This window comes from Choloepus didactylus, chromosome 10, assembly GCF_015220235.1.
Source record: "Choloepus didactylus isolate mChoDid1 chromosome 10, mChoDid1.pri, whole genome shotgun sequence".
Lineage (NCBI taxonomy): Eukaryota > Metazoa > Chordata > Mammalia > Pilosa > Megalonychidae > Choloepus > Choloepus didactylus.
In genome coordinates, this window is record NC_051316.1 from 91,975,579 (window position 1) to 92,117,687 (window position 142,109).

Sequence of the window (142,109 nt, forward strand, 5' to 3'; positions counted from 1 at the left end):
AACCATCTTACTTCCTTCCCTTGCTCACAGTGGGTCTGCCTCCACTAGAGTGAAAGCAGCATGCCGGCCCTTGTCTGACTATTAAACAGGTTTTGTCCCCAGCATCTGAACTGTTCTTGATTTGCAGGAGGTGCTCAACAAGTTGCCAGGATCCCCACGTGCCCCCAGGAGGAGGGCTCCCCAATTCTCCACATTTTCCAAATGGGGTTCCTGAGTCTCAGAGAGCGAGAGACCCACCAGGGACCCAAGGGGTACACGGCAGACCCTGCTCCAAGCTCCCTGGATATGTTCCTGGTTCCAGGTCCTGGGGTCCCCTTCCCTTTGACCCCCAGGAGGGAGGTCCAGCTCCTGGCTGAACCATTCCCAAACATTAGGGGTGTGGGGAAATCCATACAGGACTCAGGGGTCCTCACCAGCTCAACTCCCAATCCCTTCTTAGGCTCTTACCTCTGGCAAGGAAGGGGCCTTTAGGTCTGGGTCCAGGTACAGCCTGGAACCCCCGGGAGCATCTTGGTGCCTTCCTGAGAACCCCCGACCAGACGGGGCCTCTGTGTCTTCTAGGCAGCAGTGATGGGCCCCAGCCCTGTTCTGAGCAGTGGGCAGCCTTCGGGAGAGGGGTGATGGGGGAGAAGCACTGCCCGGCCCCACCAGGGCTTCACAGTCAGGCTGGGAAGGGTGTGGCCCCCGTAACCACGAGAGTCCTTATAGGAAAGAGAGAGTGATTGGAAGATGCTAGGTGGCCAGCTTTGAAGATGGAGAAAGAGGCCACAAGCCAAGGACTGTGGTAGCCTCTAGAAGCTGTAAAAGGCAGGGAGACAGATTCCCCTAGATCCTCTAGAAGGAATCCACAGCCCTGCCGACTCTTTGATTTTAGGATTTTAGGACTTCTGACCACAAGAACTGTAAGAGAATAAATTTGTATTAAGTCACTAAATTTGTGGTAATTTGTTAAACTGCAAGAGGAAATGCAGAAAGATTGGACCAGCTCTTCTCTTGGTTCTCAGCCAGCTCTGAAAGAGATTATCATGTGACTCTGCTTTGTCAACCATGAAAGGGCTGTGGGCCAGTGGTGGGAGGTCCATGTGGCCACTGAGTCCTCCGCTGGGACTTTCCATCTGAAGTTTCTCCAGGAAACTAAACTAGCCTGTTTGACAAGCCCAGGGTGAACTGGAGGCTTGAAATTCCAAAAGAAAAGAGCTTGTTGTTTTAAAGCACAGTTGCTGGATTTCTCTGGGTCTGGTTGCTCTCAGCCACTTTCTACTTCACCAGGAGGCCTCAGCACCCAGGGGTCACAAGCTCAAACTGGACTCTGGCTGCCCTGGGTGCTGATTCTCTGCTCTGCTGCTTCATTGTTATGTCTTTGGGCAAGTCCTCTCGGAGCCTGTTTTATCTTCCATGAAATGTGGAGCATAGCTAGAACTTACTTTGTAGGGCTGAATTGGATGCCATGTTTATGAAGTGCTCAGCACAGGGCCAGGCACACAGGGTGCCCCTGAATGTGTCTGGGTGCACAGATGTCAGTGTATGAGGTTACTCTTGTGCAGTACACGTCTGCAGGTGTATGTGCAGCCTGGATGAGCATTCTGAAATTCCCATTTGACCTGTCACTCCCCTGCTCACAACCCCTCTATAGCTCCCCAGTACCCTGGGGAGAAGTTTGAATCTCAACCTCCTCTTCCCCAACTCCCCAGCTTGCACCCTATGATCCAACCCCACTCGCCTCCTTTCCAAACCTTAAGTGAGCCGTGCTCCCTCTGGAGTCCAGGCCTTCACCCATGCTCTTCCTTCTGTCTGGAACACTTGTTTTGTTTTTTTTTTTTTGTTTTTTTTTTTTGATCATCATTTTATTGAGATATATTCACATACCACGCAGTCATACAAAACAAATCGTACTTTCGATTGTTTACAGTACCATTACATAGTTGTACATTCATCACCTAAATCAATCCCTGACACCTTCATTAGCACACACACAAAAATAACAAGAATAATAATTAGAGTGAAAAAGAGCAATTGAAGTAAAAAAGAACACTGGGTACCTTTGTCTGTTTGTTTCCTTCCCCTATTTTTCTACTCATCCATCCATAAACTAGACAAAGTGGAGTGTGGTCCTTATGGCTTTCCCAATCCCATTGTCACCCCTCATAAGCTACATTTTTATACAACTGTCTTCGAGATTCATGGGTTCTGGGTTGTAGTTTGATAGTTTCAGGTATCCACCACCAGCTACCCCAATTCTTTAGAACCTAAAAAGGGTTGTCTAAAGTGTGCGTAAGAGTTCCCACCAGAGTGACCTCTCGGCTCCTTTTGGAATCTGCCACTGAAGCTTATTTCATTTCCTTTCACATCCCTCTTTTGGTCAAGAAGATGTTCTCCGTCCCACGATGCCAGGTCTACATTCCTCCCCGGGAGTCATATTCTACGTTGCCAGGGAGATTCACTCCCCTGGGTGTCTGATCCCACGTAGGGGGGAGGGCAGTGATTTCACCTTTCAAGTTGGCTTAGCCAGAGAGAGGGGGCCACATCTGAGCAACAAAGAGGCATTCAGGAGGAGACTCTTAGGCACAACCATAGGGAGGCCTAGCCTCTCCTTTGCAGCAACCGTCTTCCCAAGGGTAAAACTTATGGTAGAGGGCTCAACCCATCAAACCACCAGTCCCCTATGTCTGTGGTCATGTTAGCAACCATGGAGGTGGGGTAGTGTCTGGAACACTTGTACCCTTTCCTCACTAGCTGGCTGCCACCCATTCTTTGGTCCTAGAAAGCTGTCACCTCCTCCAGGTAGCCTTCTCTGACTACCACCCCCACTGGATGACTGCCCCTCTTTGTTCTAGTTGCACTCCCTCATGCATTCCCCTGTCTCAGCACTAGCCTCATCCTACAATAATGGCTTGTGAAATGCAACTCTTCCCTCTGAGAAGATGTACTTGCTGAAGCAGGAACTCAGATTGTCTCATTTCTCACCGTCCCCAGTGCCCAGCTCAGGGCCTGGCCCAGATGAGTGCTCAGAACATCATGAATGAATGAATGGATGAATGCATGTCTGGATACATGAACAAGGAGGCTGTGATCACATTCGTGTGTACACACAAGCTTGCCAGTGCATGGTGGGTAGGCAGCACGTGTGTGCTGGAGGTGTTTCTGAAGTTAGGGTGGGGGTGGGCAAGTGATTTGGCCAAGACTGTGCCTTAGAGGGGAGATGGAGAAAGGGGGGTAGACAGAATGCCCCTCTCCACTTCCCAGTCCCCTCTCTCCCTAGGCAGACAGTGGAATTATTGACTTTACTTTGTTGTAGGAGGTGTGGGTCACGGTGGGTGGTGAGGATGTGGGGAGTGTCAGAGGGAAGGAAGATGCCTACCGCCCACTGGGCCTTCAGAGCCCACACTGCCTTCCTTGCTCCCTGACCTCTTTGTGACCTGCCTCGCCAGCCTGGGACCTCCCCTGCACTGTCCTCCTGGCTCCTGCCTGGGCCCTGGGGGGCACTTGGTCTGACTTGGCGGAGGTCAGAGTCAAGGCTCTGGGAGAAGATGGGGTGAGGGGCCTGGTTGCCCTGGAGCCTCGAAAGCCTGACCTGGCCCACAGTTAGACCTGGGACCAGGCAGCCCCCAGCTGCATGACCTGTCTCTCTTCCCTCCCCCCTTCTCCCTCCTTCCCTCTGTCCCTTCCTCCCTCCTTTTCTTCCCTCCCTCCCTCCCTCCTTCCTTCCTTCTTCCTCTCCTTTGCTTCTCCTTTTCCCCCTTCCATCTCTCTGTTCCCCCTTTCATTTGTTTGTCTGTCAGTCCATGAATTCCTCCTTTCATCCATCCCTCAAATGTTTCCTCCTGTTTCCTTCATGCCCAACCTATGCTGGGGGCGCAGAGGATGCAGCTAAGAACAGACCTGTCTCTGCCCTCGCCAAGCCCACAGCCCATGAGACAGACGGACAGCTCTCAGGACCCAGTGGGATTACCTAATAGCTGACCTCCAGGGGGTCCCTACTATCCATCCTCCCCTTCTTTCCTTGGTAATGAACCCCTGACTTTTAGCTGGACACATGACCTGCCAGAATAAAGACTACCTTTCCCAGCTTCCCTTGCAGGGAGGTATGGCCATGGGACTAAGTCCCGGCCATTGGGAGGGGAGCAGAAGTGATGTCTGCAAATTGCTGATCCTGCCTTTAAAGGGATGGGGTGTGTCCTCCACTTCCTCTTAGAATGCAGATGTGATGGCAGGAGCTAGAGCTCTTAGACTGTGAACTGGGACCTGTGAGTTGAGGAAGGAGCCTGGATTCCCTACACCGTGAAGCCGCCGTATCAGTTCTGGACTATGTGCTCAGATTGTTGCATGAGAGACAAATAATCTTCTATCTTGTTTAAATCACTCTATTTTGGTGTCTCTGTTGTAGCAGCCCTACCTAACATCTGATACACCCATAGAGGAGCACACTCTGCTCCCTGGAGGCAGCACCAAGCAGGGAATGACTAATTCTGCCTTGGTTGAAAGAAGGGGGTTACTGGAAAAGGCATCCTAGAGTAGGTGTCTGTTGAGCTGGTCCTGGAAGGGTGATGTACAATTTCTGGCTTGAGGGGACCTTCCAGGCAGAGGGAACAGTATTTGCCAATGCCCTGAGGCATGAGAGACAATGACCTGTTAGGGTTCAAGGAGTAAGTCTGGTGTAGCTGGGGCCAAAGGGCTGGAATGTATGGTAGCTGGACTCCAGAAAGTAGGAGTGTGATTTCCAAGGCTAAATCATTAAGACATTGTGGCTTCCACCTTGTTCTCTCTTGAATCCCTTGCCGTGGAGGAAGCTGCTGCCATGTCATGAGGACACTCCATGCAGCGAGGAGCCAGCATCAGCTGGGCAGACCTGTGGGGGTGCCATCTTGGAAGTGGGTCCCCCGGCTTCAATCAAGCCTTCAGATGACAGCAGCCCCTGCTAAGAATGTGACACCAAGCCACAACCACCAGCTGACCCCCAGAAATGGAAATAAGAAATATTTATTGTTGTTTTAAGCTGCTAGGTTGCTAAGTATTGGGGTAATTTGTTATGTAGCAATAGAAGAGTTTGACTTTATCCCAGGCCCTGGGGAACATTGCAGATTAATGAGCAAGAGTGTGACAGGGAGAGAGGGAATCAATATTTTTGGAAGCTCACCCTGATAATGTCACAGTATTTGGAGTAAATCCCGTTCTGTAAGTATGGTGCCTCCCAATCGCAGCCCTGGCACCACGGGGACCTGGGTTGAATCCCAACCCCACCACTCACTTGCTGTGCCTCCTCAGGCAGAGCACCTCCCCTCTCTGGGCTTTGGATCTTCAAATATAAAACGGGAACATTACTAGTCCCCAAGCAGTGGAGAGTCAGCAAGACAATCTGGGCACAGCTTCCGGCACAGGGTCGGGCCCGGAGTGCTGCTCAGGCAGGGGTGCCATTGCCTCGGCATCAGCATCAGATGGAGGGGTAGAGAATATAGTCTTCGGAGGAGCCCCGAAAGGAGCCACTCTGCCTGGTCTGCAGCAGGCATTAAGGAAGGTGGTCGGGAGAGCCTTGTGTGGCTGCTAAGGAGGGGTGAGCAGATGAGTGTGTGTGCATGCGTGCGCACATGCTGAGTGTGGAGAGCTGACAGAAGAAGCCCTCAGAGGAGGGGAGGGAAGGGAAAGAGCTGGAAAAACTCAGCACTGCAGCAATGGTGAAGCCAGAGGCACAGAGGCAAGGGAGGGAGGGGGGCTCTGACAAGGCTGAGAGCAGTCAGTGAGTGAAGGAGGAGTGTGCCTGGCATGGAGGGAGGGGCTTCCAAAATCCTACAGAGGACGCTGTGGCGGGGGTGGGTGGGTGGGTGGGTCTGCAGGCACACTGGTCTCCCTGGCACACCCTGCGTCAAGAGCTTGCACTCTGCCACACAAAGCCTCCGGTTTGAATCTGGGTTCTGCCACTTAGCTGTGGGATCCTGGGTGAATCCTTTGCCTTGCTAAGCCTCAATTTCTTTGGTTGGGAAAAGGGATGATAACAACATACCTATTTGGGGTTGCGTTTCCCTGAAAGTGGGCCTAAAATAAAGGCTGATGTACAGGTAGTTTGTTTGGGAGTGTATTGTCAGAGGCAGGAGGGAGGGGTGTGGACAGGGAGAATGGAAGAGGGGAGGGGAAAGAGCCCGTTCAAGCATGCAATACCGAGACCCCCATCATGGCAGTCTGGGGACCCAATCCCACAGGGTCATCTGAGATGCCTCATGAAAAGCTCTCAGGACTTTCCCGGGGGGTAAGACAGGAGGCAGCACTTATCCCTCAGCTCCCATCTCCCTTGGATCAGGTTGGACTGTTGGATGTTAACTCCTCTGCACTTGCAGGCAGGCATGCACGACTGCTGAGCAGGGTCCTGCCAGCCCCCACATCTAAGCCTCCCACCCTGCAGCATCACAGAAGCCCTGGAGCAGGAAGAAAGGTGCCAGTGCGCAGACCTGAGCCAGGCATCCTCAGGCTGCAATTGAAAAAGCTGGTCAAAGCCTGGGAGGATGTTCCTGCAGCTGGGCTGGGTAAGAGGCCCAGCCAAGAGGGTTTGAAGTAGTGCCCAAGAGGTGTTCAATACAGTCCACCCCTTGCAGCACTTGGGTCTGTCCCTATTCCTCACTGAGTCCAATTCATTAGAGTCCCGGCCGAGGTGCTAGCCACCTGCAATCCCTGCAAGGACTACACAGGAGGATAATGGAGACAAGCTAGATCCCCTACAGCTGCACCTGGCCTCAGGGATATAATTTATATTCATCATTGCCCTCCTCCATTACTCCTTCTAAATTTTCCTCACCCTGGACCCGTCCTGTGGTTGGTCTGGGTTGTTGGCCTTGTTGGAGCCCTTGTTTGTCTTGCCCTTACCAGGCTGGAGTTCCTGGATTTGCCCGTTCACCATTATCACTGGGCACAGGAGCACGGAGAGATGCCCCAGGGAATGGCCTGGGTTCCAGTCACACTCACCAGGGTGTGCCCCCAGCTCCTCAGGGTGATCAGGGTTGATTACTCACACCTGAACGGTAACTCTTTTCTTTGCCTGCTGGTCCCCCAGCAGGAGGACCCCAATGTGGCAAGATATTGGTCACAGCTTAGGGTTCAGTGGAACCCATTCTGTGCCCAGTGGAGCCCTTGCCCCTCTCCCCCTCCCCTCCCATCCTACCTCCCTCCCTGAGTAACCAGGACTTCTAATCTGACAAACCTAAGGTTGCAGGGAGAAGAAAACATCTCACAAGTGGGTCACTGGGAGTGACTCAGGGTTGGGGAGCATCCTTTTCTACAATTTGTGCCTGGACCATGTGGTCCAGTTCCTAGGGACATGGCACCATTGACCAGCTGTTTGTTCCATGCACAAGACAGTGCCCTGCAGGGTGCTGCACCAAGCTGGTTGCTCCAACATTATCTCAGGGCCCTTGCTCCAGGCTCATGAACTTGCTGTGCTCCTCCCTTGCCACAGGCCCTGGGCCTTGGTCAGAGGCACAGGTGGGCGGGAACCTGTGTCCCCAGATCGGCATCCTGTGAGCCCTTGGATGCAGTGCTGTGAGATTCTGTCCAGATGCACCTGTGTGATGTTGGTCAAGCCTGCCCAGAACTGTTGCTGCAGCTGTAACTGGAATACAAGGCTCTGCCTGGAAACAGAGGGGTGCAAAAGAAGGGTCACCCCACCTCCTCTTATAGCCCAGTGGGCAGATACAAAGAGGACTCAGCACAGCATCCAGCACGCAACAGACACTCCCTTAGAAAGCCCTGCCACCACCTCTGCTCCTTGACCCATCCAAGGCCTCCCTAATCTTCCAGGTCTGGCCTCTGGGCCCCTCCTCCAGGAAGCCCTTGGGGCCCACTCCACCCTCAGGGAGGCTCAGGAGCTCAGGCTACACAGGCCCCTCCCTTCTCTCCCGATCTTCCCCCAGTGAGAGTCAGGTGCTCTGCCATTGAGTGGGGACTTGGTGGATGCGGGCTCAATCACCAACGGCTCCATGTATGGAGCACTGGCTGTGTGCCTGGCTTTCTGCTCCTTTTCATTTGTTCAGTGAGTTACCACCATCCTTTTGCCCAGTGAGACTGAGACCTGTAGCAGGTGGGCTAAGTGAAGGTCAGGGGTGGGAGCAGCGGGGCCTGGGGCACCCTGGGGCAGGGCATCTGGGGCATGGCCTGTAGGTGGTGAGTGCTCTGGGTATCCCCTGGAAGAGGATTGCCTCAGGCATAATCCAGCAGACCAGTTAAGCAGAAGGGATCTTACTGAACTGCCATAATGCCCATTTTACAGATGGGGAACCTGAGGCTCAAGGAAGGAAGGCAGTTTGCTGAAGGGCACAGCGCTAGTGGGTAATGGAACTGGGATTGGGACCCAGGCCTTACAGAAACCTGTGCTTTTGACCACAAGGCTATCCTGCCTGCCTCTCCCAGCTGCCTGATTGAGTGCATATCTCTAGGAAAGGAGAGTTTGCTTTCTGCTTGGGCATGTCCCAGTAGGCCTTCAAGGGGCAGCAGCTACCCTGGGGCATGGGCAAAGGGACGGATGTGAGTCTGCCCAGTAGGGGCCTTCCTGAGATGGCTGGCAGCCAGTCACCACCCGATGGGCAGGACAAGGGGATTCTGAGCTCCCCCAGTCCCTCTCCACGGCTGATTTCCACCCAGTATTCTAGGGTCCTTCCTGGCAGCCAGTTCTCCCACTTGGGCTGGGACAGGTGAGCAGGGCTTTGAGGTCAGACAGATGTGAAGGTTACCCAGACTTCCCACCTCAGCCAGTGGGACCCTGGGTGAGTCCTGGGCCTCACAGGGGGCTCAAGGGACTGATCCTGGTTGGAGGCCCGCGGCACGGAATTGTTAACCCAGTGCCGTCCTCTCTCAGGCAGGACTTGTCAGCCAAGGCAGGAGAGGGGAGTGGGCCTACCTCAGTCACCCAGCCAGGTCTGAGTCCAGTCCTCTGACTCCCACTCCAGTGCTCTTCTACCAAACCCCAAGAGGAAATGGAGGCGGAAGTGTGCGGGTCGTGAGGAGAGGGAGAAGATAGGGAAGTGGGGGGCCTTATGCTCACTCCCTTCCATGTGCCTCACACATAGGAGGTGCTTACTAAATCTTTGCTGAATGGCCAAATGAAAGTCTAGGTGGGTAGGTGGTTGGATGGATGGACAAACAGGTGGATGAGGCCTCGTTCCATACTGTTTCAAATCCCAGCCCACTCAGTCCAGTCCTCTCCTCTGCTAACCTGATTTCATTGCCATCAGTCTCTTTCATTTTCTGCCAAGTCACTGCTCTCAACTTGGTGATGGGGCTGGGTGTGCCAGGCATTTGTAGGGAAGAAAGACAGACAAAAACTCAGACCCTCTTGGCCAGCTTCCTTTTCAAGAAGAGGAAACTGAGGCAGGGGCAGGCTTGCTCAGCCCTAGAAGGCTCCCCTCCTGGTCCCAGCAGCCTTAGGCCTCTGCCTCTGCCATGCCTCACTCACCACCATGGGGGAAGCCTTAGGATTCCTCCATCTGATTTTTGTTAACTAGTTGGGGGGGGGGGGCTAGTCAGCAGATTGGGCCCCCTGAGGCCTCACCGGCCATGCCAAGTCCTCTCGCAGATGCCACAAGGGAACCAGCTTTGCTGTGGCTCCTGGGAAGCTCCAGCTGGCCCCTGAGAGGCACATCAGGACACCCCTGGCCCAGTCTATGGGCTGCACCCCCGGCCCCTTCCTTTCTGTGCTTTTCTTTCCTTTCTCCTCTCCTCCCTTCCTCTCTGCCCACCTCACCCTCCCAAGAGCTCAATGCTGTCCCCCACATGTACTGTGGCCTTGGACAGGCGCCTGCCGCTCTCTAAGCCTCAGTGTCCCCAGCTGAGTCCCTTCTGATCCTCACCCTCCAGGACTCCTTGGTCCTCCAAGCTCTGTCTTCCTCCCTCTCTCTGTCTGTGCCCCTTTCTCTCTAGACCCCCTCCTGCCCCCACCACCGCCTCTGTCTCTGGACTCCCAGTTCCTAACATCTTGACTTCTCCCTCCTCCTGCCCACCCTCCTCAGAGAATGCCAAGTCTGCAGGTTTCCACGACCTTGAGCAGCAGGCAGGTTGGAGCAGGAGTGCAGAGCTTTGCAAGGAAGGAGGGCCTTGGGCAGGGCCTCTCTCATGGGAGCCTTGCCCCATTGGTGCTGGGGGGGCTGCCTTGCCTTTGTGTCTACTGTCTCCCCACACCTTATGCTGTTTCCATGCTTTATTTTTTCCATCATCATCTAATTTAGTTTATTTATGTATACATTTATTGTCCACCTCAGTCCCCAACCCCCACCCCAGCCCATTAGAAGGTCAGTTCCATGAGGGCTGGGATTTCTGTCTGCAGTGGTCACTGCTCTGTCCCCAAAGCCTAGAACAGTGCCTGGAACACAGTAGGTGCTCAGCGAGGAACTGACGAACCAAGAGCGTCCTCCACGTTCTGACAGCCATTGTTCACTGTGCACTTACGCCTGCACCAGCTCACTGCCTCTGATCAACAGAAGGATGCCAATCCCTTTTGGGAAGATGGGAAAACTGAGGCTCAGCGGAGGAATCCAAGGGAAAGGATAAACCCAAGGGAAAGGACGAGCCCGAGGTGTCACAGCAGATGGGTGGCGGTGCCGAGAATCGAACCCAGGCATCCAGGCTGCGGCGCCTGCGCTCTTAGCCCTCCCTCCACCACCCAGAGGTGGCCGCCGTGTGGCTGGCCGCGTCCGGAAAAGCCGCGGGGGTGGGGTGGGGGCGGGATCAGTCTCCAAGACTCCAAGAATGTGGCCACGCCCGCATTCGTGGAATGGAGAAACTGAGGCACCCGGGTTTCCCTGAATTTCCGGGAAGCCCCCCCAAACCCGAGTCAGCCCTTGAACCGGCCGGAACCCGCGCCCGCGCCCCCTCGCGGGACCCTGCCCTCCTTCCCCGCACCTCCCCTGATCCCGCCCCCTCCCCCAGGCCCCGGCCCGAGGCAGAGCTTGGCCTGCGCCCACCGGGAACCAGGGAGGGAGAGAGAAAAATGAGTTTTCCTGCCGCCCGGTGGCGGTGTCAATTGATCCGGCGCGGGCGGGGGCCGCGCGCCGGGCTGGGGGCCTCGCTCGCAGCTGCCGGCACACAATTATCGGGAAAAAAACTGGGGCGGCTGCTGCGGTGAAATTAGTTATCGATCCCTCGGCGGGGCCGCGGGGCCGCGCTCGGCGCTGACGGCTGCAGACCCCGGCCGGGCCCCGCTGGGCGGGGGTGAGCGAGCGCGGGGGCGGGCCCTCTCCTGCTCTCTCCCTCTCCTCCTCTCGCCTCCTCCCCCGCCCGCCCTCGGCAGCTCCGCTCTCTTCTCTCCTTCATCCCGCCGCTGTATCGACCCCCGGCCGACCCCGGCGCGGACAGGCTCCCGCTCCCACTTCCCCTCCTCTCCTCGGCTGGGCAACCGCCGCACTGGCCACCCCGCGGGCCCGGCCCCGAGCACCTAGCCTGGCGCGGGGATGCCCAGGATGCCCCCGGCGCGGGCGCTGCCCTGGGGAGCCCGCGAGCTGGCCGGGGAGGAAGGACCTCAGCCCGGCAGCTGGGGCGAGGGCGGGGCGGTCCCCGGGGAGAGAGGGCAGCGGCTGGTGCGGCGGTTGGGAGCTAGCTGCGGGCACCCAGCACACTGGGTTTGGAGCCCAGCTCCCTGGGAAAGTTGTTTGACCTCTCTGAGCCTGTTTCCTCATCTATAAACCGGGGCTACTTGTACCTACGTCTTGCTTGTTGAGAGGATAAGATGCGAGAATTGAGGAGGAAAAGATGAGAAGTGCCTGACATTTGTCGCTGCCACTATCGAGTCCGAGATAGGGTGTTGGGGATCGATTTCGAGTTTCTACCACTGGGTGTGAATAACGACTCCAAGAAATGGGTCATAACATCCCATTTTACAGATGAGGAAACTAAGCTCAGAGAGACTAGACGACTTGTCACAGCGGCACAGCGAGTGGGTGGTCCCCTGACTCACAGCGAGAGGTCACTGCACGGGGGCGAGGGGCAGGGACAGCTGGAGTGGATTGCCAGGCACCTGCAGCCTGCTGGAGAGAGGAGGGGCCCGAGGGTGATCTGGGGGCTGCTGCTCAGCTGAGTGGTGCTGACAGAGCACGGCGCCTGGTGGTGGGGGAGTTTGGAGGAGGAAAGAGGTCAGGTCGGGGCCACAGCCTGCCCCTACGAAGCTGAGCTGTGATGTTCTGTAGCTTCTGGCTCAGGGCAGCTCAGCTTCGCAACCTCCTGGGAGGGAGGGGAAGAGGAGGACAGAAGGGGCCTTTGCCCGGAGGCAGCTTGCCACCCCTCTCTTCCCAGCACTCACTAGGAAGGGACCTCCAGACTGGAGGGCAGGGGATCTGAGTTCTAATCCTGACCCTCCACTCACCAGGCTGGATCGTTGGGCAAGTCCCTGCCCCTCCCCAGGTCTCCTACAAGGAGAGGATCAGATCTGATGTCCCCAATGCCCTTTCAGCTCACTCGTCTCCTTGCTGCCCACCTCCCCAGCTGACTTGCCGGCTATGGTCTCCTTCATCTCTGTGGCACATATTCATTGAGCACCCACTATGTGCCAGGAACTGTGCTGGACACAGGGACCACAGCTGAGGACAAAACAGCCCCTGCTGTGCTCTTTTGGAGCAAGATAAGTATTAAGCAAATCGTTACCCAGCCCTGTACTTATTTATACCTGCAGTGAGCTCAGGAGACTGAGAGGATATATGGGGAGTCGGCAACAGGGAAGGCTTCCCAGAGCAGGTGAGATTTGAACTGAAACTCAACGTGGAGTAGGAGGGAGCAAAGGCAGGGGAGATCTGCCCAAGCCAGGGGTGGTGGGGATACCGGAATATTAGAGCTACCGAAAGCCCAGTGGGCTTGGGGGTTGTGAAGGAAGTCTTCCTGAGGGCAGGGAGAACACAAAGGGGTTTGAGCCCGAGCTTTATCTTCTGTAAAAACTGCCCCTCACTCACCTTCTGGAGAACAAGTAAGGCTCTATTTCTTTATTTGGATGCTGGTTATACAAGTGGGTTCAGTTTGTAAAAATTCCTACACCTGAATGCTTAAGAGGCACTTCTCTGTATGTGCATCATCCTTCAATTAAAACTTGTACACACACACCCACGCTGGCTCTCTCCTCTGAGCCTCCAGTGGCTCACGGACAACAGCCTGTGCAGTAGGAGTGATCATCCCTATGTGGCAGAAAACAAGACTGAGGCCATAGGAGAACCAAGTCCTTGTCACCTGGCCAGCCAGTGTTTGTGACCACGTTTGTCCACACCGGCAGGAAAATGAAGTTCAAGGAGTTACCCGGCCCCGAATGCATCACTCTCTAGCACAACCCTGAAGGCCTTGGCCAACCGGGCCCGTCCCATCCCCATTCCTTTGTCTCTATTCCTCTCCCTCTTGTGCTTGGTTTCCAGCCACAAGGGACTCCTGGCCACTCCCCAAACTCGCCTGTTATGCTTCTGCCTCTGAGCCTCTGCCCAGACTGCTCCCTGGTGTTCAGCCTAGCAGATACCCCTGCACTGGGTATTAGGGACACATGTGTGCCCAAGGGGCCATGGTCCCTGCCCTTAAGGAGCTCTCAGTGTAGTGCACAAATGTGCATCTGGGTGTGTATCTGCAGCAACGTGAGTGCCTTTTGTCAGGTTTGTATAAGCATGCAGGCATATGTGAGATACATGTATATTTGCATGTACATCTTTGTATGCACATAAGTACACGAGCACTGTGTATATGGGCATGACTGCATGTGTATGCGTATTGCTATGTCCACATATACATATGTATAAGTATAAATAGCTTTACATTCATGTGTAGACATGAATAAATGTGTACACATTTATATGCATGTGTGCACTTTTATACACATGCATCTTTGTGTATGTTTTGTGTGCATCTTGTAGGTGTCTTCATATTTGTGTTTGTTCATGGTTTTCAGTGCATATTTGTCTGTAGGTAACCATCTCTGTAAATGTTTATATGCAAATTAATGTGCAATCTCTGTGGCTGTACGGAGTTGTGTGAATGTGTGTAAAATGGCTGTGTGTGTCTGTATCTGATACATATTTGCATTTATGGGCACATAATCTCCAGCATATTAGCACACGTGTATGTAGGTGCACCTGTTGCATGTACCCCACCTTTGTGACTTTATCCCCTCTGTGTATTTGCACACAAAAACATCATGTGTAATTCCTTTACACACATGCATGTCAGTGTAGGTAGCTAATCCCATGTGCACATTTCCATGGACACTTATGTTTATGTCTGTACCTATGTTTGCTTCCATGCACCTTCTGAGAATACACGTGAGTGCCCTGAGTGTGTGTAATCCCACACTCATCAAGGAGCGCATCAGACTGTGGTGGGGAGGAGGGTGTTTTCCCATGTTTCAGCAGAGTGTTAGAGGACAGAGAGAATGGGGAGGAGCTTGGCTGCTGGTTGCTTGGATGCTGAAGAGGGAGGCAAAAGTTAAGCAGCATTGCCCAGCGGCCCCTGTCATCCTTGCCTTCCCTGCACCCAGCTGGGGTTCAGGGGCTGGCAGAGGCAGGCGACAGCAGGTGGCCTTGATGAGCAGGCTGAAGCCTCCCCCAGGGTCCCCTTGCCAAGGGAGGCTCTCGTGAGCCTCTGTGCTTACAGAGACGCACCGTCTGCCCCCAGTCAGCTGCTTGTGCCTCTCACACCTGCGCCCGGGGCCTCCACTCTGAGCATCCAGCTCCAGGGGCCAGTCTCCTCTCAACTTTCTCTCCACCCCACAGCCCAGGCTTCAAGGCCCAGGCTAGGGTTGATCTGGGACTCTTGTCCTAGACAGCCTGAGCTGCCCGGGAAGGCAAGATGCACAAGTCCACCCTTCCTCAAACTGCCCACCTGGGGGGTAGTGATGGAGCCCAGTGTGCAGAAAACCTGCTCTCTCTTGCTTTCTTTCACAACAATCCCTAACCTAAACCTGTGATGTCCTTCCATCCACCACAGCTTGCCCTTGCCAAACTACCTCACCCCTTTGTGGTTCCTGCCACCCTTTCTTCTGGGATCATCTTGTCACAATTCCTTATTCTCTAAAGACATTGGGGCCACCCAGAATCCTCTTCTCCCCCCCCCACCCTGCTCAGAGTGCCTCCATCCTCTAGGACCACCTGGCCATCCAGCTGGCCTCTCCCTTCCTCTATCCTGTGATCCCCTAGGAACTCTGATTTGCCCTGTGCACCACGACCCACCTGACCTCATCCTTGCTTGGACGGCCCCAGGTGGCTCTTCTTGTTCTGTCTCTTTGATTACCTGATTGTGTGTCCTGAGACCTACCCCTGGCCCCAGCTCTCCTGGATCGTGTCCGCTAAGCCTATGGCCTTCCAGACTTGACCTCCAGTCTCATCACCTTCTGGTGTCCCACAGCCCATGGCCTCAGCAGGTCCTCTCCACCTTGATCCCACCCCACCTGGTCTCCCAGGCCAGAAGCTGGGCATCACACCTGCCCCTTCCTTCTCCCTCGACCTCCCCAGCCATTCAGTCACCACATTTTGTGCCTTGGAATTTGTTGAGCATCTTGGATATAGGTTTCATTAATGTTGGAAAGTTTCTGGTCATTATTTCTTCCAATATTTTTTCTAATCCTCCTCTCCTTCAGGAGCTCCAATACTCATGCTTAGAGTTATCCTACAGCACACTAGTGCTCTTTTCAGTTTTTGTTGTGGTGGTGGTTGTTATTTTGTTGTTGGATTCTTCTTTCTCCCTGTTTCATTTTGATTAGTTTTTATGGCTATGCATTTAAATTCACTAGTCTTTCCTTTTGCCTTGTCTAATCTGCTGTTAATCCCATCAGTGTATTTTTCATCTCAGACATTGTAATTTTCATCTCCAGAAGTTCAACTTGGATCTTTTTAGTATCTCCATGTCTTAACTTTTTGAACATATGGAATATAATGATAATAACTTAGTGTCCTTCTCTGGTAATTCTAACATCTGTGTCAGTTCAGGGTCAGTTTCAATTGATTGATTACTCTCTTCTTTATAAGTCATGTTTTCTAGCTTCTTTGCATGCCTGATCATTTTTTATTGGATGCCAGACATTGTGAATTTTGGGGGTTGGGTATTTATGTATTGCTATAAATCTTGTTGAGCTTTGTTCTGGGAAGAAGTTATGTTACTTGAAAGCTGATTCATCCTTTAAGGTCTTGCTTTTATGAATTATTAGGTGGGTCTGGAGAAGTATTCAGTCCAGGGCTATTTATTCCCCACCTCTAAGGCAAGGCTTCTCTGAGTACTTTACCCAAAATCTCATGAATTATCAGCTTTTTGTGCCTGGCAGGCAGGAGCAGGCAGACTTCCCTGTGTGAGGACCAGGCACCAGTCCCTCTAATTCTTTCAGATGGGACCTTCCCTGGCTTCTTGAAAACCCTTGTTTCATGTTTTTGTTTTTTTCTGAATGTTTTGGGTGTTTCAGATAGAAGAGTAAATTTGGTCTCTGTTACTTTATCTTGTCCAGAAGCAAAAGTCAGTCACCAAGTTTTTTGATTCCACTTCCTCAATAACTCTCAACATCTCTCAACTTCTCTCCCACTCCCTGCCACAGAGCCAGACCCTCCTGCCCCTTCCTGGGCACCACCACAGCCTTTCAGGGTTATGTCTCTGCTCCGTTCAAATAATTTTCCATGCTGCAGCAGCCAGAGAGGACTTTCCAAATTGCAGATCTGACCATGCCCCTCCCCAGCTTAAAACCTTCTGCTCCTCATGGTCTTGAGGCTGAATTTCAAACTCCTAACTGTGGCTCATGAGGTCTTGATACAGCCAGCCATGAACTACTGGTAATTTTCCCGTTGCTTCTTTCTCTGCCGGGCCTTTGCACATGCTCTCACTCCTGCAGGAGCTCCTGGCTTCCCTCTTCTCTGGATAAATGACTGTTCATCCTCCAGGCCTCGGTGTAGGTGATGCCTGCTCCAGGCGTCCTCTCACCTTTTAGGGAGGGAAAGAGCCCCTCCCCTGTGTGAATCTCCCCCTTAGCACAAATAGCCTGAATTGTGGCTGCCCGGTGCTGGCTGATCTCCCCTCGGTGGGGCCTCCCTGAGTATGTGCTGAATGAATGAATGCACGCATGCATGCATGCATGAATGAATGAATGATGGACCAGGCCCAGCAGGGAGGGCTGGTTTGAAGGACAGGGAGACCAGAACTATAGCTCAGGAGACCTGGATCCTCCTCCCAGTCCTGCCCCAACTTGCTGTGTGATTTTGGGCCAGTTACCTGCTCTGTTCTAAGGCCTTGTTTCTTACATGATAAACAAAGTCGTCTCTGAGGGCTCCTTTGTTTCTGGCTGTCACAACACTCATCTGTTTCCACAGCATCAAGGGGATGTGAGTTGGAAGGAATATCAGTCATGCTGAACCCATTCTCCTTGTTTGAACGATGGGGAAACCAAGGCCCAGAATGAGGAGAACTGGCCTAGGATCACTCAGCACGTAAGTGGCAGAGCCCAGTTTGAGGCCCACATGTCGTCAGCTCTCAGTTCTGCTCTTCTGGGCTTTGGTAAAGAATGTGGAGAAAAATAAGCCCCACTCCCAGTGTCCTGGAGGGGGTTGCCTCTGGGGAAGTCTCAGGTGATCTGGGGCACTCTGGGGCTGGGGTACTCCGGGACTGCGGTACCCCAGGGCTGGGGCACTCAGGGGCTGGAGTTCTCTGAGGCTAGGGTACTCCAGGGCTGGGACCTTCTAGGACTGGGGCTGTCTGGGGCTGGAGTTCTCTAGGGCTGGGGTACTCTGTGGCTGGGGCTCCCTGGGGCTGGGGCGCTCCCAGGCTGGGGTACTCTGGGGCTGTGGCCAGGACTTCTGTATGTCTTGCACTTCCCAAGACCCAGAAACCACCAATGGGGGGGTGGAGGAGAAAGGTCACTCTGAAGTGGCCACACATCCATCTGGGGGAGGACTTTGTGTATGTGTGTGGGGAGGGCTCAAGGTCAGCCTGAGGTCAGACCCTGTCCAGCTTAATTATTCATTAACCAGGCAAATGCAGCCATTGAGTTAATGAGCAGCACCTGGCTAGGGAGGGGATCGGGTGAGCAAATTCCTTTCTGAGGGAGGGCAGGGGCAGGGATACGTGACAATGAGCAGTTGGTGATAAAGTTCTTCATCCATCCATCCATTCATTCATTCATTCATTCACTCATTAGCTTCTTGCTCTGTGCCTATGAATGAGTAGGGCAGTGGAGATCCTGCTGGTAGGGGAACAGAGCAATAGAGACAAGGACAATCTAGTGTGGTCAGTGCTATTGCAGGGGCAGAACAGGATGGGGGGCCGAGGGAGCTCAGGGGAGGCCTCCAGGCCAGCATCAGTGAAGTCAGCAAAGGTGATTGGAGAGGGTGAGCTCCCAGAGGAGACCCGAAGGACTCGTGTGCTTGGACCACAACCCACTGGCTTGGTATGGCGTCAGGGGCACTGTCAATCTCTTAGCCCCTAACCGCCCTCCAGCTCAACTTCTGTAGCATTCCCTGCTCCTTAGAGATAGTGTCACCGTGTCTACTTCTATCCTTGCTTTCCTTTCACTGAGAGACAAGTTGAGGGGTTGCACCCCCTAAGCCCAGTGCCTGACTCTCAGGCAATATTTGTGGAATGAATAAAGAGGAAGGGGCTGAGTGTCCTGAAGAGCAGACTGGAGGAGGAAGCCATAGAGGACAGATTCCAGAGGGAGGGAGGGAGAGAGGACGGGGTCCAATGGGTGGAGGGCCTGAGGGCACGCCAGGTGGGGAGGCCCCAGGGAGAGTCTGGAGGTCTTCTCCCTGGCACAAACCCTCCCTGTGGGCATCTGAGCTGGGACCTGGGAGAGAACGCCCCGGAATTGGGGAAGTGATGAATACTAGGGCCCAGCTACAGATAGGAATTGGGAATAGAGGCTTGAGGACAGGAAGGGCGGTGGGAGGGCAAGGAAGGGGGTGGAAAGAGCTTGGTTCTCAGGGTGAGCAGAGGAAAGCAGCGAGGAGAGACAGAAAGAAAGGAAAAGAACAGACAGCACCAGAAGACTTTAGCTGAGCAAGGCAGGGTCCTGGCAGGGGGGCAAGGTGTCACCTGGGAAAGTGGGGGCCAACTTCCCAGCTGGGACATTTTAGAGGATACTGCAGGGGGAATCAATTGTTGGGAAGGGCCTAGGAGTTCTCAGGGGGGTGAAGAGTGGGGGGGGGGTAGGGGGCAGGTGCTTGTGTATGTGTGTTATATGTGCATATCATTTTGTGTGTCACTGGGTGTGTATTCCTGAGTATATCATTGTGGTTGCAACTGTGAGTGTTGCTGTGTCACTTTGTGTGTGTGGTTGGGTGTGTGTATGACTAGGAGTGGGTGCGGCTGGGGGGGTGTGTATGTGGCTGGGTGTGTGTGTGACTGGGTGTGTGTGTGGCTGGGTGTGTGTGTGGCTGGGTGTGTATATGACTATGTGTTTGTGTGGCTGGGTGTGTGGCTAGGTGTGTGTGTATGACTGTGTGTGTGGAGCTGGGGGTGTGTATGATGGGGGGTGTGGCTGTGTGTGGGGGTGGTTGTGTGTGTGGCTGGGTGTGTGTGCATGTGTGACTGGCAGTGTGTATGATGGGGGGTGGCTGTGTGTGTGGCTGGGGGTGTGGATGACTGGGGTGTGTGTGGCTGGGTGTGTGTATGATTGGGTGTGTGTATGACTGGGTGCATGTGTGGCTGGGGTGTGTGTGGCTGTGTGTGTGTGGCTGGGGTGTGTGTGGCTGTGTGTGTGTATGACTGAAGGTGTGTGTGGCTGGATGTATGACGGTGTGTGTATGACTGGGTGTGTGTGTGGCTGGGTGTGGGTGTGTGTATGACTGGGTGCGTGTGTGGCTGTGTGTGTGTATAACTGAAGGTGTGTGTGGCTGGGTATATGACTGGGTGCGTGTGTGGCTGGGTGTGTGTGTGTGGCTGGGTGTGTATGACTGGGTGTGTGTATGACTGGGTGTGTGTGTGGCTGGGTGTGGGTGTGTGTATGACTGGGTGCGTGTGTGGCTGGGGTGTGTGTGGCTGTGTGTGTATGACTGAAGGTGTGTGTGGCTGGGTGTATGACTGGGTGTGTGTATGACTGTGTGTGTGTGGCTGGGTGTGTGTGTGTGTATGACTGGGTGCGTGTGTGGCTGGGGTGTGTGTGACTGGGTGTGTGTGTGTGGCTGGGTGTGTATGACTGGGTGCATGTGTGGCTGGGGTGTGTGTGACTGGGTGTGTGTGGCTGTGTGTGTATGACGGAAGGTGTGTGTGGCTGGGTGTATGACTGGGTGTGTGTGTGGCTGTGTGTGTGTGGCTGTGCTCACAGGAGGGGGAAGCTCTGGAGGCTGGTTCTCCACGCTGGCGCCTGCTGGGTGGTCTGCTCCTTCCAGAAAGCCCCTACTCACTCCCGGGCCGAGGTCTTGACTGGAGCCTGCCTCCCCTCTCTGCATGCCTTCTGAAGTCTGAGGGCTGGACATCACTAGTGCCCCTCCCCTCCCTCATCTTTTCTTGCTCTGAGATTGAGGAGCCCTGGGGCAGAGGGAAGAGCTGGGCCCCCATAGACAGCTTCTGTCTCCTCATCGGCACCCACTTCAGGTCCCTATTGGAAGGCGCTGGATAAAGGTGGCTCTTACCGAAACCTGAAACCCCCACACTGGGCAGTTCGTGGTCCCTTATCCCAGCGTCTCCAAATTTGAGACCCACAGTCCCGCTGCTGGATGGATACAGGCAGGACCCCCGGCGGGTGGGGGCAAAGGGAGAAAGGAGCAAGTGGCCATTGCCCCCAAGCTGGCTTTAGCGCCCCTAAGCTGGCTTTAGCACCCCACGGCCTCTATCCTCCTCGGAGCAGCTCCCACCACTGAAGGAGCTCCTGAGCCCTCCTCACCGGCTGGGGTCCCAATCTCTGGGGCAGAATCTGGATCCTGTTGGGTGGGCTCAACACTGGGGCCCCCCAACCCCAGGCCAGAACCCCGGGAGAAGGCCAGGGGAGAGGGGCAGCGGCGTCTCCAGGGGCTCCGGCCCTGCCCCGCCCTAGCCGGGCCTGGAGACTGCACGGTGGTGGAAGCCGCGCCCCCAAACCCGCTCGGGGCTGCCCAGGTGGCGGCCGAAGCTATTCAGCGGCAGCCTCGGGCAGTCCCCTCTCCTCTCCCGACAAAGGCCGCGGCGTCGGCGGGAAGGGCGTGTTTGCTCGGCTCTCGGGAGTGGGGGGCAGGAAGCAGAATTTCAAAGCAGTTTCACCCTTTGTTACCCCCTTCCCGGCCCCACCCCCACGCCCCAGGCTGCATTCCAGAAGCCGAGGGGGTCCTGCCCTGGGAGAAATCCGCTTAACCGGAGGCTCAGGTTACAGCCGCGTGGCCGCCGGAGAGCCGGCCCTTCCAGCCCGACGAGAGGGCCGGCCGCGCGTCCCACCCTGGGTCCCCTCGCCCGCAGGCCCCGGGCCTCAGAGAGGAGGGGGAGGCAGCCGCGAGGAGCGGGGAGAGAAAGACGGAGGACCCACCCCCCGCCCCGCGACCCTCTCCTAGAAAAGACCGGCGAGGCGCGTTTTTGTTATTTTCCAGAAGGGGCGAGGAACTGTTGTTTTCTGTCCTGTGTCTCCAGGGGTCTGACCTCAGTCCAAAGCTTTCAGGGAAATTCCTGGTTTAGATGAGGTGGTAGGTGGTGAAATGAGACTCTTTCTTTCTGTGTATTTGCAGGTTAAACAGTATTTTATTTTTAGAACTTCATTGGGGTAGATTTACATACAGTAAAATCACTAAAGCGTACAGCTCCATGCCTTTTTACATTTGTGTACAGTCTGTGATTGGCCACCCTGAGCAAGATTTAGAACATTCCCATGGCCCCAGAAAATTCCACTGTGTCCCTTTCCATTCAGTATACCCACCCAATAACATAGATTAATTTTACCTTTTAACGTATCTAGATTCATTTGGATATTCTTAATTCTCCTTTGTGTCAGGCTTCCTTTGCTCAGCATATTTTTGGAATCCATCCATATATAGTTTCATGTATCACTGGCTGTTCTTTTCCATTGCTTAGTACTATTCCACTGTTTGGATAAATTTTCCTGCCAATGGCCAAATGGGTTGTTTTTAGTTTTGGACTACGGTGAATGAAGCTGCTGTGAACATCTGTGCACTTGTGTTTTTCTGAAGAAAGAGGGAGTTGATGTGACTTCTTTGTTCACACACACACACACACACACACACACACCTGCACCATTAGGAGCATACAGAGACACAGGGCCTTTGCACATGCTGTTCCCACTGCCTGGATGCTCCACCTTCTCACCTTGGCATGGGCAGCTCCTTTGGCTCCTTCTCATTGTTCAGATCTCGGCTTAAATGTCACCTTCCCAGATGTTCCCCACCCCTTGTGCCTGCTTTTGTTCCTCAGTTTTGTTTTTCTGCACTTATTGCTATTTGTTTTCCCTCTGAGGCCCCCACTGAAAGGGCCCTGCCCTCTGAAGGCAGCCACTTCTGCTCCACGTATCCCAGTGCCCAGCACAGGGCCTGGCATGAGGCAGTGCTCAGTTAAGTTTTGTAGATGCTTCTGTAGGCATTTGTGAGTGGGGACCTTGCTGTTCTCTGAAGTGCAAACCTCCCCCATGGGTTCTCCCCAGGGAGGCTGGAGAGGCTTCCTGCACAGGTGAACCTTGGCCCCAGAGGACAGCGTGTGCCAAGCAGGGGTGGGAGATGAGTGGGCCTGACTCAGAAACTTTCCTATCATGTAGCTAATGCTTTGCCAACAGTGTTGTGCTTCCAGCGTGAAGGGAGGGCAGCAAGGGCAGGGTCCAATCCTTGCCCCCCACTCCTGGCCCAGCTGCTAATCTTCCGTTTGTTTGATAAATTCAGTAAAGAAGGAAAGCCTACAGGCTGAAAGAGGAAGCCTGAAAACCATTGCTGTGGGTGATGGGGAGCCAGTGAGGGCTTAAGGCGGGGAGTGACATGGAGGTAACCAGCAGTGACAATCTAGCCTAGACTGGTAGAAAGAAGAGCTGGACTTGATCATTTCACCATCATCAGCCTACCAAGGGCTGGGGAATGGCAGCACTTATCATCCAAATGATGGAAGGAGGGGAGGTGCCTGTTTAAAATACTGAGATGGTTTGTGATTGGGACCCACTAATCTGCATTTAGTCAGCCATCCTGTATTAGTTTTCTGTGGCTGCTGTAATATATGACCACAAGCTTGGTGGCTTATACAATACGAATGCATTCGCTCATAGTTCTGATCACCAGAAGCCCAAACTGAGACTTACAGGGCTAAAATCAAGGTGTTAGCAGGGCGAGTTACTTCTAGAGGCCCTGGGGGAGAGTCCATTCCTTGCCTCTTCTGGCTTCAGGCAGCTGCCAGCATTCCTTGGCTTGTGGTTGCATCCCTCCAATTTTTGCTTCCGTGGCACGTCGCTTTCACTTCTGCATCAAATCTCCCTCTGCCTCTCTCTTATAAGGACACCTGTGATTACACTTAAGGGCCACTTGAATAATCCAGGAGAATCCTCCCTTCTTAAGAGCCTTAACTTAATCCCTGCTGCAAAGTTCCTTTTGTCATATAAGGGAACATTCACAGGTTCTAGGGATGAGGACCTGGGTATCTTTGGGAGACATTATTCAGCCCACCACACATCCTCCAGGGATTCTAATGTAGAGGGTCCAGATACTCCTTTCCAAGAAAACAGTCTGTGGGTTTGTTTGTTTATTTAACTGATGGCTACTTTCCCAGGATTCTCTTGGTTTAAAGAGATGGGACATCATTCATATTCACTTAACAAAGCTTTGTGGAGCACCTGTTCCACGCCAGGCCCTATGCTGGATGCTGAAGACACCAAGACGAGGTGGACCCAGCCCCTCACACCTTGAGCCAGTAGAGGGAGACATTAGGCTCCTGGCCCTCTTTTGGTCCTAAAGCCAATAACAGTCTTTGTAAAACAGGAACAAAATACCCTTTTTGATGTGTGTGGTGCCTCCCCAACACCCCTCCCAACCCTCCTCTGCTGTGGAGCAGGCACTGATCTAGAGGATATGCCAGCTCTAGGGATGGGCCTTGTTTTGTCTCAGTCGACTCTTTACTAGTTGATTGGCTGAGGAGCCCCAGTCTAATCCAACAGAGGATGGCACACACATCCCTTTTGTACCCCCAGGTTGGCCCAGCCAGAAGTGAAGGACTTTTGACCTAGGGCTGGGGTGGGGCGAGGCCCTGTCTTCCTCCTACTCGACTCAAGGAAGGATGCAGGCCCCCGCTCTTCCCTAAGGATTAGGCCTTCACAGAAACAGAGAAAACACCAGCTTCAAGGCCCACTTCACTTCACCCTCTGGGCTTCCTGTTATGTGAACCAAAACTTTCCTTATTGCTTAAGCCAGCCTGAGTCAGATTTCCTGTTACTTGCAGCCACACACACCCTCACTGATGCAATAAGGCAGCCACGTCATCCAGTTGGACTCCCAGGTGTGGCCCCGAAGGCAGTTCAGATTCCTTTCTTACCCTCTCTTCTGCAACATCCCCCTCTTGCCTATTTGTCATTCCCCAAACACACCTTCTGGCTGCCATCCCTTTGAGTCCTCCAGTTCTTTGCCCTTCAAGGTCTAGCTCAACTGTCAGCTCCTTCAGTACATCTTCTTAACCTCCCAGGGCAGAAAACTCACGAAGCTCGCAGTCTGAGCCCTCGCTGGGGCCAGGAACTGCTGGGGGCTTTACAACATGATCATCTAGAAAGAAAGGGCTAGTTTCACTCCTGTTTTACAGGTGAGAAGTTAGAAGTGAGCCAGCAAGTGTCCAGACATCAAACTCAAGGTCTGCCTGACTCCAAAGTCCACACTTGTAATTAACTACGGCACAGTATAGCCACCAACTGTGAGATTCTCCTTTCTCCTTGGCTCAGGATTTGGCTGCCCCTACCCCCAGGAGCATTTCTCAGGCTTGTTTCTCATTTCTCCTGCATCCCAGCCCAGGAGCACCGTAGGAGCTGAGTAAATTCTTGCTGAGGAAATGGGCCAAGTGGGCAGAACTCCTCCTTGCTACATCTTGATGGGCAAATGTGTATGGACTAGAGCTGCCTTGAGAGAAACACAAACGCCTGGTGCTGGGGGGAGGGGGTGGGAGCAAGGAGGGGGCATTGGGAAGTGCCAGCTACAGACCCAGCCCCTCACCACCATTCCTGCTTGTATCCTGCACAACAAAAAATCCTGCCTAATTTTGGCCAGGTTAAAAATCACGGCTACAGAAACACTCCGCTTAATCTGGTGAAAGCTACCATCGTTGAAGGCTTTCTGTGTGCCAAGACCTCTACTCAAGGCTCTGTGTCCTTGGCCTCACTGGACTGCAACCTCATGAGAGCTATGCTGTTTATTGTCCTTGTTACACAGAGGTGGGGTATCTGAGGCCCAGAGAGGGGAGGTGACAGAGACAGGATTAGAACTCAGCCTTTCTAGTCCTGACTGGAGCACTTTCCACGGCACATGGCTGTGGCCAGGAAGGGCCTGCCAAGGACCCTTTGGGCTTCAGAGGAGGAGAGGAGGAAAGGCAAACCTGGGCTCTGGGGACAGCTATGCCCATTCCTAGTGGGGTGACTCCAGGCAAGGAACTTCACTTTTCTGAGCCTCGGCTTCCTAATCTGTAAAATGGGTACAGTACTGGCATCCACCTCCAAAGGTTTTATGAGAACAGCAGAGCCTTTCCATCAGCTGTTTCCTCAGCTTGAGTTCTTCCCTGGCTCTTCAAGGAGCTGACTCCTCCTTACCCTTCCAGTCTCTGCTTAAATGCCGCCTCCTCGGGGATACCCTCCCTGACCACCCCATTCAAAGTAGTCCTCCTTTCTCATGCCCTGCTGGCTGGTTGCTATCTCATCAGCCTGGCCAGCTAATTTCATTCCCAGCCCTCAGCACAGGTTATCTTTGTCTGTTGGTTCTTTTCTCCATTAGACTGTGAGCTCCATGAGGAAGAGGGCCGTGTCTGCCTCCCTTGGTGGTATATCCCCAGCATCTGGCACAGTGCCTGGGAAGAAGGGGTGCTCAATAAACCCTTTCCCAAGGAATGAATGCATGAATGAAAGACAATGGACATTAAACATTTAGCACAATGCCTGGCACATGGTAAGCACCTAATAAATGTCAACTATTGTTCTGACTTCAAAACAAACACAGACTCAAATTTTGAACTTCTCTGCATCTTGATGGGCAATTTGAGATCCACTGCTTTAGAGTAAGCAGAGGGTGGGACAGTAGTCAGGGACAGTGGCAACCACGGCAACCATGGCAAGCATGTTTTGAGTGCTGTTTACCATGTTTGTAAGAACGGAATGGGGAAGGCTGTGCAGGCGTGGCACGTGCTGGGAGTGGGGAGGCTGGGGTGGAGGACAAGGAGGTGGCGGGCACCACGCCCAGCCTGGGTTGATTCACCTGTCATTCCCTGTCAAGCTTCTCCCCAGTCCCCTCCCAGTCAGGAGCATCTGGGAAGACAAACACTTGTGTGTTCATCTAATATGAGGGTCCTTGTCTAGTGTTCATGACCTGTCCCCAGGGCTTAGCGTGTACCTGGCACATAGTAAGTTTCAATAAATATTTGCTGAATAGATTAATTAATAAGATGCATGGGGGGGCATCCCTATGGTTGTGATTTTTAAGCTTCCTGAATTATCACTGACCTCCGTGAAAAACCCGTGAAAGCTCTGAATCCCTCCCCAGACAAATACACCCTAAATTTGACATGTAATTTCAGTGATTTTATGCCTGCCCCCTCCCCCCATTCAAGGTCATCCATAAAGCCCAGGTTAAGATCTCCGTTTCTGGGGGAGAGGAGGCCCCTGAGACCCTAGAGAAGATGTCACCAAAAAGGACATCAAGGAGCCCAACCTCCCTTCAACAGCGCTGCTGAAGAGTGGGGTGAATGAACCCTCGTTTCTTTTACTTTCTGCTTTCCAGGAGAAAGAAGGGAAGCGAGTGTGAGGCGATCTGGCAGGAGGTGGAGAGAGCGGGAAACACAGAGCCAGGAGGAGAGGGAAAAGAGGGGGCTGAGTCGGAGGGAGAAGACAAGAGACTCAGAGGGGAGAAGGCGGTGTGATGGAGAGGCTCGGTCCCTCGGAGGGAAGAGCCGGGCGGGTCGGGGCGAACAAAGAGCGAGCGCGCGGCGAGCGAGGCGCGGCGGCGCCGGGAGGGAGAGGGGCCGAGGCCGGCCGGCCGCCCGGGCTGTCTGATTTTCTGTCAGCCGCCGCTGATTAACGGGCCGCCTTCCAGCTCTGAGCGCGCCGCGCCGCGTTCCTGGCAACTGGGCCGCGCAGCTTCCTGGCGGAGGCGGGGCCTGCTGAAAGGTTACATTTGCACAAAGTGCCTCGGCGCAGCCGGCGCGGAGGGGCCGCGGGGAGGGGAGCCGGGGAGGGGAAAGGGGGGAGTGGGGTGGGGGAGGAGAGGCATGGGGGTGGGAGGGGGGCCGGCGCGGGGCCGCTGGCGAGACAGGCCGGGAGAGAGAGAAAAGGCTGCAGCTTTCGGCGCTGCTTGGGTAATGGAAAAATTCCTCTGGGGGCCGCGCAGAAAAATATCAGGTTACACGCCAGCAGCACACACGGCTTCTCCGAGGGGAGTCTCCTGCTGCCGCCCCGCCGGGCAGAGGGGGCGAGGGGGCTGGGCTCCTCAGCGCTCCCCAGTCCCTGCGCCCCAGCGGTCTGCGCGCCGCGGGCGGAGAGCGCCCCAGTACGAGCGCTGCGGCCCGTGCACCCCAGCCCGAGCGCCCAAGCGTGCGTCCCAGCCCCATGCACCCCAGCCCGAGCGTCTCTGTTCAGTATGCCCCTAGCCTGAGTGCTCCAGCCGGTGCTCTCTTGGGCGTCGCCACGCCTTCACAGCTCCCCTTCCCTACTCCGGAAGACAGGTGCAAGGTCCCCGCTCTCCTGGTGTCGGGTCCTCCCTGCTGGCTGTCCTCCTCTCCCCAAAACGGCCGGTGTGTGGCCAGGGCCAGGCCCTGCAGTGATGGCTGACCATCGGTCGCGTTCACTCTGACTTGGGACGAGGGGCTGCCACTTTGCGTCTGCCCTCTCCTTCCCTCCTGGCTCGCCGGGTCTGCCCAGCTCTCCTGGGATTGGGCTGATGCCTCAGGCACCCAATTACATGTTATAAACAGGGTCCCTCCGCCCTTCTTCATTGCGTCATTCCCTTGCTCCCAGACCTTCTACGGCTCCCTATTACTCCCAATGCATTCTAGTTTACACCCTTGGGTCCAGTCCAGCATGGTGGTGGTGGGAAAATGTCAGTTCTCCAACACCCTAGCCCCCCCCCCCCTCTGGTTGGGGCTGAGAGTTGAAGGGTACTTGGCTAGGCAGTTGTCTACCCTGTGGGTCTCCTTCCCCTTTCTCTCTGTCTCTCCCCCTCATTGAACTGGCTCTGTTGGTAAACACTATATTCATTCCATGCCATCTAGTTATCAACCAGGTTATGGTCTTGCACTGGGTCCTGGAGGGAGCCTGGGCTGAAAGAGAAACAGCCCTTAGAAAACTCAGGTCCTGGCAGGGTGAAGTGAGGAAGTTAAGAGCCGAATCCTAGAAACCAGTAGATTTGGATTTAAATTCTGCTCTTTTCCTTCCTAGACATGTGTACCCTTGGGCAAGTCACGCTTTGAACCTCAGTTTGCCCGACTTGTCAAATGGGGTTATAATAGCAGAAAGAGCCACCTCATGGGGTTTGGCTAGGAGGATTTTGGGAGATAACACCAGTAGCTCTTGGGCCAGTGCACAGTGGCACTCACAAATAGGAAACCTTATTACTATTAGGGCTATAAAATTAGCCCCCAATTAAGCAGAGTCCAGGGCATGGCAAGAGACTCTCAACTGAAGAAGCATAAAGGACTCAGGAGGCATGGGGGTCGGGGTGTGTGTGCTGGTGGGTGTATTATGGTGCTCGGGGTACAAACACCTGTAAAGGTCCAGGCTGGGCCAACCAAGGTCAAGGCTGCAGCTCTCCTTTAATTGTCCTCTAGACTCAGGAGGCTGTGACCCTGGGGGGCACCACCCTCTACCTGGCTGTGACAGGATTTTCTCTGAACCAGCAAAGCAGCAGTCAGGACATACTGCTGCCTCTCCTGGAGAGCTGGCCTTGAAGAACTCAGCCCAGGGGAGGGACAGACCAGGAAGGTACCCTTTGGAGACGAGTCAAGCCCTTGCAGAAGCTTTGACTGTAACTCGGCCCCTTGGGGTTCTAGACTGCTCAGAGAAAGGTCCAAAGGCAAATAAGGAGGGAGCAGGAGGGAGGGCTTAGGAGCAGCCTGTTCTCGTGGCTGCCTTTGTCTCACTCCCAGAGCCCTCAAGACCTAGTGGGGAATCAAGGCAGGTTCCACTCTGCCTCTGAGCAGGCAACTGCCAGCCAGTTGTGATTGCCCTGACCCCCGGAACCCTCAGCCAACCACAAAGTGACAGCTGGTACTGACCCAGCACTTTCCATGTGCCATGAGTTTGCCTGTATTGTCTCCCAGCAATCCTAGGAAATGGGTACCCCTTATGCTCATTTTTTACAGATGAGGAGACTGAGGGTCAGAGAGCTTAAGCCTGCTTGTCATACTTAGTCATGGATGAAGCTGGAACCCCAAACCAGCCTTGCCAGATACCAAGGTCTGAACTCTTAATTAGGTGATGTGAGCCACCTCCACGGAGGACCCAAGAAACCTTTGGCATAACCCGGTGTGTTGAGGTGAGTAGTCCACTTGGGCCAGATGCGAAGTTTTCTCTGGTAAATGTACCCATTTTATAGATGAGCTAGCAGGGGCTTTGTTTGGGTGACTTGCTCAAGGCCATGTTACTAAGGAGTGGAATCCATAAAAAAGCAAAGCTTTGCCGATCAGAGCTGAAAAGGGTCTCAGAACTCTTCTAATCCAAAGTTAATTTTCCACACAGGAAAACTGTGGCCCAAAGAGGGGAACCCAAGGAGGGGAAGCCACACATAGGCCCCTGACACCCCCTGAGGCATTTTTCCATCATCTTGGGCTGCATGCCCCTCCCCAGTCAAGGGCTGACCCTTAACCAGTGAGTTCCATTGAGCATTTGAGAGGAACAGAAGGGCTGTGTGCTCACCCAGAAGCTGATGAGAGAACTCCCCTGACCCCCCCACCCCGCGAAAAGGGTAGGCAGGTCCAGGGAGGAGCAGGGGACGAGGCAGCTTATGACAACCAAGGTCACAGCCTTCCAGATGCTCTCGATCCTTCTTCTGGACCAGAGATGCCCTGTCCTCCCTGGCCCTACAGAGGGGACAGTGGGGGCAGGACAGGGTTGGGGATGAGGGCTTTTGGGGCCCATGGGGATGAGGGCGCTTCCTTCTCATTAGGTGACCCTCGAGAACCAGGATAGAAGAAACCTCCTGAACCCTTCTTTTCTCCTCATTCTTTCCACTCCTCTTCTTCCCCATCTCTGCAGAGGCCCCTGAGGCCACAGCTTCTCAGTTTGGCATCTGAAAAATGTGGGAGCTGCTCACCTCTCCAGATCCTTCAGGGCAGGATGCTGGGAGTCCAGCTGTCTGTGATCCTAACGGTCTGAGTTCAACTAAAATGCACTCAGAAATCCTAATGTCCTTAACTCATTCTTTCTACCAAGATCGATTAGGTCCCTGGCAGGTGCCAGCAGCCTTCTGGGATGGCCTGGAGCGTTGCGGTGGATAGAGGGACCCACGCCTGCTGCACGTAGCTCCCGTCGGAAGGTCTAGATAACACAGTCTAAGAGTCAGATAGTATGAGTCTCTGAGAGCCTTATTCACAGAACAGTGGTTCTATTTCAGGATGGAGGAAGGAGGAAAGAAGGGGTGTGGAAAGAGGCGGGGTCACACAAGGGCACTGATTTTAATGTTTGCTTTTAGTGGATTTAATCTTCTTGGATCTATCACACCTATGATTATGAATGTCTTAAAATACCACTGCTAATAGAATAATAGCACTTGTCTCTTTCAGCAGGCCATTCATCCAAGCATCTCAAATGCTCCGTGAACATTAATTAATTAAGCCCCAATTAAATAGTTATCATTGACTGAAAATATATTTACTGCAGTGCATTCAACTGGCTACTGGTTTACTGATTGTGGCTTAACACCTGCCATCATTGTACTTCAAAGACATGATGTGGAAGCATTAGAAAATCAGACAATTCTCTGGTGATGCACACAGGGTGGCTGGGGACACTGTGTGCTCAAGGACATTGCTTCTAAGGATACTGATGGGCCCTCAGGTTGTGTCCATTCTCTGTCCTATTGCTTCTTTCCATGCTGGGAGCTTACTAAGAGGGTCCATGTATGCCAGACTTTCAGAAGAAAAGTTGTAGGTCTAGACTCACAATGTGAGTCCTCCCCTTTTCATTTCTCATTTGAAAAGTGAATGGGTCCCTAAAGTTCCTTTAGACTCCAACATTTGATAACCTCTGGAGTCTCTTCTATATAGCTCCTAAAGGGCTCCTTTTCTCAGCCTTCCAGAAGAGACATTCTCCCCCTCAAGGGAGAGCTGCTTGGCCAAGTTCTATATTGGCATTGGGGTTGGGGTGGTGTCAAGATGTACAAGGGATTCTGATTTAGCAATGATAGCTACCCTATACTGAGCAAGGGCCTGCTGGGTGTCAGGCAGGGGCTGAGTGCTCTGCATTAAATCTTCTCAAGAGCTCTGGGAGGTGGAGAAATAATCAGATATGTCTTAGATTCCAGCACAAAGGGGAGGCAAATATTAGTCATCTGAAATTCCTCACCAACACTTCCCCAGGGCACTGGGGGGTCTGGGAATTTTCCGGCAGGCCTGGAGGTCTGAGACCCTCTGGCCATCCGAGAGCACAACAGCAGGCAGCAACAGGATTGCCAGCCCAGGAGTTGGGCCAATGTGGCACAAGGAAAGGAAGAAGTCAACGGGATGACCTAGTGGTGAGGGATCGTATGGAGGTGTTTGAGAAGCAGAAAGAGAGGGGGAAAGTTTGTTTTTAGCAGCGGCCACAGATGTGGAATTGTGAAGAGCATATACATACAGGGGAGTCCTAGGACCCCTTTCTTTGGGAATACAGTGTGAGACACTGTGACGCTCCTTAAAGATATGCATTATTCCACAAGGCTTCTATTTCTTGAAAATGACTGGGACATGTGATACCCCCGCTTGTATTGGGGTTACACAAATGATAGAAACCCAGTTGAATTCACTGAAGAAAAAGAGGGGAACTTATTAGCTCACATGTGAAAACAAACAGCAACAAGGGCAGGAATGGAGCAGACCTTGGTGAACACTGAGATGTGAGATTCAAGTGCTTCCAGGTTTCTGGCTGTTCCGGCTGTGTCTTTCTGTCTCTAAGAAATAGCTCAGTCTGATTCTCTTCTACCGCTTATGAGGTTTCTTTGGAAAGAAGGAGAGTGGAGAAGAGTGTTTTTTAAAAGTACTGATTGATTTTCTTTAATGGTGATTGTTTTATTTAGATCTTCTCTTCTTGACTAAACTTTGATCACTTATATTTTTTTAGAGATTCTCTATTTCATATATGTTTTCATATATAGTAGCATAAAGTTGCTCATAGTATTCTCTGATGATTTTTGACACTTCTACGGCATCTCTAGTTTCATCCTCCTTTCATTCTTAGTGTTATATAATTGTGCCTTTTTTCTTTATTTCTTGATTAATCTTGCTAGATGTTTGTCTATTTTATTTAAAAAAAAACAGGTTTGGCTTTGTTGACCATTTTTGTAATTGTTGTTTTCCTTTTCATTTATGCTTTATCTTTATTGTTTACTTCCATTTTTTTAAAAAAGCTGCTTTGGTTGATTGGAAGCTTTACGCACGTATGTTTAAGTTGTTCTGGTTTTGGAATAAGGGCACTTAAAGCTATATATTTCACTATAAATGTCATCTTAGTTGCACTCTACAAATTATGTGTTGTGTTTTTTTATCCTTGGTACCAAATATTTCGTAATTCCTGTTGTGATTTCTGTTGATGTCTTTGAGGGGGCTCCGTAAATAACTTCCTTTCCCCTCCTGGGTTCTGAACTAACCGGGAGATAATCAGAGGGGCAAAATGAATTTTTTTAACTGATAAAGATAAGATTGGAGGATGAGAGTGGGGATGGCAGCCAAATGGGCTTCCTAATACTGAAAATGGGGATTTGGCAGGCAGACAACACCTTGTCACTCTGATGTTGGGGGTGGTAGGTGGGCGAGCAGAAAAACAACCACTGCTTGTGGACAGCTGCCTCCAAAGAAGAGAAAGGGAGTTGGTGAGTCACGCAGGCCCATTCTATTTTTCCCTCATTTACCAATCTCCCTCTCTGGGGCAGAGCATGTAAAGGGCGTAGGAGTGTCACACTACTTCTGCTCCCTCCATGTGGAAGGAAACATCAGAGGTAGGAAAGAAATGTTCCTCCAATAATTTTAGGCGTGTATGTTCAATTTTCAAAGATATAATTGTGCATTATTTTTTAAAATCTGCCTTGTTGTTTAATTCTAATTTCATTGCATTGTGGGTAGAGAATGTGGTCTGCTTTATATCCAGTCTGAAATTTGTTTATGTTTTCACGTGTGACCCAACTCAAGGTCAATTTTTATAAATGTTCCATGTGTGCTTGAAGATCATGTGTATTCTCTGTTGGTGCAGCGCACATAGATTCTTACGGGGTTCTGTATGTACTCACCAGATCAGACTTGTTAATTAGGTTGTTTAAATCTTCCATATCCTGTTTAAATTGTCTCTGCTTGCTATATTAGTTTCTGTGGAGTATTAAAACCCCCTACTATGTTTGTGAATTTCTCAATTTTTCCAAGTAATTCTGACAGTGTTTGCTCTACTTATTTCAAGACCATGTTGTTAGGTATAAGACACATAATTGTTGGCTCTTTTTGGTGGATTGTTCTTTTTATCATGCTATAGTGTCTCTCTTTGTTCCTATTAATGTTTTTCTTTTTGGACTTAGGTCTATGTTGTATGGTATTAATATTACTATACTTGCTTTTATAGTATTTGCCTGGTATATCTTTTTTGCATTCTTTTATTTTACAGCCGTTTGCCTTTTCTTTTGCTTTAGGGCATCTCTCCTACCCAACAGTATTGCATTTTGTTTTGTTTTGTTTTGTTTTGATCTGACATGACAGTCTCTGTCTTTTAAGAGATTAATGAAATCAATTTACATTTATAATGATTGTCGATATATTTAGACTTACTCCTACCAATTTATTTTGGTTTTCTATTTACCCTGCCTTTTAAAATTATGATTTCTCATGCCCTGCCATCTATTGAAGTTATACAGTTTTCTTTATTCCCTTTGCTTCTCTGATGGTTTGGAAACTGTAGATGTATTTCTTTTGTTTTACTGGTTGTTTACTGTTGTTTTATTGCTTTTAAATCTTTAACACTGATACCGAAATTTTTTAAACTGCTATTTTCCTAACAAAGTCTAACTCATTGTTGTCCAACAGAAATATAAGTAAGTCACATGTGTAATTAAAAATTTTCTAGTACCCACATTTAAAAAGTAAAAGGAAACATGTGAAACTAATTTTAATAATATATCTTGTTTAACACAATGTATAAAATATTTTCATTTCAAAATGTAATCAATATAAAACTATTGATTTTATAGTAATCAAAAAATATTAATGAAATATTTTATATATTTTTCATGCCCAATCTTCAAATCCAGTGTGTGTTATTTTAAACTCACAGCACATTTCAGTTTGTACCAACCACATTTCAAGTGCTCAATAGCCACACGTGGTTTGTGGCTGTTATATTGGTTTGCAGATGTCTAAATTATTTGGTACCTCTGTACTCCTCCAGGGTAAAACAAGCACTTGAGCATTTTTCCACTATCCATTGAATACCTCCTCCCCTCTCCCTTGTTATTTTTTTTGAACATAAGTTTTATTGAAGTATAATTTACATACAGTAAAATGTACTCCTTTTATATGTTCATTTAAATGAAATTTGACAATTGAATATACCCATGTAACTGCCACAGTAACAAAGATAAGAAACTGCTGGTTTTTGCTTTCTTTCATTCTAGATTAGTTTCCATTTTGATAAAATCTAATTTATTGATTTTTTCTTTTATGGTGTCAAATTTAAGAACTCTTTGCTTAACTCAAGATCACTAATATTTCCTTGATGTTTTCTTCTAAAAGTTTTATAGTTTTACACTCTACATTTAGTCCTATGGTCATTTTTGAATTAATTTTTGTATAACACGTGAGATAAGGGTTGAGGTTCCTTTTTTTGCATATTGTTCCAGCCCATTTGTTGGGGGTAGAACCTCTATTCTTTCTTAATTAAATTGCCTTTGCACATTTGTCAAAAATCAGTTTGCCCAATTTAACTTGTACAGTTTGTTCAAATACCATAATTACATGGAACTTTGAATAGGAAGTGAGACATGGTAGGTTTGCATAGGTTAGTGTGAAATAGCAACACATCCCAAAGTAATTTGGGCAGAGAATAAAAATATATATGCAGGCTCCCCTGAGGAGCTGGGAGAAAATGAGGAGGTGTTGGACTTCCTCACCTGGATTGTTGCTGATGTTCTCACAAACAGTTGGGACTGATGACTTGATATGCTGAGCCCTCTGTCTTGGGGCTTGCCCCTATGAAGCTTGTTACTGAAAAGGAGAGGCTAAACCTGCTTATAATTGTGCCTAAGAGTCTCCCCCTGAGTACCTCTTTGTTGCTCAAATGTGGCCTCTCTCTCTCTAGCTAAGCCAACTCAGCAGGTGAACTCACTGCCCTACCCCCTACGTGGGACCCAACTCCCAGGGGTGTAAATCTCCCTGGCAATGCAGGATATGACTCCCAAGGATGAATCTGGACCTGGCATCGTGGGATTCTTGACCAAAAGGGGGATGCGAAATGAAATGAAATAAAGCTTCAGTGGCTGAGAGATTTCAAATAGAGTGAAGAGGTCACTCTGGTGGACATTCTTACACACTATATAGATAATGGTTTTTAGGTTTTAATGTATTGAAATAGCTAGAAGTAAATACCAGAAACTATCAAACTCCAACCTAGTAGCCTTGACTCTTGAAGATGATTGTATAACAATGTAGCTTACAAGGAGTGACAGTGTGATTGTGAAAACCTTGTGGATTGCACTCCCTTTATCCAGTGTTTGGATGGTTAAATAGAAAAATGGGGACAAAAACTAAATGAAAAATAGGGTGGGATGGGGGGATGATTTGGGTGTTCTTTTTTACTTTTATTTTTTATTCTTATTTTTACTTTTTCTGGTATAAGGAAAATGTTCAAAAAATAGATTGGGGTGATGAATGCACAACTATATGATGGTACTGTGAACAGTTGATTGTACACCATGGATGATTGTATGGTATGTGAATATATCTCAATAAAACTGAATTTAAAATAATAAATAAATAAATTATACATGCATAATCTTAAAAAAAATCAGTTTGCCATATTTGTATGGGTCTCATGGATTCTCTACTCTGCTCTTCTGATCTGTGTCTATCCCTTCACCAGTACCATCGTGTCCCAATTACTATAGCTTTATAGTAAATCTGGAAATCAGGTGGAGTGAGTCCTCCACCTTTGTTCTTCTTTTTCAAAATTAATTTGGCTGTTTTATTTCCTTTGTCTTTCCACATGCATTTTAGAATCAGCTTGTTGATTTGTACAGGAAAACTTGTTGGGATTTTGTTCTGGCTGCTCTCCAGGCCTGGTGGGCTCTCCTTTCACCACCAGCTTGAGGATTCCCATTGTCTTTACTCTATGTTGGATTTCCTTGATCCCACCTTAACTTCTTTTTTAGTTTATACCCTTGTTTTGGTGGAGCACATCCTCTAGTAAGAAAAAGGGTGCATGGAAGATAAATTTTTTGAGTCTGTTCATTTCTGAAAATATCTTTATTCTACTCTTGCATTTGATTGATAGTTTGGTTGGGTATAGCAGTCCAAATTGGAAATATTTTTCCTTTGGGATTTTGAAGGCATTTGCTCCATTGTGTCTAGCTTCAATGTTGATATTGAAAAGTCTGAAGCCATTCTGATTCTTGATACTTTGTATAAAACCTGACTTTTCCCTCTCTGGAAGCTTGTATCATCTTCCACTTGTTCCCAGTGATCTGAAATTTAACAACGATGTGTCTTAGCCTGTAAATATTGTCATCCATTTTTTTGGACACTGGGTGAGTATTTACAATCTGGAAACTCTTTATCTTTTATTTCAGAGAATTTTTCTTGAATAATTTCTTTGGTGATTTGCACCCCACCCCCAGCCTATTTTATTTGTTCTTTCTGGGACTTTTCCCTCTTATGCTTTGTTTTTGCTTTGCTTTCTGGGATATTTCCTTATCTTCAACTTATCTTCCAGCCCTTCTACTCAGCTTTTAATTTGTGCTACCTAAGAGATATTTCTTGTTCTCAGAATGTTCCTGTATAAGTAACATCCTCTTCTTATTTAATGCATGCTGTATCGCTTATAGTTTGATGATATTAATGATAATTTTTTTTTTGCATTTTCTTCTCCATATCGTCTGTTCCCTCTAAGTTTCTTCTTGTCTATTTGATATTGTTTGTCTCTGTGTTAGAGGCTTTCCGTGTGTGCCTGGTGATCCTTGACTTCTGCACCCGGAGGCTGCCTGGAAGCTGGATGCTCAGAGTTGGTTGGCACCAAGGACCTCCCTGTAGGGTGACCTGGCAGATCTTTCTCATTGGGCAATACTGGTATCAGTGCCTTTAGGTCTTTTCTCTTGGGCTTCTCAGATTTCCCAGAGAATTATCTTTGGATCTCCTTCCTCGAGGTTCATAATAAGTCTGGCTGCCAATTGAGTCGCCATAGTTGGTATGAAGACCTTCACTTACTTCCCCTGCCCTTGGCTGGACCTGCTCTTCTCTGGTCCCAAAACCCTAGGTTTCACCTGCCCTCTCCAGAGAATAAACCTGGTTGGGCAAGGTAGAGGCGGCCGCCTTGGGGGAGGGGATCTTGGGCTCTACCTGCTCTTTAAACAGTCTTTCTACGAATCCCCTCTGGTTTAGTCTGCTCACCTCTGCTGCCTCAATCCCCGAGCCTTTGGGGGTTCTGTTTGTTTCTAGACTTTCCTTGCTGCCAGTTTAGGACTCAGAGTTTTGCATCCACTGAGTTGGCTCCCACTCATCTCTCTGCTTTCCAATTTCAAAATTTAGTGTCTGTTGTCTCATATCTCATTTACTCTGTCATTGTGGAATTTTAAAAATTCCTCTTCTTCCCTTTTTGAAGGATTTTCAGGAGGGAGCATAGGTAAATGCTTGTGTTTACTCTGCTGGCTGTTCTTTTTTCATTATCTCTAATTCTTTTGGCTATTTCCTCAAACTTCTTTGTCTTTTGTCTTTTTACTTACAGCTATTTTGTGACCTCTGTCTCTTGTTCTATCATCTGGGGTTCTTGGGGATCAGTCCTACTGTTTGTTTTGCCTTTGGTTCTCCTTCGTGGGTGCTTTTTTAATTTTTTTTTTCTGTTGGGGACCTCTGTGGGAACTCTGGGCCCTCCAGTGAGCATTTGTACTTGCTTCTGCCTGGTGCTCCCGGATGTCACCAGCCAAGGACCCCTTTTTGAGTTATTCTTGCATTGGGAGTCCCCAGACCACATGGGTAGCAGGGCAGTGTAAATTTAAATCCCAACCCCCTTGAGGCTAAATCCATGGTTACAAATTCTCAGAGCAGCCTTGTTTTCCCAACCTTAACCCAGGCTGTGGAAAAACACACCTCTTGGTGATCTGCTTGGGCAGTGTGTTTTTTTAAATCCTCGTCTACCTTTTCACTGAGAATATAACTCTGAAGAGTCTGGTTTGAGGGTGAGCCTTATTTACAACTCCCACTTTGTATACCCCAAAGCCTCCTTTCTTGTCCCCCAGTAGGGGCTGTAAAATCCAATCCCCAGGCTGCTGAGATCAGCAACCCCAGCCCTGCCCAAGCCCACCCAGCTCCAGCACCAGCCCTGCTCTGGTTTTCAGCTCCTTTGTTTTTGTCCCTGTAGAGTCCCTCCCTTTCTTGCAAGCTCAGCCATGCATTTAAAAGGATGTTTGTTATATTTTAGCCACCATTTCCAAGTAGTATTTGTAGCAGGAGGGTTTGGGGCTGTCTAATCCATGGTATAGCTGGGAATGGAAGTTCTGTTTTGTTTTGTTTTTTTAATTTTTTTTTTCTCTTCTCTATATTCCCCAGAGCAGAACATCAGTAGAAGCCTAGTGAATATTAGGTGAATGGAATCGAATCGCCCCATTTCCACCTGCTTGGCGATTTTATACAGGCCCCAGCTAGCCTCCACATCAGGGTTCCTCCTGCATCCTGCTGTTTGGAGCAAGAGTCTCAGAGAACAGAGGACCTTGTCTGTCCCCTCTGGAACCTGGCATTCCAGACTCTTCCTGGGCTGGATTCAACCTACCTTGGGTACCAGTTTCATGGGCAGCCGGTGCCGGGCATCCTGCTCTCCGGCCACACGCTTGATCACATACACCATCACACCTCTCTTTGCACTTGGTGTTCCACTGCTTGGCACGCCCTCACCCAGGCTGAATGTGTGCCCAAGCGCTTTGCACAGACCTCTCCGGCAGCACCTGAGAAGCTTCCCTGTGGCTGTTGGCGGCTGCGCGCCTCTCCACTGAACATGCACTCCCCGGGGGCAACGCTGAGTTGCTTTTCTCCCTGTATCGCCAACCAACTTACGATAACAAGCGTGAACATCCTAGATGCTCCATAACTGTGGGTCTAATGTGTACATGAGCAAGCTGACATTCCCAAAGAACTAGCTGTAAGCACCTATTTTGTTTGGACTTTACAAAATTAAAGCAGCTGTCACAGCCCCGTTACTAAACCCGGCCTTACTTTCTCTCCCAAGTGCAGACACCAGACACTGGCCTTATAGAAGCAGAACCATCCCCTGACATTTTCATAGGGAGGTGGCAGGCCATCTGGGTTAAAATTGACTCTAATTAGCCCTCCTTAGAGCTGCCCTGCTCTCTGCCTGGGGGGGGGGGGGGTAGGGGGTGGAAGGAAGGAAGGGAGCAGGTTTTTGACAGGGGAGAGAGCTGACTCTGCTGTGACATGCTAAAAAAGGGCAGACAGCGGCTTCTCACTGACTCCTTCCCCAGCCCCTTCCCTACCCTTCTTCAGGGTGGGTGGGGGTTCCGGGCTCCAAGTTTGGGAAGAGAGATCTGTTTCCACCAGGGGAATGGGTATGTGTCTCCCTAAACCTGTGCCGCCCCCCATCTCCACTCCACCTCCTCCAAGAGCACAGGGATGCATTTTCAGCAACTTTGTCTCTGTGAGTCCCTTGGCTGCCAGGGCCAAGGTCAGCATGACCAGTTCACAGTGAATTTACAAAGCGCTTTCCCTCTGCGGTCCCCCTCTGGTGAAGACACACTGGGAAGGAATTGCTATCCTCACCTTCCAGAGGATCAGAGGGAGACTAGGAGGAGGGAAGGGACTTACCCAAGGTCACATGGCTGGTGTGATAAGGCAGCCACCTGTTGCTACGAGGCCCTGAAATGTGGCTAATGTGAATGACATGTGCTGGATGTGTAAAATACACCCCAGATTTCAAAGACTCAGTATGAAAACAAGACTGTAAAACATCTCATTAAAATTTCTTAGTATTTGTTACATGTAGCGATGATAATGTTTTTGCTATATTGCAGGGTTAAATACAAATATTAAAATGGGTTCCAGCGGGTTTTTTTTTTCTCTCTGTTTTAAAGTAGCTATTAGAAAATTTACAATTATGTATGTGGCTTGCATTTGTGCCTCACCTTCTGTGGCTGTTGGCCAGTGATGGGCTAGAATGTGGGCCTGGAGACTCCAAAGCAGACCTCTCTCCACATAGGGCTGACAGCCGCCACGGGATCTGCCCACCCGGGGACAGACAGGACAGGGCCATGGGGTTTAGACCTCAGCTCCATAGCTTATGAGCATCTGACCTTCTGTTCTAGTTTGCTAATGCTGCCTTTTCGCAAAACACCAGAAACAGATCGGCTTTTATAAAGGGGGTTTATTTGGTTACACAGTTACAGTGTTAGGGCCATAAAGTGTCCAAGGTAACACATCAGCAATCGGGTACCATTACTGGAGGATGGCCAATGGTGTCTGGAAAACCTCTGTTAGCTGGGAAGGCACGTGGCTGGCGTCTGCTCCAAAGTTCTGGTTTCAAAATGGCTTTCTCCCACGAAGTCCCTCTCTCAGCTTCTGTGCATTCTTCAAAGTGTCCCTCTTGGCTGTAGCAAGCCCGCTCCTTCTGTCTGAGCTTATATAGTGCTCCAATAAACTAATCAAGGCCCATGCTGAGTGGGCGGGGCCACACCTCCACCGAAATTATCCAATGAAAGATCTTGCCCACAGCTGAGTGATCACATCTCCATGGAAACATCCAATCAAAAGTCTCCAACCCAATCAACACCAATAGTTTCCTGCCCACACAAAACTGCATCAAATATAATGGCATTTTGGAGTCATAATGCATCCAAACCAGCACACCTTCCCTTGGAGAAGGCCCTGCCCTCAGAGCCCCATTTTCCTCCTCCTTAAATGGGTAGAGCTCTGCCCACGGGGGCAGGGGCTGGTTGTGAGGATTCCAGGAGATAATGAATTTGAGGGTGCTCAACCACGCCCAGCCCGGGCACCCCTCCTTACTCTCGCCTCTGCCCCCAGGCTGTGGGGGCCGGGAGGGCCAGACCCTGCCTCCCTGCCCGGGGCAGGAGGCCAAGAATTCCAGGTTGAAAGGATGAGTGGATGAGTGCCTGCTCAACCTCACTTAACACTGGCTTACAAATGAAATAGTCCATTCTGACTGTGAAGACGACCTCAGCAGACACGGCTGATACAATCACATGCCCGGGTCACACAGCCATGGGCATAACCAGACTTTGAGAATTGCCCCCGTCCCAATTTGGGATCTTCTGAAAACAGAGCCTAAGTTAGGGACTTGGGGGTGACCACCAGAGGCAGGAGAGTGAGGGAGGGGAAGAGGAGGCACAGTGGAAGTGGGTGTTGCTGCAGCTGCTGCTGTGGGCGTGGCAAGGCTCCATTCCTCCAAGAGCTCTAGAGCCTGCAGAATGACTTCCAGAATTGACTTCCGGAAGGTGGGAGGCTTTGCATCTACCCCCGGCTCCTGTCTTCCTGTAGAAGGTTGCTCTGGAGACTCTCCCTCCCCCACACTTCTGGGTTGTGCTGGTGATTTCAAGAGGCCTTGGGAAAAGTCTCGAGGCAGATTTGCTTGACATGGCATGCTTGTCAGCCAGAACTGTCCACCACATTGCAGCTGAAATCAGAGGTGGGCTGAGGGCATGGGATGTGGCACAAAAAGTGTCTGCTACCGCCTCCACAAGTTTTGGAACCAAGAAGAATCCATAATTGATGCAACAAATAGACAAAGATCAGTAACTGAACTTAAGGGCTGTGGCATAGTGAGTGATGAGTTATGGGCAATCTCTAGAAAGCTAGCAGAAACTGTGTTTTTCATTTGTTCATTCATTCATTTCCTGTGTCAGGCACCAGTCTGTTCGAAAAAAGAAGACAGAATCAAGGAAGCGGGGAAGGATGTCATTATATCAACCAAGTGGAACCTGTCCTAATTCATAAGTTAGTAAGTCACTTGCAAGCTTTAGCCCTTTAATTTTCATTGGTGCTGATGCTGGATTGACAGCATAACAGAAAGCCCTGGAAGAGGGTTCAGCTTCTGCCCTGAGTCAAAGAGGACTTAGAAATCCACTCACCCACCCATCCTGCCATCCTGCATTCATTCACCCAGCAGCCTCGGAAGGCCTACTCAGTGCGTGGCTCTGTGCCAGGCCTGGGGATGTGGTGGTGAGGGAGACAGAGCCCCTGCCCTGGGGAGCTCTCAGTTTGGAGGGGAAGAAAATACTACCCCTGCAGACAATCTGGAGGCTGGCTCCAAGCCCTGGGGAGAGGAGGGAGGGGGCTGAGGCCTGCTGGGTCTTGGAAAGCTTCCTGGAGGAGGTGCAATTGAACATTCACCCCAGCGCCTCTGGGCCCCAGATGTGAGCTTCTGGCACAGACCAGACCTGGCTAAACCCCATAAATGGCTGCTTGGCAAAGGATGTTGGCAACCCCAGGCTTACTCTTGGTCATTTACATATCATTTGCATCTATCTGCATATGCAGTGGCACAGCCTGGTCTCTTATGCATTTAAATTGCAAGTTATTTGTCCCTCTTTGAAAGCACTCATTTTTTTTTTTTTCCCCAAGGGGAGCTGGCTCCATTTCCCCCAGTTGCCCTTATAACACATGACTGCTGACTTTGCCTAATACAGAGCAGGGCCTTAGATCTCGGGGCTCAATATGTGTTTGTTGTTTTGGTTGTCAGAACACCTTGTTATTTTAAGGGACCTATGGCTGGCTGGTGGAGAAGAGAGTGTTGGACATGCGCACCTGCATTACAGGTGGGAAAACTGAGGCAGAAAAAGCAATGATATGATATCCCCAACCTCACATACCTTGTTGGAGGCAGGACCGTGGTCAGGGCTCAGAGCTCCTAATTTCTGATCCAGGGTTGAGAGGGCCCTTAAAGGTCATCTTTTTGTGCAGATGGTGGAAGGAGGCCCAGAGACGGGCAGGGACTTGCCCAAGGGTGCACAGCTAGTCCAGGATGCAGCATCTGCTCCTGTACCCCTGACTAAAGACAGTTGGCTCCCTGTGCCAAGGTGCTTATTTTGGCCATGGTGTCAGTAGCCTCCGCTGCTTCAGAGGGAAAGCCTCCCCATAAATATTAAATGTTTTGACTTCTTCCTATTTAGGTTATTGTTTAAAACCAGTCGAGTGAGTCCCAGTCCAGCCTGTTCAGTCAGAACCCGATTTACCCCAGACATGAGCTGAACAGAAGTTGTCCTTGATCCTCTAACTAGTGACTTCCTGCTTCCTGGAGGCTTAGTTTGGGTGACGTAACTTGAAAGCCAACCTGGTGGACATCGGTTTGTATTTTAACATCTGGTTAAATCTGGTGGCATGTGTCACCAGACTGGCAGTGGGGACTTACTCAAAGCCAACAGTAGGTCTAGCTGACTGTCATGTCATTTGGGGATCTCTACATGTAAGAAGAAAACCATGTAATTCACTGAAAATGGCAACTCCTGTTTATTGAGCATTTTATTTTGCACAGGCAGGATGCTGGGCTTTTACTCAGGACAGGGACTATTATTCCTGGTTTACAGATGAGGCCACTGAGGCTTAGTGAGGCAGATGGCTTTGCTCAAGGTCACACAGTGAGGTGTCATGGTTAAGGCTCAAAATCAGGGTTGGCTGGCGAGACTCCATCACAAGGGCCTTCTGCTTTCCACTAAGGCATATCACTTCCAATGTTAAATCTAACTCTAGATGTAACATGAGCACGGGATTATGTCTTAAGCAGCATAATATAGTGATTATGCTATATGATGATTAACTTTCTGTGATAACAATTATAACTGGACAAAATACATAAAACAACTGTTTGAAAGCATTGGAGAGTGACCCAAGGCAGGCAGAAACTGGAGGGATGTGGCTCTTGAAAGAAAGGAGCCAAACTGGTGAGAGGCAGTTACCTGGCTTTTCCCCTGAAGGTGCTCGCTAGTTTCTGTGGTGCATGTGGGATGGAAGGAACTCAAGCAGAAAGCAGAAGCCTGATAGGGCTGAAGGAAAGTAAGTCAGAGTTCAGGGCCTCCACAACAGTTGGAAATTGAGAGAAAAATCCCAGAAAGGAGAGGGCCACAGAGCAGGGAACCTCCCTTTAGATCCTTGACTGCCTCTGGTGTGGGGTGTGACTCTGAGGAGCCCAGGGGAAATCACAGCTGGAAGGCTGAAAGCTAAGGGGAGATTTTGGCAGCTGCTTGGCCTTGGGAAGACAGATTTTCTAGTTCGAATCTCAGCAAGGTAAAAGGGCTTGGTAAGCATACCAGGCTTTTCATTTAGATCCTGGAATGCCATGACTTGGGAGTAAGGATCAAAATAAACTTGCCTCAAAGTCTAAAACCAAGCCTCCACAAGATCAAGGTAAATGACCAGCAATTAAACAGCGCAACATGCAGCATTCTTCAGAGAAAGATAATACAATCCAGAATCTATACTATATAACCCATAGTGTCCAGTATAAAATTTAAAAAAATTGCTATATATGTGAAGAAACAGGAAAATGTGACCCAGAGTTAAGATGAAAAAAAGAGAAACAGACCCACAGACAATCCAGATGTTAGAATTAATAGGCAGACTTTTAGATAACGATGATAAGTATGTTAAAGAATCTACAGGAAAAGGTAATTATAATGGATGTATCAATGGGAAATTCAGGTAAGATACGGAAACTTTTTAAAGAGTCAGATCAAATTGTAGAACTGTAAAATGCAATATCATCTTCCCCTAGGTATAGTACCTGCTTTGTTGTTTATTTTTCATAATTAATTTTTAAATTGTGGTAAAATATACAAGACATAAAAATAATTTTAACCATTTTAAGAGGACAATTCTTTGACATTAAGTACATTGACAATACTGTGTAACTTTCATCACTATTTCCAGACTATTTTCATCCTTCCAAACCAAAACTCCCCATGTCCCCTTCCCCCCACCCCTGGTAACCGCTATTCTGCTTTCTGTCTTCATGAATTTGCTTATTCTAAGTAGTTCATAGAAAAGAAATCATACAATATTTGTCTTTTTGTGTCTGGTTTATTTCACACAACATAATATTCTCAAGGTTCACCCATGTTTGTAGCACTTCACTTCTTTTAAAGGCTGAATCATATTCTGTTGTATTGATAGACCACATTTTGTTTGTGCATTCATCTGTTGATAGGCACTTGGGCTGCTTCCACCTTTTAACTCTTGCAAATAATGCTGTGATGAACATTGGTGTTCATCTTTCTGAGTCCCTGCTTTCAGATCTTTTGAGTATATACCTAGGAATGGAATTGCTGGGTCATATGGTAATATATTTAACTTTCTGAAGAACCACCAAACTGTTTTCCACAGTGGCTGCACCATTTGACATTCCCACCAACAATGTATGAGGGTTCCAATTTGTCCACATCCTTGCCAACACCTGTTTTTGTCAGTTTTAAAAATAACAGCTATCCTAGTGGGTGTGAAGTGGTATCTCATTGTAGTTTTACTCTGCATTTCTTTAGTGGCGAATGATGTTGAACTTGTTTTCATATACTTATTGGCCATTTGAATATATTCTTTGGAGACATATTCATTCAAATCCTTGGCCCATTTTAAAAATTGAATTATTTGTCTTTTTGTTATTGAGTTGTCAGAGTTCTTTCTATATTCTGGATATTAAGCTCTTCAGATACATGGTCTTAAACCAGTAACAACCTAGGTCAACTAGTACCAACCTAGTTTCTGTAGTATGCAAACTCTCTACTTGTATATAGCTCTGACTCTCTCCCTTTATATTGTTTTTTTGCTCAGATTACATCTTTATACATTGATATGTCCACTAACATAGATTTAAAATGTTATCTTACACATTTGCCTGAAAAGTCATATAGGGGAGAAAAAGCAGTTACAAACCAAAGTACAATGATACGGGGTGTGATAGTTTAGAGCTCTTATGTACCCCAGAAAAGGCCATGCATGTTCTTTTAATCAATTCCTGTGGGTGCAGACCTGTTGTGGGTGAGACCTTTTTGTTAGGTTATTTCAATTGTGATGTGACCCAGCCCATTCAAGGTGGGTCTTAATCCCCTTTCTAGAGTGCTTTCTGAGAGAATAAAATACAGGGAAAAAAAAAAAAAAAAAAAAAAAGACAGGAAAAGCCGGGAGAGCTCAGAGAGAAAAGCCCCGGAGAAGCTAAGAGAGGCTCCACAGAGGCTAAATGAGGAAGCCACTGAAGCCAGAAGCTGAAAGCAATGAAAAATAGGAGAGAAGGACCAGCAGTCATCAGCTATGTGCCTTCCCATGTGACAGAGATGTCCCAGATGTCAGCAGCCTTTCTTCAGAAATTAAGGCTGTTGATGCCTTAATGTGGACATTTTCATGGCCCAAAACTGTAAATTTGTAAGCTATTAAATCCCCATTGTAAACACCAACCCCCTTTCTGTTGCATTGCATTCCGGCAGCTTTAGCAAACTGAATCACAGGGTTTTATTTTTACTTATATGGTTACCTTTACCAATGTTCTTTATTTCTTCTTATGGCTTTGAGTTACTGTATAGGATCCTTTTATTTCAGTCTGAAGAACTTCCTTAAATATTTCTTCTAGGGCAAGTCTTCTGGTAATGAACTCTTTTATCTTTTATCTGTAAATGTTTTAATTTCCTCTTCATTTTTGAAAGATAATTTTGCTGGATATAGAATTTTTGGTTGACAGTTCTTTCTTTAGGACTTTAAATATGTCATCCCACTATCTTCTGGTCTCCATGATTTCTGATGAGAAATCTGTTGTTAATCTTATTGGGGATCCTTTGTATGTGAAAAGTTGTTTCTCACTTGCTCCTTTCAAAATCCTCTGTTTATCTTTGGATTTTGACAATTTCACTCTAATGTGTCTTGGTGAAAATCTTTTAAAGTCTATCCTGCTTGGAGTTTGTTGAACATCCTGGGTGTATATATCCATTTCTTTCATCAGATTTATGATGTTGCCAGTCACTGTTTCTTCAAATGCTTTTTCTTCCCCTCTTTCTCTCTCTTTTGTCCTTCTGGGACTCCAATGATGTTTATGCTGGTATGATTGATTATCTCCCAGAGATCCATCAGGTTCTGCTCATTTTTCTTCATTATTCTTTCATTCTGCTCCTCAGACTGGATAATTTCAATTTTCTGTCTTCAAGTTCACTGATCCTTTCTTCTGCCTGTTCAAATCTGCTGTAGATCTACCTAATGAGTTTTTCATTTCAATTACTGTACTTTGTAGCCCAAAAATTTGTTTAGCTCCTTTTTATAATTTCCATTTCTTTATTTTGTTCAGAAAATGTTTTACTAACTTCCTTTAGTTCTTTGTATATGATTGCTTTAGCTCATTGAACATATTTAGGACAGTTGATTTAAAGTCTTTGACTAATACTTCCAGTGCATGAGTCCTCAGCGATGTTTCATGGCAAATCCTTTTTTTCCCTGTGAATGGGCCATACTTTCATGTTTCTTTGTGTTTTGTACTTTTTTTTGTGTGTGTATGAACTGGACATTCTGAGTATTATATTGTTAAAAGTCTGGAAATCTAGTTCTCTTACTCCTCTTAGATTACAAAGTACTTTTTGTTATTTTGTGTTGTTTTGTGGCTGGAACTGTCAATCTGTCACTTTTCCAAACCATTTTCACCCCCAGATGGGGAATGGAAAGAGAAAAGAAGGAGAAAACAAAATAAGTACTGCCTCTTTAAGACTCCTTTACCGCTTTTGCCCAAGGGGGTTTGGAACAATGGCCATCCTCAGAGCTGGCTCCCCAGTGATTAAGAGCAGTGATCAGTGATCAGACCACAGCCCCATCCCAACCCCAGATTTCAGAGGACTAAGTGCTTATAACCCCACCTGGCACCAGCAAACTTCACCAGCATCCCGGGCTTCAGTCCCCACTGCTGCCTGCTGTGCAGTTGGGGGATGCGAGGTGGTAGCTGATGCATGTAGGGTGAAATTCACCAACATTTACTGCATTTTACTAGAATTTTCCTTCAGTGCTTCCCTGGATGCTGCACAGTGTTCCACTTGGCTCTGAAGTTTCTAAATGGTTGATTCAGAGAATTCCTGCTAATTCAATAGTTGTTTTGGTGGAGATACTGGTTCCTAGAGCTTCTTATTCTCCCACCTTCCCACAATCCTCAAAAATACATCTTAAACATTAATTGGGTGGGACTGACAGCATATTAGACCTCATTTTAAAAATTCCAGTGAATTTAAAGACAGGTCAATAGAAATTATCCATACTGAAGCACAAAGAGAAACATATTTGATGAAATACTGACTGAGAATGTTCCAAACTTGATTTAAAAAACAATCAACTTACAGATTCAGAAAGTTCAGTAAACCCCAACCAGGATAAATGCAAAGAAAATCACATTTACGCAATTCATGGTCAGACTGCTGAAAACCAAAGAGAAAGAATCTTCAAAGCAGCTGGGGGAAAAAAAGGCAATTGCTTACAGAGAAACAACAATGCAGATGACAGCAGACTTCATGAAAACAATGAAAGTGGGAAGACAATGGAACAACATCCTTAAAGTGAGGGAAAACAAGCCTGTCAATTTAGAATGTTATCCAGTGAAAATATCTTTCAAAGTGGAAAAGGAAAGACATTTTTTGATACATGAGAACAGAATTTGTTGCCAGCAGACCTGCATTAAAAGAGAAGCTAAAGAAACATTTTTATACTGAAGAGAAATTCAGATAGAAATTCAGATTTACAGGAAAAAAAGGCACTGAAAATGATAAATCTGTAATATAAAAAGACTTTTTCTTTTCTTACCTTCTTTAAAAATTAATTGACTTTTTAAAGCAAAAGTAACAATGGATTCTGGGATCTATAACACATTTAAAAGTAAGTGACATATATGACCACAATAACACAAAAGACAGGAGGATATGTAAATGGAATTATACTTTTTAAAGTTCTTACATTATACTTGAGATGGTGATATTGGAAAGTAGAATCTGATAGTGTAAGAATGCATATTTTAAATTCTACTAAAGCAACCAAAAAAAAAGCAGTAAAGCTAAAAAAGCCAATAGAGGAGATAGGATGGAATGTTTATAAATCCTTAATGCAAAAGAAGAAAAAAGGGGGAAATAAAGAAACAAAGAAGAGAAGGCACTAATAGAGAACAAATAGCAAAATGGTATATTTAAATACACCTCTAACAGTATGTCCATTAAATCTAAATTGATTGGAAACTGCAACTAAAAGATGGAGATTGTTAGATTTGATTTTTTTTTTAAAAAAGCAAGACTCAAATATATTCATTTACAAAAGTCGAAAGTAAAAGGATGGCAAAAGATACACCGTGCAAAAACTAAATATAAGAAAGTTAGGAGACTATATTAATATCCCTAAATATAAGAAAGTTAGGGGATTATATCAAAATAGACTTCAAGAAAAGGATTATTGCCAGAGATAAAAAGGGAAATATCATAATGATGAAAGAGTGAATTCATCAGAAAGACATAATAATCCTACATGTGTAATCACCTGAAAACAGCTTCAAAATACATGAAGCAAAAATAAACTGAAGAACTAAAAGGAAAAATAAACAAATGTACAATCATAGTGAGATTATAGCAAGTAACAGAACATCATTGAGGAGTAAGAGACTTTAATGACATTATCAACCATCTTGACCTGATTGACAGAGAACACTCCACCCTACAGTTGCAGGAAGTACACTTTTTCAATGCACACGGTCACCAAAACAGATCATGGGCTGGCCATAGAAATCACCAACTTTGGAGTCAGTAAACTTGCTTTCAGTTCACAGCTCTGAAGCTTACTAGCTGTGTGACCTTGAGGAAAGCACATTAGCTCTCTGAATTCTTGGTATGTAAATGGTGAGAATTAAATGAGGTTGTACATCCACCTGCAGTGCCTGGCCCCCAGTGGGTGCTGTTTGAGTAAAACTCTGAACTGATTTTAAGAATTCTGCCTTTCCTTGAACCTTGTCAGTGACTTTCTGTGGCAAGGTCCAGTTGGTGGCCCACACAGCCTGCAGCCCAGCACTGGATTCCTCCAACCAGCCTTTGTGGAGCATTAACTTTATGCCAGACAGATGGGGCCTTTCTCATTGGCAGATTCATGTGGGTCCTCTCTGGGAGCAGGGAATGGCCCCTCTTCCTTTACCTAATTCAAAGCAGAAAGGGGGAGGAGTTAAGGCAGGAATAAATGGATTCTCAGAGCCAAAGCTAGAGCTGAGATTTCTTGAGGCTGACTGGAGTTGGTGGCTTATGGCTATACCACAAGTATGGCTGCCCCTTGTTGTCCAGCTCCCCCCTCCTTCCTGGAAGCAGATGCCAGGGTGCCAGGGATCTGCCCACCAATTTCCTAGTGCCCTGGGGCTGCAGGCAGGGGAAGCTCCACTTTCTGGAAGGCCAGCCTCTTTCTCACCCCAGATTTTAGCTCCCTATGTTCAAGCTAGAGCACCCAGGCTTTGGGCAGTGGGTTGGGGGCATGGGATGACAAGGCAATGTCCTGGGGCTGGGGTAGGGTAAGTTGCAGCACCAAGCGCTGCCCTGGGATCTGTGCTGACTCTAGCATGGGCCACAGGTCCTAGAACACTGCTTGTCAGGTGGTGGTCTGGGCAGGTAGGAGAGGAACCTGAGCCTCACTCCTGTGGGTCACCCCCCTTGCCCCATAGCTAGCCTCTTGGGGCAGAACCCACAAGGGGCAACAATTGGTTTCAGAGCCTTGCAGCCTAAAGTGCCTTTCCAGCACCTTCCTTACTATTCAGTTCATAGGGCTCCACTCCTCTAAATCCCATCACTGATCCTCCTCCCACAGCTTCTAACAACATAGATTAGTTTGGTGCGGGTGTCTGAGCTTGTACCTCAACTTACCAGGCCTGGGCCAGGGGACCTGATATCACCCCCTGGGGAGGGTAGTAGGTACGGGCGTGAGTGCCCTCTGCAGCCCCCCCGAGCCTGGGGAGCGAGGTCAGGGCAGCTCCCTTTTCCTCACCCAAAATGTCACTGGCAGGGGAGGCTTGCCGGAGGAAACCGCCTTTCTCCCAACTGCCCTTTCCCCACTTCCTTATCTTACCCACTCACTCCCTGGTGCCAAGGCCACTCCTGCCACCGCCAGCGCGCATGCCCGTGGCCAGAACAACCCCCGCCCCGCTGCAACGGTTCCGGCGTTCTCTCAGAACCAATCCTAGCCCCTATCCCTTCAATATTGCCATTTAAGGCTACTTCACCTCCTTTCCAGCCCTGCCCTTCTTACCAGCCTATATAACCTGTAATCACCCCTGAATAAATCTCTTTGGCGCCTACTCCTACTGGATGAAGAGTGTCTTGTCCCTATCGCCGCCCTCCTTGCACGCCTCTCGCCGAGGACCCTGGCCACGTCCTCCGCCTCGCCCTCGCCTCCGGGAAAGAGCCCCCGCCGCCGGTACCCCTTGAGCAGCCCCGAGAGCTGAGGGCTCGGCTACCGGCCGCCTCTCCCCCTAGAAGTAGTAACCGCGACCGCAACTGGTGCCCCGTGTGAGGAAGCATCTCCACACAACAGTTCAGCAGGTCGATCGCTCGCCCGGACGCCTCTCCAGCTCCCCGTTTCCTCGCCTGCAAGGTAGGGCCGCCTCTCCTTCGCCGCTTCTGGAGCCGTGGGAGGTTCCCTGCTCCGAAGCCGCTCATCCCTTCCCCCACGCTCTCTTCATCCAGTAGGAACTCCTCCCTTCCCCTACGCTCTCTTCGTCCTTTTGTATGCGCACTTCTATGACCCCTGTTCCTCCTAACACTCTCCCTCTTCCCCTCCATTACTTTGCTGTAATTCTTTGTATTTTTATTTCCTCATTTGGTGCCGTGTGCCTCTTTGCAACCGCCCCCCCTGACTACTCCCGTTGCCAAGGGGCACTGCTTTCTGCTCTCGCCGTCTCCTTCGGCCTTGCAGCCACAGCTTATCTCATTCTCTCTGCTCGGTAATCAACTCCTCCTCCTCCTCCCTGCCAGCCGGCCGGCCCGGCTCGGGAGCAATCCCCCCTCCTCCCCCCTCAGCTATGGGTAATCGTATATCTACATGTCAGGCACCTCAAGTTCGTGCTCTAGCGGGTCTCCTAGACACGCATCGCTGTAAAGTGTCTGTCCGGCAGCTGCAGGTGTACTGGGACCTCCTGCTGCCTTTTAACCCATGGCTCACCACTTGCCATCTTTGGGACCCTGTTACTTATGATCGTCTTATTGATCGAGTCACTAATGCCATGGAACATGAGAGCAAGCGCTTCCCTCCCGGCTTGCTCCCCACCTTAATAACCGTCCGCTCCTGCCTTCAAGGCTCCCTCCCCCCTGATCGAGGCCCCGTTAAATCCAAGCGATGACATCAGCCCTAAGCTGAGCCGAAAACCACATATGCTTTACCCAGCCCTTTCACAGGGCGGAGTTAGTCCACCATCTTATGCCTTGGGCCCCACCCTTTCACAGGGCGGGGCTGATCCACCATCTTGTGTCTTAGCCACGCCCACCGCGCCGCCATCTTGCGACGCTTGGGGCCTCCCACTCCCGTCTCCCCCTTCGGCGAGCTCCCCCTCGGAGCCGCTACCGGCGGCTGCCGCCGCTCCTTCCACCCCACCGGCTAACAACCCCTGGCTGCCTTCTACACCTCAAGGCAACCCTTGGGGCAACGCTCCCCCTACCTCCACTCCCGCGCCAAGCCCTCTTCAAGCGCGTCCTCCTTTCTCTCGTGCTTTTCGTTGCTTTCCTCTTAACCTTGCGCCCACCCCACAGAAACCGTATGACTGGTATCCCATTGACTCTGATACTATCAAGCAACTTCGCAGGGCCGTCAAGGAGGACGGGTTAGGTAGCCCATATGCTTCCCAAATACTGCAAAATCTCGGCATGGACTATTGCATCCCCCAAGACTGGGCCTCGCTTGCCCGTTCCATTCTTAACCCCGGCCAGTTTGTTGACTGGCGTGCTCACTTCCAGGCGGAAGCAGCTCAGCAAAGTGAGCAAGACGCAGCCCTTGGAGTCTATCATCCCCCTGAAGCCTATTTGGGCACTGGAGCATTTCTAAATGCGTCTGCTTATATTAATGCACCTGCCACCTTGTGGCCTATCCTTTGGGGAATCGCCTTACGAGCATTTGCCAACTGCTCTGCCTGTCGGCCTAATAAATTCACCAAGCTCTTCCAGGAGCCGAGTAAGCCTTTCGCCACCTTTGTCTCCAGAGTCGAAGAAACCTGCGCTCAAAAGGTAAGTGATCCCCAGGCCCAATATTACCTGTGCCCATCCTCAAATCCTGGAAAATCGTACTGTAATTCCCCCAACGAGTACTACTGTGCATACTGGGGGTGTAAAACATTAGCCAATAATTAGAAGCCTCCTGTTCCTAATCATTACCTTACCCTAAAGTGGGCCCCTACAGGGTGCAAACTCCCTACTGTTAACTGGCTCGGCCAAGAAAGTAAGGGATCCTGCACACATCTTAATCTTACAGTGCAGCTCCCCACTGATCCCTCCTAGTTACTCGGTCAAACTTGGGGCTTCCGAATTTGGCTATCGGGGTTCGATCGGGGAACCCTTATATTCATAAGAAAGGAGGCAATAAACCAACCAAAGAAAGATACTATTATAAAAAAGCCCTTTAACTTTAGTCCCAACAAGGTCATTAACCCTCTTTTTCCACAGCCCTCCAGCCGCGTCTTAGCTCCGGCTAAACGTACTTCAACTACATCTCAAACCCCACCACCCCAGCTTCCTTTGCCCCCTTCTCGTTATTCCTCTCCCCTCCTCAGCCTCATCCAAGCCGCCTTTGCCTCAGTAAACTCCTCCAACCCCAATTTTACCTCATCCTGCTGGCTCTGCCTCTCTACCTCTTCCTCTCTATACGAGCCCGTTGCCTCCAACCTCTCCTTTTCAGAAAGCACAGAAAACAGCCCCTTGGAATGCAATTGGAATACCTCTGCCGTCCCCCTAACCTTTCATTCAGTCTCCTATACGGGAAAGTGCGTCCGCCCTCGCTCCAGTAACTCTCCCGACCTCACTGCCTGTGCCAGCTATTCATCTCCCAGCAGCTCTGCCAAATTTCTCATTCCTCATAACTCCTCCCAATGGCTCTGCTCCTCTACAGGACTTACCCCCTGTCTCAGCACGAATGTCATCAATGAATATAAAGAAACTTGCCTCCTAATTGTCCTTATCCCTAGGGTCTTATACCACAGCGAAGAAGACTTCTTCCTCCGTCTGGAAAAAACTGCGGCTCCTGCCCCACTGCAAAAGCGAGAGCCCATCACCGTCCTTACAATTGCTTCCCTCCTAGGTCTTGCCGGCACTAGCACCGGAATCGCTGCACTAGCCAGTCAAGGCTCCGCCCTAACTCACCTCAGGGCGGCTGTTGACGAAGACATTCATCACTTACAAAACGCTATTCACCATCTAAAAAATTCTGTCAATTCCCTCTCTGAAGTAGTGCTCCAAAACCGCCGAGGTCTTGACCTTCTCCTCCTCAAAGAAGGAGGCCTCTGCGCCGCCCTAGGAGAAGAGTGCTATGTTTATGCCAATTCCACAGGTCTCGTCGAGGATAGCCTGAAAAGAGTCCGAGAGGGACTGGAAAAGCGTAAAAGAAATCGTGAAGCCACCAGTTATTAGTCCAGTTTTTTCACTCCCATTCTCCCATACATCCTTCCTTTTCTTGGCCCCCTATTAATAATTATTCTAGCTCTCATCTTAGGACCCTGCCTCATCCGCAAAATTGTCCAGCTTGTAAGAAAACAAACGGATGCCATTTTTTCCTCGTTCGTGCAAATCCAGTATCAGCGACTCGCCACCTCTGACGCCCCCCACTCCAAGATAACAGCCAACCCTCCGCGACCTCAACGCCACCGGTCAACTCGCCAACCGCGAGGCCCTTCTCAATCACCTGAACATCGTTCTCGCCTCGAGTTCCAGCTTCTCTGAACCCCTGAACTTTAAACCCCTCACCTTCACCCAGCCCGCTGCAGCGAAGCCATTGTCAAGCGCCCGGGCACCACACCAACACTGGGCTCCAGCCTCGCTGAGCCACCGTCAACCCCTTTTTTCCCTTCCCTAACCTCCCCCTTCCCTCACCCTTAGCGGGCCTCTCCGGTAAAGCCTCTTCCTCTAATTAGAAAAGAAAGGGGAATTGCGGGTGTCTGAGCTTGTACCTCAACTTACCAGGCCTGGGCCAGGGGACCTGATATCACCCCCTGGGGAGGGTAGTAGGTACGGGCGTGAGTGCCCTCTGCAGCCCCCCCGAGCCTGGGGAGCGAGGTCAGGGCAGCTCCCTTTTCCTCACCCAAAATGTCACTGGCAGGGGAGGCTTGCCGGAGGAAACCGCCTTTCTCCCAACTGCCCTTTCCCCACTTCCTTATCTTACCCACTCACTCCCTGGTGCCAAGGCCACTCCTGCCACCGCCAGCGCGCATGCCCGTGGCCAGAACAACCCCCGCCCCGCTGCAACGGTTCCGGCGTTCTCTCAGAACCAATCCTAGCCCCTATCCCTTCAATATTGCCATTTAAGGCTACTTCACCTCCTTTCCAGCCCTGCCCTTCTTACCAGCCTATATAACCTGTAATCACCCCTGAATAAATCTCTTTGGCGCCTACTCCTACTGGATGAAGAGTGTCTTGTCCCTATCGCCGCCCTCCTTGCACGCCTCTCGCCGAGGACCCTGGCCACGTCCTCCGCCTCGCCCTCGCCTCCGGGAAGAGCCCCCGCCGCCGGTACCCCTTGAGCAGCCCCGAGAGCTGAGGGCTCGGCTACCGGCCGCCTCTCCCCCTAGAAGTAGTAACCGCGACCGCAGTTTGGCCTACTTTTGTCCTTTGTATAGAAGAAATCTTTCACATAACATCATGTTTGTGAGATTCATCAATATTGTCAGGTATAGTTATAGATCATTCATTGTTAAAGCTGATTAATCATCTACCGTATGAATATTCCAAAACCCATTCATGCATTCTACAGCTGGAGGACTTTGGGGTCCACTCTAGTTTAGACCCATTATGAGTGGTACTGGTGTGGATATCCCAGTTCACATCTTTTGGTGAGCATGTGGATGCATTTCTGCTGTGTACGCACCAAGAGTGGAACTGCTGGGTCATAGGTTAGGGTGTGTTCAATTTGAGAAGGCACAGCCACAAGCTTTCCACGCTGCAGTTGCTCCACATCCCCACCAGCATTTGGTATTTTTCACTTCAGCTATTCTGGTGTCTGAAGTGGCAGCTCACCATGGTCTTTATTTGTTTTACCCTGGATGAGTCATGAAGTTGAGCACCTTTTTGTGTGTTTCTTGGCCATTTGGATAGTCTCTTGTGAAGTAACAATTCAAGGTTCCCCTCCATTTTTCTCTTCAGTTGTCTGCTTTTTTCTTATTGACTTGAAGAAGTTCTTTATATGTTCTAGGCAAAAATAATCTGTCATATGTGTGCACATGCATGTTTACAGGTTATTTGGCTCTGCTCCACAAAACTCAAACCATGGAAGGTGGGGCCATATTTGCCCTGTGGGTGGTGACCAGGGTTTCAAACAAGACATCATATGTCATGTAAAATTAATCTGATTTGAATTGATTCTGTATTTGATTGGTCTTGGTTTTATGATTGTATAAGAGCCCCAAGGAGTTTTTGCTTCATTTTATGTTTGCACATATTTGAGAGTAACACCATAATAAAAATCATTTAAGTTAACAAGGAGGGCCCGTGAGATCCCCTTCTCCTCTAGGCAAACGGGCAGATTTTCAAAACCCAAATCCAATCTGCTAACTCCCTTACTTAAAACATGTCAAAGGATCGCTTTTCCCGGGATGAAGACTAGGCTCCTTAACCGGGCAGAGGCCTCCCAGGCTCCCTTTGCACCTGCTCCCCTGTGCTCATGGCAGCAGCTGTCCCTTCAGGGCCATGACCCTCAGGCCTGGAGCAGCCTCTACCTGTGGACACCTCATCTCAGACCTCAGCTCAACACTCATGTCTCAGGGAAGTACCCCGTGGTCCCCATCATACACCATCCTAGCAGAGCACTCTCCTTTGCATGACCTCAGAGGCAATTTTAAAACTGATTTGTGGGATTCTTCCCTCCTAGACTGCAAGTTCCATGAAGGCAGGGATGGTATGCTGTTTTTCTTCTCCTCCACTGTCTAGTTCAGCACACAGCATTTGATGGGTGCTTAATTAATGTTTGTTGAGTGACTTAATGAGCTGAGCTTAAGTAACCCTCTGGCTATATTGACAGGAGATGGAGGGGCAGAGGGTCTAAGGTCACATGCAGGAAAGGGCCAGAGTCAGGCCTAGAACTCTGCTCTGCTTGCTCAACTACGTGCAGTGCAAAGCCAAGTCCTCTTCGGCCAACAGCATAGGGCCAGGCCCACCTGTCCATGGGCTAGAAAAGCCCGTAAAAAGTATCTAGCCCAATACTCTCATGCTTTAAATTAGGAACCTAAGAACCAGAGAGAGGACACGGTGAGGGCCACACAGTAAGACAGAGGCCTGGCCAGGTGTGGACCTGGGTTGCCCGACATCCAACCAACACTCTTTCCGCTGCCCCGAACTCTTGTGCCGGCAAGAAGACCATGGACCCCGTTGAGAGCCCCTGAGGGTGGGATTTCCTGAGGCTGACAGGAGGCTGACACAAAGGCCTTCCTTGTTCTCTCAGCCTCTAGAGTTCCATGGGGTGGTTTTGAATTCCTGCCTACGGGAAGGTAGGAGAGAACATTCTGGAATAAAGACTGGGGAAGCTCAGAGTGCGGCAGGAAGAATTCACAGCTGTGGAGAACTCCAACTGCCAGGTAATGTGCCCCCCAGTCCCTGGCCTGGTCGGTGGTGTTGGGCACTCGTTTAACCCTTTCCTAACAGAGTCAGATGCCACTCTTTTTTTAATCAAAAATTTTTTGAGACAGTGGTATAATCACATGTCGTTGTAAAAAATAATACAGAGATCTTCATATACCTTTTATTGTTTTCCCCAGTGGTGATGTCTTGCAGAAATATAGCACAAGATCACAACCAGGAGGTGGACATTGATACAATCCACTGATCTTATTCAGATTCCCTCAGTTTTCCTTGTACTCAGTTGTGCGTGTGTAGGTTTGGGTCTATGCAATTTTGTCACATATGTAGATTAGTGTATCCAACACCACAGTCAAGATACGGAACATTTCCATCACCACAACAATGGCCTTTTATAGACACACACAACACACCCCCACCCTCCAGTCCCTAATCCCTGGCAACCACTAGTCTGGCTTCCATTTCTAAAAATTTATTTCAGAAATGTTATATAAAGGAAATCACACAGTACGTAACCTTTGGGAATTGGGAATTTTTTTCTCCGCTCAGCAGACGCCACTTTTTGACAGAGCATCATGTCTGTGTGATCCCATCGTCCCAGGAGACGGTCTCTGTTCTTCCCATTTTACAGCTGAGCAAACTGAGCCTGAGGAAATTACCAAGTGAGCACTCTTGGTAGCTCTGGGGGGAGTATAACCTTAGGGAGAGGAGGGCACAGGGTGGGAGCTGGGCTGGGGCTAGAGATGCAGTGTTCCCCCAAGCCTTCATCAGGAGACCCAGCCAGTCTACCGCCTGCTCTCACCCCACTGCACGCCTGGCTGGGAGTCTCCTCCATCCTCCCCACCCCCACCTCAGGCCTATCTCCTCCCTCAATAGAGAGGCGGTGCCTGGGGGCTGCCAGTCTGCATCTGCTGACTCGAGACCCTGCTTGGCCTCTGAGTTGCTGCGTGACTTGCACAGTGGCCGCACCCCCTGAGTAAAATGGGAGAAATGATCGCGCTCTGCAAGTCCGTGAGGATGCAATGAGGCGATGTGTGAGGAGCAGTCAGCAAAGTGCCAGGCGCAGAGTGAGCGGAGCCCCCCGTGCCTTCGTGGAGAGCTGCCCGCGGCCCCATTTGGCAATGAATTATGTATGGCCTTCTGGCAGCCCCGCTCACCGGGGCTGTGTGTTCTGCTCACTCCCCCTGTGTGTCTCTCTCCAGTGAGGGGCTCGGGCTCCCCGAGGGGGGCCGAGGGGGGCCGTGTTCTTTGTCTCTTCTGCTGGGACCCGACCAGCTTCAGGTAGCTGGTGCCTCGTTCCCCAGGGCTCCCATTCCACAGGCTAGGGAAGCTAAGGTCGAGGGTGACGCCACCAGCTGGACTTCACTGAACTTTTTGATGGGCCAGGTACATTGACCAGACAGCCACTCATTCAACCACAAAAAGTTGGGGTGTCCCCCTTATCCTGGCACTGTTCCAGGTGCTCCAGAAAACAGAGCACAGTCCTGCCCTCACGGACCTCAGATTCCACTTTGGGAAAGCAGGCAATTAATAGAAGATCAGTTGAGTAAATAACATGTTGGGTGATATGGGCTATGGAGGAAAATAAAGGAGAGGAAGGGGATGAGATGAGACAGGGATGGCCAGGGAAGGACTCTTTGAGGAAGGTGGCTGTAGGAGCAGAGCCTGAAGGGAGTGAAGAAGTGAGCCCAAGGGATATCTGGGGAAGAAAAGTCCTGGCCCAAGGAGCAGCAGGTGCAAAGGGCCTGGGGCAGGTCATTTGCCTGGGTCTGTGGCCCTGCAGGTGGCCAATGGTGGGAGGCACCAAATCCTCAGGGCAATTCCATGGGACACTCTGCTGGTTTGAAACTGTTATGGAACCCAGAAGAATCATGATCTTTTAACCCAATTTTCTTGGGTGGAACCTCTTGATTGAGTGTCCCCATGGAGATGTGACTCACCCAACTGTGGGTGAGAACTCTGATTAAATTATTTCCATGGAGGTGTAGGCCCATTCCCCAACCATTTAGGATGGGTCTTGATTAGTTCACTGGAGTATTTAAGAGAGTTAAGAGTTGACACAGGTGCCTGCTGATGCTTAAAGATGCAGAAGAAGGACGTTTGGAGATACTAAGCTAAGAGATGAAGCCCAGAGTTTGCCCTGGAGAAGCTAAGAGAGGACCCCCAGAGAGAAATGTACTGGGAGAAAGAAGCAAGGATGCATGCAGCTGAGAGAGAGGAGTAAAGACAGAAGCTCAGAGACATTTTGGAGAAAGCCATTTTGAAACACAACCCGGGAGCAAAGGACCAGCAGATACCAGCCACATGCCTTTCCAGATGACAGAGGTGTTCCAGACACCATCGGCCTATTGATGCCTTAGTCTGGACACTGTTATAACCTTAGGATTGTAAATTTGTAATCTAATAAATCCCCCTTTAAAAAGGTATTTTGTGTAATGGCAGCTCTAGCAAACTCAAACAAGTATGTACTATCATTGCCCCATTTTAGAGATGGGAAAACTGAGATTCAGAGACTGCTTATAATATTGATCCTGCTGATTGTGAACCTTCATATGCTTTGTGTTTGATTACTGAGGCTGCCCCTACTTCATTGGTGGCATTAGGAAATATATGGTACATGAATCAAACGATCTTGCTAAAACTGGGAAACTTCTGAGTTCTGAAACCATCTCCCCAGAGGTTTTAGGTAAGGGGTATTGGGCTGCACAGTCCTGGTCATCACCATTGGTGCTATCCTCCTTGCCTGCCTTACATCGCAGGCCTGTTCCTGTTTTCCTCCCTGTAATGACTGTGAACTCCCAAAACCAGATGAACTAACAGAGAACAGCATTTCAGCCTACAGACACCACCTTGAGGTGACATCTCCAACTTCCTTCTTTCTCATTGCCCAGACAGGACTCCAGTTCCCACCCCCACACTTGCTCCTCTGTGCCAGGCCAAGGGACATCAGGAGGTGCTGCTGTTGCTTGCCCGAAGCTCCGAGGTTGGCTCAGGCTGCATGTCTGTCAAGTCTGGAGAAGCAATGACCCAGGCCAAGGCTCATCCATGGATCTGCCAGGGTCAGTCCCAGAGTGGCCACAAGAGGTGTTGAGGCATGGACTTGAGCTGTCTGACATTGCTCTCAATGGCCAGGGTGAGGAATAAATGGCCGGCACCCTCTCTCCATCTCCAGCTATGGATGGAGAGTGTGAGGCAGTTGGTGGGGAGGGAGTCAGGGATGACTCCATGGAAAGAAAGCTAGAGGAGAAAACATGAGACTGTATAACATAGTGAACTCTGTCGTGGATGATGACTGTGGGTAATTGCACAAATATAAGAATGTTCTTACATAAGAATGTAGAACAAATGTACGTTAAGATTACAAGGTGTTAATAAAAGGGTGGGATATGGGGAAAAATGCCACCAATGCAAACTATGGACTATAGTTAACATTAATATCGTAATATTCTTTCATTAATTGTAACAAAGGTACCATACCAATGTTAAGCGTCAGTAATAGTGGGTATAAGAGGTATGTGATTTTTCTTTTTGGATCAATGAGAATGATCCCAAATTGATTGTGATGATGAATGCACAACTCTGTGATTATACCGATAGCCATTGATTGTACACTTTGGATGGACTGTATGGTGTGCAAATGCAACTGTAAAAAAAATAAGTAAAAGTGACTCTGTTGGAAGTGAGGAGTGGCCAGGGACACCACCATGAACAAGAGCTGGAAATCTGCTATGGAGGAAAACCACCCAGCAGCAGCTCCTTGTGGCCTCCTCCAAGTTTGCCCTTCTAATCTATCCTGTGAATGTTCTAGATTATCCCAAGTAATCCTCCTACCTGTGCCACAAACCTTTGCTGTTCCCTGTGCCTTGCTCCTGAAGGCCTTTCGGTATCTGGCCCCACCTGCCTTTCCGGAGGTGTCCTCTTCTTCCCACCTGATGAACACTTCTCAGAGCACACTTGCCCACCCTCACGTCCAAGGCTTCATCCATGCTGTTCCCTGTGTCTAGAATGGTATCAAAGGCAAAGTGGTAGAGCCATTCCCAATATCAGACAAGGCCATTGATCTTGAATTCTCAGGGCCTCTCCAATCCACTCCCACCCAGCTCCAATCCACCTCTTCAGGGCCATCACAACCCTGCTTGCCTGGTGTCCCGGCCCTGGGATAACGTCTCATCTCCTGGCCTAGCATCATGGCCCTTCCTGATCTGACCAGGCCCAGCCTTGTGGCTCCTGCCCATCTCCCTCTCTGGCCCCACCCACTTTCCAGCCTGACAAAGCCACTTAAGGTTCTCTGGTTCTTACATGCTGTTCCCTCTGCCTGTAACACTTTTCCTTCCCCTGGTGGCCTGCCTAACTCTTACTCATTCTCCAGGACCCAGCTTTGATCCAACCTCCTCCAGGAAGCTTTCTTGGATTTAGAGTCCCCCTTCTTAGTTCCTAGAGGCCCAGAGCCCCTTGAATTATCATAATTCCTGCTTTGAGATTGCAGCTGGCTAGTTTGCCCATCCTTCTGTGGGCCATGGTCTCATGAGGGCAGAGCCCGCAGGGCTTGTGTGTCCCCCAGCCTGCCTGGAGCTATGTGCCCAGGAGGTCCTCAAGGAAGTCCAGAGGGAAGAAGTAGGAAATGGTATAGCATCATTTATGGAGTGTGTATTCTGCTTTCATCCTTTTACATATGGCACAACAGCCTGAGAAGGACTTGAATTGAACCCAGGCCTTTCTGATGCCAAATCAGCTCATCATCACGCCACCCCCAGTAGCCCTGGGCCCAATTCCTTCTCTTCTCCTGTAATCTGTGTGATGGGCATAATTCTGGGTCCTTTCTAACAGTGTAGTGAGAATAAAGGAAATAATACATGTAAAGTGCTAATCCCAGTTCTAGGTATACAGTAAGAACTTAATGTTCCTATTACTGGTAATTAAAAAGTGGAGCCTCTGGAGCTAGCCTCTGGCTACAAATCTTGGCTCTTCCACTTCCTGGCTGTGTGACTCTGGGCAAGTTACCTAACTTCTCTGTGCCTTCATTTCCTCATCTGCAAAATGGGACTAATCACAGGCACTGTCTTCATAGGGCTATTGGGAGGAGGATTACATAAACTGACATGTGTACAGGGTTTGCACACAGTTTGGTGACTGGAAAGGGCTGAACAAGTGCTGGCTGTTAGCATTACCTGAGTGCCTCAGTCCTGACACGATGAGGAGACTCCAGCTACTAGGGAATCTTCCAGAATTGCTAATCCGAGCTGGGGCAGAATGGATCCTAGAATATGTGAAGACTGACCTCCCACCCCTTACATCTCCTGAAACTCTCCCATCCACATTCGACAGTCACCCACCAGAAAGTCTTCCTTGTAGCTATCCTAAATTTTTCCTACACGGAGTCCTCTGGTTCCCACTAAGTAGGGGGCGGGGATGGGAAGATGAGTGAAAGAGCCAGAAGGTTGTTTCAGGGATGAATCTCAGAGCTTTCCAATTCAGCTCAGGATCCAGGCAGGGGGCTGCCTCTGGTTCCCGGGAGGCCCATGAGCCAGGAGGGTTTGCTGGGCTCAGTCTCCTTGGAAGGTCTCCCAGGCAGGCCGAGATCACCTTTGTTCCCAGGAATGGGGACAGATGGGGGAAGTGTGTGATTGAGAGGGAGGGAGAGTGGCAGAGAGAGATAGGAGCAAGAGGGAGGCAGGACCCGGGAACCTCGGCAGCCAGAGAGAGGAAGGGGTGTGGGAAACCCAGGGTGCAGGGCAGGGGCCGGCCAAGCTGGGACCGGGAGCCTTGGGGAGTCCGCGCACTAGACACTGTCTAGACGCAGCAATTATTGTCAGCTCTGAACACCCAGGCTCTGCCGGTTCAGCTGAAAGGGAGCTTAACAAAGAGCCGAGAGGGAGGAAGAAAGCCGGGAGAAAAGCGCCTGCAGAGCCGGCTCCTCGCCTGTCGGGGCTCTTTCTCTGCTAAGGCTACCTCCCTTTATGCTCCACCAGCCCGCGGGGGAAGATCCCTACAGGAAAGCGCAGCTTGGAGAAGCCGGATGGGGCCGTGGCTCCTCCCGGGCCCTGAGGGCCAGGCCAGGGTCACTTTGCTGGAGAAGGGTGTCCTGGAGGGGGGTTGAATTCTGCTTGTGCATTTCTTTATCTGGAGGGCAGTGGCAGTAGGAACTGAATTCTGGGGGGCAGTGAGGTGGGAAGAGTGCGAGCCTAAGAATTTGAACCCTGCTTTCCCTGCCTTCCTGCTGTGTGGCTCTGGGCCTGTGATAACTTTCCCTAAGCGTCAGCTTTCTCATCTGCAAAACAGGAATAATCATATGGCCCCGGACCTTGTAGGGTTCAATAATTATGTCTTAGTTCTCTTCCACCTCGGAGGGCTGCAGCCCACTCCCCTCATTGTACTGATGGGGAAACGTGGGGACCCCAAGTGACGTGGGATGGGTCACTTCCTGTCTCATCACACACGCCAGGCACCTTGCTGAGGGCTTTACCTCTCAGCCCCCAGGAAGTAGGTGCCATCATTACCCTTATGTTGCAAATGGAGCTCACAGCCAGCCCACAGCAGTTTTGGGTTCACTTTATGCTGTGAGACTAAATAGTAGGTGGCAGGAATGAGGGGAAAGCTATCCACCCAAGTGGACCGAGAGTCTGCAGGTGGGGTCAGACTTCCCCCATGTGTGGGCTGAAGCCCTTCCCCGTCCTCTCTGACCCCATGGTGGAGGCAGAGTCCCTTGTGCAGGGGGTGGCACCTCATGGCCCTAAGTTCTTGTGGCCACAAATGTAGTGTGGGCCAAGCTCAGCAGACCTGCAGATGGAGAAACCGAGGCATGGTGTCCTGGGGCACACCAGGCTGGGGGTCTGGCCCTTCCTCCTCTCCTCTTCTCCCTGCCATGTTTTGAATTCTCTGGGACTCTGGGTTCCTCTCTCTTCCACCATGACTCTTGATCCCTCTGATGGCCTTCTGGGGTCTCTGGGGCTTTCCCACCCTTCTATGCCCTTCTTCCTCCTGCCCCCACAGCCCAGGCTGTCAGCTGAGCCCAGGTGGGCAGGGGCCCAGAGGCCAGGCCCCCGCCCTGGGCTGCCACGTGGAAGTGGGCCTGGACCCTGGTACTCAGGGCAGCTCCAGGCTGAGTATACCCACTTTCCTATCCTGGGAGAGGACAGACCTTAGTCCCGAGTGGGAAGTGGGCAGTTACCCACCAGGGACACTGCAACAAGCTCTCCTTAGCCCCCTGCAGCCACCCTGTGGAGCCCCCTGCAGGACCCTGAGGCCTGGGTCAGGCCTGGCAGCAGGTGGGGCCTCAAGGTGGGATCTGGGGATTGGAGCACAGAGACATTGTCCTCCAGCCAACAACCAAACACCCCTCCCCCAGCTCCATGGAGAAGGGGTCTGAGGCAGGTCCTGGGTCTCAGAGTGACCCAGGGGTGGATTTCCAGAGTGGCATTGAGGTCCTCCTCCCATCCATCACCCCTCGTCTGGCATGGCCAGGCCATTCCCTGGTCCCAGAGGGGATGGGGGTGTCCCCTGGGCTGTGCCCTAACTGACACTTGCTGTGAGACACATACAGTTGCTCTTACACACTCACATGCACAGGCTGTCCCAGAGCTGGGTCCTGGCACTCACCCCAGTCACCTCCCCTCACCCCAGCCTCGAGACGTGGACATCAGCTGCTGAAGGAAGGCCCTGGGCCCAGGGCTCAGCCCCAGCTGGCTGATTCACCCATCGCTGGGCACCCTCACTGCGTCCAGAGTTGGACTGCACCCTCTCCAGCTCCCACGCTTCTGTGGCTCTCCACTGCCTACAGGCCGAGTCAAGACCCCTTTGCCTGTACTCAAGGCCCACTGTGATCAGGCCCAGCCCTTCTGGCCTCACCCCCAGCACATCCCACCATATCACATGCAATCACCTTTGGGTGTGTCTTTCTCTTCTCTGTGCCTTTGATTAAGCTGTTCCCTCTGGCTGGCACACTTTCCAGGCTGTTCTCATCATGTCCCCAAATAAACACCTGACCTCCCTTTAACCCACTCCCCTCAGCTCTCCCCTGCCTCAGGGGGACAGCACTAGCCTGCATCCATTGCACAAGCCAGAGCCTAGGGACACCTCCCCGATGACTCCTTGGCCTCCTTCACCCCACATGATGACACAGCAAGTCCTATCCTCTGTGCCTCCCAAAGAGCACCCAAGTCTAGCCTCCTCTCTGTCTCCAAAGCCACTGCCCTGGGCAGGCCACCACGACTCTTCCTCAGACCTTGCTACCACTCTCAGCTGCCCCCCCTGCAGCCAACTCTTGTCCCCAACATTCTCCAGTGAGCTCTGCAGGTCTGGTCTCCTTGTTCTTCTCTGTAAAACCATTCCAAAGCTTCTGGCTGCCCCCAGGACAATGGCCACCATCTTGAACCACATGGCCACTTCTGTCCTCCACCTTTGACCACCCTGACCCTCTTTCAGGCTTCAAGATCCTCATTCACCCAGCTAGCCACTCCTCACCCTCAGCCACTTGTCCTGCAGGAGACCCCAGGCGAGGTTAGGTCCTGGGCCCAGCCTTCACAGCCCTTTGTCCTCTTGTCATTAGTTAATGCACTATTCATAATGATTTGTGAGGCCTCTGCCTCCCCTGTGGGACTGGGAGCCCCATGTGGGCCTGATCATGTCTGTCTTATTCTCACTGTGCCCCTAACACCCAGTACCCCGTAGTACACAGAAGAAGTGATGGGACAAAGGAGTCTCCTGCCACCCTTTAGGCGAGTTCTCCAAGGGAAAAGTCAGGGAGCTACAAATGCATTTGGGGACTTGATACTGTCTTGGCATCCGGGAAGACTTCCTGGAAGTAGCAACATTGAGGTGAGACTTGGAGGTTGAGGAAGGGTAAGAACGTGTGCAAAGGCCCTGAGGTGGGAAGGAGTAGGAGGAAAGAAGGCCCTGGTGGCTGAAGTGCAGAGATGGGGAGGTCCTGGTGAGGGCCCTGTTTCTTGTCACCTGCCTCACAGCGTGACTACTGGAGCCCATGACCCGTTCTGTCTACAAGCTACACCCTTTCTTCCGACACCCTCTGGGTTTGGCTTTCACCCCAAGGCTCTGAAAAGGACAAAGTGAGCACTAGGTCCCTTCCACCCTCCCCTCCAGAATTCCGTCCTGCAGAGGCCACTGGGGTTTTCAGGGCAGCCCCTCATCACCGCAACCCTTGCCCCCATTGCTTCCGAAGCACTTGTGTCCCAGTGTGTGCCACAAAAGCAAGTACATGCTGGTGTGGCCTGGGCCTTTGGGGCTTGCTGCCCGCTGACCTGAGAACACTCTGAGGGCAGGGAAGGGGCCACCGTGTGCCATCTCCTCCCTGAGCCCCAGTGCCCAGCAGGGGCGTGGCCCTGGGTCCTGATGCCTGGCAGCTTGGGGATGGGCAGCCTGAGGGGTACAGGGAGGGATGGGGGAGAGCAGCTAGTGCCCCCTCCAAGTCTATTTTTCCTACCCCCTCCAGAGATCTCTGCCAGCAGCTCCCCCCACTCTGCACACTCCCCCTCTCAGTCCTGCCTTTCCCATCCATCCCCTTCATCACCCTTCTGCCTACCCGTCTCCCTTCCTTCTTTTCTCCTTCCATTCCCTCTCCCCTCTTCCCTTCTGCTCCCCAAGCCTCCCCTCTCCCTCCTCCCCTTCCTTGTCCTCCCTTCTCCTTTCCTCTCCTCTGCTCTCCTCTCTTCTCCTTTCTGAGTCCTTCTCCCTCGCCTCCTTCCTTTCTTCTTCCTGGGTTAAAAATAATCAACTTTCTGGGAAGCAGCAGCTCCTGCTGAGCCGCCCTCCCCACACTCGGGAGCCCCTGAGAATAGCTTTCTGCGGTTCTCAACTCGAGCCCCTCCTCTCCCCCTCCTCCGCCCCCCTCCCCGCGAGCTGACTAATAAGCCCCAGCAGCCGCGGCAGTGCCAGCTCGGCTGGAAAGGCATTAACCGCTGTCGTGCCTGGACGGGCGAGGAGGCAGGCGCGCGGCTCCTGCAGGCAGGACCAGGAGGGGGCGGCCGGTCGCGGGCAGTCCTGGATCCTCCCGGCGATGTCGAAGCCTCAAGCGCTGAGCGGCACGCAGTGGACTGGACGCGCAATTAATATTAGTGGTTGCATGAACTTTGACCTATGTCCACCAAGCCCGCAAGTCCAGCAGCTCGCGCTAACTCGGAGCTCCGCGGCAGCGAAGGGGACCAGGGTGTGCGTCAGGTGCGGACACCCGAGGAATAGGGAGGGGCTGATGGGTCGGGGTAACGCGTAGGGTGTGACTGGGCCGGCGCGGCTCCCCTTGGCCCGGAGGACTTCTCGCCCTTGGCCCTGGGCATTGCCTGAGGAGAGTCAGGCTGAGCCCATTTAAATGTGAGCCCAAGAGCCGAGAGGGTCTGAAACTCTCCTGGGATCCAAGAACGTCCCGCCAGTGGTAGGGCCTTTAGCGATCATGGACAACCCATCTTGCAGAAGGGGAAACTGAGGCCCAGGAGGATGTGACTTGAACCAGGATTTCTCCGGGTTTCTGCAGCGGATGTTTCGGCCGCACAGGACCCTCCCCTGAAGGGTTTCTGCGAGTGTAAGGCTATGATGAGGGGCGGGGGACCCCGAGGTCAAAGGTGAGGGGCAGGTGGGGAGGGAAGGAAAGCCACGCGCAGCCCCCTTCTTGCGGTCCCGGCATTACCTCATCGCGGCGCGCGCCCATTGGCTGGTTTTCCCGAAGGCCGGCCCAATGCGGCGGAGTCCGTTAACCCTTTCCGCTCCGCGGGCTATGCTCCGGCGATACCACCTGCCCCCCGCCTTCTCCCCGCCCACCCACCTCCGGCGGTCCTCTCAGGGCGCCCAAAGGGTTACAGGGACCCGGGAAGTAACGAAGGGGCCAGGCCTCTGAGGCGAATAGAGCCCTGTAGTCTTTAGAGCACAAGTCGGGATCAGCCCTGGGCTTGGGCCCCTCCCCCGCTATAGGCTGGTGTGACCTTGGGCAACCGGGCTTCACCTCGCTGAGCGCTGCTTGTTTTCTCAGCTGTAAATTGAAAGAGACTCAATGTAACTCCTTGCCCTTTCTGCTTCCTCCGTCGAAGCACTTGCCAAGTGCCGCCAGGCACACGTGGGCTTCCCCTTTCTTACAATTGCCTTCCTCACTCGCAAGAGGTGCAGCTATTATTACGGGTTTTCCGAAGAGGAAATGGGCTCAGAACAGTGAATGGAAGCCGCCTCCCAAAGTCACAAAGCAAGAAAGCCACAGAGCTAGGACTTGACTCCAAGTCTGCTCAGAGCCCGGACTCCTACCCAAGGCAAGATTCTGCTTCCACAGGGAGTTGTTGCTGTGGTCTGGCGGAAGGGACAGGACCTGCATCCCCAACCAGTCAGTCACAACACAGCCACGGTGATGAAATAAAATCAGTGACAACTGGGGAGCCAAGGCCTCCAGGAAGAGAGAAGGGAAGGAGGTGGGGGCAGGGAGGGAAAGCTGCTTGTGCGTGAGGTGGGACTGGAGTTGAACATTACAAATGGGAGGCAGGAGGACATGGCAACAGAGGTGGGGGCTGGAAGCTCTGAAGGAAGCTGGACTGTTGGAACAGAGGATCTTCTGGGGTCCACCTGCTGGCACAGGTTCTCCCATCACTGATGTGGGGACCCACCTGGAGATGGGGCTCCCCCGAGCAGTGCTGGGGGTCAGCCTGGGGCAACGAGTACAAGCAAAGGCTCAACATTCTTCATGTCTCAATGTTTACAAGTTATACATCAAGCTAACAAGCTGCTAAATAAAAGGTGTTCTGTCCTCTTTCCTTGACAAATATACCTTCATAAGGACAAAAACACCTGAAGGCTGGGTTTGTATTTAGAATTCTGACAGCATGGGGAGAGCCAGCCTCTACTGCGTGGCTTCCCTTCAGCCCCTCTTTCTTTCCAGGTATGGACTTTCTAGCCTTCATGTCCAAGCTCAGTCCCACATCCCCCGAAAACAGCCACTTCTTGGTCACCCCTAGGGCCTAGGGGTGCCCACAAACTAGAAGCTCAAACCACCCTTGGGAAGATGGCCCCAGGAAGTGGGCTGGGGCCATTGGCTAGGGAATTTCTAGAGTCTCAGGCACCCAGATCATGGCCAGGAGCCCCAGGGCTCCAAGTAGGCATGTCCTCTTGATCCCAAAGATTCCTTGTTTCACGCAGAAGGGCACAGTGAGGAGAAGGGCCAGAGTGTGGCTCTCTGAAGTATGGGGCCCCAGATCTGACGGCAGTCCTGCTGAGGTTCTGGTCACTGCTGGAGTGGGGTGGCCTGCGTTAGACCCAGGGTCTCCCCTCCTCCTTGAATTTGTTCCCCATGATCACTTCCGGCCACCCACCCCTACCCTAGCCAGATCCCCAGGGTGCCATCCCCTACTCCTCCTCCCCTCTCACCCCCAGCCAAATAACCAAGACCCGAGGAGTTTCCCACCTAAATAAGTCAGCTTCCTCCACCCTATGCCCTTTGTCCTGCCCCTATCAGCTGCTGCCAGCTGACTAACCCCTCCCTGGATTCCCAGCCTCCATTTTCTACTCATCCCTCTTGTCCAATTCACCCTCCCTATGTCAGCCAGACAGGTCCTTTCTAAAATGTGAGCCTGACTGCTTCCCTCCCTCTCTCACCATCCCTGGCTCCCTGGGCTCTCTGAGCATCTGGCACCCCCCTCTCATGACCTTGGGTTCTGAGCTCCAGCCATTTGGATGTTCTCTCAGACCTAGATGACTTTATGTCCTTTCTGCTCCCCCCTTCCCCACCATCTTCCTGCATACTATTCCCTCTGCCTCTTCATCTTGCCATCCTTGGCTTACATGTCCCCTCCTCCAGGGACCCTCCCTGACCTCCTGGACTAGCAGGAATCATAACAAGATGACTTCTCTCTGGAGTTACCTGTTTCAGGTGTGTTTGCCTCCCTGGGCTGTGAACACCACCAAGGCAGGCTCAGTCGGACTTGCTTGTTGCCCCATCTTCGGGTCTGCCTGGTGCAGAGTAGGTGTCACCGAAGGCTTGTTGAGCAAACACGTTTGCATTGGACTAGAATTCAGGAGACCCAGAATGACAACAGATATCTACTGAGTGCTTACTGTACATTAGGCTCTGTGTTCAAGCATCATAATTCATTTATTTCTCAAAAAACCCTTTGAAGTAGGAACTATTATCTGTATTGTACAGAATGAGGACATGAGGCAAGATAGGCTCTGAGACTGGGGTTCACAGTTGGCAAGTGACAGAATCCGGATTTGAACCCAGGCAGTTGAGTTCCGAAGCTCACACTTTTCATCGCTGAGCTTGACTGCTTCTCCCGCCTAATCCCAGCTGGGCCAACGCCTTGCTATGGGTGTTTGGGCCAGTGTCACCACCTCTCTGAGCTGCAGGTGGGTTTGCAGGTGATCTTTGAGGTCCCTTCCACCTCTGACATCCTAGGGTCTCATGACCTCCCTTGGGAGTTCCCCCTGATGATCTGCTCTTGGGTGAGAACCCGTGTGTGGCTTCTCTCACAGGTCTCAGGCCAGGGCTCTCTGTGGTGTCCTGTGGGTGACACCCCAGGAGTTGGGTGGATGTAAAACAGTCCCGTGTGAGTTACGAGGTGGGTGCTAAACACATCTGTTTCTCTGTTGACAAGACAAAGTTAGGATAGTCTGGTGGTTAGGAGCTCAGGCTTGGGAGTCAGAATGAGTACCAATTCTGGCTCCTCCAGGGAGCAGCCGCACAGCCTGGGGCACAGGACTACTCTACCCACTGCATCCCCCTGCTTCCCAGCCTCAGTTTCCTCATCTGTGGCGTCTCACTTGAGTTGTATGTGCCTTGACAGTTTTCCTTTTCTTTATTCATGGAGCCCCAGTAGACAGGTGGCAGGGGACCTATAGTTCCCCTGACCAAATTAATCATGTGGTTCTAGCACTCATCTCCACTTGAAACTTTCCCCCTCAGAGAGGCTGTTGCCCTGAGTACCTCACCAGGGAAACAATTCGTCCCCAGCAGCCTGGTCATCATATCCAGCCTGGGCCAGTGCCCAGTCCCTGCCTCACAGGGGCTGTGCTCATTGCTTCAGGGCACCCAGGCTGTGCTGTACAAAGGCGCTTTCCTGCCAAGTGCTGGGTTCAGGCACAGCCTGGAGGCTAGAGATCCAGGGGCCCTGAGTATGGCAATCAGGGGTTTTCGGGGCAGCACTTGGGAGGGACAAGCCTGGTGATGGCACACAGCATCTCAGGGACCCTCCACAACATTCCTTTGGCATATACACCCATTTTAAAGAGGACACTGAAGCTCAGAGAGGGACAGTGACTTGCTCAAGGTCACACAGCAAGATGCAGGAGCCCAGATTTTGCTCTTAACCACTTTGTCTGTCTGACTTAAGCCAGGATGTTCAAAATGTGTTTAGGGACATGAGTGACTTGATAAGAAAAGTTCTGGAAGATACCTTGGGAGACACAAGTCAGTCTATACATGAAAGTGTTTAGATCCATAATGAATGCAGGTCTCCCTGACCACCTCCCACACATGGGTTCCCCTTTGCTCTCCATCCCAGCACCTCTTCTTTTCTGCTTTCATCATTCTGCTTTGATTTATTCCTTTGTTATCACCTGTGGACTCTGCTGGACTCTAAGTTCCATGAGGGCAGTGGCTTTCTCATTCCTTGCCATTTACCCAGCACATATTTCCATCCTGGGTCCCTGGTCACCCACCAGGAGAGGTTCACGTTCCTGCTCAATCTGTTCCTCTTAGCAGAAGTTGGGTAGCCAGGAGCCACTCAGCTGGATTGAAGGAGGGGATCTGAGGCTGTGGCCAGGCCCCTGCAGAGGCTGAGTGCTCTGAGAGGGTCTGACTCCGCTTGGGCAACCCTGGGAACAGACACTGCCTGCCACAAGTCAGCAGCTCTGGTCAAACACCCCACCGCGGGGACTGGCCTCAGCACAAAGTACCTTAGGACCCATTTTCCCAGAAGGGGGAGTGCAGGATGCTCAGCTAGGGGAGGGGCTCCACCCACCAAGGCTCAGTTCATCCACAAGGGCAGCCCAGTGGCCGTGCTGATGATGGCCACTGTTACATCCCTCAGTTTCTCCAAGGTACTTTCAGTATTACCCAATTTTTAGATGAGGAAGTAGAGATGCCAGTCAGAAATGACCTCATGGAGCTCTTAATAGCTAAACTGGGCCAAGGTTCTGGCACAGTTCAAGTCACCAAATACGCCTGAGGCCCTGGGCCAGGGTGGGGGTTTGGGGACATGGTCCTCCCCTTGAGTAGCTGTGGTCTGGGAGGTGAGGGTGGAGACGGTAGAGAGAAACGAAAGCGCAGGTAAGTGTGACCTGACGGGGAGAAGGCTAGGACCCGGAGCAGTGGCCAGTTCTAGCAGGAGTGCCAAGAGCAGAGGCAGAGAACCCAGGGAGTCATCTGAGAAGGCCTTGAAGGAAGGTGGGACTGTGACAGTGTCACCATGGGAGGGGGTCAAGGCTCCAGGCCCTGAGTGGGACTTGTGCCAGGCCCTGTCCTGGAACGAGGAGCATAAGCAGAGGGGTAAATACCACGGAGGAGGAGGCAAGACTGGAGGCTGTGGGACCCCCGAGGAAGGGCACCAATGTCACCTGGAACGGTGCTGTGTGGTCTGAGTGTGAATGTGTGTTGAATGCTCTGTGTAATGTGTGTGTGTGGGGGGGGCTGTGTGTCTGGGGTCTGCATCATGCGGAATGTGCATGTCTTTGTGCCTGTGCCTGTGTGGTGTGGTCTTTGTGAAGTGGGGTGTGTGTGTGTGTTGTGGGGTGTGTTTTGTGTGTGTGTGTGTGTGTGTGTGTGATGGGGGTGGTAGTATCTGGGACGCTTCCCAGGGGAAGCGTTATCTCAGGAGTGATGGAGGAAGAGGAGTTAACCAGGAAAGTGGGAGAGGAGAGGGCTTGTTGGAGGCAGAGGGAACAGCACATGCAAAGGCCTGGAGGCAAGAAAAGACAGCCTGGAGCCTGGAGCTCCAGAGGACTTGAAAGAGCACCAGTAAGGCTGAGGGGTGGGGGGCAGCAGTAGTGGTGGTGGGGAGTGGGGTGGCAGCAGGCAGCTGGGTGTGCCTTTCTCTGTTAGCTTAAAGGCTCAATGTAGGCTGGGGATGGGGTGGCTGAGAGGAGAGAGGACCCCAGATGGAGGTGGGAGGGTCTGGCTGATGCAGGGTGGAGGTCGGGGTGCATTTGGGAAAGAGCTGCAGTCCTTGCCCACCTTCTGGGGGGCTGCAGAGCCTGGGCTCCCAGACTCAGGCATATTCCCCTCTTTGCTCCTGAGAGCAGAAGCAGAAAGTTTTTAGTTTCCTGAGATGATGTACCAAAAAAGGGCCTAAGAACCATGCACATTTTGGGAGCACTTGCTCTGTGAGGGCTCAGGTGAAGGGCTGGGTGGGCATTTACTCCATGAGTTTTCCCAGCACTCCTGAGAATCTGAGGTGCTATGGTGCAGGCCGTGGTGCAAATAGGGCTCGGGGCTCAGACTGTTAGCACCGTGGCCACTGAGCAGGGAAGCTATAGCCAGGATCTGAAGCCAGATGGTCCCACTCCAGAGGGCCTTCCCACTTGACTTCAATCAAACCCTAACCCTAACCATCCCAAGAACACCGCCACATGGTCCTCACAATGTAACCAGTGTTTTCTCACCTGATCCTCTAGCCTCATACAGATTCCATGTGATTATTATCATGCTGTATTATCACACTTGTTTTATGGATGAGAACACTGCGGTCCGAAGTCCTATGGCCCAGCCAGATTCGAACCCAGGCAGCCTTGCTCTGGAAGAAGTCCCCTTCTCAGCATGTCTGCAAGGGATGCTCAGGAGTAACTGCAGAAAGAGCACGTGGAACTGGGGGCCCAGAAACCCAGCTCTGTTGTCAACCTGCTGTAGGACCTTGGGCCAGTTTCTTCCCACCTCGGATTACCCAGTTGTACAATTTACTCGTGAGTCGACAGATTTGCTGAGCTTCTGCTAGGTGGCAGACGCAGAAACTTCAGGAAGCTTAAAGGACCTGCCCAAGGTCACGCAACCAGCACAAGTTGCCACCGCCTTCCAGGCTCTGCTAGTTTGACGTCAGGCCTGGGCCGGCGGGGCCTCACTCTGCACAGACGCTGCGGGCCTGGCCCGGGACCGGGGGCGGCTATGATTCAGGGCCCCGAGACTGGCCGGGAAGCGGAAAGTTTTGTGCAGATGACGTCACCGGGCCGCGAGGGCGGGAGGGGGCCGGCTCCGGGAAACTGCGGCCTGGCGTGCGGCCCGCCTGGGGCAGGGCGCGAGAGGCGGCGGCTGGGCGGGGGCAGGAGCGCCGGCTCACGGTGGGGGCGGCAGTCGGGGACGCCAGAACCGAACGCTCGGCCGCGCCGAAAAATACCGTTCCCCACGTCCCGAATCCAGGTCCTGGAGCCCGATCCCGCTTTTCACCAGTGTGGATCGGGCTCCACCCCGCCTGCGAGGACGCTGCGCTCCCCAGCGCTCCGGAGGCAGCCGCATCTATCCTGCTGCGTCCCTGCATTTTAATTACCGCCGCATTAATATTCATGAGCCGGGACTAGAGGGGGACCGCGGGCTGTCATTTCCCTCGCCCGCGCACCCCCCTCCCCGCACCCCCCAGCACCCTTCTTCCCTGGCTGAGTCGTGGGCTTTTTCCTCCTGCCCCCACCCCTCCCCCCTTACCAACAGTTGGTGCACAGCAGATCTGGGGGGAGGGGTGTGAGTGTGAGCATGAGTGTGAGCGGGTGTGGGTGCCGTGGGGAAAGGCGAGGGCGCAAATGCGAGGGCAAACAGGACGCAGGGAGGGGGAGTTGAGTGTGTGTGACGTTTCTGTGTGTGTTCTGTATGTAAATGTGTGTGCAGCTATGTGCGTGGATCTGAGTGTGTCTGCCTGTGAGTGTGTGTGTGCTGGTGCCTGTGTGTCTCTGGGCAGCTCTGGGGGTTGTGTGCCAGTCTGGGGGTGGCAGCTGTGTGTGCACATGTTTGTGCTGCACTTGGGGAAATTCCAAGGCTGTCCGGGTTAGAAGGGCCTAACTACAAATGGGGAAACCGAGGCCTGGAGAGAAGCTGAGCCATGTCTGAGTCTCCTGGTAAGTCAGTGGCACAGTGGGACCTGAGTCAGGGCCGGGCAGTTGGGCAGTCTCTGCTGCCCGCTCTCCAGTGCTGTTGTTCACAACAATGGCAGAGAGAATGTGCTGAGCTGACACCTCTCACTTGTCCTTCCCAGCAAACCCATTAGACATGTAGTGTTATCAGTCTCCTTTGCAGATGGGGAAACTGAGGCAACTGGTCCAGCTAGTGAGGCGTGGAGCAGCTAAAAGCTAGAAATGTCTGAGCTCAGAGCCCCTGTGGAATTGTGGGGGGGTCCTCAGTGGAGTGATCTGGGGTACCTGGAAGTTCCTCGGAGCCCAGCAGTACTCATGCTCAGGCATCAGAAAGGGTGTTTCACCAGAGATGTGGCTCACTGTTTCCCTCCCAAGTAAGTCATTAAATGGGGCTGCTTCCCTGTGGCTCTCTCAGTGTCCCCTACCTCCAGTCCCCACCTCCAAACCTGCCCAGATCCACCCGGCACTCCAGGGGCTCACAGAACACAGGAAGTCTGTCTGTCTGTCTTTAACACACAGACTCATGCAGACAGACAGACTTCAAGGCTCCTGGCCCTCCTCCCAAGGCCTGGGATCACACCATAACTCACTCATTCATTCATTCATTCCTTCACCAACAAATGCTTAAGTGCCTACTGCGTGCCAGACATTGTGCTTGGCACTGGGGACTTTGAGAATTTATGATGAGGTCACTCTAATCTATACCTGAGGTGGGAGCCTCCAGCCTCCAAGAGGGGGGCTTTCCATCTCTGTGTGCACATGCTCACTAGGGGTGGGGGTCTAGGGCCACTTGTGCACAAAAGACAGTTTCCCAGCCCCAGCCTAGTCACCGAGGTCCTGGGTGCACATGAGCTGTTGGGGGACCGAGAAGGGGTATGTCGTTTTTGGGCTGCTGGGGAGGGGGACATGTTCAGCAGCCTCACTCCTTGCTTCTCTCTCCTCCTGGAACCTGTCTTCCTCTGGCTTCCAAGCCAAACAATCCCAGGGGCTGGTCAATCTGTTTTTCCCTGGGTTGAGCCCAGGCCATCCTTCCTCTCACGTCCAGCCCGCCCCAGTCCTGGCCTTCTGAGCACCCAGAACAAGCTGACTGTTCCCGCCTCTCCGCCCACACAGGCCTGGGCTGGAACTCGGCAGTCATGTCCCCTGTCCCCAAGCCTTTCTTCCCCTCCTGGAAGGAGCTCCATAGGAACACAGATAAGGGGACAGGGGTGGCAGTTGGGTGCAAAGCTGGGGAGGAACTGACAGTTTACCCAGGCTTCATGGAGCCTGAAGGAGTTTACCCTGTGGATGGTGAGGAAGGGTGGGGAGAGGCATCCCAGGCACAGGGAACAGTTTGAGTAAAGGCTCAGGGGGGTGACGGCAGCCCCCATTCTAGGAGCCAGAGCAGGCCAAAGGCATGAGATTTGGGGGGACTAGAGGGACTGATTTCCTCCTGAAAAGCCAAACAGATTAGTGGTGGGGACACTGCCCTCCCTCCCTCACTGGGAGGGCTTGGGCAAGCCACTGAGCCCCATCTTTCCCAATCTGTAAAGTGGGGAAAGCAACACTTTTTTTTTCTTGTGGCATTATGTTCAGATTAACAGACACTGGCCCGTTAAGCACCTAGCACAGTGCCGGGAGCCCTGTCGATTGTCCTACATGGGACGGTTTGTCCTCAAGGACATAGGGAGGCGCCTGGAATAAGTGTCCCCATTTAGCCCAGAGGAAGATGTAAGGGACAGCCTGTGGTCTCACAGCCAAACCAATGAGGATGAGTTTGGGTGGGGACAGGCTTCAGCCTTCGGTCAGGGCAAAAGGAGGGCCCCACAGCCCAGGCCCCGCAGGCTCAGCTCCCCGTTGACTTCTGAGATGGTGCAGCCAGACGGCCCTCACTCAGACAGCCGGGGTGCTGGCCGTCAGAGAGGCCAGCGTGGCCCATTGACTGTTGCCTCCTACCATCCCTTTGCCTCCCAGCTCCCCTTTTTTCCCTTGAAAGTTTCATCTTTTTTTTTTTCCTTTTGAATAGTAATCCTACACACGGGAAGGAAAAAAAAAAAAAAAAGGGAAGCACTGTAAAAGTTCACACAATGTACTCCTAGTTTTTGTGTATGTTTCCAGAACATTACTCTGCCTATAGAATTCTCTTTCTAAAACTCCCATAGGAGGATGTCCACCTCTGCTCAAAGACCTTCAATGGCTCCCTAAGGTAGCTTTCCAAGGCCTTTGCAGCCTCAGCTCCACCACCCTTCTCTCCCCATCACCCTCCACAACCCGCAGCCGGCTGCTTCTCTTCCCCAATGAGCCATATCCTCTCACTGGAAGGCCCCAGGGGGTGGCCCTTTGCCCTCTATGGAAATTCCTCATTGTTCAACCCCAGGCTCCCTTTCCCTGGCTTCATGCCCCTTTCCCCAGCTCCCCTTTCTCCCCACCCCCCAAAACAAAAATCACCTCTCTCTCCAGGTGTTTCCACAGCACTTCTGGAGACCTTAGGGCACTCCTTTTCACATCTAATTCTCATGAGAGTTTCTCCAGACTCTCGTGTCCCCACTCCACTGTGAGCTTCTTGAAGGCAGGGGCCATGGCCTCCTTACTTTTGTTGCCACCTACCTCAAGGTCCTGCACATAATAGGAGCCGGAAAATGTTTTGTTTTTAAAAACACCCTAATTGCTTTTTCTTTAGGGATTCAGGATCTAAGCCAGCAGATCAGGGTTCGAATCCTGACTCTACCAATTCCTAGCTATGTGTCCTTGAATTAGTGAATCAACCTCTCTGAGCTTCACTTACCTCATCTGGAAAATAAAGTTAATAATAAAACCTTCCTCCAAGAGTGACAGTATATGCAAAACACCCAGCACAGGCCTGAGGGAGAGAGGAGCCCATCTGTTCTAATCATCAGTGTTACTCAGTGACTTGTCTAAAGTCACCTGTCCAGTGCAGGGCAGGATTGGAACTCCCTCCTTCCTTCCCTTGGCAGAGTGGGGCTTACAGGTTACTGCCTCTGTTTTGTAGATAGGGAGAGCAAGGTCCGGAGGGGCCAAGTTGCTCACCCTGGTTCACACGGCCCTGCAAGCAAAGCTGATAGGTTCTCTAGGTTGCTTAGGACAGAACCATCACGGCCCCAGTGATATCAGCACCTTGCCCAGCAACCCGGTCACCCCAGCTTCCAGGGGCATTCACCGGGACTCTTGCTAAAGGAAGGGCAGAGCCTCCAACCCGGATCTGGCTCCTGCCCTGAGCGCTCCACCACCAGTGAACAATGGGAAGTCACCTGCCTTGTAGCAGCCAGGGGCAGGAGCTGGAGGCCAGACACCCCCAGGGGTTGGGGTGCTTCTTGCAAGTCCCAAAGAAAATCTGGGGCCCCACAGAGCCCATCCAGCTGCGTCTCTGAGCCACGCCCAAACTCTTGCCGGTTCTGCCAGGGAGACTGGAAATTTCTGCTCAGCAGCTTTGTCTGGGATGATTTCGACACTCAGGCTCCGTGGGGGACGGGAAGGAGAAGCCAGGCTTGTTCAACAGGCTCAGCATTCTTGAAGTTCCACCTCAGGGCACGGGGAGGGGGGGCTTTGCTAGGTCTCTACGAGCCTTTTAGAAATAATGATAATAATCACCAACTCCAACAACAGTGACTGTGTGCTGAGCACTTACTGTGTGCCAGGCCCCTGTGCTAAGCCCTTCCGGCACCCAGGCAAGGCTGGCACTCTTACTAAGCCATCTCACAGATGAGCCAGAGAGGCTCAGAGCTGAGAAGGCAGTGCCCAAGGCCACGCAGATTCAATTCACTAGCTGCCCTGGAGCAGGCAGAGCAGGCCAGAGGAGTCAGGTGGGGCCCAGGATGGGGGAAACTGAGGTAGATGGACATCACCCCGTGGCTTGACTAGCAACTCTGCAATCCAGGGGAAGGCATGTCAGGAACCAGGGCTTCTGTTGGCTTCTAGAAGCCTCCTCCTTGCATACTCTTCAGACTTCTCCTGGAGACCCCAGGGATCTGGAGACTTCTGTTGATGAACCCATCTCTGAAAAACCAATGACTCCACAACCCCCACCCCGACTCCCACCAGGCCCTAGGGCTGGGGATTACAGTCACTGCACTGTCAGATGGAGACTCACTGCTCTCAGGGGCTCCTGGCTGGACAACCTAGTCAAATTCAGCCAGCAGCTAGGGTGCCCCTACTGTGTGCCTGGCCCTGCACCCCCAGGGCCGCCACCAGGCCCAAAGTGGCAGCCTCTGTGTGGCTTGTAACAGTGAAGACCCTCCCTGGGCCCAGGTTCCCCACGGGCTAAATGAGCAGAACAGCTCCTTCCCTCAGGAGTAGTTGAGAGGGTAGTTCAGTGAGCGCCTGGGAAACAGCACATGCGGGCCAAGGGGACCACTGCAGCCCTTCTCGCTTTGTTGCTCCCCCGCCGGCCGGCCGAGGCTCCGGCCCGGCGCAGCAACCCCGCCCTGGGCCCGACGGGCCGCCGAGGGCGATGCGTGCAGGGCGAGGCGGCGGCGCGGACCCAGGCGCCCAGTTCAGCGGAAAGGAATGTCCTGCTCGGCGGGGGAGGCCGCGGCCCCCGAGGCCGGTTAAACCCCGCCGCCCTCCTCCGGCCTCCTTTAATGCGGCTCTGAAGCCGGGCTCTCCAGCCGGCCGGGCTGTCCGCGGGGCTCCACGGAACGACTCGTCCCCCGCCCCCCGGCACCCCACTCCGTCACCACCTTCGGACCGGTTCTTCCGACCGTCGCCCCAAGTGGGGGAGAGTCTCTAAGCCGGAGTGCGCCCCGCCCCGCCACCCGCGCGGCCTCCCGGCAAGCTCGCCGCGCGCTCTCGCCCTCCCCGCGCCTCTTCCCTCCCCTCCCCCCTCCATAACTCAAAAGCTTGTCAAGCCGGTTCCAGACTCCTGGCGCCGGGCTCCGCTCCAGGAAAGAAAAAAAGGAAAAAAGAAAAAGGGAAAAAGCCGGCGCGAGGGAGCTTGGAGGGAGCGAGACAGGCTCGCCCAACACACCGGCCCCCGCCCTCCGCCCTCCCCGGCTCCCCCTAACCCTAATGGGGGACCCCGCGCACCCTGGGGGCCGAGAGAACGTGCGCGCAACACAGTATCAATTATTTATGACCGAATCAATTATTTAGCTGCCCGGAGCGGGGGAGGCAGGAGTGTTCAAGGCCGAGGAGTCGAAACGCGGCTGCGGGGACCACCCCGCCCGCGGTCGCGGCTGTCGCGCTGGGCCTCGGGGTCGAGAGGTGTTCCCGCTCCCGGGGTTCTGTTGTGAGAAAGCTGCCTCGGGGTGGGCTCCGAGAGGAGCGCGGTTGAATCTGAGGAAGTGTGAGAACCTGGCTCAGAAACTTCCCTATTATATGGGAGAGATGGGGGGAAAGAGACGGGAGGGGGGGGGCGGTTGGGAATGGAAAGCGCTGGCTGACGGGGGTAGGGTGGGGGTGCTAAGAACCTGGGTTGAATGTTTCTGGCCTATGGAATTCTTTTCTTCATTCATTCCCATCTTTATTGCAAGCCCACTGTGTGTCACTGTACCCACAGCAGAGGGCAGTATTGGGGGAGAGTTAGGAGCTGAGTCCAAATTCTGACTTGTATTCTCCTCCACTGTGTGGCCTTAGGCAAAGGACTTGACCTCTCTGAGCTGCACTTCTCCATGTGTAGAATGGAGATGAGCAGAGTAAGGACTTCAGGAGGTGGATGTGAGGATTCCGTGAGGTGGTGCATTCTGGCAGGGTCTGGCGGGGTTGGGTCCTTCCCTTGCAAGGAAACTCTTTACATTGAGGGAGACATGCCCAGGCCCCAGGATCCTCTCCCTTCCCCCCTCCCCCGCAGCCACGAGTCCTGAATAAGCTGAATCCTCCCCTGAACTTAAACATTTGAAGGTCATCATCAAAGCCAAATCAACCCCAAAGCCAATGCCCAAGCCCGTCACCTCTAGCTGCCTCTTCACCAGCCTGGCCCTTCAAAGGCACCTGCGAATGGCAGCCAGAGAGAACTGACTGAGACTCATCTTATCCTCTTGCTTCCCACCTCTACTTCCTCTTCCTTCATTCTCCTCCTAGCCCCATCACTGCTCTCCCTCAACTCCTTCCTACCTGTTTTCAGTCTGGGCTGGAGAGCTTTGGACCTCTGAGTTAGGGGGTGAGGGCCTGCCAGAGCAGGCGTCCTGGCTCCTCCCAGACAAACCTCGCCCCTGTCCAGGGTATCACCTGTCCGTCTTTCTTCCAAGACTCAGAAGCTAATGTGGCTTCTATTTGTCAGATACAGGGCTGCCAGGGAGTTCATCCATCTCCTCTCACCAAATCTTGCAACAGTCCCATGAGGTGTGCAGAAGCGGATCCAGGTTTTGTGAGACCTGAAGCCTTTACAAGTTATGGGGTTCTCTTTAAGAAAAATAACACAAAATGATGGGTACACAATTAAGCCCAGGACCTTTGCAGGGCTCCTGCAAAGGAGGGCCTCTGGACCCAACATTTCATTAGCTTCACAATAAAACACAGAAAAACACACTTGTCACCCCTCTGTGGAGGCAGAAACAGGGCTTAGAAAAAGGAAATCACTGGCACAAGTTCACACATCTAGAAAGACTGAAGTTGGGTTTCAAACTCAGGTCTGACTCAACAGTCCATGCTCTGAACTGTGACACCTTACATGCCTCATCTATCCCATGCCACAACTCACCTGTCCCCACCAAATGTCCAGCCCAGGCAAGGTCAAGGACAAGTAGCCTTTGCCTCCAGACCAGCCTGTGCCTCTCCCTCCCAAGGCCTCCATGCCCCAAAACTCAATCCTAGGAGGTTTCCTGCCTTGTGACAACCATCACACAGTTCCTGAAGGAAGATCTCTTTTAACTATTTAATTTCCGCAGTGACATCAAGCTCCTCAGGTCAGAGGGAGCACTCCCTATTGGGTGGCAAGCTCCCTGAGGGCAGAGGCTGGTTCTGTTCTTGGCAGATAGGCTTTCCCAGCTCGGCAATCCCCAGCTTAGCATGGTACTTGGTACTTGGCATCGACCAGAGAGTCAACACACATTTATTAGGTAATATCTATTCCCAACCTGGGGGTGGGGTGAAGGGTTATACTGCAGATTCCTGGCCCTCTCAGACCTACTGAAACAAGTTAGCGAGCACAGGGTCTGGAACTCTGCATTTTAAAACAACTCCCTTGAGTGCATCACAAGCACGATAGTGACAGACCCACTGAACTAGAGGCCAGAAAGGGCCAAACACGGTGTCTAGACCAAGCTTCTTTCCCAAGGAGGGCTCATTTGTCTTATTTCTTCTGCCTGATTTCACCAGTGCACCAAGCTCAACTTCCAGCTGAGAGCAAATCATAACCTTTATTAAAGACCTATGTCTTTAAATGTCGTTAAGATGTCAATCCTACCCAAACTGATCTACAGACTCAATGCAATTCCCATCAAAATTTCAACAGTCTACTTTACAGACTTTGAAAAGCTAGTCATCAAATTTATCTGGAAGGGAAAGATGTCTCAAATTGCTAAAAACATTCTAAAAAAGAAAAACGAAGTGGGAGGACTTTCACTGACTTTGAAACCTACTATAAAGCCACAGTAGTCAAAACAGCATGGTATTGGCACAAAGATAGACATATTGATTAATGGAATTGAATTGAGAATTCAGAAATAAACTTCCAGATCTATAGCCCCCAAATCCACTGAACTGGGACATGACAGCCTCTTCAGTAAATGGGGCTGGGACAACTGGATATCTATATCCAAAAGAATGAAAGAGGACCCCTACCTCACACCCTATACAAAAAAAATGAACTCAACTTGGATCAAAGATCTCAATATAAGAGACAGTACCATAAAACTCCTAGAAGATAATGTAGGGAAACATCTTCAAGATCTGGTATTAGGAGGTTGCTTCTTAGACCTTATATCTAAAGCACAAGCAATGAAAGAAAAAACAGATAAATGGGAACACCTCATAATTAAAAGCTTCTGTACCTCAAAGGAATTTGTCAAAAAGGTAAAGAGGCAGCCAACTCAATGGGAGAAAGTATTTGGAAACCATGTATCTGATAAGAGATGGATATCTTGTATAAAAGAAATCTTACAACTCAATGACAATAGTACAAACAGCCCAATTATAAAATGGGCAAAAGATATGAAAAGACATTTCTTTGAAGAGGAAGCACAAATGGCTAAAAAACACATGAAAAAATGTTCATCTTCGCTAGCTTTTAGGGCGATGCAAATCAAGACCACAATGAGATATCGTCTCACACCAATTAGAATGACTGCCATTAAACAAATAGGAAACTACAAATGCTGGAGGGGATGTGGAGAAATTGGAACTCTTATTCATAGCTGGTGTGACTGTATAATGGTACAGCCACTCTGGAAGACAGTTTGGCAGTTCCTCAGAAAACTAGATATTGAGTTACTCTATGATCCAGTAATTTCACTTCTCAGTATTTACCGAGGTTCTGAAAGCAGTGACACGAACAGATATTTTACACCGATGTTCATAGCAGCACTGTTCACAATTGCCAAGAGTTGGAAACAACTTAACGTCCTTCATCAGATGAGTGGATAAATAAAATGTGGTGTATACACATGATGGAATACTATGCAGCAGTAAGAAGGAACGAGATCATGAAACATATGACAACATGGATGAATCTTAAAGTCATAATGCTGAGTGAAATAAGCCAGACCGAAAAGGAGAGATATTGTGAACTCTGTGAAAAATGTAAAATAAGTGTCTTATATTGTAGAACGTAGGGGACCTAGAGATAGACAGCAGCTAGTGAAGGGGGAACGATAATCTAATGAGAACAGACAAGACATTGAGGGAGATCTTAATGATATGGGAATGCTCAGGTGTGACTATTGTTCATTAATTTTCTTTTAATATGGTAGGAGCATATTGGCAGGAATGAAGTTATTTCAGGATATTTGTTTTTTCCCATTGCTTTGCTTTGTTTTGTTTGGAAAATTTTTTTTTTAACTTGATAAATGAAGTTTAAAAAAAAATACCTACTGCATACCTGGGGCTGGGTCTGAGGCTTCACATGGTTAACTTTATTGGATACTCCCAAGAACCCTGGAAGGGAGGGACAATGCTTGCCTCCACTTCACAGATGGGGAAACAGAAGGCTGAGGAGGCAGAGTGACTTGCCAAAGGACATGGCACTGGAGAGTGAGGAGGCTGGGATAGGAACTTAGTCCGCGGGCCCGCAGAACTGACACTTTCAACCCCTCCCCTCCACTGCCCATTATGGACACCAGGCAAGGGGCTACCCAACCCCAGGGTGGGGGAACTTGCAAGGGGCCTGTGTGAACATCCGGAGATGAGAGTTTACATACCAGCCTGTAAAGAGCTTTCAGAAATCAAGCAGGCTACAGAGTCACCATAAGGACCTCAAGCCAAGATATGCAACAAAATTAGGCTACAGGCCCGAAAGGAATCTAAGCGAGTAGGCCTCTTCTCCCCAGTACCTGTGGAGTCCGTGTTCAGGGGGTGTGTGTGTTTGTGGAAGGATTTGATGTATTTGCTTCAGGCAAATCTTTGCCTTTTCTCTGCCAGCAGTTCAGCAGCAAAAGAGCAGGGGCCAGGCCCAACAAGAGGAGTGCCCCAGGGCTGGTGGCCAGCGGTAGGCAGATGCTTCTCCCTGGGCTTATCTGCAGGACTGTATTCCACATCTTCCCTGAGCACTTGCTTTGCACAAACGCAGGGTAATTCTTTCCTGCCCTGGGAGGACACTCAAGGCACTGGGGAGGTTTCAGGTGTGGACTAGCTGACTTAGTGTCCACAGCTCCTGGTGTCTGGATGGAGGGTGTGGACTTGTTCCAGGGGCACCCAGAAGGCAGAACCAGGAAAGGCTGCCCAGAGAGGAGAGAGGAGGGTTTTGCCTCACAAGATGTCTATCTAACCGTCAGGGCAGCCTTGTAGGTAGTGAGCTTCCCATGTGGGGAGATATTCAAGGACAGGATGGAGTATCAGAGTTCAGAGCCATGCCTCAGGAAAAGGATTGAGTGAGGCAAGTTTGAGGTCCTTTTCAATGTTAAGATTCTGAGAATTTCCATTGCTAACATAACTGAGCAGCCCAAGTGGGACTGATGGGAACAATCAATGAAGAGGGAAGGTGTCAGGTTATGATGCCCAGACTGGGAACCCACAGGCCCCAGCGAGGCACCCAGGGGAACTGAATCAAGCCCCTAGCCCTTGGTCTTCCAACAGAACCACCATTTTTTGTCATTCAAACATACTCTTTTCTCTTGTAGTCATTGCAAATGCCTATTAACCCTTCATTATAATTATTAATAATAACATTACTAATAACTGACACTCAACAACCATACAATATGTGTAGCATCACCTGATTACTTGGTGTGAGACAGGCTCTATTCCAAGTACTCTACTTGTGTAAACTTGTGTCATCAACACAACAGTCCCATGAAGAAAGTCCTTACTTTCCCACTTTACAGATGAGAACGCTGAGGCTTGGAGAGCTGATGTGCCGAGTCCCAGATCACAGGGAAGCAGGCATCTGCCTCCATTTCACATCACCCAAAGACCAGGGGTGGGGTGAAGCCTCTGAGAACAAAGGAGGGGGGCCCCCTTCCGTGCCTCAGGCCGTGGCTGACAGAAGGCCCGAGGTCTCCCCTCGCCTGGCTCTGTAACTTATCTCTGTGCACAGGCTGAGGGCCCTTCCTGCCTCCAGACCAGGACTCATCTCAGGACCAGGCTCAGGAAGGGAACTGTGAAGTGCTGGTGGAGGGCCAAGGGGAAGCACACTGTACTTCACTTTCGGGGCTGCTTCTGGGGGACCCCTGGCCACTCCAGTTACCAGGAGTACAGAGCCCCAGAACCTGGAATGATGGGGGTGAGGAGAGGGAAACATCTTATCCAACTTCCTCACCTTAGACCAGGAAAAGGCGTCTCGGAATGGAAGGGAGCCTGTCTCTTGGCAAGTGCTCAGTTCCTGCCACAAGTATTGTGGTTCTCGAGAGTCTCAATATCATCAGCAAGTCCAGTGGCCAAGGGGAGTCTCCCAAGTCCTCCACATGGGCTTTTCCTACTGTACTCCCACAGCCCCTTCCTCTGAATATTTTTTGTTTCATTAGTAGTAGCATAATACTAAGAAAACATTATTAGAGGAATGAGAAGAGGTACCACAAGCCTAGTATTTACCATGTGCCAGATAATGTGCCCAGTGATTGTTTTCTCACCTATCAAATGAGGATAATGATGCCTCCCTGCCAACCTCAGAGGGGTCAAGGTCAAAGGTGACAGTGGATATGAACAGGCATTTTATAAACTGTAAAATACTGAGCTCATGGAAGACATCGCCACCACCATCATTATCTTTGACCATTGGGAATAGAAATTAGAAGTGCGTGCTGCGGCACCTATCAGGAAAACTGAATGGTATTTAGGGCCTAAAAACAAAATCAGTTCTTCAACGGTCAGCTCCTCCCTAGGAAAACACCCAGGGTACCCATTCATCTACTCATTCTTGCACCTGAAAATCATGGACGGAGCACCTGCTATGTGCAGCCCAGTGGCTTTGAGCACAAGTCCACCCCTCCTGGACTTGAATTCAAGGCTCCATTCCACTAATTCTCAGATTACCATGGCTTCCCTCTCAGAGCCTCAGTGTCTGGGTTAGGAAGCTGGCCCAGCTACTCTAGCAGGAGGGAGGAGATGATTTCTCTCATGTTTAGCCTAGGGGCAGGTGGCTCTGCTCAACAAGCCAGTCTGGGGCCCAGGTTCCTTCCCTCTTTCTTTTCTGCCAACACCTGGAGGATGGCCTCTGTCCCCACATTGAAGGCGGCCATCACCTCCCCATCCCCATTCTCTTCTTTGTGTGTTGAGGGGGGGGGGACCAAAGAGGTAGAGGGCCACCCCTTCCTTTTAAGGGCAAGGTAGAAGGTACATGGATCACCTTATTTGTTTCCCATTGGCCAGAACTGACCACATGACCATACCTAGCTGCAAGGGAGGCTGAGAAAAGGAGTATTTAGCTGGTCAGCAATGGGCCTCATTAAAACCCAAGAGGGGCATCTTCTATTTCTAAGGGGTGATGGCAGAATGGAGACTGGCAGCAGCTAGCAGCATCTGTCATGTGGCATTTGTGGAGAAACTTCACAGGCCTAGGTATGTAGCTGGGGCTCAGGAAATATGACATACTTTACTGGTATTCCAAGTGAGTCCATTTGCACTTTCCCAAGGGATGGAGGGGACTGCTCTGGCCTGAGTCTTGGCCAGCAGCCTGGCACCTGGTGCTCTGGTGGTGTTGCGGGGGCCTCCACCCCAAAGCTGCATCTTCTGGGTGATGAGGAAAAGCACCAAGAGACAGCAACCCCTAGCCCCACCCCTCAGGGCCCCACAGCCCAGTCTAGGGAGGACCTCACTTCCCCTGTTCCCCTCAAAGATCAAACAGAAAAGTAGCCTTGTCTTCAGGGCTTTGGGGCCCACAAGGAGAGATGGGTGACACGGGGGGTCTTGCAGCCCCAGTCCCGTGGATGTCTCTGCAGAACGTAGCAAACTCTGCTGCCCGAGGAGGCCCATGCCAAGGGGAGAGCTGGGATGAGGGTGGGGGCAACTCCCTCACCAGTGCTCGGGCTCTCAAATGCTGGTCAGGACACCAGGTGGGAGACTTTGGTTCCCACCCTCCTGATGCAGCACCAGCTGATTTGTGCTCAGAAACATTCTCTCCCTGAATATTTTCTTGTGGCCCCGAAGCCCTTCCTAGCCCAAGGAGAACTGGATGGTGAACCAGGAAGGAGGGGCGTGAACTCCAGTGGGCACCATGTCCCAGTGGGTCCAGCTCACCCCTGGTCATCGAGCAGGAGGCTCTCATTTCCTACAGACACTAGGGTCAAGGTCAGGAGCTGAGCCTAGCCAGATCGCACAGATCCTGGCTTTGCCTTTTCGCAGTTCTGCAAACCTTGGTCTCTCCATTTATAATGGGGCTGATAAATCTACTGTTAAGATTTATAAAATGGCCCATGCAAGGTGCTGGTGCAAAGAAAGGGCTCAATGAACAGTGCCTGCTTACATCAGGATTACGACTATTATTTTCTTTCATCGTTCCACAATCCTTGACTGCTCTGCCACCTGTCCACACCTCTCTGCCAACTGATGCCCTCCCATCCTGCAGCCTGGATGCTAAGCCTTTTCTGAGCTCCCCACACTGGGCAGATCACCTACATACCCTATCTGAGCTCCCCACACTGGGCAGATCACCTACATACCCTAGCTTTTCACTCCTGCTTTCTCCTTCTCAGCACCTTCCAAATCAGGATGAATTAATTATTTGGGTGGTGAACTGCCCTCTAGATGATGAGTCCTGGCCAGTAGGCACTGTGATTGTTTTATTCACTGTGGTAGCCCTAGTGTACAGAGAAAGGCATGGCACAGTGAGGATTCTGGTAAATTCTTGCAGAATGAATGAATGGGTAAATGAATGAATGATGGGATGAATGGATGAACGAACAAGGTGGTTTGCCTCAGTCATTTAAGAGCAGAGCTTATAGACTCAGAATGACTCTGATTTGAATCTCAACTCTATCATTTACTAGCTGGGTGACCTGGAGACTCTTCCTCTCCTTGAACCTCAGTTTCCTCTTCTGTAAAATGGGGCTAACAACATCCTCATAGAGTATGATGAAGAATCATTGAGATTATGCGCAGATAATGTAGACATTCAGAGAACCTAGCTCATAGGAATCGCTCAGTAAATGCTAGCTATAATAATAGAGAATGTCATTGTTAATATTCTCCTTGAAGCAACAAGGGGAGTTGGCTCTGCACTTTTATACTCAAATATCCTGGATTGAGTTTCCACCTGACTAATGGAAAGCTTCAGAATGGCTGATAAAAACTTTCATCCGTCCATTCATTCATACATGCAGGCACGTGGTGAATCAACATTTTCTGAGTGCCCTCTGTGTGCTAGCTGAAGGCTGGGTGCTGGTGGTTAGGGCAGAAAGGAGGGTCCCACACTGAGGAGAAAACAAACAAGTTCATCCTCTTTGCGAAGGGAAGTGACTGAAACCCTCTGCCTGCATCCTGTCATCCCTCCTGACCTTCCATGGCTCCTCCATCTGTGTCCTTTTCCTGTGCCTCTTTTATACCAGCCTGTGGGGGTGGGGGCTTTGCAACTCCTGCCCCACCCTTTAACCATTTCCTGCCCCTCTGTCATTTGCTTCCCTTGATCCTTTTGTCAATAGGCTTTTGGAAGCTTTTGAACCATTGGCAACTCCCTCTCCGTGGCCTGGAGCTGACAAAGAGTGGGCTTTGCTCTGGATACTTCTGGGAGGCACATGGATTTTGAGCCCATCTGGCCATCCACCCATCCATCCATTCATCCATCCATCCATTCCTTCATTCACTCATACACAACACACACATGCACACGCTCACACACAGGTGCACATATATATATATATATATATATATATATATATACACGCAGCCACACCTGCACATGGGCCTCTAGGGGCACCCCAGCTGACACTTCATTCTGAGACTACTCACTTGCAGCAAACTCAGGACCCTTTCCACTCCAAATGCAGAGGTAGCCAATTCATTTATCCACTCATTCATTCATTCATTCACTCGTTTTAAAGATTTAATGGAGCCCCTGCCATGTGCTGGGCACTGTGTGGGCAACCAGAAGCACAGGTGAGCAGGATGCCCCGGCCCCTGCCCTCTGAAGGGCACAGGGGTGAAGGATGAGGTGGTTCAGGTGTGATAACCCCTGTGAAGGCTATAATGACAGGAGGAAGGCAGAGGAGTGAATGTGGTGGAGGGTCTGGGCTGGGGGCCTCCCTGAGGAGGTGACCTCTGAGCTGAGGCCTGAAGGATCAGTAGGAGAGACCACGAGCTGACCTGGGGAAAGGGGCTTCCAAGTGGAGGAACAGCAGGTGCAGAGGCCTGGAGCAGCAGAGGCTGACCTGGACGAGAGGTTGGGGGCTGGGAGCGCTGGTGGAAGGTGGCCTTGGAAGGGTGCATGGGGCCAGCGCTGTGGGCACAACCAGGGTGCAGACACTCTTCTGGGGGGAAACGGAAGTCATCAGGGCCTGACAGGAGCTGAGTCTTGTTTTTCAAAGCTCCCTGGGCTTCACGGAGGGACAGGGTGGAGGTGGGATATGGAGGCGGGAGGACCCTGAGGAGGCTGGTGTGTGTGGAGAGATGGTGAGGCTGTAGTTGTGTGTGTGTGTGTGTGTGTGTGTGTGTGTGTGTGTGTAGTGGTGGTGGTGGTGGTGGTGGTGAGGGCTGGGGAGGGAGAGGGGCAGAGCCAACAGGACTTGCTTATGACTGGGTGTTGTAGTGAGGGGGTCAGGACTTGGAGTCAAGGGACAGAGGAGGACAAAGAGGGCCTGGGTTTGGGATGGGACACCAGCCATGAGTCTGGCAACCCCCTCCCCCTCCCCTGACGGCTGCTGTGCCCAGCATACAGACTCCCCCGGAACCTGGGGGCTCCTCTCTCCCCCTGCCGCCTCCCTCCCCCACCTTCCACCCGGCTCTCTGCTCTCTGCCTCCCTGTCCTGGAATCATGACGGCCCCTGTGCAGTGTTTGCTCAGCTGTCTGGACCCTCTGGAGCTGGCGATGCAAGTCTGTCCATCTGCATCTGTCTACCTCAGAGAGGAGGAAACCTAAGGAGCAAGAATGGGGGGCCCTGAGGCAGAGAGTACAAATCCACTGAGGTTTGGAGCCCACTGAGTAAAGCATCTCTCTGCTCTGCTCAGGATGACTCATCCTGGGGCAGGGAAAGTTCAGGCCGAGGCCCTGATTCTCAGCTGGCTGTAGGCAGTGCCCCAGACCCTCCACACCCTGGGACACAGCCCCCAGGACGGCCACAAGACCCTCAGGGCCACCATCCCAGACAGTCATCCTCGGGTCTGAGGAAGACATTTTTGGGGCAGGACAGGGCCCATGAGACCCCCAGGAAAGCTGTGGGCATCCAGGGCCTGCAAATCCCCTCCTGCCTGCTTCTCCGGGGCCCATCTCAGCGACGGCCCCACCTTCGATTCTGCCGTCTAAGTCTTTTCAATTAGTCTACTTCCTCCCTCTACTCTCTGCCACCCTAGTCCACCCCGCTCTGGACATCTGCAGCAGCCACCTTGTGGGCTCCTTGCTTCCATCCTTGCCTCTGCAATCGCTTCTTCTCAAGGCAGTCAGAGTGATCTTTCTGGAAGATGTTTCTGAACAGGTCACTCCCCTGCCTTAAACCTTCTATTGCTCCCAATTGCCTTGAAACATGCCTACAAGTCCTAATGGCCTGACCCATGCTGACCTCTACCTTTATCCCTCAATACTGCTTTCCATCGCCTTCTGTTCCTATGAACACTTTGTAATTTTTCTAGCCAGCCCCATTTTTCTCTCACCCCCACCCTCCAGGCCTTTGCACCTGATGTACACCCTCTGCCAGGAGCATCCCCATATCCTCTACCTGGCTGACTCCCACTCAAGCTTTGGGTCTCAGGTTAGACCTCTTCTTTCAGAAGAACCCTTTCCTGCCCCCTCCCCCTGACCAATAGCTGGGTCAGGGGCCTCCTCCAGGCTCCCACAGTCCCTGGGATGCCCCCCTTGCAGCCCTTACCACACTGGCCTGGTCCTCACCTCCAGTGTGTCCTCTTGGCCAGTGCAGCCTCTAGCACACACTGATCCTGGGGAATGAGCTTTGGAATAAATGAGAATCTGAAGGCTCATGAGGGGTGGTGGATTGCTGGGGAACAGGGTTGAAAGAGGCCCTGCTCGGGCGTCCAGGCTACGTGTGGAGGGGTGGGAATGTGGGTCCAGTGCAGGTCCGAGGGGACTGGACATGCATTCCTGGGACTCAGGAAGTCGTTGAGTAATGATTACCGTCATGGCAAGAGTAACACACACACTGCCCCTCCACCATCAACATGGCCTCAGCACACTCCCGGAAATAGCTTGATCCATTGCCACAAAAGGAGGAGGTAGTGGGAGGTCACCAAGAGGGCACTGCCCCTGAACACAATAACAGCTACAAACAGGGCTCACGATGACCGGCCTCACTGAAGGGGCTCGTCCTTCGAACAGGCTCGTCCCTCGCCACATCCTGCTCCGAGAGCTGCACTTGCTCAGGTTCATTCCGTACCCTATCACCCCCAGCCTATGGGGGAGAGGGGGAAACTGAAGCTCCGAGGGCTGCAGTGACTTTCTCAGAGTCACATGGTCACACGTTGGAGCCGGGATGAGAGTCCAGGGTTCTGGCTGCATGCGCCACTGGCCACTACCTGGCTAGCTTTGGGTGGATCCTAGTTTGCTGCTGTAACAAATACCGCACACTGGAGGGCTTAAACAACAGGTGCTTGTTGTCCTGTAGTTTTGAGGCTAGAAGTCCCAAATCAAGTTTATCAGCAGACCGTGCTTTCTCTGGAGTCTGTACCGTGCGGGTGGTGGCCTGCTGGCAGTCCGTGACTCAGTCTCTGCCTCGGTCACATGGCCGCCTGTCTGTCCCCTCCTTATTCCTCCTCACTCCTCTTTCCTTCTCCAAATTTCCTGTGCTTCTAAGGACTCTGGCCGTATCGAATTAAGGCCCACCCTGGTTCAGTTTGGCCTCACCTTAATAGGATCTTTGAAGATCCCATTTACAAATGAGTTCCCACCCACAGGATGGGCATTAGGGCTTGAATATGTGGGGGGTGTGACTCGGTTTACCAGGCTCTCTAGGTCTCAGGTTCTTCCTCTATAAAACAGAAGTCTTAAAAATAATCACTCCTTCTCAGAGTGGCTGTGAAATCAGTCATGTGAAAGCACCTGGCAGGTTAGTGCGATGAAGGTGCAGTTTTCAGAAGAGGAGCTGTGGTTTGTAGAGGGGCAGTGACGTGGCCAGGGTCACAGAACATGGGGAGACGTGGGTTGGCCTTCTGAGGCCAAGGCTGTGGCATCCAGTGAAGTTTCCTCCATTCACTTTCTGTAAGAAACACAGGTGTTGGGGTTGGCTGGGTGGATGGGCCCGTTGGCCACATCATGAGTGAGCCAAGCGGCCCAGTGGCCTCAGATGCAGGCTCCCTCCTGCCCCTGGCTCACCTCCCACAGCTCCTGTGTGTGTGGGAGAGCATCTTCACCCCACTTGGGAAGGTAGTGGCAAAGGGGATCATGGAAAGGTGAGCAGCTCAGAGCCACAGCCCTCTTTCCGGCCAAACACCACAGGATCTCAACTTAGCACTTTACTTTCCCTCCCCTGGCAGAATCATGGGCAGTTCCAGCGTGAGCCTCTGTGTCAGATTTCTGAAGGAAAGGAAGTGGGCAGTTGGTCTACGGCCTGGCCCGGCATTGTGGGCAGAGCACACATGAGCTCACTGTGCAACCCGGCCCAGTCACATCCTCTCTGGGTATGAGGTCAACCTTGTCCCACTTTGACGGCTGGGCTCTGGGCTGTTCCTGGGAGGGGGGCAGAGGGGTTTAGAATCCCCTCCTTTCCAGCGCCTCATTTTCAAGTGAGCAAATGGTGACAACCTGGCTGGTCAAAGTCGTTCACAATTAATGGGTGGGCAGAAACAACCACAGCTCAGAAAACAGCCCCAAGACTTTACATAAAGTCTTGGACCTAAGCTGAGGGGTAGAGGGTAAGGAGAAGAAGTCTCTTTGTCTCCCCAACCAGATAGTAAACCCGTGAAAGCAGAAGCTGAGTGTCAGCTGGCTTTGTCCCTTCTGCACCGGTGACTCAATTCACTCCTCAGATATTTATTGGGTGCCTGCTCTGTGCCAGGTGCAGAGGCTCAGAGCTACTGAGGGGCAGGGGAGCTGCAGGTGCCGCCCCAGGATTCCACAGCTGGGTGGGGCAAGCTGTCCAGAGCTTGATTATAATGCACTGTGGCAAATACAGCAAGGAGATCAGGCACAATTTCTTGTCTCCAATCACTGAGCTCTGTGCTAGGAGCTCCACAAACTGCATCTAGCTCATCTCACAACAGCATCATGGCAGATCATTACTTCCATTTGCCAGATGGGGAATCTGAGGCTTAGAGAAATGAAGTGGCAGTGAGTGGGGAGCTGGGATTTGCACTGAGGCTGAGCCAATGCCACAGCCTCCTAGAACTGCAGCTAGGCTGGGCAGCCTACAGGAGGCTCCACTGACTCCTCATCAGGGCTGCAAAATGTTGCCTGCCAAAGGCCTGTCCCCATCCTCACAGCCTCCTTTCAGCCACAAAGACCCTTCTGGCAGATTTGGGGACATAACGCACTTCCACCAACCACAGGGTCTTTGCACATGCCTGGAAGTTTCTTCCTGTGTTGTAATTGTCAGTGTATATATCTATATCTATCCCCAGCCACATGTGTGCATTTTGCAGTGTAGCGAAGGGTGGGTGGGTCCCATGGGCCCATTCTCTGCCCTGGAGGGGGAACCAGTGGGTTGCCTGGGATAGTGCTGAGTGCTTAATCTACATGGTATCATTGAATCCTCATAATGGCCCCATAAAATGATTACAAGTTCTATTCCATTTTATAGATGATGCTTGGAGAAGAGAGGTGACCCATCCAATTGATTGATCAACTTAATTGAGGCATAATTAACATACAGTAAACTGCACATATTTAAATTACACAATTTGATGTATTTTAGCATATGTATACACCTAAAACAATCACTCTCATCAAGGAAGTGAACATGTCCATCAGTTTCCTTATTCCTCTTTGTAGTCCTTCCAGGTCCCTAACCTCCCAGGCAACCACTGAACTAAATACATTAAACCAATACTGAACTAATCTGTGAGGTTTTATTTTCTAGACTTTTATGTAAGTGGAATCATACAGCATGTACTCTTTGATCTCTTATTCCTTTCAGGCGGCATCATCATTTTGGGATTCATCCATGTCAGTGTGTGCATCAATGTTCATTTCTTTTTATTGCTGAATAATACTTCATTGTATGGATATACCACAATCTGTCATCCATCCAAGTGGTGACAGATATTTGGGTTGTTTCCAATCTCTGGCTATTACAAATAAAACTATGAACATTCATGTACAAGTCTTTGCATGGACATAAGTTTTCATTTCTCTGAGATAAATGCCTAGGAATGAAATGGCTGGGTCATATGCCAAGTATATGCTTAACTTTTTCAAAAGCTGCCAAATGTTTCCCAAAGTGGCTAAACCACTTGACATTCCCACCAGCAGTGGATGAGGGTCATCTGGAGGATGGGAATTTGAATCTAGGCCTGCCCCACTCCAGGGCCTGTGTCTCTCATCACCAAGCCCCGCACCATGGCCCCTCCCAGGCCCTCTCTCACAGCCCGCCTGGTTCTCAGGATGGCTGGAAGGAGGAGGCAGCTGACTGCAGAGGCTGGGACGTCCCACACAGAGTGCGGTGCTCGGTGCTGTGTCAGGCCAGGCGTCTTCTCTAGAACCCCCACCCCCACCCGGTGTCTGCATTTGCGGCCCTCTTCCCCCTTGCAGATCTGGCTTCCTCTTTGAGCAGGGTGCTCAGCCTTCCTTGGGCCGTCGGCCAGGAGGGCAGGGCTGGGTGCACAGTAGGTCCCGGGACAATGTGAGTGTGCCCAGAAGGTGGCTGGGCCAGGCCCTCAGTGGACGCGTGTCCCTGGCTGTGCCAAAGGCTCCTAGGGAGTGAGAGGGGTGCTGAGGGTTTTACTGGGCTCCTTACTAGGGTTGCTGAGAGAGGTGAGCGTGTGTGTGTGTTGGGGAAAGGGCCTGTCCCTTTCAGCTCTGAGAAAGCAAGAAAAAGGAAGCCGTCGGAACCCAGGCAGAGTCGGGGGAGAGAGAGAGACAGAGAAAGACGGAGAGAACGAGAGAGAAAAGCAGCAAAACTGGGGAGGAGTGAACCTCCCCTTCCAGGCCCCAGGGAGGTGGGAAGGAGGCGGGGAGGGGTGCGAGAGGGGAGCAGGAATTCATTAAAAATAAAACCCCAGAGCCGGGCCCGCGGCGGCCGAGGAGCCGGGCTGCGGGCCGCCTCCCGCTCGCAGCAGCACAGCGGCCGCACCGGCTGCAGCCGCCCGCGGCCGACCTCGCGCGTCCTCAAAGCCAGCCTGTCCCACTTCCCCTGCCGGTTGCTACAGCAACTGAGCTCTGAGTAATCAGCTGCACGGTGACCTTTCTTCCCCCGGAGAGAGGGAGGGAGGGGAGGGGGAGGAGAGGATGCGGGGGTGAGAAGGAGGGGAAGATGGCGGGGAGGGAGAGAGAGGATAGAGAAAGGGGGAAAGAGGGGGTGGTGGGAGGAGGAGCAGGGAAGGAGGAGAGGAGGGAGGCCGAGGGGCTGGTCAAAGCTGGTGGAAACACTGCAGCTGGGGACTGGGGGCTTTTCGGGGAGGAGCTGGCAGTCAGAAGGCGGGGAGAGGAGGGGGCAGCTGGCAGCACCTAGGGGAGGGGGAGGGAGACTGTGGGGAACTGGGGGAAGGAAAGCAGGGGTTCAGAAGTGGACAAGATGCCTGCCCCCCACCTACACCCCTCCATGCCGCCCTTCCCCAGTCCTCCCTCAGGGCCTGGGGACGGGGGTGGGGTGGGGGGGGGTGGGGGGTGGGATGGGGGAGGCAAGGGGGTTATGAGAGGATGACAACTCCCAGTGTGCTCTCTGGCTCACAGGACTCCCCACCCCAACCCCAGCTCCCTTCAGTCCCTCATTCCCCCAGATGGGTAAACCAAGGCAGGGAAGCATGTTTACAGTTTCAGGGCTCAGGTACCCCAGCCCCTCCAACAGTTTCCCACTGGGAGGCACACCTTCTTGGTCCACTCTTAGCTCCCCTACTGCCAGCTCCCTGGCCTCAGTTTCCCCAGTGGTAAACTAAGGGGGCCCCTGGAATTTTCCCAGAGGTGTGGTGTGCACTGCCCAGGGAGGTAGCCCTTGGTGGGGAGGGGGAGGGTCCCATCGAGTCTCCCACACCCAGGTATTGATTTGAAATTTTCTAAACATAGCAGAAGCAAGGCCAGGAGGATGTGGGAGAGCCTGGGGGCTCGGAGCTTGGAGAAGATGTGGTAGGGAGGAGGATGGGAGAAGGGACTGCCAGGGGCCTGGAGTGGTCCTGGGAGTTTCGGGGGCACTGCCCGCAGCTGCGGAGGGCACGGAAACCCTCCTGTACCTGGTACCCTGCCTGCCTGCCCAGAGGCTCCTCTCCTTGTGCCTGCCCCAGGCCTCCTCCACCAGGTCCACCTTGTCCCAGCCGCCAGGTCCATCACCCACCAGGGCCTGGGGACCCCGCCAGCCCCCTGTTTATGAGGCAAAACCAGCCCGAGTCCCAGCCACGCCCAGGGCTGGGGGAGGGACGACAGACGGTGGAGGTGCCATTTTAGCTGGAGTCTGAAGCAGCTGGGGAAGGGGAGAAGGGAACCCGGGGCCAGACGGGACTGGGACCTTGCGTTGTTGCCGGGACCCTCGGTCCTCACCCTTCTCCACGTGGGGCACCTCCCCCACCCCGATCCCGGAACTGAGGGGAATCATGACCTATGAACCCTGTCAACTGGGCTGCCCAACCTCCCATGGACTCTGGGGGTGCCCCTTGGGTTTGCCAGGTGTTGGGGTCCTCGGGGCGGGGAGGGTAGAGGCTATGGGGCAGTCTCCTAAGACTCCACTTCCATGAGGGGTGCTCCATGACCCCCAGCGAGCAGCAGGTTAGCACCTCCACCTCTGCCTGGGAAAGGCCAGGCCTTGCCAGAGAAAAGCAGCAGAAGGGACTGTGGGCAGACCGAGGCCCCCAGAGCCGAAACTTCAGCTGGAGGCTTCAGCCCGGGTACTCAGTATGGTTTGGGGGGTTGGAAGAAAAGCTGGGGTGGTGGGGAGGGGTGTCTCCACCTGCTGTCCCCGCCCTCCTCACCAGGAGGCAAACCCAGTGGGGACATGGAGGCATCTTGCAAAGCATATGGGTGACTCGGGAGGCCTGTTTTTCACAGGTGAGAAAATCAAGACTTGGAGAGGTGCAGTGGCTTGCCCGGGGTCACTGGTAACGGGAAGCACCGGCACCTGCGTTGGCGTCTGTTGTCGAGGACATGGTGCGTGCGAAGCCCTCAGGTGGTAAAGCAACCAGAGTTGGCGCTGAGCAAGGCTGCCAGAATGAGGCGTCACCGTGTGGCCGTGAGCATGCTGGTTTCCCCAGGCTCTTGACTCCCTGGAGCCTTCCTGTTCCAGAAACCTGAGTGCAGCCCAGCCTGCTTCACAAAAAAGGACACTCGTTCTACAACAAGTCCAGGTGGGGGGTCCTTTCATTGAGGGTAGAGGTAGCAGCAAGGACAGCTATGCCTCCCTGAGCCCAGGCGGGGCCCTGTGATGGGCTGAGCACCCCCCCTCACCCCCATGCTCAGGGAGACCCCCAGCCAGCCTGGGAGGTGGGGGCTGCTACTATCTCTGTTTTCAGATGCTTTGAAAAGGAAGGCTTAGGGAGGTGCAGTGACTTGCCTCAGATCACACAACATTGAGTGCCAGAGCTGGGATCAAAATCCACTTCTTCTTTACCTCAGAGATGGCCTCTTTACCCCATCCTCAGAGGGGTTTGACCAAAATCAAGGGTCATGGATGCTTCCCATGTTGGACTTTGCAGTGAACAGAATTCCCTGCAGGCCCCTATTAGAAATGGTTTATGGAAACTGCACATGAGGTCTTTATGGGGGAAGAGAAGGAGCTCATCACATGGGTTGGTGGGTGGGATCAGTAGGGTTGGAGAGGCCATGATGTCAGGAGGTCATCATCTCTGACTTTGTGGCACTCAGCCCAGAGAGCTTTACTGAAACCCCTGACTAGTGGGGGGCAAGAATGATTGCCCTTTTTGACAGATAAGGAAACTGAGGCCGAAGGAGGCTAGATGAGTTGCTCCAAATCTCATAGAGCAGTAGAAGCAGAACCAAGGCCAAAGTAGATTTTCTGACCCCTAACCAGTATGCCAATGCTGCTCCTTTCACCCACTTGCACATCCACCTATTCTCCCATGCACCCACCCACCCACTTACCCACCTCCCATCCAGGAACCCAACCACTCTTCCAACCCCCCCAGCCAGATATCCACCCACTTACCCACTAATCCATCCACTGATCCGTCCACTCACACACCATTCACCTACCCATCTACCCACCCACCCATTCATCCACCTATCCATCCACCCAACCCACCCACCCACCTGTCCTTTCATTCATCCTCTCACCCATCCGGCCATCCACCCATCCACCCTTGCATTCACCCACTTATCCACTCACCCACTGTGCTAGTTTGGATTTATTATGTCCTGCCAAAAGGCATATTCTTTGATGTAATTTTGTGGGGCAGACATATTAGTGTTGATTAGGTTGGAATCTTTGATTGTTTCCATGGAGATGTGACTCAATCAACTGTGGGTGAGAACTTGCATTGGATTATTTCTATGGAGGTGTTGTCCCACCCATTCAGGGTGGGTCTTTATTGGATCACTGGAGTACCTTAAAAAGAGCCACACAGACCCAGATGCAGAGCAACTGAGAGTGATATTTTGAAGAGCAGCTGCAGCTAAGAGAAGACAAAACACCCCAAGAGCAACACTTTGGAGCACACCATTTTGAAACACAACCTGGGAGCAAGTAGATGCCATCCACATGCCTTCCCAGCTAAGAGAGGTTTTCCAGATGCCAATGGCCTTTCTCCAGTGAAAGTACCCTTTGTTGATGCCTTACTTTGGATACTTTATGGCCTTAAGTCTGTAACTTTGTAACCAAATAAACCCCCTTTATAAAAGGCAATCTATCTCTGGTGTTTTGCAAACGGCAGCATTAGCAAACCGGAACATCCACCCACCCCCTATCCATGAATCCATTCATCCATCCATCTTTCCATGTACACATCCTTCCACTCATCCATCTACTACCTAACCACACACCCACGTTTCATCCATCCACCTACCATCCATTCATTCATTTATATATTTTTATTTCAAATCATTCCGAGTCTTGTTCCTATAGCTTTTGAATCTGAAACATATGTTTATGTTTCATATGTGAGCTGGATGCTGATTCTTGTCCTTTCTCTGGAAGTCAACCACCCGTGCCATCCCAGTTCAGCCGACCAAGGCTGCGACTCCAGTGGAAGGGTTCAGGCTGCCCCTCTCCCCTACTTGCCTCTATTTGGATGGGAACTGGACTCTGGGTGAGTCTCTTTTCCTCCTCCTCACTTCACCTCTCCACTGGTTATTTCGGTCCCAAAAGAGAAGCCTCAAAAACGTGGAAAAAGACCAAGCCAGAGTTTTACCACCATGCAAAGGGGCTTTGACCATCAGGGACTGGGAACCCTGCCATGGGCACCACGGGCTGCCATGGTGGGACAAGACCTACAAGTTCAGGGACCAGGCCTCTGCTCCTGCCTGCAACCTGCTGTGGGACACTGGGCAAATGAGACCCGAGAAGAATTGTACTTGTCCTTCTGAGGCCTGGGAGGGAGACAGGAAGGCTTTGAAAAGGTGACAGTACTTAGCCAACATGATGGGGAGTTTCCTGAACGAGTCAGCAGGGCTCAGCCTTTAAGGTATGCATTCTCTTATGACTAAAATCCCTCAGAAAGGCCCCTTGATTCTACTCAGGCTAGCTAGCTATTTGTCCATCCATCAATCCATTCATTCACTCACTCACTCATTCATATCTACCAACTGTGTGCTGGAACCTGCAGAGGACCCCAGGGATCTAGAAATCAATAAAAACGGTTCCTGCCCTCAAGAAACTTGCTGGCACTTGGCATCCAACAGTAATCATAGTTGTGTGGCCTGAGGGCTGTTTTCAGGCATGAGCCTGAGTATGAACTGTGCCTGGGCTGGGTGCACGAGGAGGGGTCCCAGAGGAAGGGCACACTCAGGATCCTGAAGAACAAGGAGGGCAATGTCCTCCTGGCAGAAGGAATGGCACATGCAAAGCCATGGGGAGGGGGTGGAGTCGGCAAGGAGGATGAGGAGGGGGACTGACTTCTTTGGGTACCTGCTACGTGTGGGGCACTGCACCGGATGCTCCCTTCTCATTATCTCATGGGATCCTCCCAGCAAGTCCACAGGGCTGGAATTCTTATTCCCTGGCACATTTCACTGATGAGGAAGCTGAGGCTCAGAGGGTACCGGCAACTTTCCCAAGGTCCCATGGCTCCCACTTGCTAGATCTGAGACACCACCCCAGATCTGTCCATCTGACTCCAAAGTCTGGAGGCTTTCTCCATGAGCATCTCCACCTCAAGGTGAAAGGAAGGGGAGAAGGTGCTTCCATCAGCATTTGCCTCTTTCAGGCAGCTTTGAAGGCCTCCAGACTGTTAACAAATATTTAGCTGCTCCTTTCCTGGGTCAGGCCCCGCACTGGGCCTGGGGATATAGCAGTGATGAGACAGGCCCCTCCCTGCCCTCTTGGGGCTCCCTGGCCAGGGGAAGCTGTGGGGACTGACCCCTGCTCTTGGAAGAGCCCTTGCCTCACCCAGCCTTCAAAATAAATCCGGGTGCTGCCCATCCCCAAAGAGTTCGGGTGGGAGTTCGGGCTGCTACAGGCTTCCAGAGCCGGGGCTACAGGAGGCACAAGGCAGAGGCTGTCAGCTCAGAGCAGGCTCCTCTCATCATCATGGGGCCCAGGCTCCCCTGCTTAAAGATCGCCTCCGGCACTCTCTTAAAGATGCTAACGTTGCAGCTGACATTTGGGAGATCCTGGCAGCTGATCAAACCTGAGCTGAAAAATCAGAGCTGCTGGGTGGGGGTGGGCACCAGGCAGCAGAGACCTGCGCTGCCTGGGGTTGGGGGCAGCTGGGCTTGGGTAATCAAGTGCTGGCCTGGCCCAGCCTGCCCAGAGATCTGGCTCTCAGCCGGAAGGACACAGGGGAGAGAGAGAAGGGCCTGGAAGGCAAGGAAGGCAGCGGGAGGAGAATGGATCTGGAGAGGGAACTTAAGCCCCTCACTTCCTCCCCAAACACCAGATCACTACCAATAGCCAGACCAATTGGCAGAAAACCAGCCACAGGGGTGAAGAGTTATGGAAAAAGAGTACAGTGGAAGAAGTTTCCTGGTGCCAATTACATCTCTGGCTGCAGAGTCCAGAGCTGGATCCCACCCAATATAGGGAGGAATGTGCCCTCGAAGAGAAACTGATGGTTCAGAGGGAGGAGTTAGGAGAGGAAAATTCCCACCCCACCTCTTCCTTGGACACTGTTGGCTTGACATCTCCTTTCCCCGTTTTTATATCTAGTCTCCTTTCCATCTTTCCACCCACCACTATCCATTCACCTCTACCCACTCACCCACCCCACCCATCCATCTATCAAATCTATTCACTTCACTACTCTTTCATCTAGCCAATTCTCCTATCTTACTCTTCCATCTATCCATCCATCCTTTTATCTCTCTCTCTGTCCATCTTCTCTCATCCATCCATCCATTAATTCATCCGTCTACCCGTCTACTCATGTCCCCAATCATTCCCCCACTCCCATCAATTCCTCTATCCCCACCCCCATCCATTCCCCTATCCCATGTCTATTCATCCATTTCCCCATCTTATGCCTCCATCCATTCATTCATTCATCCACTGATCCAAATGTCCACCTACATCCCATGTACCCATCCAAAGAACATTTCTTCAACATAGGAGATGCACATCCAACCCAGTTCTTAGGGAGTCAGGAAAGGCTTCTGGGGGAAGAACATTCAAGCTGAGACATGGAGAATGGGTAGGAAGGATCCAAGTCAAATGTGGAAAGGAGGATGTTCCCAACAGAAGGAAGGAGAGACAAAGGTCTCTTGGGGGTAGGTCAAGTCACATTCTGGTTGTGACTTAAGAAAGAGTAGCTTACCAGGAAGTCAGGGAGAGGCTGACTCTGAGGCTGGAGTGAGCAGCCAGGACAGGTCATGAAGCCAGAACAACCTGCCTAGCCCAGAGCCAGGCGCCCATGGTCCAGGGGAGGGAAGCAAAGATACGGAAGATGAAGTCTGGGTCCTTCAGCTCTGTACCACTGACTCCTCCAAATAGACCCCATCCAAATCCTTCACACACACACACACACACACAGACACACACACACACACACACACACACACAAACACACTCGCCAGCCTCTCTGTCCTCTGAATTCCCAAAGTGCTCATAGTCAGAGCCCCCCCATAGTTACATCCTGGCAGGCTTCTTGATGTGTGTGAATTCCATCTCCTTTGGCTCAGGATTGTACCTTACCTTCTCAGTGTCCTGCCCCCATGGTATTTGGCCAAAACTCAGAAAATATTAGAGGTAAGAAATATGTGTCCTCCTCCTAAAACCTACTCCTTTCCTTCTTCCTCTTGGAAACCCCTTCAATCCACCCAGTCACCCCACCCTGAAACCCTCAACACCCCCACCTTGTCAAGTAAATCACCCAGACCTGTCTGTCCACTTCTCTCCAGCTGCTTGGCCACTATCCTGGATCAGCACAGCAGCCTCCTCGCTTGCTCTGTCCATCCACTTGCACAGTGCATTCAGAGGGAAATTCTGAAAATATAAACTTGACCTTTCATGGTTCCCCCTTGCATTCTGAATAAAGTCCTAAATCCCTGTCATTGCCTAAAGGACCCCTCCCAAGATGGCTTCTCTGGGCTCAGGTCCATCCCTCCACAAGGATGTGAGATCTATCAACTTCATTGCTATCCATCCTGGGTCTCCAAAGCCACGGTCCTGGCTTCAGCCACTGGTCTGTCTTCGCCAAAACCTAGAAAAGCCCTGAGCCTTTGACTCCCTGACCATCCCTACCCTTGATTCCACTTTAACACTACATTCTGTCCCAGGGAACCAGGAAGCTTTTCTGTGTTCTTAGTACCACATCCAACACCTGGCTGGCACTCATGTGAAAGAAAATATTGTTAATAGTTACAGTAACACTAGAGTTTACCCCCAGACCCTCCCTCTCCAGTTCTGGCCATTTCCATTGGTGTTTGTGCTTTAAACCAAAGCCAACTGCTCAGCCCCTTCTCTGCCTACAAAACAGTTTTGATTTTATGGCTGAAAAAATTTCCTTCCTATCTTCACATTCATGGGAAAGAGAGTGCTCTGGCCCTGATGCAGAATTGGATTCTAGCTGGAAGCACCCTCTCCGTGCCTGGCTCCAGGGAAAGGGTTTATTTGTTTTCCTTGACCTTGAGTGGGAGCTAAGGCAGCCAGAAAGACAAGAAGCAAGAGCTGAGAGAGAAACGAGGCGCAGGTCCTGAGGACACACCATTGGCCTTTCTCCACCTCTGGTCCCCCTGAAATGGAACAGATCAGATATTCAGGGAGCTGGAGGGAGACTTAAACCATCCAGGCAGAAGTCAGCCTTGCCATTCACACAGGGGCCAACTGGGGCTGTTTTAGACCCAAAGCCAGATGGAGGGAATCAGTCCTGGGCAGCCTGGACTTGCCCACAGAGAGCTCCCCAAGTGAGGAAGGTGGCACCTACAGGGGCAAGACAAAGAGACAGATCAAGGAAAGGGGCTCTTATTGAAAAGGGCCTTCTTTCTACTTCCCCCTCTTGGAGTATGACTGAAATGTAACATGGACATTTATTGAGCGCCTTCTGTTTGCCTACATCCCTACTCTCAATGGGCCAACCATCTTTTCTCCAACTCAGCTGGAGGCAAACTTAAAGTAAGGAGTGCTAATTTCCTCCAAGATAGCCTTATTCTAATTACAAAAGTATTCCTTGCCATTGTAGATATTGTAGGAAATATAGATAAGCTCAATGAAGAACATAAAACTATTCTTAATCCCATAACCCAAAGATGACCACTTTTTTTTTTTCAGATGGCCACTTCTGACGCTTTGAGGGGTTGATCCCTCCCCTGGTTCTCCATGTCGAGACTTTTAGATTTTAGGACTTTTAGAGCCCTGTGCACAGTGGATTCATGAGAACAACTTTATGTCTGATCATTTATCTGTTTATTCATTATTCATTAATTCCTCAAACCCTCTGTATGTAATAATTTAGTGGTGTTTTAAATTCTTTTGGGGTGGTAAGCGATCCTTACGCCAGTGGAACCCAAATAAAAAGTGAGGGTGCCACATAGCTCAGTCACAGCCCTGATTTTCCTATAACAAAACACAGTCCATCAGTCAAAAGTAAATTAAATGAATTTTCTAAATTTACTTGTGTCTCCCAAAAAACCTCAAAGAAGTCTAATTCACAACCCTCAGCATGAGCTCTCACCAGCCCCTTTTCTCCCACCCCAGTTCTCTTAATAGAAGCTCTAGGTTTTTGCACACGGCCAAACCTCCTAAAAGGTCCTGACACCAGCTGATGGGGCTTTTCTATCACTCTCTGTTCTCTCCCTTCTTCCTCCGATATGTTTTATGTGCTGTACTCAGTGGCCAAATCCTTCTCCACCTGCCCGGACCTCGTGAGTGGTTGAGAGCCCAGACTCAGGAGCTAATCTGCCTGGTCCAAACCTGGCCATGCCACGTACCAGCCTTGTGGTCTTTGGCAAGCATTTGACCCAAATCGTGGTCTGCAGACTGGTGCTGGTCCACACATTGCTGACATGATGAGATAAGTCTAGAAAGTAAGAATAAATGTTTAGAAACTTTCATGGCAATTCGACATTGCTTGCCTCCATCTGCAACTGTGTATATCACAAAGTAACCCTGACCAACTGGAATTTTTTTTTTTAAGTTCCTTCACTGCGGATGGTTTGAGAAGTATGGACTTACACTCTGTGCCATAGTTTCATCACTAGTAAAATGGGAATAATGATGGCCGCTAACTTCACCAGGCCCCTGGGAGGATGAAGTGAGTTCATTTTTGGAAGGCCTGTAGCACAGTGCTGGGGCATTGCAATTTCTCTATAAATGCCATTGTCATCACCATTTTTACTCATTCCCCGATTCTGCATTACAAACACCAGATTCTCTACTGGCGGCAGGGGAGGGAGTGTGGGGGTGAGATACGCTCCACAATCAGAGCATCTATCCTACTGCCTAGTTCCTAGGACCCTTAGTCAATCCTTGTGACTGGGGGCATCTCTGACTAAATCCAGAACCTTTCAGGTTTCCAAAGGAACCAATGGGCAGTTTGTTCATCCACTAAAAAATATCTATAGACCACTCAGAAGGTGAGAGGCAGGACGGCACAGTGGTTAAGAACTCAGGAGAGAGAAAGCTCTGGGTTCAAATTCCGGCTCTGCCAATTACCAGCTGAGTGACCTTGGGCAAGTCACTTAACCTCTCTGGGCTGCAGTGCGCTCATGAGTCTCAAGGTCAGGACTCAGCCTTAGAGCTGGGGCCTAGCAGACAATCCACACACCTGCAGAGAGACTAACTACATGGAATGCTCAGTACACCTGTGCTCAGAGGCAAACACTGTGGCTTCCTTCCAGATTCCCTGTCCTCTGTGGATTCTTATGGATTAAGGAAGAATAGGTAGTGGTTTGAGATACTAAACTGTGGTATTACTGCTAGAAAAATGAACGAATGTAAGTGCGTTGGATGTCTGAAAATGGAGGGGATGTTGTAAAATTATAAAGGTCTCTTAAAAGGAGTAGAAGTCTCATTAATTGGGTTTTTATCGTATGGAAAAAGGGAGCTTGTCTACCGCCCTTCTCTGGAACATGCTGTTCTTTTCAGAGGGAAAAGCACAAGCAGGCTGGCAAAACCACGTGACGGCTCCTAAAGTTTCTCCTCAGAACTGGCACACTGTCACTCCTCCTTGTTCACTGGTCAAAGCAAGTCATGTGGCCTGGCTTGATGGCAGTGGGTGGGAATGTCCTACTACAGCACACATGCGTGTCAGGTGGCAACGGAGCTAGCATGGACAATCCTCTCACGGGGGAGACAGAGTCCTTGAGGGCAATGAGCAATCTACCACCATTCGCCATCTTGGTCGCAGATATCCGCTCCTCTGTCTAACCAGACAGGGGAGATTAAAGATGGCTGCAAATTCTTTATCACTCCTCCCATCAAGAGGTGGAGCTCCCCCCACCCCTGAATCTGGGCTGGCCCCATGACTGCCCTTGAACAGAAGTGCTGCCAACTTCCGAGCCAGAGCCTTCAGAGATTTGAGCATCAGCTTTCACCCTTCTTGAAGCGCCTCCTCTTGGAAGCCAGCCACCACGTACAAAACCATCGCGCTGGGAGGTGGAAAGAAAGAGAGGCCATGCGGGGGAGCCCTGAGGTGCCAGGCACATGGGGTGAGCCTTGACTTTCCAGCCAGATACCAGCTTAATGCAACCAAGTGAATGACCCCAGCTGTGCTTCTTTTGGCATGGAGACCTACAAACAGGGGGAAAATACCCCAGTCTTTTGACCTCGCGTGCCTCATATACAGTGGTGGAGCAAGGACAGGATAACCAATAGACGCTCCCATTCAGAAAGGAGAAGAACGAGGGGAAAGTAGCAGCCCCTGGTCCACAGCACTGCTGAATCCTGCTGGGTGGGTGCTGGGTGGGTGCTGTGAGGGCCCCTGCCCTGGGCGAAGGGAATGTTCCTTGATTAGACCCCGTTCTGATTCCAGAGAAGAGCTCCCCACTCCACTGTTCTCCATGGCCTTTGGGCCATCTTCTGGGAGGCCCTTCCGTTTCCATTCCCTCCTTGGTCACATCTGATGATGACACTGGAATTAGGCCCTTCTTGGGGGCTGAGGCCCGTTGGTGTCCAGAGGGGTTTTTCAATTTTGAATAGTCACTGTCTGTTTTAGTCTAGGTGGGCAGCATTTTTGACAATGTCGCCGTCTTTAGAACTTAATTAACTTTTCATCTATTTGTTTCCACTCAGCTGTTTGTGCCAAAAGACATACCCAATTTTTTCTAGACACCCCTCTTAGATTTTATTGCAGGAGCCTTGAGCTTACCTCCCTGAGAGCCATTTTGTCTGACAGGAAGGATTTCAGGGTCACCTTAAACCATTCGGAGGTTTTAACAAAAGGTGTTAATGGTCCACCTTCACCCTAAGACTGCATCTGAATTGGACTCTATCACACAGAATGCTTCTTAGTTTAATTATTTTTTTTCTTAAGTCTAGAAAGTTCTGTATTGACTATTTGTGGGTTATCCATTTTGAAGGATCTCTACAGAAGGTTTAAAATTCACAATTAGGCTTCTCAAACAATACATTTCTGGGGACACCAAGTTAAATTTAAAACGCCTGTCTTCGCTAAGATCTTATTATGTATTCTAAATGCAAATATGCCAGAAGTTTTAGGAAAATTCATTTGTAACTTGAGTTTTGCAGAATCAGCGAATTGCCAGAGGGGCAGGGACTGTGTCCGTTTTTCCCACTTTTTATTCAAAGACCAAGATTTTCCAAAAATGGCCCTAGGTTCTTGCTCTAGATGGTCTGGATGATGAACTGCTAGGGTTGGAGTTGGGGGGAGAGGTGTCTGTGCCCAATCTCGGCTTCTCCCGGGCCTGCCCCAGCCCCTCTCCCTGGTAGAGGTGCAGCACCCAAGCGCAGCGTCCTACAGGACAGATGGCTCCTTTCTCCTGATTGATCTCTACATCATCTGAAGACCCTGGGCATCTGGAGTTCCCACTTACTTTCTCTTTCATTGGACAGAGGTGAGAAACAGTTGCATTTTTTCAACCCCCAAATCCAGAAGTTCTGGATTTTCTCTTTCCCTTTCATCCCTGCTTGCAAACGGGCTAATTCCCTTCAGAGAGCATCTCTTTTCTATAGTTGCTTTGTGAAATGCAGCCAATAACAGCCAAAACATGCTAGATATTCTCTAGTTTCCAAACTATTTGGCTAAAGCCACAAGGGCAATACAGCATTAGTTTTCAAGTTACTGCAGGCAACCCTTATGCCACCTGTTTCTCACTGGACAACACAGGTCACCATTGTTCCTGCCCACAATTACTGTTTCCTCTTCACCAGTTTCCTCGGAACCTGCCACCAGGCCCCACAGCCAATGCTACATATTTGTGGTGGTTAGTATAGCATCATACCTCTCAGGACCAATTTCTGTATCAGACAGATTTTGCTAGTTTTATGCTGCAGTAACAAACAGCCCCTAAATATCAGCCGAGTCCCACAGCCAAGGTTTATTTCCTTTCAGGGTTAATGTTGGCTGCAGGGTGGCTGCCCCTCTGCCCCACCTCTCTGGCTCATATACAGTCTTCATTGTGGGATGCAGGCTGAAGACTCAGTCCCTATCTAGAACACGTCATCCAGAGAGAAAAGAGCCAGAGGCCTGGAGAAACAGGATGGCTTCTAAAGCTCCTGCTCAGCCCCAGCATATGGTCACTTCCTCTCACGTTTCATTAGTCAAAGCAAGTCCCATGGCCATGCCTGATGAGAGCGGGCGTGGGTGTTTGCTCCCACAGGGAGGCACTGAGTCCCTGACTGCAGGGCAGGGAATACCTGGGAACGAGGGCACCATCTCCCACGACAGTTAACACTGGTTACAGGTGACCACATGTGGGGCTCTGCACCGGCGGTTTCAGACTCAGCACATCGACTCCTCACCATGGCCCCATTTCACAGATGAAGAAACTGAGGCTTAGAGAGAGGAAGAGGCGTGTTCATTATGTAGTATTATAAACAAGATCTGTGTACACGCTTTTAGACATCCTAACGGTCTGCACACATATCAGGTGCTTTCCTACCAGGTCTCTTTTTTCAGCATCCAGGATGAGAAACACATGGTAAGTAAGGGGTGGAGGGACGTGGCCCATGGGGAGTGCCCCCAAATTGTAGCTGTGTCCGTGTCCTGGGCCAGGGGGCAGGGAGTCTTGAGCCAGCACCACAGCTGCACACCCACCTGGGGTATTGGAAGACCTGCTCCTTGGGAAGCCCTCACCCCACCTTTCAGCTCAGCTCTCCCTCGCCCACTCTGCCTGCAGATCTAGGAACTCTGCCAGAGACAGGCTGAGGGAGGGCAGAGAACTTAAGTAAGTAAATCCAATGTCTCCTGGAAGAAAGGAGAGAAAGAGGCTCGCCGGGTCCCAGAAGCCCGAGTGGTGGGTCGGTCCACGCTGCTCATGTCGCGGTGGCCAAGGCTCCTCCTCCTCTAAGTGCCTCCAAGTGGGTAGCATTTTGTTTGTCTGTTGTTCGCTTATTTATTTACTTATTGGGGGGATGGGTTGGGAGACTCAAAGAATCTTACTACTAACTTAAGTTTTACAGATGGGGCAACTGAGGCTCAGAGCACTTAAAGCAACTTCCCACAACGAGGAGGTGATGGACCCAGGACTCAAACGGAGCTGAGGATGAACTTGGTGAAGCCTGGACACCGGGGCCTCGTGGGAGCTGTGTGCAAGGAGGCCGTGGAGTGAGTGCAAGCCGGGCGGGGCAGTGGTTAGAGAGAGGGAGGCTGTCTCTGCTCCCCAGGGTTATCCAGGTCAATAGGCCTGTACTTCAGTGATGCGGAAGACAGGTGTGACTGTGATCCTCAGGGAGAGGGTGCCAGGCAGAGGGTTACACAACAAGGTTGGGAGGAGGACAGCCCCAACACCCAAACCATGTGCACACACACACAAACCACGATCACACGCACCACACTCACATATATCCCACACACCATACATACTCAACACGCACACACTATACCACACATACCTCATGTCCCCTCCCACAACACACACACACACACACACACACACACACACACACACACCAACACAGACTTTTTCTTGGTTTTGATACTCAACTCAGGGAGAGTTGTTTTGACTTCAGATTTTTGGAAATGTCATTATTAGAAGTAATAAAAATGAAGATGATAAGACTTCCCTGAGCCCTAGTGTGTCAGGAAGCTTGCTGAAGGCTTTGCTTGGACCCCCTCACCGAGCCCCCCCAACCACCCTCTGAGGTAGGTATTATTGTTATCCCTATTTTACAGATGGGGAAACTGGGGCTCTGAGGTGCATTGCACAGCTTGGAGTTGATGGATCTGTAACCAAACACGGGTCTGCCTGATTTCAAAAGCCACACTGCTAATGTTCCCATTGATGCGTGAACGATAAAATCGAGAACTAAAGCACTGCCTGGCTGCAGACTGAGCTCTGAGCTTCACCTCCTGCCCTCTCCTTGTGAACATGGGCTCCGTCTGTGGACGTGAGGATTGGGCCACCCCCTCAGGTTCACTGAAGCAATCTGGAGGGGAGTGGGAGGCAGGGGCGAGGGAGCTAAGGAGGATGAGGAAGGATGGGAGGAGGGAGCTTGCTGTGGACACATCCATCACCTTCAGAACACAGGCCACTCCCTTCCTCCTTCATGGAGGGCCAAGGGAGGTGGGACAGCTGTGACTGAGACAGCTCCCCAGCCCCCCAGTTAGCCAGGTGAGGGGCTTCCTTCTTCTGTGGAGATGAGGGCTGGATCCCTGGGACTCTGGTTTCCCTGAGGCCATTTCCCCCACCCAGTCTTGGCCCTCCAGGACCCCACCTGGCCTTTCCCTAAGGAACAGGATGGAGCTTCCCAAAGCAGCCCCCCCCCCCTTTGATTTTTCAGTGCAGGGATCCCTCTGCTGCTGGTAATGATGCCTGCTATAGAAGGCCAACCTGTTTTCTGCAGCCCTGAGGTTAAGGGTGCAAACTTGGACACAACCTCTATGCCCAACCCTTGGGGACTAGGTAAATGCCTGCAGTGACGTGTACAAATACAGCCACGAGAAAGAAAGAGGTGGCGCTATGGGTGTAGACTTGGAAAGGAGACCATATGCATAAAAGAAAGGAAGTTGCCAAACAGTAGGTACAGTATAGCCCGATTTTTATAAAAGGAAGTATTTATAGGTGTTTGTATTGAAAGAAAGACCCCAGAAGACTTTGTACTATACTCTAGAAATTGATTGTCTGGGGAGTGGAACTGGGGAGAGGAAAGTCCTGGGGAGGGAGATAATTTCACTATTTTCCTTTTACCTTTCGTAAGTTTTTTTTTTTACAAGGAATATGTACTACTTTTGTGATTTATAAAAAAAAAAGACAAATAGCGGGGTGCGGGGTGGGGTGGGGAGATGGGACATCATGAGCCTCGCAAAAGAGCCAAGAATTTACTTCCCAAATTTCACTTCCGGCAAAAGTGGGCGGCTTTGTCAACGTGGCCAGGGCTTCTTTTCTGCTCTCCTGACCTCCTTCCTTCTGCGTCCCCGCCCCGCACGGGGTCTACGGGGTTGCTTGGGTGTGGCTCCCCTAAGCTCCTTCCGACCAAGAGGCTTTCTGAGGTGAGCTGTGCGCAGCCCTGGGCTGGAGACCCTGGGCTCGATGGAGGGGAACAGGCGGGGACTGATCATAGCCAACAAACAACAGTCACGCTGTGGGGGGTGGGCCCCTCCGAGTGCTGGGCGCTCTGCCAAGGGCTTCGCATGCATTAACTCATGGAATCCTGGCAAGAATTCCACGAGTTTTCTCATTCTACAGGGGAGGATACAGTCTCGGAGAGGGGCCCTGGGAGGCAGACCCAACCTCACCCCAAGGGCCAGTGTCTCGGCCACAGAGCCCCTTTAGGGGACAAAATCCTCCAGCCACTGAACCACAAGTAGCAAGCAAGACACCAGGCAAAAAAATTGGGTGCCTAGCATGGTGGCTGTGGGATGGACCCTGGTTCCTGGGCTGAGGGCAATGCACCCATTTATTTGGCCTTTGCCGCAGCCACACTTCTCAGGAGGTACCATCAGCCCCATCTGACAGACAAGCAGAATGAAGGTGAGAGAGGCCAAGGTCACGGTGCTGGAAAGCACAGGGGCCGGAGTAGGAACCCTAGTCCCTCTGATTGCAAAGGCCTTGTTGCCCAGCACAGGCCGAGCACCCGGTGCTGTCCCGGGCCCCTTATCCTTGGAGCCTGCGGGCCCTCGCTCCCCTCACAGCCCCAACATCCTAGACCCCCACTGGGGAAGCCAGGAAGGATGACTGGGGCCCCCAGGGCTGGGGAGAATTTGGGGGCCAAGGCTGCTTTCTGGAGCAGCAAGACCGGGCCCCCGCATGAGCCCTGGAGGTGCCCGCAGCACATTGCAACCCCAGCAACACAGGCCTGACCCTACATACCTCCACCGCCCAGGGCCCCATTTGACCAGACTTGGGCCAACCCGACCCCACGTCACTCCCAAGAGCATCACGCTGACACTGTTGCCTCCGGCTGGGGCCAGCCCCCCCTGGCCGGTGCCCAAAGAGCCTTTAAAAATCTTTCTCTGGCATTCCTTCCCCACCCCAACACAAGCACAGACTCTGCTGCGAGATGAGCAGAGAGCGAGGGGGAGAGAGAAGGAGAGAGCAGAGCCGGCAGGCGAGGAGAGAAATGCAAATGTTTTTTATCCTCCTTTCTTTTAAATGCTGAAACCAGCCTTGACAGCCTCTGAAAATAAATGGCACCGACTCGCTGGGATTTCAAATTCCGTGATTAAGGGCTGAAGCAAATACTTTTTCCTTCCCTCCCTCCCTCCCTCCCCCGCCCTCCCTCTGTGGGCTGATAGAGCGGCTTGCAGGGCCGGGGACAGCTTTTTGCGAGCCTGCCAGGAGCTCTGATACGCAGCCTCCCGCCGCCGCCGGCAGCACTTCTACTTTGGGCTCCCAGGCTGTTTATCAGGAGCGCTCACGCCGGCAGCCGCACGAAAGCGGCTTTAAATCCCCTCCCCGAGCCTCGGCGGCCCCCTCCTCCTGCCTGCCTGCTGCACACACACAGGCACGTGTCCACACACACCGTGCACACACACACACGCACACACACACAGGCACACACACTCACAAGAGCATGCACACACACATGCAGGTGCACACACACATGCACACAGGTAGGTCTCTTCTCTGACCCTAGGAGGAAGCAGAGGGAGGCTGCAAAGTTGGAGGGATGACAGGAAGAGCAGAAAGGAGGCAGGAATGAAGAGAAGAGGGAGGACCAAGAACAGGGAAGGGGGAGTGGGGAAGAAATAGGAGGCCAGGGGCTTCCTCTGGGTTCCCAGGGTGCAGGGCCTGGCTTCAGGTGGCTTAGGGAGAGGGGCAGCTTTGATGCAGCGACAAGCCCTGTCCTCCCCTCCCCTCCCAGTGGCTCTGAGCTGCCTCAGTCTCCCTCTTTCCCTTCTCACATTCTGCCAGCCCTGTGGCTCAGTGCCCAGAGGTCCTGCTCTCTGCTCCAGGAGCGGGGAGTCCTGGCTGTCAAGGAGCCAGGCCAGCTCTAGGCCGCACCTTCTGAGGGGCTTGGATTCTCCATATGGAAAATGAGGGACTCGCATAAGACAGCCTCATGGTGGCTCCCAGTGCTGGGCACCCATAAGGGCCCAGGCAGAGTGGCCCCACCAATTTCTTGTATCCTCACCTGTGAAAGGGTGCTAACGTCTCCCCTTCCATTGGTCAGAAAGCTGAGGCTCAGAGGAAAGTCACAAATCTGGAAGAATGGGCAGCCAGGATTCACACTCTTTTGTGTCTTGGAGCAGGGGCAGGAGGGAGAACCCTCCCAGATGCCCCGATTCTGCAAGGGCTCCCTGTGCTCAGTGACAACACCCCAAGTGACACCCCCCTCCCCAACCTGCTGGGTTCACTCTGCTGTCTAGACTCTGCTGATGGATGGGTGATAATGGGTACACCCAGGTGCCAGAGAGAGGTGGCCCCACCCCCAGGCATCATGCCCAACTGATGGGGAGCTGGAAATTGGGATTGAGGTGCAGAAGCAAGGCCTCGCGGTGCCCTCTGGCTGCATGTACATGAGCTGCCCAGCAGTGGGGAGAGGTGGGCCCATCTGTAGCTGGTATCCTGGGGGTGGGGAGCATCCACTGGGACGTTATCACCACACTTTAATGCATAGCAATGGCGCCACTGGACTGGCCTTGCCAGGTGCTGGGGCTGCAGGAGGAGGAGGGGCTGCACGCTGCCTCCGGGCCAGCTCTGCAGAGGTGGGGTGACTCCACCCCACCTGCCGCTCCCCCTCCACACGCACTGTAGCCTCATGCCTCCCCAGAGATGGGCAGAGTAGACCCGGGCCTACCAACGACAGCCAGGACACTGCTCCCACTGACTCGGCTTAGTCCCGCACCCTGTGGAATCCTCACCATAAACACACCCATTTTACAGCTGAGGGAAAGTGGAGGCTCAGAAAGGTAAAATGACTTGCCCAAGTTCTCCCACCTGGAAAGAGACAGAGCTGGGATTCAAAACCCACATTCGTCCCATTCTGTCCCTCGAGGCAGAGTTGTAGCAGAAACCTCATTTGTTCTTTATGGGCAAAATTACTAGGCAATTGCCAATATTCAACCATTTTGACTCACAAAAACGTTGATTTTTTGCAGTGCAACTGCAGAGTAGCACCCATTGTACGCTGGCTCAGTTTCTGGTCAATAAGGCTTCAAAGCAAAGCAATACCAAGTACCAACTGGGCGCTGCCGTCCCTCCTTCACTGTTAGAAGCTCTAGGGGCTCTCTTGGCACCCGATGAACCCTCAGGGACCCTCCATGCAGAGGTGGGGACATTGGAACCCCTAGAGGGGAAGCGGCAGCAGGTGGTTTTAGACCTGTACCTGCTCCTGTCCTGGGGTATCTCCCTTACACCCCCCAGCTATAGACACTGAGACTCTGGGGTCAGGGTTGCCAGACTGAACAAATAAAAATACAGAACACCCAGTTAAATTTGTATGTCAATAAACAATCAATACCTATTAGGATAAGTATGTCCCATGCAAATACTTACACTAAAATAATTATTCATTGCTTATCTAATATTCAAATTTACCAGAGCTTTCTGTATCTTATTTGGCAACTCCATCTGGGGGCCTTCCTTTGAAGACAGGCTTGATTGAGAAACCCAACAACAGGCAGGAGAAACACTGAAATTGGGACCAGTCTGGAGAGACAAAGGAACCCAGACTTGCAGGCTGGACAGGGCTCCCATGTCTTCTGCTTGAGGAACTGAACACTGGGCCCATGGTCAATCAGGAGAGCCCAGGATTCGAGACACAGATTTGAGGGTGAGATGAAATTAATAAGCCCATGATGGATAGCCAGGAGATGCTGGGGTGGAAAGGGGATGCTGCTGACCGTGAAAGTTGCCACCATTAGAACGCAGCTGAGGCTTTCCAGAAAACCATCTGTTCAGTCTCCACAGCACCCATTCTACTTCTCTCTGGGTTCCTCTATAATGAAGTGGTAAATACTCAATCATCAATATGATAAATACTCAATTTACCAACTTCTTTTGCATGCAGGGGTGGGTATGCAACTTAGTTCTGGCCAACAAGATGAAGGTGGAAGATCCTGGGAAGATTTCCCTTCCCAAATTAGAAGGCAAAGATTTCAAGGAAAACATACTTTGTCCTCCCCGTCTTCTTCCTGCCTGGAATTCGGACGTGATGACTAGAGGTAGAGCAGCCATTTTATGAAAATGAGGAAAAGAGCTAGACATAAAACCTGGCAGAACAGGAAGCCAGAGGCACCTGGGTCCTGGACAACTGTCTTGTGTGGTGGCCATAGCCCCAGACTACCTCTGTCTCTTGACATTGTGCATACTAAAAGAAAGAGACAAAAACAACACAACAACAACAACAACAACAAAAAACCTTCTTTTTTTGCTTAAACCATGGATGATAGAGTTTTCTGTTCTTTGTAGCCTAGTGTAGTCCTAACAGATTCACTATCCTTGGGGCTTGAGGGAGGGTCCTGGACCCTGTTGACCATGGATTGAACCTGAGTGAAAATTCATGTCTTTGTATGAAATGTTTGCCAGATACTGACTGATACAGTGACCCTGAGACAGAAGTTCCCGAGTGCCCAGTTATGGACCAGTGCCCAGTGCCTGGCTGTGGCAAAACTCCTCCCAGGTCTACAGCTTAAGAGACAGTAGTTGCAGTCATCAATTGGTCTTTGGGGAAAGGGCTTTCCTTTAGAATACACCTACTTTGGTGTTAAATTGTAATATATTTCATGAAATGAAGTGATAGTTGATAGTGGGATTTTTATGTGGTTTTTGTTTTGTTTTTGTTATCATCCTTCCCTAGCAAAATACAAAATTGGCACCCCCTTATCGATCACCCAGTCCCTTTGGAAGTTGCATTGGTCTCTGAAATGCAAAGGCTTTGGGATTGTGCCCAGGTAACCCTTCCATTCACTCACACACCCAGGTCCAGCTGGGAGAAGAAACAGTAGAGAGGAGACATGGCCTCTGCTAGGGGCGGGCAGCAGTAGGGCAGATTGGCCAGGGGCAGACAAGCACTATTCCAGGTCCCTGCACTTGGGATCCCAAGGCACTGGGAGAAGTTTCCCAGCTTGCTCTGTGCCTCTTGCTGCCCCTGCCCCGCTCCACTGAGGCATCCCCTGAGGAGTGGGAACAGCTTGTTGTGGCTTCCCAGAAGGTACTGCTCTGAGCACGCCGGGTTCTGGAGGCAGCAGGGGCATGTTCCGGGCTCTGGCCAGTGGACCGTGTGTGGACACCTGTTCCAAGGCAGCGGCTTGGCAGGTCCCGGCCAGGAACAGCCACACTCAGCCCAGCTGGGCATTCAGCCCAGTGAACCCCGAGATGGCCAGGGATAACAGGGATGGTGGGAAAGTCCAGGCCACCCCAGGGACCCTGGAAAAGGCCCTGGAGACCCCGAAGACCCCAGCGATGGGGATTGGGAGGAACCTGAAGAGCACAACAGCAGAGACAGCATGTCGGGAAACTGCTTATCCAGGGAGAGGAAGGCCAATGCTCTGCTACACTCACGGCATTTTAAACTTGGAAGCTCCCGGCAAGTCTGCCCTAATGAGAAGCAGGAGGAACTGTGGCAGGCAGGGAAGGGAGTTGCTCAGAGGTGGAAAGGAGTGGAGGGCAGAGAGCTTAGCCAGGTCGCCATGCCCTGCCCCCTGGGAGCCCTGCCCCATGTGGACCCCCAGGGAGTGTTTCCCATGCACGGTGGAGCAGCAGAATTCCTGGGCTGCATTTTGGGCTGACTCGGACAGTGAAGCTGGAATGCACGTGAGGTTGAGACTTGTGGGCAGGTAATACAGCGGGTCTGGCACATAGTACCGTGGGTCACGCCAGTGAGGTTCTGTGGTTGTTACAGCAAGACCTGGCACACTCTGCCCCAGTGCCCCAGATATTTAAAATCATACAGCAGGGGTGCAGCAGAGGGACGCCATGGTCCTCTTAGGGGTGAGGCTCTGGCTACATCAACTGTAAGGACCTCCAGGGTTGTCTGTCACAGCCACCTCATTAAATACCTCTGCTTCTTTGGGCCTGTCCTCATCCTCAGCCCCAGGTCCAGGCACAGCCCCAGAGAGGCAGAATGTTTTTTTCGTCTGCTTTTAATAGCAGTGGAAAATGTTAGTTAAAGGTCTGGCTGGCGTCAGATGGTGCTGAGTTCAAATCCCCGCTGAAGTCAAAACCTCCTGGCTGGGTAACCTTGAGCAAGTAACTGCCCCTCCCTGAGCCCCAGTTTCCTCTCTGTAATGAGGAAGATGATCCCCACTTCCAAGGCCTGTTGTTAGAATTAATGTCCAGCCCCCAGTGTGAGTGCCCAATAAACATCAGTGGCGAGAAGAGGCTCTGGCCTGTCAGAGAAATGGCCTGATACCTTCCAGAAGTTTCCAATGTTCCCATGCTGATGAGCCTCCTGGTAGATGCATCCAGATCTCTCCATGTTCAGGGAAGTTTGGGCTCCACTTGCATTAGGGAGGATTTATTTTATTTTTTAAAAAGTTGAGGCCACTTTGCAATCAGAGCCCTCATGGCTGGAGCAAAGAAGATGGTTGGAAGGGTTATTAATCAAGGCTTCTTAAGGACATGCAAATCAGGAGAAAGCTCAAGTGATTAGGAAGCAATGGGGGCTAGAATCCGGCCTTAAATCCTGGCTGGAGAAGAGAGAGCCAGAGAGCCTGGTGAGGCCACTCAGGCCTGTCTGGGGGTGGCAGCTAAGGGGGCTGGGGACAGTGGACTGTGAGTGAGTGGAGGTGGAGGAGGAGGAGCTGGGGATGGCTATGGGAGAGACAGCCATGCGAAGGTGCCCACTCTGGCTGGCATCCCCACTCCCCTGCAGCTGCAGAGCCTTGAGGGTTGCTCTGGCAGGACCACCTGCCTGGCTGGGCCCTGCCCCTCTTCCCTGACCATCAGGGGACAGCTCTTGGGAGAGACAGGCCCACTGGGGTGCTGCTTCAGGGGGTTGGGGAAATGGGGTGTTGCTAATTTGTCAGCATCTACTGTACCCAGTGGTTCCACATCTACAGTCTTGACCTAAAGAAAGAAGCCAGTGTGTGTGTGCAGGATGCCACCCTGGGGATGTGAAATTAGTGAAAAACTGGAACCAAACAGCGTCCAACAAGGGGCGGCTGCTCGAGCTGGTTATAGGTTGTGTTTACAGTCTACCATACTCCTCTGAAAAATGCTGACTTAGATGTGGGAAGCTGCCACAACATATTGTTCAGTGAAGAAAAAACAAAGTAGGTTGCAAAACACTATGGGTGGTGTGAACCCAATTTTTGGGGAAAATATATATACCTGGAAAAATCTGGAAGGGTTGTCACAGAAATGTTAACAGTGGTTATTTGGATCAGGGGATTAATTTCAGATTGTTGTTACTTTCCTCTTTTGTATTAATTTTTTTTTTTTTTTTACAATGAGTGTATGTTGCATTTATAATTAATAAGACTATTTTTCTTTTCCTTTTTTAAGAAAAATGCTCTATTGCTTGACCTTTGTTTGGTTTCCTGGCTGCTAATACAATACCATACAATGGATTGGCTTGACAACAGGAGTTGATTGGCTTCGGTAGAAGGCTTGCTTCCTCCTGGGTGTGTACTCCTATGGCCAGTCGGCCATCTTGGGAATTCCTTGGCTTTTCCGTACACATGGCCCGCGCGTGGCGGGCATCTTCTCCTTTCTCCCCCAGGTTCCACTGACTTCCATCTTCTGGCTGCTCCCATGGCCCTTCTCTCTATCTGAATTTCATTCTGCTTCTGAAGTACTCCAGTAATGTGGATTAAAGCCCAACCTGATTCAGCTAGGCTACACCATGACTGGAGTAACTTCAAGAGATCCCATTTACAATGGGTCCACCCCACAGGACCAGGGGATGGGACCCAAACACACCTTTTGTGGGGGACGTGATTCAATCCCTGACAACTTTAAGCCTCTCCCCAATCCCTTTAATATGAAACGAAAGATCTCAGTGAACCATGAGTGTGACACTCACCCAGCCCCCTGCTTTCTGGACCTCCTAGGGGGCCTGGGTCAGCGAGGCCCCTTTCCAGCACAGGGCAGCCACATGCCGCCAAGGAACAGGCCGGCCAGGGACTTAGGTCATGGTCAGTCAGACCCTTGTCCTGCCCGATGGTTTCTTTGATGATGCTGGAAAAAAAAAAAACAAAAAAAACAGGGAGGCTGGGGTGGGCGGCGATTATCCCCTGCAATGGGTTTAGGTCCAAACCTTCCTCGGGCCCAAGGTGTTTGGGATTGACTTATTGTTTTTTGGGAGAGTAATAAGGTAAATATGGTATAACATCATGCAACACCCCAGCAGGTTTCTGGCTGCCTCCCCACTCCCTCCCTCCAGGCCCCCATAATCAAGCATTTATATCTCTGCAGTGAAATGTACAAATGTTTCACAGCAAGGGGGATAAATTAAACTACAAATAGCCTTACGTCAGTTGAGGTCAGGTTTTGCCTCCAACTGAATTTGCCCACACATTTGGGAAAAGAACTTTGGTTTTCAGACCTTTTATTAACTTTAGGATTCCAGTTACGGGACTGGAGGATTGTGCTCATTTATTTGGCTGTCTTCCCATTAGCTACTCCCAGGGACCCGGGCCAGCTTGTGGGCGTGTGACCCGGTCAGTCCCTCGGGGCCCCTCGCTTAAAAGGGCCCGCGCTGGGATGAATGCTCTGTTGTCACAGTCTTCAAATTCTTAATAATTTTTGAGCAAGGGGCCCCGCATTTTCCTTTTGTACTGGAGCCTGACACAAGTGCTGGCTGAGTGAAGGAATGCAATGTCATCCTTGTCCTACCCCCACCCTGCCCTTCCCTGACTTTCCAACACTGTGGGGAAGGGAGAACTGACCCTCACCAGTGTCCAGAGTGGCCCGGGCCAGGCCTGCAAGGTTTCCTGCCCACTTACCTGTTTGCTGCTCAAGACTCAGAAACTCTGGCTGGGAGGCATTTAATTCTCTATCGTGCACCCTGAGTGGTTGGGACACCCTTGATGCTGAGAACTAACCGTGAGTTTGTTGTGAGAGCTGCCTTGTTCTCGCTCTCTCCTCTTTTCTAGCCCTGTGATCTTAGGCAGGTGGCTAGACCTCTCTGAACTTCAACTTCTGTCCTTAACACCTTCCAGGCCAACAGGACTGGGGCATCTGGGAAGGAGGCCTGCTTCCTGCCTGCCATCCGGGGAGCTCCCTGGGGCAGGCCCCGCGCCTGTCTCGTTCCCTGTGCATCATCCCCAGCCACAGCCTGGGGCCGGGCATGGAGAGGGCTCAGAAAATGCTTCCTGAGTGTGCAGCTGGGAAAGGAGGATGAGTTAGGGTAGCGGTGGGCAGAGGGCTTTGTTGGAACAGGGTGGGCCACACAGTAGGTTGCCACATAAACGGCAATGTCGTTATTAGTCCCAACTCTCATACCCTCCTGGGGCCGTGGCTGTGCAGCTGCTGCCACCCTCCCCAGGAGCCCAGGGGTGGACTCTGGATCTGGGGTCCTCGGTAGGCCCCTCCCCAGAGTGGGTAGCAGGTGAGCCCTGCCAGGGGTTGGAGCCCCTTGGATGAAGGCTGGAGGCCAGGGGGGTGGAGAAGGAGGCAGCAGGAGGAGAGGAAAGCAGAGGTCTGGTGGATGGAGTCCAGGCACGTCCTGATACCAATTAAGGCAGCTCTGGCGCACGGGGGTGGGGGGCGAGGGGGGGGGCGGACGGCATTTATCAGCCCGCCAGGGAGGGGCTTGGCAAGCTGTCCTCCGGCTGACAGATTAGACAGCGGACAATTAGGTTTCAGGCGGGCGGGCGTGCGCTCTCTCTCCCGCTCTACCTCTCGCTCTTTCTCTCTGCACACACACACACACACACACACACACACACACACACACATACACCCTTTCTCCATCCATCTGCAAGGCCCAGTTCAAAGCCCCAGCTGCGTCCCTGCCCCGAGCCCTGTGTAGGGGCAGACAAGACACAGAGCCCATCCCCAGGGTTGGGGGATGCACCTCAAAGAGGTCTCCTACCCTGAGCCTACACCCACAGGGATCACAACCCAAAACCCCACAGCTCTACACCAACCATCACTTCCAATGGGATCAGGAGTGGTGGTGTCCTCAAGAAGGCAAATGTGAGAGACAACAACAATGAAGGTGATTGTTAAAGCTGAATGGGGGATGAACAACAGACCTGGGCCACCCAGGGCTCCCATCCTTTGCCAGAAACAGCCCTCTCCCTTCAGTCTTCAGAGCCTTTGATTCATGGGACCCAGTAGAAGGAACATGTGAGGCAAGAACACGGGGTTTTAAAGGACTTCTCAAACCTGGAGGAAAATTCTTCAAGATTGTAGAATGTTCTGCCCCGCAGACGCTCTGGGATGAATCAGAAATGCTGGAAGGAAGGATGACCCAAGTCCTTTGATAAAGGCGGAATCAGGTGGGAATCCCTGGGTGCTTTCCAGTGGCTGGAGGCCCATGCCTCTGGCCTGCGCTGTGGCCATCCCTACCCTCCCCCGAGTGTCGGAATGCTGTGGCCACGGGTGGCAGGGCCTTTCCTCGACGAGTGTCCCAGGCACCCAACACTCAACAGGATCAAAGCTGAGCGCATCGATTTCTGCTGGGCTCTCCATGCTGGCAAGTGGCACTGACGCCACCCCACGGGCCCAGTCCAGACTTCGGGTTTTGGCCTCATCTCTCCACCTCCCCTCACCTCCCACAGCCTTTAATCAATCAAATCCTGTCCCTATAATTTCCTAAAGAGCTTTCAAGCCCCTACCCCCACCCCCCATCTCTCCATCTCCATGGCCACCGCCCTAACCCAAGCCACCAGCACCCCTTGCCTGGATGCTTCCCCAGCCTCCCAGACTTTGGACTTTCCTCTCTACTCCATTCTCCTCCCAGCAACCCAGAGTCATTTAAACACCTCTTCCAGTCACGCCACTGCCCTGCTTAAAGCCCTTCTGCGGCATCCCCACTCCTCCCAGGAGGAGGTCCAAACTCCTGAGGGCACCTGCCAGCTTAGTTTCCCCACATCCCGGGTTTGCTGGCTCCATTCGCTCTTCACATTCTGTGGTGATCTTGTTTATTTATTTGGTTACTCCGTTTGCTCCCCTCCATCTGCCAGTGGAGCGTAAATCAGGAGGGCAGGGACCGTATCTCCTCTGCTCGCCCTTGTCAGCACCTAGCACAGCAGAGACCCTATACACCTGAGGAAGGAGTGAATGGACATGAGGACGGCGCCATGGCCTCTGCCACCGGTCGGTCAGATGCTGCTCTCTCCAACTCTCCACGTGGGCCACACCCAGTGAGGGCTGTTTCCTGAAGACCGCACTCGTCCTGCTCTCCTCCCCTCCGCCGGAACTCTCCCCGGCTCACCGCATCTCCCTTCAGCCACCAGCTCCTACTCTCCCTTTTGGCCTGGATGTCATTTCCTCCCAGAGGGCTCCGTGACTCTCTAGCTGGCTCAGTCCCATCACAGCCCAGCAGTCCTCGAGTCAAGGGGGCCTGTTTATTTGTCTGCCTCCCCCATTCCACTGTGGGCTTCCTGGGGCTATCTTGTTCACAGCTCCTAGCACATGGGGGTGCTCAGTAAACATTTGTCTCACAAATGAATGAGCCCAGAATGCCAGCTCCATCCCTGGTAGACCCCCAGCTTCCTCTGGCTCTATGGGTCCAGGGCGAAGCCCAATGGGACACACAGGGCAGTAGTCAGGTCAGAGTGGACAGAGTGGACATGACTAGGGACCAGGCTGAGTGGCACAGATAGAAAGCGCCCTGGGGATGCCTGTAGCTGGTAAGGGGGCAATTGCTTCTGGGGTGAGCTGGGCTTTGAAGGGCAGGAGTACAGGTAAGGAGAAAAAGCAGAGAAAATAGTATTTGTTGATGAACCACACACTGGACACTGTGCTAGGTGCTTTACACAGGTTTTCTTGGTTAATTGTCCTAACAACCTTTAAGATAGTCTTATCCCCATTTTATAGATGAAGGGAGGCCACTGGCCTGGAATCACACAGCTACATGTGGCAGATCCAAGATTCAAACCCAGGTGCAGCTGGCTCCAGGGGCCATGTCCTTGCTACCATCCCTCTGGCTGCCCTCTCCTGTGCTAGGCTCTAGGTAGAGGGAACCTCTAGGAGCAAAGGCAGGGAGGCTGGACTGAACCTGGCAAGTAAGAAGCAGAAATCACCTAAGAAGTTTGAAAAAATTAACTCCCCTGCCACAAAAGTCAGCAGTGAAAGCCGGAGGGGAAGTAGGCCAGTCACTTGTCCTCTCTGTGCCTCAGTTTCTTCATCTGTAAAATGAGACAAAAACAGTGCCTACTTCACAATGCAGATGCGTATCTTTAAAGTGCTTAGAACAGTGCCTGGCACTGAGAAAGCCTTGTGTAAGTGACTGAAGAAATAAACTGGGAAAATGGTGGGTCTGAATCCAGGCAGAAGGACCGAGTTGCTATTGGGCTGCCTCTGGACTGGGAGGCCTTGCGGGCTCTTGGCCAGTAGCGGGGATGAGGATTGATGTGCTGGGGTGGGTCACAGATCCTTGGAGAGCCCTGGGAGGGCAGTGGCACCTTGCTCTCTCCCTGGTTATTGGCGGCTGGAGCTGCAGGGAGGCAACCGAGTGTCAGCCCCCTTCTGTGCAGGAGAGAGGATAAGAATCCTTGTCTCCTTCCCCGAAACAGACCATGTGTGCATACAGACCACAGATCCCAAAGAAATGAGAGGAAGTGAGGCGGGTCCCCGAGGATAAGTGCAGACAATCAGGGAGCAGCAAGTCCCTCATCAGGACCATCTACTGTCTGTAGAACCATGATGACATCACAAGGGAGAGTGGTGGCGAGTGCTCCTAACTAGGTATCACAAAGCTGGCTGCTTGTCAGTTCTGACTCCATCATTCATTCACTCATTCACTCCTTCACTCATTCATTCAACAGATAGTGGGCCCCTCTTCCGTGCTAGGGTTCTGGGGTATAATGTGTGCACACAGACACGGCACCTACCCTCAGGGGACTTAAAGTCCAGAGAGGGAGGCAGATAGTGAAGATAAAGACACACCAAATTAGCTCATTCTAATTGCAGTGAGGGCACTGAAGAAGTACAGGCCATTGCATGAGAGTGGAAATGGGGGCCCTGAGCTACACCTGGAGGTCAGGGCAGCCCCTGCTGAAAGCCAGCCCTGCAGGATGAGGAGGGGTTATCTGTGAGGCTTAGGCAAAACACTGTACATCTCTGAGCCTCAGTTTCCACATTTGTAAAATGGGGTACTTTATGGTAGCTGGTGCACCAGCTACATCAGGGGTAGTAAGGAATCTCAGTGGTTCTATCAGAGTAAAGAAAAGGAGCTCTATCATCTAAGAAATCAGTCCATAGGTACAGATTTACTCATTAATTCCTCAAATTGGGGGGCATCGCTGCTGAAAGGAGAAAGAGTCATAACCTCAAGGTCAGTGATCTGCACCCAGTACCCCAATAGGCCAAGGACAGAGGCAGAGTCCTCAGCCTGTGTCTGAGCCACCTGCCCCTCTGGGGGTCCCCGGCCCAGAGCCCTCTCCTCCTGCTGCCTTGTGACTTTGCCCACAGGCGGACAAGCCCCTCACCTCCTTCTCCTTTACCTCCCTCTCCCTCAACTCCCTTTCCCTCACTGCTGTCCCTCTCACTCCCTGAAGGCAGAAATCGCAGTCAGGAAGGCCAGAGCTCTGCAGTGGCCGAAAATCCCCTTGGACAGTGGTCACCGTTCTTGCTGGTTCACAGCGCCCCCCACCCCCACCCCACTGCCAACCCCAAATACAGAGTCTCTCCAAAGCCCCTTATTAAGAAATTGGTCAATTTCCTGCTAATTAAAATAAATACGATGGCACATTAAAGGCCAATTAATTTTCAGAGCTGCCAGGAAAACACTGCCTGGAAAATGTGCCCCCACCTCCTCGGAAAAGGGCAGCCACGCAGCAATCAGCAGCAGGAGAAGCTGGGGTGGGTCACACGCTCACGCGGAGGTGGGGAGGAGGGAAGGGCCAGCTGCAGTCAGGGCTGCAGTCAGCAGGGCGGCAGGGTGGGTCTTCCTGCTCCCTGCTCCCTCTGCTGCTCAGCCCAGGGGCTGGGCAACCTCCTTTCTCCCCAGAAAACGCTGGCACTGAGAGCAGGTCCCTCGCGCCCGATCCCACAATCAAAGACATGCACTTTCCCCATACAGGTATCCTTAGTTTGTGAAAAAGATGGGCTCCTGAAAGGTTTGTAATCATCAGGCTCTGCACCCCTAAGTTATCTCACTGAATCCCACAGCAACCTAGAGGGAGGTGCCATTGTCGTCCCCATTTTACAGATGGGGAAACTGAGGCCCAGAGCCACAAGTCTCTCTCTTGCCCAAAGTCACAGCTTCTAAGGGCAGAGTGGTGTAAGCCTGGGTTCACCATGTGATTTTTGACAAGCCCCTTTCCCTCCCTTGTGGCCTCAGCTTTCTCAACCGTGAAATGGGAGGGCTGGACCCTTCAACTCTAATACCCTGCAGGTGCCCTGGCTTGGGGGCGGTGGGGTCAGAGGGCAGGCGGCCAGGAGAAGAGCATCTGGCCATTCAGTAGCAACTGCCTTTCCCCTGCCCTGGCAGGGAGACCTGGCTGCCCTGAAGTGGGTGGTTGGAAGAGACCCTGTGGCCAGACTGAGTGACTCAGTCGCAGTGGGGACAGCAGGAGGAGGGGCCCAGCCAGAGCTGGCCGCAGTGTCACCCCTTCCTGCCCCGCTGCAGGGAGCCCATAGGGAAGCGAGAAGGACGTCCTCTCTGATCCCAGCAGCTCCTGAAGGGCCTGGGAGCCTACTGCCTGCCTACATTCGGCTCCTCCCCCTCCATCCTATCCCCAAAAGATCAGCTGCTCTGCCCAGGCCCGGAGAAGGAGGGCTGGAGGTAAGTAAGGGAGGGTGGGTTATGAGGGAGCTCCTCTGATCCTCCTCTGAGGGGTCCCCATGCCTCCACCTCGCGCTGAGCTCTATCTTGGAGGTCCCAGCATTTCCTAGAAGCTTCTCCCATCGGAATCATCAGAGAAACACTGAGGTGTCCTCTTTCTCCTTGAGGACAGGGAAGGAGGAGAAAGAACAGGAGAAGGGAGAGCGAACCTGCCATCCCCAGGCCGTGCATGCTCACCGTTTGAGGGATTGATCGCTCCAACTGTCTAACCTGCTCTAAGGGGCACCTCCTGTATGACAGACCCGGGGCCGGGAGCGGAGGACAGGAAAACGAACCAGCCGCCACACTCGTGCCCGAGGCGCCGCCGTGAAGTGCGAAGATCAGACAGGAAACAAACATGGACACCGCAATCTGACAATTGCCACTTGGCCGTGGGTGCACAGAACTCTGGAAGCCAACGAACTTGCCAGGAGAGTGGCTCCCAGAGCAGTGGTCAACTGAGTGGGGTGGGAAAGCAGTGTAGTGGGAAAAGGACATTCCTGGCAGAGGAGGGTATTGCTCAAGCAAAGGCCCAGAGGCACGAAAGAACATGGTGTGTTTGGGGAACAGAGCACAGCTTGGTGGAGTCACAGTGGAATAAAAAGGGTGGAGCCAGAGCTGATGAGACAGACAGGAGAAGGAGACTGAGGTTCACCTGGGCAGGGCCCTCTGCAACTTCCTCTGCCAAGGCACTGAATAAATTGTAGTAAAAAATAACAAAAGCCAATCTATTATCAAACAGTTACAATATGCCCAGCCCTGGGCTAAACCTGTCACAGGCATTAGCTCACTGAACCCTCCAACAATCCCATGAGATGAGTTCTATTAACATTCCCACTGACAGATGGGGAAACTAAGGCCCAGGGAGATTGGGCAAAATTGCCAGAGGTCACACAGCTGGTAGTGAACTGGCTGGGATTTGAACCCAGGCTCCCAACTCTCACCCATCAGCGTGTGCTGCCTCCAAGGAGTTTGGACTTCACCTTGAGTGCAGCCGGGAGCCATGAGGGATTGGGGAGGGGGAAATGGCACAGTTAGGGCTCAGTGCCCCGAATCCCCAAGTCAGGATCATGGCAGACCCATGGCATCTGCCTGGGAGACTGGGTAGGTCTGTTTCCGGAGTTCGGGGCTCACCCCAGGCTGCACAGGCTGGGGCCAGACAGCCCTCAGGAAGAAGCTGGCAGAGGTGCCTCCCCCCGTGCTGCTGTAGCAGCTCCGTGCCCCCTCCCCACTTCCTCTCAGCTCCCACCGCACATCCAGAGCTGGAGCTCTCAGACACTCTGCTGGGAGGTACTGCAGAGCTCCTTTCCACCCTCTTCCCTCAGGGCCCCAGTGCCCCTTTCATTCTGCCCCCACAGGCCCTCAGCATTGCGGATTTGGTTTGCATTCCCTACTCTAACCACCCCATTGTACAGATGAAGAAGCCGAGGCCCAGCCAGGGACAGTGAATCAGCTGTGCATCCGGGATCCCGGTTTCCTGTACTCCCATTGCAATGCTCTCACCGCAGCTCCAAGCTCCTGATTTTCCACGCAATGAGGCTTTTACTGAGTAGTGGGTGTTTTCACAAAGGGTTTTCTCACATTTGATCCTCACTTCAGCCCAGAGCAGTTCAGATTAAAAAGGAATTCTGTTTCCGGTACCTCTAAAAATCCAGTGGGTCCCATGTCAGCATCAAAAAGCCTTAAAACCAGGCAGGCAGAAGGTCAGTGACTTTCTCAAGGTCAGGTAGCAGGTTCACCCACGGTCACAAGGGTCTCCTGTCTGGGGTCCTTCCTCTTGTTCTTCAGTGTTGGGGCCAGCAAATGCACTGGGTGAGGGCTCATGCTCCCTTCCCCACGTTGGTGGCAGACATTACTAAGTGACGACGACAGTACTCACTCCGCTAAAGCCCAGATGCAGCCTCAGAATCCTTCTCAACACAGCAGCTACCAACTGTGGGGTTGGCAGTCTGACACCTGTTTACCGTCCTCCCTAGACTGTAGGACATAGTCTTATCTTGTATCTCTTCCAACACCTGGCCCAGGGACCACCATATGGTGAAGGTCATAGTAATAAATGTTCTGTTGAGTGAATGAGTCAACTAATGGTGACTGTTGAATGAATGACACCTCCCAATGCCAGTCGCTCCAGATCAGCTATCTTTGTAGTTAACAACAATAACAGTAATGGTAACACCACCAACAGCTAAGGTTTCCTGAGTCTTCCAGGGCATCCCGTCTGAGCTTACGGTCTAGTCTGGGAGGCCGTCTCCCCAGGGTCACACATCTTGTGACAGAGCCAGAGAATGGCCCTGGTCTCCTGCCTCAGCCCCTCCTCCTGCCTCGGCCAGGCCTTACCACAGCACGTGTCACATCTGAGTCAGTCAGTGAGTCTGGGCCTCAACCGGGGGGCTCTGAGGGCAGAGCCCAGGGACACATTCCTGGAAGAGCAGTTAATTGGGAATTTCCTCACCCTGCTTAGAATTCTAGAATCATGGAGTAAGAGAGACCCCAGTGCAACCCTTCTTTGTCCAGGTCAGGAGAGAGTGGTCCAGAGTGGGCACCCGGCGAGCTTGGCTGGACAGGCCTCAGAGGCAAGTCTCACAGCCCCAAAATGCCCTCTTTCCTGGCACCCTGTGCACGCACAAGTTTTCTGTTTAGAATGTGGGCCCCTTGGAAGCCGAAACACCTAGAAGTAACGTAACACGGCTCAAGATGGATGCTCAGTAAACACTAGATGGGTGGAAGAAGGAAGGAGGGAGAGTGGGAGGGAGGAAGAAAGGATGGATGAAAGGAAGAGTGGATGGAGAGATGGACGACTCTCCCCTGCACCTTGAGGCATCCAGTGACTGAGCCACGGAAGGCAGGAGGGTGGACTCGGTGGCAGGAGCAGGCGGCTCACCCTGTGCCCCCTCCCCCATCAGGCATTGTCATTAGGACCCATCTGCCGCACCTGGACCCTTGGGCCCTGCCCTGGGGAACCTGAAGCACCTCTGCTGCCTTTATGAAGGACCTGTTAACCCAAAGTCTTCCCTACCTGGGTTATGGAAGCAGCCCTAGCTGTGCTAATGATGCTGTCACTGAAGATGGTGGTAAGGAGACTCAGAGGGGCTCGGGTGGGGAGGGGCAGGAGCCCAGGGACAGGAGGGAGGTCTTTAGAACCACAGGCCAGCTTGTTTTCATCCCAGTTCCTCTGTTAATTGGCTGTGTAGCCTTGGGCAAATCACTTCCCTTCTCTGAGCCACAGAATCCTCACTTGCAATGGAGTGACACTGTGCTTGTTTGAGGATTCATTGAACTAATGCATGCACATCACTTAGGATGGAATAAGCACTTGTTATAACCAGTAACACCCCCCAAGGACCCTCTGCGAGCCAGGCACAGGGTGGGACCCTCACACACGTCCGGTCACCTGATCTTCCCACAGGTGCTATGGCCTTCCCTATTTTATGGATGAGGAAACTGAGGATAACAGGGAGGTTAAGTGCTTGGCCAAAGCCACACAACCAGGAGGTGGCAGGGTCAGGATTCAAATGCAGGCAGTGGACACCACAGCCAGGCCATTTCCTGCCTGGCTGCTGAGAGGGAACAAAGCCTAGGTGATAGCATGGCAGACAGGAGGAGGTGTGGGGACAATAACGGAGATTTACAACTTCCAGTGTGATTAACTGCACCATCTGGATGCCACAGGTCCACCGGGTGTTATCAGGGACCCCAACCCTTTGGTGCAAATGGTGGGGAGGGACGAGGGGGGTGGCAGAACTGTCCTGAGCTACCGGGTTGACTGCAGGGACAGCATAGGGCTTGGCTGGCATTCCTCAAGCCCTCAACATAATACCCATGAGGGTATCTCCCACTGCCAGAGTCACGGAAAACGGCAGGCGACGAGCAGGGTGCTGGGAATAATAATTCAAATAACAATGCGATGCATGCTCTCTGGGGTACATGCTGATCCAGTATCTGACCACTTTTGGAGCCTGTGCCACCTTCTATCTATGTGACCCCCAGCAAAAGACCACCTCTCTGAGCCTCTAGTTTCTCATCTGTGAAATTGGGATCCCTGTGGCATCTACCTCTTGGGGTTGTTCTGAGGGTTAAATTAGATAAGTTGTACAGACCTTGGCAAAGCACCTGGCACAGGGTAAGTTCACAAACCGTGATGGTCCCCATTTGCCAGAGACAAAGACCGAGGTCCAAAGAAGGATAATGACTTGCCTTGGGTTGCACACGGGGTTGGTGGCAGAGACTATGACCCGATCCGCTTCTCCTGACCCCAGTCCAGTGCTCTTCCCTCCAGCTTGTGCCAGAAATGGGCCTGCCTGGGGACACAGCCTCAGGGCCTCAGGGCGCAATCCCAGGTCTCACCAGGGAGCGCTGTAACCACCCCTTCCTCAGCTCCAACAGTACCTGCCATGTCCCCAGCACCTACTCTGTACCAGTTGCTGTGCTACCAGCTTTTATGCATCATCTCGAGAAATCATCATAACTTGTGAGGTGGGCATTGCACTGTCCCTATGGTCCAGATGCACAAGCTCTGGCCACAATAGAGCTAGGATTTACAACCTGATTCTCTGCAGATGCTATTGCCTTTTGGACCAAAATGGGGGAGGGAGGATTTTCCTTCTTGTAACAACTGCCCCAAATCCCTTTCTCCTGTGTCGTCATTTCCTACTCTGAGGAGAGGGATAAATATGATGTCAAAGCTACCCCAGTGGACCAGAAGTCCTTCAGAGCTGGGGCACCTCTCCCAGAGCTCGAAGGGGCTGGAAGATGTAAGAAGAAACATCACCCAAAGCCCCTGCCTCTCTCCTTAGCTCTGCTGATGCTCTGCGTGGCCCAAGTTCTTTTGCCTGCACAAGGGCCACAGTGAAGCCCATGGTGGTGTGTGGGTATGTGTGGGTGTGTGGGTGTGTGGGGTGTCTTGAAGCAGCCAGTCCCCCTCTCTTGCACATACGCTCCCTTTATTCCCATCTGGTCAGCCTGGACGCTGAAAGTTTAAGTCTGCCCTGCAAAAACAAAACAAAAGCACCTCCTTTCCACTGTCAAAAGCCTTGGAGACCTGGGCTGCTCTATTGGCCTTCTCTATCGGCTGGTGTGGCCAGGGCAGGGGCTGGGGAAGTGACAGCTGTCCTGCCCAGGGGAGAGAAGTACCCGAGTCCTTGGCTGTGTCCTCTGGGGAGCAGCCTGGCCCGGCCTGCCGCCCACTGACTCCAGCCTGCCTGCAGGAGCAGCGCCAGATGGGCAGGCTCTGGCTCATGGCCTAGGACCCAGCAGCGTAGGTCCCTGTGACCTGTCCTCCTGGGACCTCCTGGTCTGTCCACTCCGAGGTGACCCTTCCCCCTTCCCCACAGAAGCCCAGACCTCTGACCCTTCATTAAAAATAAACCAAACAAAATCTGGACAGAAAAAAATTCTCCACAAACAGCTTCAGAAATGCTCATGCCGCCCCCCTTGATACACACACACACACACACACACTCAGCTTCAAGCAGGCAAGGCTGCAGTCAGTCTTCCACATAAACAAGTTGTTGGAAAGTGGATTTTGTTTATGAAACATTTAGGTATCCTTCAACTTTTTGTTTTGGGGGAGGGGCACTGTTTCACAGTTTTCGTGAACAGGGTGTGGACAGGAAGAGTGGGGTTTGACAGGATTTCAGGTCTCCCTCTGTGCTCTTTGGAAGGAAAAAGGGGCCAGGAAACCTTGGAAGGGGAAACTCCAGGGCATCACCGGGGAGAACCGCCGCCCAAGGAGGCTCAGAGGGCTTCAGACCCCCAAGGTCACGCGCAGTCAGCTCCAGGGCCTGGTAGACAGCCTCACGCCTGGGCTCCGGAGGGCACAGCCGGTCGCCCGCATCTCCTCGGCGGGCTCAGGCCCGGCCGGGCGCTCAGAACCCGTTTGGGGCCACCGGGCTGATATGTCCCTGCCCCCTCCCCTCCTCTCCCCGCTTCAGGAACTGGAAACCAACGAATCCACCAGGAATAAAGGCGGGGCTGTTTTCCAAAAGCGAACAACAAGCAGTTTTGCTTTTTGTTTTCCCTCCAAGAAGGCGGTCGGGCCAAGTTTGGAGGCCCGGACGGCCCCTGGACTGTGGCGGGATGCCCCGCAACGCCCAAGCGGGGCAGGCCCCCGTGAGCATGCGCAGGCCCAGGCGCAGGAGGCCGCGGCCGCCCGCGCAGCCTCGCTCGAGCCTGGTCTCCGTGGCAACGGGCTCGCGGGCGGAGGGACTGAGCGGCGCGGGCCGCGGCGGCTGCTATTTCTGCAGCTTCCTGTTCCTCGCGGCCACGTCGCCATGGCAACGGTGTTACTCACCGCGGCCGCTTCCCGGCTCGGCTGGCGCGCGTGACCCCGGCCGCTCGCGCCCCCTCGTCTCTCACTTACTGTGTTTTCTCTCCCCCCCCCCCCCCCGGCGTCTTCCTCCTCCAGCACCCCAGGCCCCCCATCCAACGCGCCCCGGTGGCCCCATCCTTCCCCCTCCTCCTCGCCGCCTTCTCTCGGTGCCCACAGCCCGGGAGGGAGGGAGATTGATGGGGGACGCTTATTAAAAAACATTGTAACCGTTTCCGTTTTTATTACGTTGACAAGGGAGCGTTATTTACTGTTATTGTTTGCCAAGCGGGCCGCCGCCGGAGCGCGGGCGGCCTCCCGGGAGCTCACCTTTCGGGCTCTCCCGGGGAAGTTGCTGGGTGGGAGCTGGAGGCGGGGGTTTGGAAAGGGCGTTTGGCTGCTGCAGATTCGGCGGCTGGGGCGCGGGGAAGGGGCTCCCCGGGCAGAGCCTAACACCCGAGGATCCTTTTTCTTGCTCCTTCTTCCCAGGCGGCCCGGCCGGGACCCCTGAGCAGGGCGTGTTTTCGCGGGGAGGGACTGCAGAGGCCGGTGACTCGTGCTGAAGGAGAAAGGCAAAAAAAAATAAAGAACAGATGATTTCATTCTCGGGAAGGCTCCGTCCTACGTGGACCAATTTTCTGGGGACTGTGGTGGAACAGCCCGCTGCTGTTGGAACCACTTAAAACTAAACCAGATAAAGACCAGAAAATTCTCAGCCCTGCCTGAAGCAAGCAAGGGCAGGCTGGCAGTGGGTGACCTCTGGGCGTGCAGGAAAGCGAATTGAATTCCTTCACCAGGGCCAAGCATCCCCGTTGACTGTCCCAAACATCCCCACTTAGGCAGGGCCAGGACTCCTACACCCTGAGAGGGTAAGCAGCTGCCCCAAGGTCACGCATCCCATTTTTGTTTTTCTAAAACACTGACAGTGGCTGGTGAGGGAGAGCCTCATGGCTGAACAACTGGCCTTGGAAACAGGGTGAGGCTCAGCTGGGGCCCAGGCAAGCAGGAGATTAACTCAGCAGGGCTAAGCCCTGGTTGGCCAGGCTCCCGCTCACCCCACTGGAGCCCTCAACTGGGAGGGTGAGGGTGGGAGTGGGGTGGGGAGAAGGGGTCCACTGGGATCCGATGGGCCTGAAGGATGCCCCCACCCTTAACACTCCCCAAGCCCCTGCTGGGATGTTAATCTCATCCTGCTAATTAAAGTTTGCAATTCTGTCCCTAACTCAACTCTGGGCTCTTGAACATTATTAGCTCAAATGCTAACAGTTGCTGATTGGGACAGAGAAGGCAAAGGAAGAAAGGCTCTCCAGTTCACACTATAAAAAGGATTTTTTGTGTATTTACAGTTGTAAACAAACAACTCCCAATGAACAACCCAGGTTTTAGAAACTGAATTTTCAGGGACACCTCAGCCCCTTTTTTTTGTCCTCCCTAAGGGCATGAGGCTTGAGATTTGGTCACCAGGGCCTCTCCCCATCTCTTGGCCTTAGATGATCCCCCTTAAATCCTCGTTAAATAATTGATGAGGTCTTTCCAGGCCCAGAATCCCTACTTTAGGCATTCTGGAATCAAGCACAGCAGGCCAGTTCCTGGCTAAGGCCTCTAGGTCTGGGGAATGGAACAAGATAAAGTTATCTTCAACTCTGTTCCCAGCACCATCCAGCTCTCAGCCCTACCTAAATGCATGAAGGGGCCAAAAGTCTTGGGATCCAAGAAAAGTGAGCCCTTCCCCCTCCGCCTGCTGCGTGCAACACACGCATGCGCGCGCGCACACACACACAGAGACACACACAGTCTTTCACTGAGTACAAGCAGAAAGAGCTCTCCAGTCCTTTGCTGCCTCCCCTGTGAAAAGGGCAGGCAGAGGGAAAGGTGGGGAAGCCGGCATCTCCCTCTACTCCTCTGTCACCAGCATTCACCCCATATGAGTCACCTTCCAAGCAAAACTCATCTCTGGCAGCACATGTGGGAGTCAGGCCTCTGGGCAGCATTTGAATATGCGTGAGAGGTGACAGCTGACACCCAGCTTCACAGAACTCCACAGCTGGAAGGGCCTTGGAGGTTATTCAAACCAACCATCTCCGACCTTCCTAGTTTACAGATGGGCAAACTGAGAATCAGAGAGGGGGACAGACTGCCCAAGAGCTGCCACTGGTAGACCAGAACCCAGGCATCCCGCCTCCCATTCAGATGCTCATTCTCCCATTCTGTTTCTTCTGTGGCATTATCTGTATGGTCAGAAGTTCAGGGCCTGGGGTCAGGATAACCATGGTTAGGCAGGAGAGCTCTGAAGTCAGATTGCCTGGCTTCAAATGCTTACATCTAAGTGAGACTTTGGACAAGTGAATTCTTCTCTCTGAGCTCAGTTTCCTTGTGTATTAAATGATAATAGTACCTGCTCTAGATTTGTCATATGGAATAAAGAAAATAAGGCAGGTAAAGCATCTGTACCAATGTCCAGTACCTAGTAGTACTTACCTGGGTTGGCAAAGATGATGATGTGGGTGGTGATGGTGATATGGGTGGTGATGATGGTGGCTGTAGTGGGTTAAATAGTGACCCCCCCCCCCCAAAAAAAATACATACATGTCCTAATTCCAGGAAACTGTGAATTTGGGAAAAAGGGTTTTTGCAGATGTAATTATGTTAAGGATCTTGAGAGGAGATCATTCTGGGTCACCTGCGTAGGCCCTAAATGCCATTACAAGTATCCTTAGAAGAGACAAAAGAGGAGACATGGCACAGGAGAGGAGAAGGTCGTGTGAAAACTGAAGCAGAGGTGGAGTTTTACAACCCCAAGCCAAGGAGTGCCTGGAGCCAACACAAACTGAAAGAGGCAAGGAAGCTTTTGTAGGGAGGATGGCTCTGCAGAATTCTTGATTTCGGATTTCTGGCTTCCAGAACTGTGAGAGAATAAACTTCTGTTGTCTTAAGCCACCAAATTCATGGTAATCTGCTACAGTAGCTATAGGAAACCAACATAGGGGTGATGCTGGTGATGCTGGCGGTGCTGATGGTGGTGATGGTGGTAGCAGGGTGGTAGTAATGATGGCGGTGATGGTGATGATGGAGATGACGGTGATGATGGAGATGGTGATGATGGAGGTGATGATGGCCATGATTGCCGTCATGGAGACCAGAGTGACGGTGATGGTGATAGACTTCAGCCCTTGGCCCTCAGACTCTTCAGGAGCTACATAGGGAGGAGCTAGGTGTGAACAGGTGACAAGGCTTTCTGGTGGTCTGGAGTCTGTTCTCTGTAGAGAAGAGCAGAGTTGCAGTTTACAGCTGATGGAACAGAGAAATGAGAAAGATGGTCCCAGGGCATCATCGTCAAGTTAGTGTACTTAAAGTCAGGTGCCAGACACGCTTCTCGCAACTCTGCCATGCACCTGCTGCAAGGCCCAACACAAGCCCTTTAACCTCTCTTGGCCTGGGGTTGGACCTGGTGCTGTGGAAGGTCCTTCCCAGCTGAGAGTCTGGGGTTGCACATGTTGCCAAAGCCAGGCCAGGTCAGAGTATGTCAGGGTGAGTGGGCAGCCAGGAAGGATGGACAGATATGGGTGTGAGAGCTCTCCTACCAACTCCCTCTGTGCCTGCCTTTCCCCTCTCACTGTGCAAGCACTTGTTATTTTTATACACAGCTAAGTCTGTGCATGTCTCATGGCCCCTCCCAGCTGCCAGAAACCTCCCTGAGGGTAGGAACCATCATTTACTCATCTTTGAGTCCCTCAGATCCTGACCTAGAGCCTGGCCCAGTCCTCAACAAGGGCAGACTGAGTATGGACTGTTTTAAAGAAGGTCACATCCCTCTCTTCTTTGTCCATCTGGGCACAATGGAGGTGGGCAAGGTGGGGGTGACAGCCTATTTTTGAATGTGATCTTTCTTCGCCACACCCTGGGCCACCCAAGGAAGATGTGGAGACGAAGCTGGGTAGAATAGCGGAGCTGGTCTGGCCTCGCCTTTCTTCTGAAGCCTGTGGCGCCTGGTAACCATAGCAGCAGGAAGACTGAGCCCTGATGACAGAAAAGCCCACTGGTCTTTGGCAGAAGACAGGCAGGGTCAGGCCACCTTTTTTTTTCTTTATTAGACACAATTACATTAACTCCCTCCTCAACCCATCTTTCTCCAGCTTTTGCAGAACAATAATGATAATAATAGTTAACATTCATTCATTTGTTTGTTCAGTAAATATTTATGAGCACATGCTCTTGCTAGGCACTCCTGTCTGTATCTGGAGACAGTAGACAGCCAAACAAGGTTCCGGCATCTGTGGGGCTCACATTTCTAGGGAAGAGAGACAGAGAACAAATAAACAAACACCATGATACAGAGAGTGAGACAAGCTACGAAGGCAACTGCAGTAGGTTGAGGAACTGGGGCAGAGAACAAAAGGGCTGGGATCTGGAAGGGGATGTCAGGGAAGTGAGGAGGGGCCGTTTGAGCTGAGTCTTGGTAGAAGTGAGGGGGTGAGTCCCACAGAGACCAGCGCAGAGGGTGCAGCAAGTACAAAGGCCCTGAGGTGTGGGTATCCCTTTCAGGTGCAAGGGAGCCAGTGTGGCTGGAGCACAGTGAGCAGCTCCTGGGGGAGCTGAGGTTGGGGAGCCAGGTGGAGGCCAGAGGGCACAAGCCATGGTGATTTTGTTCTAAGAGTGACTGACGCCAATGGAGGCTGGAGGGCAGGAGCAAGCCAAGGGCTGATTACTGTTTTTAAAGAATCTCTGGCTTCTGAGTTGAGAATAGAGTCCAGGAACCAGAATGCAGTAGGAGGAACAGGTAGGAGTGGATAGAGTCCAGGCAAGAGGTGATGATGGCCTGGACTGGGATGGCAGTTGTGAGGAGAAACAGCTGGATTTAGGATATATATAAGTATATATAAGTATATAAGTATATACAAGTATATATAAGTAGAGCCAATAGGAACTGTGAAATGATCAGATGGTGGGTGTGGAAAAAAGGAACCATGTCCCAAATGGTGGGAGGAGCCATTTCCTGAGATGAGGAAGACTGCAGAAGCTGGTGGGGGATAGGAGCAGGGAATCAAGAGTTGGGATCTGGACATGTGATGTCTGAAAAGCCTCTCTGATGCTCACATATTGAGCACTTACAGATACTGTCCTGAAATCACTTAACCCATATAACAACCCCATGGAGGAGGCACTATTATTATCCCCATTTTTTTGTGTGTTTTTTGTTTGTTTTTAAATTCAGTTTTATTGAGATATATTTACATATCATACAACCATCCATGGTGTAATCAACTGTTCACAGTACCATCATATAGTTGTGCATTCATCACCCCAATCTATTTTTGAACATTTTCCTTATACTAGAAAGAATCAGAACAAGAATAAAAAATAAAAATAAAAAAGAACACCCAAGTCATCCCTCCCATCCCACCCTATTTTTCATTTAGTTTTTGTCCCCATTTTTCTAATCATCCATCCATAAACTGTATTATCCCATTTTACAGATGAGAAAACTGCAGTCTAGAAGGTTAAACAATTTGCCCAAGGGTTGGAGCTAGTAATGATATAAACCCAGGAAGTCTACTTTCAGAGCATATCCTCTTGCTCATTCATTCATTCATTCATTCACCAGTGTGTGCACTGTATGCTAGACCTGGCTCTAAGCTCTGGTAATACAGCGATTCTTTCACACTATACCCTGTGCAGGCACAGGGGAGGCAATGGCAAGCAAGCCAGACCCAGGCCCAGCCTGCATGGAGCTGACTTTCTAAGGAGGAGGCTGGCAGACGACAAGCAAAGAGCAATGACAAGAGGCTCACAGAGTGTGATGGCTCAGTGGAGAAGAGGAGCAGCATGTCATTCAAGGGGATGGTCAGGTACACACCTTAAGAGAGTGGATGATTGCCTTGGAAGAGGAGAAGCAGGAAACATCTCCAAAGCAGCCATATCTAGAGCTAGATGAACAGCATTCCCAGTAGAGGGAACAGCATAAATAGAGAATCTCATGGTGGGAGAGTGGGGACAGGGAACGAATGATAAATTGGAGGCCCAGAGAGTGGCAAGAGGGACAGATCACACATAGAAGCCAGCCCCCAAAAGGAGGCAAGGTAGGAGTGTCCCCCAAACTTGAAGCTGACCCTACAGCCGTGCTCTCCAGTACCAGGGATTCCACCCCCAGGCCAGGCCTCCCCCTTCAAGGAGACGCAGGGACGCCCAGGATGTGCCCTCAGGCACCACTGCATCCAATCATCAGAAAAGGCCAGGCTGAGCTGGTGTTTTCTGATCACACATTCATAGCCACCCCAAGAGCCATCTGTTCACTCACTCACTCACTGGACAATTTTTGATTAATACCTCTGGGCACCAAGCACTCTCCTGGGTGGCAAGGAACCAGCAGAGAATGTATCAGAACAACTCTCTTCTCTCAAGGAGCTGATGTTCTGGTGGGGAGAGACTGATGATCAATTAAATATACAGTCAGGTAGAGGGACAGGTATGATGCACATTGAAAGGGACACAGCTGGCCAGAGGAACAATGGTGGAAGCTGGGTTTCACCATCAGAGCTGGGATGGGAACCTGCACTTTGGGGACTGTGCCTTGTTAAATGCCCCCATAGATAAATCTCAGGGTCTTCCCACCCACCCCTCTCCCCTGCTCATGGAGAGCCAAGGGATCCTAGGAGCCCATGGGCAGGCTCCTCTTGGAGGAGGAGCAGTGCTTTGGGCCCCGGAAACCCTTGTACCCTCTTGCTTGCCCCAGTGTGGCCCTCCCTTAGAACCCCTGCCCCCTCCCCTCTTTGGTTGGCTGCCAATATGGGGGCAAAGCCAGGCCTTCAAGGAGAATGACTCCCCATGCCCCGGAGCCTGTGTCAGAGCTGGGGAGGGCCTGGCCCCTGCTCACAGCACCCCCCACTCCAGCCAGCAGGAGACGGGCCCCAGCTCCCTTTCACTCCCCACACCCCGTGCTCTGCCTGCACCCAGGGATCTTGGTCCATGACTGAGCTGACCGCTGCAGATTCCTGCCCTGGCACACAAAGGAGGGCACACGCCCAGCCCTAGGAATCCCAGCCAGGTTGAAGGGACAGAACACTTACTGGGAGATGGGGGTGGAGGGAAGGGCTGAACACCTAAAAACATGCCTAGCAGATAAAACAAATCGCCAACAACAACCACTCCCATCTATCAAGCCCTAGACATGGGCTAGGCACCAGCTAAGAGCTTTCCCAAATCATCTCAGTGCAGCCTTGGGCCCAGTGAGGGTTAGAGTGTCATTATCTCCATTCTACGGAGTTGGAAATAGAGGCTCACAAGGGCCCAAAGACTTGCCCAAGTGGGGAAGCCAGGACTCCACACTCAGCTCGCGCTGGCTGAACAGCGGAGGGGTGGCAGGCATCAGGCGAATGAACAGCTGCAGGAATCGCAGCTCCCTGCTCACCAGGCACACCTGAGTGCTACCTTATACAGGGGAACCCACTTTATCCTCACAATAGCCCTGAGGATGGGTAGCTTCACTAACCCCATGTTACAGGGTGTCCATCACTCCCCAGTCAGCGAAAGGGGGTGAGATTTGAACCCAGGAGTGTTGGACTCCAGAGCCTAGGCTCTCCCCAGTACCTGGGAAAACAGGAGAGGAGAGTTTGGGGATCAGGGGCCAGAGGCAACCCCTCAGCATCCTCCCTGTAACCCCACCCCTGGGTGTTGATGCTGCCCAACCGCCAGCCCAGCTTCCCCCTCATCAGATTGCTCGCTGAGTTGGCATCTCTGCTGCCCCAGCCTGCACCAAAGTCCCCTGCT

At 51.8% G+C, this 142,109-nt stretch overlaps 4 long non-coding RNA genes across 8 annotated transcripts; 2 read left to right on the forward strand and 2 right to left on the reverse strand.

The window, feature by feature from the left end:
- The first annotated feature begins 26,921 nt into the window (after positions 1-26,921).
- LOC119504889 lies at positions 26,922-39,767 on the forward strand. Its single transcript, XR_005210649.1, has 3 exons — positions 26,922-27,196; positions 29,386-29,558; positions 39,010-39,767. It is a non-coding gene; the product is annotated as an uncharacterized LOC119504889 (long non-coding RNA).
- Positions 39,768-42,316: 2,549 nt separating this feature from the next.
- LOC119505527 lies at positions 42,317-75,655 on the reverse strand. Of its 2 annotated transcripts, none has more exons than XR_005210754.1 (3): positions 74,784-75,655; positions 71,047-71,190; positions 42,317-42,334 (listed from the first exon to the last, which is right to left on the reverse strand). It is a non-coding gene; the product is annotated as an uncharacterized LOC119505527 (long non-coding RNA). The 2 variants fall into 2 exon arrangements; XR_005210755.1 differs by lacking the exon at positions 42,317-42,334 and adding an exon at positions 69,799-69,835.
- Positions 75,656-110,962: 35,307 nt separating this feature from the next.
- On the forward strand, positions 110,963-129,074 carry LOC119505745. 4 transcript variants are annotated; one of them, XR_005210815.1, is made up of 4 exons: positions 110,963-111,076; positions 111,179-111,323; positions 127,847-128,002; positions 128,170-129,074. It is a non-coding gene; the product is annotated as an uncharacterized LOC119505745 (long non-coding RNA). The 4 variants fall into 4 exon arrangements; XR_005210817.1 differs by having other exon boundaries at positions 128,175-129,074; XR_005210818.1 differs by having other exon boundaries at positions 127,893-128,002.
- A 5,498-nt stretch (positions 129,075-134,572) lies between these two features.
- On the reverse strand, positions 134,573-136,963 carry LOC119505746. Its single transcript, XR_005210819.1, has 2 exons — positions 136,824-136,963; positions 134,573-134,904 (listed from the first exon to the last, which is right to left on the reverse strand). It is a non-coding gene; the product is annotated as an uncharacterized LOC119505746 (long non-coding RNA).
- Between the last annotated feature and the right edge of the window lie 5,146 nt (positions 136,964-142,109).